General features: G+C 41.9%; 3 protein-coding genes across 4 annotated transcripts; 1 reads left to right on the top strand and 2 right to left on the bottom strand.

The window, feature by feature from the left end:
- The first annotated feature begins 24,173 nt into the window (after positions 1-24,173).
- LOC139389262 (acyl-CoA synthetase long chain family member 2) lies at positions 24,174-46,542 on the top strand. 2 transcript variants are annotated; one of them, XM_071135815.1, is made up of 21 exons: positions 24,174-24,308; positions 37,298-37,551; positions 38,242-38,356; positions 38,461-38,525; positions 38,646-38,747; positions 38,943-39,042; positions 39,153-39,331; positions 39,488-39,520; positions 39,618-39,669; positions 39,894-39,967; positions 40,235-40,312; positions 40,412-40,546; positions 40,644-40,778; positions 40,880-40,975; positions 41,084-41,156; positions 41,264-41,352; positions 44,561-44,677; positions 44,769-44,912; positions 45,008-45,109; positions 45,223-45,294; positions 45,735-46,542. In XM_071135815.1, exons 2-21 carry the CDS (start codon positions 37,300-37,302, stop codon positions 45,873-45,875), a joined length of 2,154 nt encoding a protein of 717 aa, XP_070991916.1. In that variant the 5' UTR covers positions 24,174-24,308; positions 37,298-37,299; the 3' UTR covers positions 45,876-46,542. The 2 variants fall into 2 exon arrangements, with proteins under 2 accessions (XP_070991916.1, XP_070991917.1); XM_071135816.1 differs by having other exon boundaries at positions 24,187-24,308; positions 37,457-37,551.
- Positions 46,535-82,461, bottom strand: LOC139389263 (bridging integrator 3). The gene is made up of 9 exons (XM_071135817.1): positions 82,323-82,461; positions 76,885-76,933; positions 74,321-74,361; positions 69,174-69,235; positions 66,483-66,619; positions 62,657-62,697; positions 54,628-54,769; positions 50,713-50,847; positions 46,535-47,719 (listed from the first exon to the last, which is right to left on the bottom strand). Exons 1-9 carry the CDS (start codon positions 82,328-82,330, stop codon positions 47,573-47,575), a joined length of 762 nt encoding a protein of 253 aa, XP_070991918.1. The 5' UTR covers positions 82,331-82,461; the 3' UTR covers positions 46,535-47,572.
- Positions 82,462-84,769: 2,308 nt separating this feature from the next.
- LOC139389654 (early growth response 3) lies at positions 84,770-92,787 on the bottom strand. The gene is made up of 2 exons (XM_071136522.1): positions 92,329-92,787; positions 84,770-89,049 (listed from the first exon to the last, which is right to left on the bottom strand). Exons 1-2 carry the CDS (start codon positions 92,480-92,482, stop codon positions 87,941-87,943), a joined length of 1,263 nt encoding a protein of 420 aa, XP_070992623.1. The 5' UTR covers positions 92,483-92,787; the 3' UTR covers positions 84,770-87,940.
- Between the last annotated feature and the right edge of the window lie 16,359 nt (positions 92,788-109,146).

Raw genomic sequence — 109,146 nt, 5'->3', positions numbered from 1 at the left:
AAATGAAAAAGAAGCCCCCCCCCCCCCATTGAAGACAATAATCGCAGTACTCTCACCCCCAAACTACTTCCTGCGGCTATGTGTAATGGGCTGGTGCCAACCCAGAGAGGGGTCCAACCCTCGCCCGCAGCCTAAGGGGGCGCAAATACATCCAGCCAGGTCCCTGCCCCAGGGAGATGGGGGGAGAGGGCTGGAACGACCCAGTGTGGGGGACCTATGCCGCTCGGTCAGCGCTCACCTATGTATTTATATGTACATATTCTTATTCAATCCCTTTAGATTTGTGTGTATTAGGTAGTTGTTATGGAATTGTTAGATTACTTGTTAGATATTACTGCACTGTCGGAACTAGAAGCACAAGCATTTCGCTACACTCACAAAAACATCTGCTAATCATGTGTATGTGACCAATAAAATCTTATTTTATTTATCACGGCCAGTTGTAATACAGTCTGGATTAGATATCAGATAAAGGGAACCAGAGTGAACAAATAAAACAAAAATGTGATACCTATTTAATTTACTTAATAAATAAAGTTATGCAACATCCAATGTCCCTGTGTGAAAAGTAATTGCCCCCTTACACTTGATAACTGCTTGTGCCACCTTTAGCTGCAATCAAATGCTTTCTGTAGTTGTTGATCAGTCTCTCACATCGCTGTGGAGGAATTTTGTCCTACTCTTCCATGCAGAACAGCTTTAACTCAGCAACATTTGTGGGTTTTAGAGCATAAACTGGTCATTCTGAGGTAGACTGGCTTGTGTGTTCTGGATCATGGCCTTGCTGCATGACCCAGCTGTGCTTCAGCTTAAGCTCATGGACGGATGGCCTGACATTCTCCTTTAGAATTCTCTGATACAGAGCAGAATTCATGGTTCCTTCGATGACGGCAAGTCGTCTAGGTCCTGAGGCAGCAATGCATCCATAAACCATGACACTACCACTTGACCGTTGGTATGAGGTTCTTACTGTGGAATGCAGTGTTTTGTTTTTGCAGACATTACGGGACCCATGTGTTTTTGGGAATACACTCACATTCATTTATAAGACTTCTTTAACACAGTGTATTACAGCTGGTGACACATGGGCACAACGACCAGGAGATGGCACCATGTGAGGAGTTGGTTCCCACCCCTCCCCCCAAAAGTACATTTGTCGAAAGGGGCCGTAAGATCGTCAACAGGGCTTCCCCCAAGCGGTGAGGGTTGGCAACAACATCTGATCATCACGGAGGCCCCTAAGGGCTGTGTGCTTAGTCCCCTCCTTTACTCACGACTGCACACGACTCCAACACCATTATCAAGTTTGCGGACATGACAGTGGTAGGACTGATCACCGATGACAATGAGGCAGCCTATAGGGATGAGGTCAGAGACCTGGCAGTGTGGTGCCAGGACAACAACCTCTCCTTCAACGTCAGCAAAACATAAGAGCTGATCATGAACTACAGGAAACGGAGGTTGCAAGCATGCTTCCATCCACATCGATGGGGCTGTATTGGAGCGGGTCGAGTCCTTCAATTTCCTCGGTGTCGACATCACAAAGGAATTACATGCTCCACACACCCACACAGTTGTGAAGAGGACACAACAGTGCCTCTACCCCCTCAGGAGGCTGGGCCCTCAGAGCCTCAAAAAGTTATACAGCTGCACCATTGAGATCCTTTTGATTGGCTGCATCACCGCTTGGTACGGCAACTGCAAGGAACCTGACAGGAAGGCACTACAGAGGGTGGTGAGTATGGCCCAGTACATCACTGGGGCCGAACACCCTGCCATCCAGGACCTCAATATCAGGCAGTGTCAGAAGAAGTCCCCAAAATTGTCAAAGACTCCAGCCACCCAAGCCATAAACTATTCTCTCTGCTACCACATGGCAAATGGTACCAGTGCAAGTCTGGAACCAACAGGATCCTGAACAGATTCTACCCCCAAGCCATAAGACTGCTAAACAAGACTTTTAAATAGCTAATCAAATGGCTACCCGGACTACCTGCATTGACACTTTTTTGCACTAACTCTATGCACACACACTGGACTCTACCCACACAATCACACATACTTACACTGACACACCAAAACAAAGCCTAACATAAGGACAACTCAGAGAATGGTATTATTTTCTTCAGAAATTTTACTTTGGACCTGTCGAAAATAAATAATAGATTTATTGTGAAGGTGTGGGCTACATTACATGGATTTATTCAACTTTTTAAAATGGCTTGTAGGCTATGTGTGGAAGCCAGGAGATGCTAAATGTGTTTATGTTAATTAACAGTGAATTACCGTGAGACCGACAGGTATTTGCTTGACAATCACCAGCTGATGAAATTTCGTGACCTCCACAGCCCTAGGTACTGTATATATATTTTTTTCTATCTTTAACTCTGCATTGTTGGAAAAGTAAGTAAGCATTTCACTGTTACTCTAAACCTGTTGTTTACAAAGCTCCCTACAGGTCGTTAAACATCACAATAAGGAGCAGAGCATTCGATTTGCTTTCTGGTGGGCAAGGAGACCCCCAGCTCTGTTAAAGCCATTGACAACTGCTTGGCGTTTTCAAGGGATTGTTAAATACGTTTGAACTATCTGGTTGAGATATACTGTAGTCCACCTCTTAAAGAGCATAGAACTAAACATTTCCGATTATTCCATGTGAAACAATTGCGTATCTTTAGCTCTATCATCAGAGTTATACCGCAAGTAATTAACTGCATGCTAATGATTAGAAAACATAATTTAAACATATAATTTCAGATACGGGAGGGTAGCCTCATGATAGCTCTCAATATTGGCCTCCATTAATTGGATATTTAAGTGATATAAAATAAAAGTGAACTATAACTGACAAGAATGAGTGGTTTAGGTTAATTTCCCATCCTTTGTGGGCCCTACCTATCCAGCCTGGTCTGATAGACTAGACTTAACATAGTAAAAGTAAATCCGGGATCCCCAAATTAGAATATGTTACGATTGGTATGGTTACATAAGACAGATGGTTACTGAGGCAAAAATGAAAGTAGAGTGTTTGGTCGGGCAGGCGAGTAACGTGAATGTCTAGGAACGTCTTGCGAGGCCAAATCTCATCACTAGGCCTACCTAGTGAAGTTAGCAAACATTATCCCCTTTTCAAAATTTCTAACAGTGTTTAATCACGGTTGCTTTATGATTTATAATTTTGTGCAATGTGCAATTAAAGTTGCATAGCTGAATGCATGCATAATCTATCAATTTTACATATTTTGTTGCATGCTATGCCAATTATTTAATCAACTGCATCCTCAGTGGGAATGGAGTTTCTTAGCTGTCTTTTCAATCAAAGATAATTTAATTTGAATGTTCTAAGACGTTTTCAACGCGTGTATAGTGAGATATCAGGTGACCACACCGTTTGTACACCAATACATTTGCTTAGGATGGCATTATAGTAAAACTAGTCGTCAGGGTGAGACGATTTGAACCTTTTGGCTTTCCAAAAATCTGAGAGCAAAGCTTATTGGTGACAGGCTTCATGAATCATCCACCTGAGTCTTTCCGTAGCGACAAACCATTCATTCTTCACTGACAGTATTGCGAGGCGTGCCTGTGCTGCACCTGTCCATGCGAAAACAGAGAAGTCGTCTCACACAAATTAAAATATCAGTCAGAGACAGATGTGACACAACTGTTTAAAAGTAAAAGCATTTCCGTTTTAAACAGTCAGGCATTTCAATTCTCTGAACTTTCTTGCTGATGTTCTTCTGCTTAGACAGGTAGGCTACTAAGTAAGTGATTTTACTTTGTGATTTATAATTTTGTGCAATGTGCAATTAAAGTTGCATAACTGAATGCATGCATAATCTAACAAATTGCCATATTTTGTTGCATGCTATGCCTATTATTTAATCAACTGCAGCCTCGGTGGGAATGGAGTTTCTAAGCTGTCTTTTCAATCAAAGATAATTTAATTAGAATGTTCAGAATGCAATACGTAACAATGTAATTAACACACACACACACACACACACACACACACACACACACACACACACACACACACACACACACACACACACACACACACACACACACACACACACACACATTTCCCTTGCCAGAGGGAAACACTCATTGATGAGCTAGAGCTGGAGTTGGATGCCAAGGATGACTTGATTCATGGACTGGATCCCTACATGGCCATCATCACATCCCCAGGGTCTTCTGGGGACAGCAGGAGCGGTAGAGATACTCTCAATGATCGACTATGAAAAGCCAACTGACATTTACTCCTGAGGTGCTGACCTGTTGCATCCTCGACAACTACTGTGATTATTATTTGACCATGCTGGTCATTTATGAACATTTGAACATCTTGGCCATGTTCTGTTATAATCTCCACCCGGCACAGCCAGAAGAGGACTGGCCACCCCTCATAGCCTGGTTCCTCTCTAGGTTTCTTTCTAGGTTTTGGCCTTTCTAGGGAGTTTTTCCTAGCCACCGTGCTTCTACACCTGCATTGCTTGCTGTTTGGGGTTTTAGGCTGGGTTTCTGTACAGCACTTTGAGATATCAGCTGATGTAAGAAGGGCTATATAAATCAATTTGATTTGATTTGATTTCTGGAGCAAGTGCAGGTAGGATTTTCTGCAGAAAGTACAACCAAATTTCAAGCAATGTTTTTCTTTTATGCTATTATACATATTATCTATAACATGTAGGCTACATTGTATCATGTGGTTCAAAGAAAGACCATATTGTCAGAGCCCGTGACCCTGAATCCAAGGCAACTTGCTCTGGTCAGCCTAAAAACCTACAACAAAAACCAACAGTGAGAGAACACACCAAGGACATGTTCCTTTTGACCTGTTTTGCTTGAGAAATGTCAGCCTGGTCTCATAGAATAGACGTAACTTACTAAACGTAAGTCCGGGACCCTCAAATTAGTATGATATGTTACCTTTGGTATGGTTACATACTGTAAGACAGAAGGTTATTGAGGGAAAAACTAGCATCTCGTGGTGGTTGGTTGTGGTGAATGGGTAGGCGTATAAAGCAAACGTTTAGCAACCCAAAAGTTGCGTGTTCGAAACACATTCTGGACAACATTAGACAAATTAGCAACTTTGCAACTACTTACTACTTTTGAGCTACTTTGCAACTACTTAGTATGTTAGTTAATTGCAAATCACCTAGCAACCACACCGGGCACCACGTTGGAAGACAAGAGTCAGTCTGGTGGTAGTCCTCCAATCGTCCAAATGGCTGGCTGTGTTTTGCTACCACCGGAAACTTTGGGGAGATTGCCCATTATTTCATTTTTCGAAGGAACCAAACAATGGAGGCAGTGAGAGAACATATTCAAGTAAGTACATATATTTAGAAAATGATAAAAACAATAGCTATTATTACCTAGCTAGCTAGCTAGTTTCTCCAGAAACTTTGTGTGCAGGCTAACTGAAATGAACAGCTAACTAATGTTAGCTAGCTAGCTAACTTTACATACTGTATAGCTAGCCAAGTGAATTAAATATCACCAGCTAGATATCTTCATATTAGCTAGTTAGCTAGCTATCTTGATGTATTCATTATTGCAACACTAAATACATTTGTATCTAGGTAGCTAGATAGCTAAATAGCTAATAGCCATGGAAGAAGGTGAAAGGATTAAGTAGCAGTTCCAGCTCTTAGAGAAGGGATAGGGTAGTTACCTTTGTGGGAGGATATTATATAAAGATTCTCCAGTTCCTGTCCCTAGCGAGAAAAACTATGACGACAGAGAGATATAGCAACATAATATTCAGTGCTGTCTAATTTGAGTATAATACAGCCTGTTTCTTTGTGATGTTTTCTGTTGTCAGATACAGAGAGCTGGGAAACCCTGTATGCAGATGAAGATAAACCATGTCTGCAGCTGAAGAGGTCCCAATGAATGTCCTAAGAGCATAAGGGTGCATCCTTGTATACCATGGATTATATGTGTACCTAAAGTATGTTAGCACATTTTGTAAACAAAAATACAGTTTAAAAGTCACACATAACCTTTAAATACCTATTACAACTGGAGCAGGCCAACCCTTTTAGATGTGCAGGAATCTGTATTCCCTTTAAAGTTTAACTAAGTCATTGGCCCGCCCCCGTGAGCACAGACATGATCTAGCATCATGGAACAGCCCTTTTCTACTGTTACGAATAAAAACCCCTCCTGAAGAAATCCTCTTCATACCACACGTATGTGTGCCCCTACCTGGGCTCGAACTGGCTAGCCATTTCACAATGGTTACACTCACCCCCCTTTTCTGCAGTAACCAGTGATCCGGATCAACAGCATCAATGTAACAGTTTAGCTTCTGTCCCTCTCCTCGCCCCTACCTGGGCTCAAACCAGGGACCCTCTGCACACATCAACAACTGCCTTCCACAAAGCATCGTCACCGCTCGTTCCACAAAAGCCACGGCCCTTGCAGAGCAAGGGGAACAACAACTTCAAGGTCTCCGAGCGAGTGACGTCACCGATTGAAACGCTATTAACACGCACCCCGCTAGCCATTTCACATCGGTTACACGTACCTCGATGGACACCGAGGGGGCACAGTTCAGACCACAAAAACCTCAGTATAAGCTAAGGTTGTAATGAATTCCTAACCATACCACGTGGAGCATTGGCTACACGGCAGGAAATGGTTAAACTATGAGACTATCAATCCTGACAGAATAAGAGCAAATCTTAGATACTATTTACTAGTCTGCAGCTAGAAATTATGTCAACCTGGGATGTGAAGACCGACAACTGCCGAAACATCTATTCCATAAGAACATGGTACTTAATGGTACTCTGAAGTATCCATTCTAACGAAAGACTTCAGGGAAGCAGAGAGAGAGAGAGACACTCGGATGAACTTTCCAACAGAAGGACTGATGATTTCAACAGAGATCACGACGACACACTGGGCGTAAATATTTATTGATTGCAATTACTCCTGAATGAGTGAGCATTCATGTGCAAAGGATTAGCATTTCAATTAATATAATTATCAACTGTGTAGTGACTCTTTTTGTTTTTCCCTCCCTTCTCAGTCCACACCCACTTCCCTTTGTCCGCCAAGCCGTCATATCGGCTTAGCTCACCAGGGAACCTCCCCTATCATTTCCTTGTAACCATATCTAATGTTTGTGTGTTTATGCATTTCTGTGATTATTTAGTTAGTTAGTAAATAAATTATTAAAACAATTGATGTATGGATGATTCATAGTAAAGGCTGGGTTCGTGCAGATAACCAACAATTTACGACATTTGGAATGAGACTAACGTGAGGTAAAGAATAATTCATTAATTAGAAGACTAATTGATCAGATATTGAAATATCTGAAGAGTTATATTAGGAAAATTATAACTTTGTAATCTGAAAATTTTCCTTGGTGCCCCAACTTCCTAGTTAATTGCATTTGCATGATTAGTTTAATCACGTAATAATAATTACAGAGAATTGATTTGATAAAATAACAGTCTTCACTTTAATGATGCCAAAGACATGACATTATAAAGGTTCATGTTTATGGTGAACAAAATTACTTACCCATAACTTGAAACTCACACGACACATGCTAATAGCTAGACTACAAACTATCTAGCTAGCTAATGTTGGCTAACACAGTCTTGTTGTTAACACTTGGTTAGCATAACAGCCAAATTTAACTTGAAACCGACCAGACTTACCAGGGATGAAATGATTGGAGTAGACGTACTGACGACTGTCTGGGTTCAGGTTTTGACGTTCAAAAAGTTTTTGGGGATTTTTCTGACAGTTCTTGTCTTATCTCCTGATTGCAGGTAATCTGTTTTTTTTAAGTTCCAGTTGTCTTTCCTGCCTTGTTAGAGAAGCCAAATACTGCACAGAAATTGACCATGGTAATGAATAAACTAGTTTTAGGCACTATTATCATACAGCCACTCAGCTGTTGTTGTCGAAAGAATTGATGCGGTGGTCTTCCAACATGGCCGCTAAAAGCCATCATACAGTGCCTAGCAAAAGTATTCACCCCCTTGGCATTTTTCATATTTTGTTAACTTACAACCTGGAATTAAAATAGATTAAAAAAAAAAAAATAAAATAAATTTTTGGTGGGTTTGTATCATTTGATTTACACAACATGCCTACCACTTTGAAGATGAAAAATATTTTTTATTGTGAAACAAACAGAAAATTACACAAAAAAAACAGAAAACTTGAGCATGCATAACTATTCACCCCACCCAAGTCAATACTTTGTAGAGCCACCTTTTGCAGAAATTACAGCTGCAAGTCTCTTGGGATATGTCTCTATAAGCTTAGCACATCTAGCCACTGGGATTTTTGCCCATTCTTCAAGGTAAAGCTGCTCCAGCTCCTTCAAGTTGGATGGGTTCCTGCTGTTGTACAGCAATCTTTAAGTCATACCATATATTCTCAATTGAATTGAGGTCTGGGCTTTGACTACGCCATTCCAAGACATTTAAATGTTTCCCCTTAAACCACTCAAGTGTTGCTTTAGCAGTATGCTTAGGGTCCTTGTCCTGCTGGAAGGTGAACTTCCGTCCCAGTCTCAAATCTCTGGAAGACTGAAACAGGTTTCCCTCAAGAATTTCCCTGTATTTAGCGCCATCCATCCTTCCTTCGATTCTGACCAGTTTCCCAGTCCCTGCCGATGAAAAAACATCCCCACAGCATAATGCCGTTCTCGGGGTGATGAGAGGTGTTGAGTTTGTGCCAGACATAGTGTTTTCCTTGATGGCCAAAAAGCTCAAGTTAAGGCTCACCTTACCAGAGTACCTTCTTCCATATGTTTGGGGAGTCTCCCATATACCTTTTGGCGAAAGCTTGTTTCTTTAAGTTTCTTATTTGTTTATTTTATTTGTTTCTTTAATGGCTTTTTTTCTAGCCACTCTTCAGTAAAGCCCAGCTCTGTGAAGTGTACGGCTTAAAGTGGTCCTATAGACAGATACAATCCGCTGTGGAGCTTTGCATCTTCAGGGTTTTCTTTGGTCTCTTTGTTGTCTCTCTGATTAATGCCCTCCTTGCCTGGTCTGTGAGTTTTGGTGGGCAGCCGTCTCTTGGCAGGTTTGTTGTGGTGCCATATTCTTTCCATTTTTTAATAATGGATTTAATGGTGCTCCGTGGGATGTTCAAAGTTTCTAATATTTTTTTATAACCCAACCCTGATCTGTACCTCTCCACAACTTTGTCCCTGACCTGTTTGGAGAACTCCTTGGTCTTCATGGTGCCGCTTGCTTGGTGGTGCCCCTTGCTTAGTGGTGTTGCAGATTCTGGGGCCTTTCAGAACTGGTGAATATATACTGAGATAATGTTACAGCTCATGTGACACTTCGATTGCACACCGGTGGACTTTATTTAATTCATTATGTGACTTCTGAAGGTAATTGGTTGCACCAGATCTTATTTAGGGGTTTCATACCAAAGGTGGTGAATACATATGCACGCACCACTTTTCTGTTTATTTATTTTCATTTGTATTTTCTTCCATTTTTCATTTCACTTCACCCATTTGGACTATTTTGTGTATGTCCATTACATGAAATCCAAATAAAAATTGATTTAAAAATATGAAAGACATCAATGGGGGTGAATACTTTTGCAAGGCACTGTACGTCTACTGGCAACCGTCTGTAATCAAGTGCTGCTAAGAAGGACCTTGTTATTACCTTGTTATTACATTAATGTGTTGAAAATTCCAAATTGTTTGCATCGTCAACTTACACACAGGACTGACACACACACTTACCAGACATGCCACCAGGGGTCTTTTCATAGTCCTTAGGTCCAGAAAAATTCAAGGAAACGTACAGTATTATACAGAACCATGATTGCATAGAACTCCCTTCCATCTCATATAGCGCAAGTAATATCAAACCTGGTTTCAAAAAACAAATAAAGCAACACCTCACAGTACAATGGCTCTCCCCCATGTAACCTAATTTTGTGTGTACAGTATTTACTGTCATGTATAGTATTTGTAACTGATAAATGCACACAAACTACATGTTAACGTTTTTAAATGTATGTCAATTGTAAAGTATTATGTCTGTAATGTATTTTTCGTTACGTGTTGGACCCCAGTAAGACTAGCTGTCGGACCCCAGCTGTGATTGGGAGTTCCATAGGGCGGCTCACAATTGGCCCAGCATTGTCTGGGGTAGGCTGAAATGGTAAATAAAAATGTGTTCTTAACTGGCTTGTCTAGTTAAATATAGGTTAAATAAGATTTTGTTTTTAAACCTAGCTAACATTAGTGTTTGCCACCTAGCTGATGATAGCACAACAAATTGGAGTTCGTAACATATCATACATATTGCAGATTCGTGACCTATCAAACGAATTGCAATTCGTAACATATTGTACGAATTGCAATTTGTAACATACCATGTGAATTGTAAAATCGTTACATATCATACGATTTACCTTTACTATGTTATGTCTACCCCTGAGTCCGGGTTGGAAATGTTCTCTTAAAGGCCTTTAAGGATGATAAAGTGCTTCCTGCACAGACATTAAGTCAATAATGATTGTTTTATACACACTGTATGACAATTGGCTCAAGGCTTTAGTGCCTTTGTTATCAAACCCTAGCCACAATGACATTACTTATTGATTGCCTCCCACACGGTTAACTACTTCAGGTCACATGAGCTGATTAAGACCTCCTTTTTAGAGAATTACTTTCTACAGAACCTGGAAAGTATGGCTATAATGGACTGTATGTACCCCACCACGGTCAACCAAGGCTGCTGCGTCATTCAAGAGGGAGATAGTGGAAGTCTTGCCTATATTCTAAAAGGTAAGAAGTTAAATCAACAGTTGTTTATAGGTGGTGAGTAAAGTGGGGATTGGGAATACAGCCACTTCAAGGTCCTTCAAGGTCCCAACCACTGTTTTCTTGAATTTTCATGCATAGCCCTTACTCTCAAAAACCATAGTCCCCAATGTATAGTAATTGCTTGAGACATTTTGGTGAATTATTCATCAGGCACTTGGTCTCCACAATCGAAGCACAGTCAGCTCATGGTCTTTAATGTATGCTGCTTATTAGTATTTTATGTTTGCTCAGAGATGGCCCAGTGAATGTTACTCAACAGCTGCCCCTCCTCATTTCCTCCTCCCTCTGGCTCATGTACCAATTGCAATTTGTACGAATTGCAATTCGGGGCATCAGGTGGCCTAGTGGTTGAGCATTGGACTAGTAACCAAAATGGTTGCAAGATCAAATCCCCAAGCTGACAAGGTACAAATCTGCCCCTGAACAAGGCACTTATCCTACTGTTCCTAGGCCATCATTGAAAAGAAGAATTTGTTTTTAACTGACCTGCCTAGTTAAATAAAGGTAAAAAAAAAATGTTGAGTTGGTATTCTCTGTTAGTGCCGGCACTGCTTTATTGCACAATGAGGGGAAATGTTAGAATGATCTGTTTCTGGAAGGAGAGAGTGAGAGAAGGTGGTGGTATGCATGACAATAAGCGGCATACATAATGTTTTGTGATGAAATGTCAGGCAGGGACAGGGCAAGAGGTCCAACTCAGCCCTGGCATGCAATGCTCATTGATAATGGCGCTCAGGCATTTCTCAGACTACCCTCATATCTGATGTGACAGGCAATGGGCCACGGCTGTCCAATTTGCTTTTCTTGTTACCTGAGGCCTAGACTTTGTCTGTTTCTGCTGTGGTGTTGTAGATTAGAGTGACTCTACCTGTCACATGGCATATCGCAGACAGCTGTGTTTATCTGATGGTGTGTCAGACACACTCCCTGTCAATCACCTGCAGCTGGGAGCTGAGTAAGGAGGACTGAGCTAATGTGTGGTCACACCTCTTCAGCTGCCACCCTGCTGTCGTGGGGGATGCTACAGACTGCCATCATCATCCTTTTATCATCCTCCTCTGAAGGAGTTTAAACAGAAGCTGCACTGTCATATACACACACACACACACACACGCACACGCACACGCACACGCACATGCCCATGCCAACATCATACAGTTTTTTTTCAATCACTTTCGCAAATGTTTCAGATGTATGTGGTATAAACTCTAAGCTGATAGCAATGCCCCCTATCTTGTGTTCAGAACCTTTGATTGTGCATTAATTGGGGTTTCACATTTTTCACCCCTGAGTCATTCATGCTAAATCAAGTTTTCCGTGAAATACCATGATAACATTTTGTTTAGTTACCAATACATCAGATACCATTTAATCCAATAGCAAAAAACACAAGATACACCTTTCAAAACAGTTATTTTTGAAATGCTAAATTAAAATAATAGTAGATGGTACATTTTCCATACAGTATTTGACTATAACTTGACATGCACCATTTAAAAAAAATAATTAGCATCCAATGGCAGGTTGTGAGCATGTTGAGAAATATGTCAGTCTTACAGTTTCATTATCGTTATACAGTACATGCTTAGGATAAATCATCAGAAATTGGGGTATTGTAAAGCAGTTGGACAATGTAAAAATGTAGCACAGTACGCCAATTCTGCCCAATGCAACCCTGTACAAGATCACCTTATTTTTTATGTGACTTGTCAACTGATACAGTATCGCCTATCTCTCTGCTTCAAATCCATTAGCTTACACTGTATCAATGAAATTCAGATAATGAGTGGAATATATTGTTAAATACAACTCAGGTATTTCAGCAGTGCATTGTACACTACTCTATAATTCCAAATGGTAGCACATAGAGTGACTCTTTCCACTTTTTCCTATTGAAGCACACTGGCTGATGGAGAATGATGATGTACAGTGCCTTTAGAAACTGTTCATTTTCCCACATTTTGTTGTGTTACAAATTGGGATTAAAATTCATTTAATTGTCATTTTGTGTCAACGATCCACACAAAATACTCTGTCATGTACTCTGTAATGTAATGTCTGTAATGTCAAAGTGGAAGAAAAATTAAAGCATTTATTGAAGATTAAACACTAATATATCTTTAATAGATAAGTATTCAACATCCTAATACATGTTAGAATCACCTTTGGCAGCGATTACCTCTGTGAGTCTTTCTGGAAGGAAAGTGAGGAATGTGAGGAAGGCTCCACATCCCTCTCTCATTTGAGTATCTTACCTAGTTATTTTCAGATGAAGAACGGCGAGTTCAGCTAAGCCCATACTGCCCTTCAGTCCCTTGACTTTTTGGTCCTAACGGAGACATAAATCACCTCAGAGAACAATGCTACTCCAGTTGCTCTCTCTTCATCTGATAAAGCATCTGGTCATCGCGGTGGTGGCACAGGGATACTCATTTCTCCTAAGTACAATTTTTTTTTTCTCTCTCTCTCTCTCTCTCTCTCTCTCTCTCTCTCTCTCTCTCTCTAATAATGTCTGTGAGTATAACATAACTGATATGGCAGGCAAAACCCAGAGGACAAACCATCCAGGAGGAAAAAAATATAGGTCATAGGATTTTTCAATGGTTTTCTATGGGATACCCTTATTAATAGGAACCTGGTTGCAGTTCCTATGGCTTCCACTAGATGTCAACAGTCTTTAGAAATTGTTCGATGTTTTTCTTTTGAGAAATGAAGAAGTAGCCCTATGCATTGTAAGTGTCACTCCAGGTGGACTCAACTGTTTTGGTGCGCGTGAACTGGAGCGCGCTTCCCGTTGTTTTTATACGGTATTAGAAACAGTTTATTCCGTCTTAAATTTTATCTATTATTTACGTTATAGGGTACCTGAGGTTGGATTAGGAACATTGTTTGAAATGTTTGGACCAAGTTTACAGGTAACTTATTAGAAACTTTGTAGGCATGTTGGGCGAGTTGAAACCGGTGTATTTTTTGACATTTTTGGGACATAAAGTAGGACATTATCGAACCATTTGTGATATTTCTGGGACATTTTGGAGTGCCAACAGAAGAATATCTTCAAAGGTAAGGCATTCATTATATCTCTATTTCTGACTTTTGTGGCGCACCTGCCTGGTTGAAATAGGATTTTCATGTGTTTGTACGCGGGGCGCTGTCCTCAGATAATCGCATGGTTTGCTTTTGCCTTAAAGCCTTTTTGAAATCTGACTCAGCGTCTGGATTAACAAGAAGTTAAGCTTTATTTTGATGTATAACACATATATTTTCAAGAATGTTAAATTTTTGAATTTGGTATTTCACCGGATGTTGGCTAGGTGGGACGCTACCATCCCACCTGCCCATAAGAAGTTTTAACTAGGCAAGACAGTTAAGAACAAATTTTTATTTACAATGACGGACTACCCTGGCCAAACCCGGACGACGTTGGGCCAATTGTGCGTCGCCCTATGGGACACCCAATCACGGCCGGATGTGATGTAGCCTGGTGTCCCCCTCCCAGAGTGCAAAGAACCTTACCGTGACCCTGGACAATACCCTGTCATTCTCTGAAAACATCAAAGCAGTAACTCGCTCTTGCAGGTTCATGCTCTACTACGTCCATAGAGTACGATCCTACCTCACACAGGAAGCGGCACAGGTGTTAATCCAGGCACTTGTCATCTCCTGTCTGGACAACTGCAAGTTTCTGTTGTCTGGGCTCCCCACTTGTGCCATCAAACCCAAGCAGTGAGACAGCTTGGTGTTCAACCTTCCCAAGGTCTCCCATGTCACCCCGCTCCTCTGCACACTCCACTGGCTTCACCATCGCGTCGTACTCAAACCCTCTGTTCTCTGTTCTGCACTCTGTTCTTCCACCTCCGGTCTCTTTGCCCTCCCTCTTCTCTGTTCTGGCACAAATAATCCCACAGCCCCCCCTCCCCCCCCACACACACACACAACTTTCTGTAGAATAATTATGAAGACATCGCAACTATGAAATAACACATATGGAATCATGTAGCAACCAAAAAAGTGTTAAACAAATCAAATTATATTTTATATTTGATATTCTTCAAAGTAGCCATGTTGGCAGGTTTGCACACTCTTGGCATTATCTCAACCATCTGCATTCGGTAGTCACCTGGAATGCATTTCAATTAACAGGTGTGCCTTGTTAAAAGTTAATTTGTGGAATTTCTTTCCTTCTTAATGTATTTGAGCCAATCAGTTGTATTGTGACAAGGTTTGGGTGGTATACAGAAGATATCCATATTCGGTAGACCAAGCAAGAACAGCTCAAATCGGCAAAGAGAAACAACAGTCAAGCGCTATGATGAAACTGGCTGTCATGAGGACCCCCACAGGAAAGGAAGACCCCCAGAGTTACCTCTGCTGCAGAGGATAAGTTCATTAAAGTTATCAGCCTCAGAAATTGCAGCCCAAATAAATGCTTCACAGAGTTCAAGTAACAGACACATCTCAACATCAACTGTTCAGAGGAGACTGCATTAGTCAGACCTTCGTGGTCGAATTGCTGCAAAGAAACCACTACTAAAGGACACCAATAAGAACAAGAGACTTGCTTGGGCCATGAAACACGAGCAATGGACATTAGACCGGTGGAAATCTGTCCAAATGAGTCCAAATTTGAGATTTTTGGTTCCAACTGCTGTGTCTTTGTGAGACGTAGAGTAGGTGAACAGATGATCTCTGCATGGGTGGTTCCCATAGTGAAGCATGGAGGAGGAGGGGATGGTGTGGGGTTGCTTTGCTGGTGACACTTTCTGTGATTTATTTATAATTGAAGGCCCACTTAACCAGCATGGCTACCACTGCATTCTGCAGTGATACGTCATCCCATCTGGTTTGCACTTAGTGGGACTATCATTTGTTTTCAACAGGAGAATGACCCAAAACATACCTACAGGCTGTGTAAGGCTACTTGACCAAGGAGAGTGATGGAGACTGCATCAGATGACCTGGCCTTCACAATGACCTGACCTCAACCCAATTGAGATGGTTTGGGATGAGTTGGACCGAAAAGTAACCAACAAGTGCTCAGCATATGTGGGAACTCCTTCAAGACTGTTTGAAAAGCATACCTCATGAAGCTGGTTGAGAGAATGCCAAGAGTGTTCAAAGCTGTCATCAAGGTAAAGGGTGGCTTCTTTGAAGAGTATAACATATTTTGATTTGTTTAACACTTTTTTGGTTTCTACATGATTCCATATATGCTATTTCAACGTGTTGATGTCTTCACTATTATTATACAATGTAGAAAATAGTAAAAATTAAGAAAAACCCTTGAATGAGTAGGTGTGTCCAAACTTTTGACTGGTACTGTACTTGTGAAAATTGCACCAGAGTGATAAAAAAACAAAATGTAAACATGCACAAAGGTAAAGACACACATGCGTACACACACGCTAAATAATGCTGCAACATCCCTGCCTTCTGCCATACTATGATTAGTATTCAGTTGATAATGATATATTTAGTATTTGCTGCATTGTGTCTTTATGTTTAAATGTGTGTTTAATAGAAGGGAATATGGAGGTGACGAAGGATGTTTGGGGAATTGGCACTCCTGTTCAACTGCACACACACCTACACTATAACAGGTATTGGAGCGTTGTGCATGGAGTGCTGTGCTGCGTGGTTGTTCTATTCTATTGTAATAACAGCTGAAGTGAATACAAAATGTCATCCAGAAATCCTTTCACAATTTTCCTGTGTTTGGATAGATTTTTCAGAATAATTATTGTTCAAGAGAGCAGAACAATCACAGACCAGCCTATTCACAGCTGAGTAGATCTGGTGCAGAGGGAAGTACTCTAGAATTTCTAATCAAAATATATTTTTCAAACAACATCACAGCTTCACACGCTCCTCTCTGAGATGTGGGGAATACAAAACGCGTCTAGCTTTGTCTTATAAATGGCTTAACTCATCTCCTGTCTCAGAGCTCCCACTATTTATACCCGGTCCTTGGAAATGGAAATTACTGTATGCTAATATGTAAAATGGTATATCAACACATTTTATTTGGTTATACATTGTTTGATCAATTTCACCACAAATGTTTTAACTGGAAAATTAAATGTGTGCTATAGTCTTGCTACACTGTCTGTGCTCAGCCTCTGCTGCTCACATCTGACTTGCTTTCACAAAGAAATAGGTTGACGAAATGGAAAGAATCAGTGCGAATTGAAAAATGTTTTTTTTTCCCTCACAGTGTTTCCTATACACTTTTCCTCTGTGCATTTTCTCTTTCAGCGCAATGATGCTTTCCTGATTAATTTGTATAGCACCTTTATCTTTCAGTCAATCCCTCTCCAATTCCCTCTCTCTGTATAACCGTTCTCACAGCAACAGTTCAGCAGTTCTTTCTTCCATATCCACTCCACCCATTCCTTTCCCTGGCTTGGCACTGGCCTTGTTCTCCTGGCTGACTTGAAATGACTTTTTCCCTTTGTTGCCACCAGAGAACATCAATAAAGCTTCCTCTCCTGTGGTCTGACTCACTGTGACTGCAAGAGGTTCTAGTGAAAAAGGGAGTTCATGGTTGCACAGGATGTTCTTCCCAGAAATGGCAGAGAGTATGACATAAAAGGGTTAGACAAATATCTTAGAATGCTCTATTAGGTGTCAGTTGACATTCAGGTTTTAAACTCAAATATACTGTAGCGATCCTTACTATATATAAGTCCCCTGGATAATTTCACAGCATTATAAGGCTGTGTTTAAAAAATATATATGTATTTTACCTTTATTTAACTAGGCAAGTCAGTTAAAAACACATTTTTATTTTCAATGATGACCTAGGAACAGTGGGTTAACTACCTTGATCTTGCAACCTTTCAGTTACTAGTCCAACGCTCTAACCACTAGGCTACCTGCCACAGTTGAGACAATGACTTATCATTGACCCAAGCCCAGCTCAGTTAATCCTTACCATTGTGTCGCTGAGTTGTCATGATGCTTCAGAAAATTTACATTATCCCAGGGGCATTGGAAGACACAATGTAAGTAACCTAATAAATGTTCCTCTAACTGCCCTGAATGTCTCCGCTGATCCTATAGCTATTGTATGCTGTAATCATGTGCCTATGAACCAGAGTTATACTGTTAGCAATGAGGCTGTGTGCCTTAGTAGGAAGTCTACTTTGTGCAGCTCACCCTGCTCTAACATAAATAACATGAGCATGTCTACTTCTGCTAAGCTTCCCAGCAAAGCAATGAAAACAATCAAGCATCCCAGAAAAGTGCTAAAAATAGCCCATGTTAACATATGTAGCTTAAATAAAGGTTAATTTAAAAAATATATTGGTTCACACACTTCACCATAGTGTTTTCCAGTCTATATAATATATGATTATAGATGTGTTGTTGTTTATTTGATGTATTGACAAAATAAAGGTTCAATAAAAACTGACTACAAAGAGACCACATTCAAGTCCTCCATCCCCCACTTTGTCTGATTGCTGCTCTCTCTGGCTCCACAACAAACCCCCGCCCGGGCCATCTAGAGGTGTGAATACCCAACCAGCCTACAAGTAGAGGATGGTAAGTGCTTTACAGCAGAAATAGACTTGGGACTTGGGACCAGCAGCACAATGATGTGTAGAGGGTATTCTAAAGTCTGTAAATGGAAAGTGTTTTTTTAAATGTTTTACTTTGTGTGGTTTGTGATGTGTTTTCTTATGACATTAGATCAGTGTTGGCTGCTAACTTGGCCCTTTTCTTAAATATTTCCTTTCTGTGTTTGGAGACATTGGATCAGCATTCTTGTTGCATCTCTTGTTAGTACATTTTATGGAGGGAAGCTAATGATCCATAATGTATGACATTCCTGGGAGTGTGTAAACTTGTTTTTTTATTAGCATAGCATTTTTTATGTTTTCTATAGTTATATTCTTGAAAATTGATCAATTTACCAATTCGCCCACTTGGGTACATTTGGGCAAATCGTGAAGGACACCTAGGTGACTTCATACTAAATGTCATGTAGCTTGCTCATTCTTGAATTTATCAGTCTGAAACTTTGCACATACACTGTTGCCCTCTTGTGGACTCCATCTCCATCTACATTACCTGTGCAAAAGTCCTAGACTTGGCGCTCTGGTACCGCTTGCCGTGCAGTAGCAGAGAGAACAGTCTGACTTGCATGATTGGAGTCTTTGACAATTTTTGGGACTTTCCTTTGACACCGCGCAGTATATACAATAGGTCCTGGATGGCAGGAAGCTTGGCCCCAGTGAGGTACTGGGCCGTACGCACTACCCTCTGTAGCGCCTTACGGTCAGATGCCGAGCAGTTGCCATACCAGTCGGTGATGTAACCGGTTAGGATGATCTCGATGGTGTATCTGTATAACTTTTTGAGAATCTGAGGGCCCAAGCCAAATATTTTCAGCCTCTTGAAGGGAAAAGGGAGTTGTTGTGCCCTCTTCACGACTGTCTTGGTGTATTTGGACCATGATAGTTCATTGGCAATGTAGACACCAAGGAACTTGAAACTCTCGACCCACTCCACAACAGGCCCGTCATGTTAATGGGGGGCTGTTCGGCCCGCCTTTTCCTGTAGTCCACAATCAGCACCTTTGTCTTGCTCACATTGAGGGAGAGATTGTTGTCCTGGCACCACACTACCAGATCTCTGACCTCCTCCATGCAGGCTGTCTCATCGTTGTCAGTGATCAGGCCTACCACTGTTGTGTCGTCAGCAAACTTAATGATAGTGTTGGAGTTGTGTTTGGCCACACACTCATGGGTGAACAGGGAGTAAAGGAGGGGACTGAGCATGCACCCCTGTGGGGCCCCAGTGTTGAGGATCAGCATGGCAGACGTGTTTTTGCCTTCCCTTACCACCTGGCGGCGGCCCGTCAGGAAGTCCAGGATCCAGTTGCAGAGGAAGGTGTCTAGTCCCAGGGTCCTTAGCTTAGTGATGAGCTTTGTGGGCACTATGGTGTTGAACGCTGAGCTGTAGTCAATGAGCAGCATTCTCACATAGGTGTTCCTTTTGTCCAGGAGGCAACAGGCAGTATGGAGTGCGATTGAGATTACGTCATCTGTGGATCTGTTGGGGCGGTATGCGAATTGGAGTGGGTCTAGTGTTTCTGGCATGATGGTGTTGATATGAGCCATGACCAGCCTTTTAAGCACTTCATGGCTACTGACGTGAGTGCTATGGGGAGTTTACTCAGACCCTTTACTCAGTACTTTGTTGAAACACCTTAAGTCTTAAGTCTTCTTGGGTATGACACTCCCATTCTTCTCTGCAGATCCTCTCAAGCTTTGTCAGGTTCTATGGGGAGGGTCGCTGCACAGCTTTTTTTAGGTCTCTCCAGGGATGTTAGATTGGGTTCAAGTCCGGGCTCCGGCCGGGCCACTCAAGGACATTCAGAGACTTGTCCTGAAGCCACTCCTGCGTTGTCTTGGCTGTGTGCTTAGGGTCATTGTAGTGTTGGAAGGTGAACCTTAGCCCCAGTCTGAGCAGGTTTTAATCAAGGATCTCTCTGTATCTTTCTTTCAATCCTGACTAGTCTCCCAGTACCTGACGCTGAAAAACATCCCCAAAGCATGATGCTGCCACCACCATGCTTCACTGTAGGGGTGGTGCCAGGTTTCCTCCAGGTGTGACGCTTGGCTTATAGGTAGGACAAAGAGTTCAATCTTGGTTTCATCAGACCAGAGAATCTTGTTTATCATGGTCTGAGAATCTTTAGGTGTCCTTTGGCAAACTCCAAGCGGGATGTGATGTGCCTTTTACTAAGGAGCGGCTTCCGTCTGTCTCCCACCTCCACAGAGGAACTATGAAGCTCTGTCAGAGTCACCATCGGGTTCTTGGTCACCTCCCTGACCAATGCCTTTCTCCCCCGATTGCTCAGTTTGGCCAGGCGGCCAGCTCTTGGAAGAGTCTTGGTGGTTCCAAACTTCTTCCATTTAAAATTGATGCAGACCGCTGTGTTCTTGAGGACCTTCATTGCTGCAGAAATGTTTTGGTACCCTTCCCCAGATCTGTCCCTAGACACAATCCTGTCTCGGTGCTCTGCGGACAATTCCTTTGATCTCATGGCTTGGTTTTTGCTCTGATATGCCCTGTCAACTGTGGGACCTTATATAGACAGATGTGTGTCTTTTCCAAATCACGTCCAATCAATTTACCACAGGTGGACTCTAAGTTGTAGAACATCTCAAGGATGATCAATGAAACAGGATGCACCTGAGCTCAATTTCGAGTCGAGTTTCATAGCAAAGGGTCTGTAAACTTATGTAAATAAGGTATTTAATTTCATTTTATTTTTTAGGTGCAAAAATGGCTAAAAAAACTGTTTTCGCTTTGTCATTATGGGGTATTGTGTGTAGATTGATGGGGAAAACAATTGGTTTAATCATTTTTAGAATAAGGCTATAACATAACATAATGTGGAAAAGGGGAAAGGGTCTGAATACTAGCCGAATGCACTGTATATTGTGTTAGTGCTTGTTATAAGCTTGTATGAACCTTTATTATGTCTTATCATAAGGCTTATAATATGTTTTGTTTCTCTATCTCTCTGTTTGTATTTTAATGAGCCATGATCCAAATGAATCATTCCGATGAATTTAACCTTTATTTAGAACCAGTAAAGCAACATGGGTAACTCTTCTTTTCCATGTCAGCTGGTCAGAGGAAGATGCAGCTCTCCTCTTCAACGTGTCTCTTCGGGATTTCCAGGTCATATGCATCTAGTAGAGGGGGAAATCGGTCATTCTGAGCTGGTGAGTTGGGAGGAAGTAGTGGGTCAGGCTTGAAAATGTGTCAGTAAATCCCATTGCATTGTTTTTGTCTAGTTTCCAACATTTATTTTAATGGATAGGCCCACATGTTGACGTTGTAGTTTATGTTTTTATACTTTTCTCAGATACAGCTTAGGACCAACATTAACTGCCTTTTCACCATGAGGGTGTTGAGGAAGCATCAGATCCTTAGCACTGGTCAACAGGAGCGCATCCTCAGGGAAAGACACATCCTCATGGTAGCACATAGTCCATTCATTGTCAGGTATGCACCCACCAGCCTCAGGTATGCACCGTGTTATGCGGTGGCGTGCACGGTGTCTCCAGTGCACATTCACAGCCCGGTACGTTACATCGCAGCTCCTCGAATCGCCCGGGCTAGAGTGGGCATCGAGCCAGGAGGGATGAAGCCGGCTCAGTGCATCTGGTCTCCAGTGCGTCTCCTCGGCCCGGGTTATATGGCACCAGCCCTACGTGCGGTGTCCCCGTTTCGCAAGCACAGCCCAGTGCGGCCTGTTCCAACTCTCCGCACATACCTGGCTACAGGGGCTATCCAGCCAGGAAGGGTTGTTCAGGCTCGTTGCTCGGCCCAGTGCATCCGGTTCCTCGGCCAAGGAAGAGGCCGCCTGTATGTCTCCCCAGCCTGGTAAGTCCTGTGCCTGCTCCTAGAACCAAGTCTCCCTCCTGTCCAGAGCTGCCAGAGCCGCCCTCCTGTCCGGAGCTGCCAGAGCCGCCCTCCTGTCCGGAGCTGCCAGAGCCGCCCTCCTGTCCGGAGCTGCCAGAGCTGCCCGTCTGTCCGGAGCAGCCAGAGCCGCCCGTCTGTCCGGTGTCGCCAGAGCCGCCCGTCTGTCCGGAGCCGCCAGAGCCGCCCGTCTGTCCGGAACCGCCAGAGCAGCCCGTCACTCCGGAGCCGCCAGAGCCGCCCGCCTGCCTGGCGCCGCCAGAGTCTCCCGCCTGTCCGAGGGTCGCCACTCCAGGGGCGCCACCTAAGTGGGCAAGACTAAGGTGGAGTGGGGTCTACGTCCCGCACCAGAGCCGCCACCGCAGTGAAATGCCCACCCAGACCCTCCCCTATTGGTTCAGGTTTTGCGGCCAGAGTCCGCACCTTTGGGGGGGTGGGGTCCTGACCTGAGTTCCTTTTTTATGTCTCTATTTTGGTTTGGGCAGGGCGTGAGTTGGGGTGGGCATTCTATGTTTTGTACTTCTATGTGTTTGGCCTGGTATGGTTCCCAATCAGAGGCAGCTGTCTATTGTTGTCTCTGATTGAGAACCATACTTAGGTAGCCTGTTCCCGCCTGTGTTTGTGGGTAGTTGTTTTCTGTCTTTATATTCTGTACCAGACAGAACTGTTTCGGTCTCGTTCATTCTCTTTTGTTGTTTTTGTCATTCAGTGTTCAGTCCATTTCATTAAATTTACGATGAACCACGCTGGGTGTTGGTCCGATGATTCCTATTCATCATCATCAGACAAAGAGGAGAGTTGTTACAGGTGGGGTATGGTTCTGCTAAGAAAGTGGGCTTGGGTAAGAAAACGTGGACGTTCTGTGGCACACCTGGCTATGTTGCCCCTGAGATAATCCTAAACAAGGGCCACAGTGTATCTGTAGATCTCTGGTCTCTGGTTGTCTTCGTATTTGAGCTGCTGAGTAGAAGGTAATATTATTAAATAGTCTATAGTCTATTTCCCATTTTTTGTTCTCTGTCATCTCTAAGTCATTCTACTTCATGTCCCCTCTCAATCTTTACCTTTCCAGTCTCCCATTCTGTGGCCCTGATCCTATGAATACGTTCACAGCTACCATCCGTGGGATTGATCTGGTTGAATTCCCTAAAACCATCAGTAAGAGTGCCTCAAATCTGATCAAGAAGCTCTGCAGGTGTAACACAGCTAAGCCATATAACAATGACTGCATACTGTTGTGTGCCATGATGTCTCTCTGTCCAGGCCTCTCAGGAACAACCCCGTAGAGACTTGGGAATCATAGAAATGGGTCCAAGGACAACAAGAAACACAAGTAAGATGGCTGAAATGGGTTCCTGAGTGGTGCAGCGGTCTAAGGCACTACATTTCAGTGCAAGAGACGTCACTGCAGTCCCTGGTTCAAATCCTAGCTGCATCACATCTGGCTGTGATTGGGAGTCCCATAGGGCGGAGCACAATTGGCCCAGCGTCGTCTGGGTTTGGCTGTGGTAGGTCTTCATTGTAAATATGAGTTTGTTCTCAACTGATTTGCCTAGTTTAAAAAAAAGATGGAAACATCAGACTGTGGCACTGTCATCTATGTAGCAGCAGGTTTGTTATCTTGTTCTTTCTTACAGGTGATTTGAAGGTTTCAACTGGGAAGGACTTCACAAAGGCACAATATCTGATTATTTGTAAATAGACAAATACATAATCTGAGCTTCATCATGTGAATGCATTCAACATCTGGTTGTTAAATCATAGGATGTTTTAGAGCACTTCAATTAAAAGAAAAATGCCTCCAGCATTTATTTAGTTACAGTGTAACGCGCTTTACTCGTTCAATAGCTTTTTCTCTCACGATACTTTTTTTCAAGCTGACGTCAGTCAAAGAAGAGGGGTGGTTAGGGTGTAGCATGGGGTAACACTTTGGCATGTGGTGGCGGGTGAGTATTTCGCTTCTCATGCTGAAGTAGGGGAACACAATTTGAAGAACATTGGTGATCTACATTTTACTCAGGTAAGAGGCGGTAACTCGAAACTTGTAAAACGATTTCTTTAAAGACGTGGGGAAAGTTCTGTACTCGCTAGAAATAAGCTACAGTATGTAATTGTAACGCACTAGTAGTGACACTATTATTGGATACAAAGTAGCCTACCCATCGTGGCTTAAGTGCAATACACTGTTTTAACCTGTTCATAATTTCCATTCGATACATGCATTGAAATGTTTTGACAATTTTGAATTGCCCTGCTGCATTTTATGTCAATGGAGATAGAGAGACAGAGGTGTCGGTTCTGAAGATGATGCATGTTGATTTATATATTTGGCATGGATAGGACAGAAATACGATTTTCGACCTCACCTCTCCGACCTCACCAAAATGGTTTTAGTTGTAACATTGTGTCCTTTTGTTTTGCTAGCTACAGCATTGGGCAAAACTCCAATATCCACACAGTAACTAAAAAACACAATATTCTAAACTTTACAATGCATGGTCAAAAAAAGTACGTTTCAAGGAAGGATATACATGTACTTCAGCACGTCTCTGTACTTTTAATTGTAGTTTATGGTGTGAAAAAAACTGCACAATTATGTGGTCGTTCTTTTCCCCCAAACAAAGGCTGGACCAAACCCATGTATAGCTTGAGTTCTTTGGAATTCCTCATTTTGCAGTTCATGCTGTACAGTCACTATAAATCATGTCTGGCTAAATGTCCCTATGTGTCTGCTTTGCCGTAATCTTGAAGTCTATGTCTGTCTATGGAAACCACGGGCAACGTGTTGAAAGTTGTCCCATGTTGTTGGAATGTACAGCCTGGGCAGGGCTGAGTTGGCACACTGGTAGTGATGGTTCGTTCGCGAACGAACTGCTGTTTTCGAACGGATCTTTTTGGTGAACGTCGGGAACGAAATTGTATCTGTGACAGAGCCGTTCATTTAACTCCCTGATTTGCAAACTGCTACTGATGCTTTTTGTGCTCCAGACAGCTATTATTTTTTAGATAAGTTACAAAAAACATTATCTGAAGATGGCAATTCCTCACTGCAAGAACAGGTGGTGAGGAGAGTAGTGCTGAGCGATTAATGCTTTTAGAGGTCGTTTCGGGTTCAATTATAATAAAAAAAAAATAAAGATTTTCGGTTTCGATTTTTTTTTAAACATTAAATGCACTATGCATTATGTGGGATGAATGCAGTAGCAACACAGAATAAAACAATTAATACAATTCCCCTGATGGTAGTGACTGTCCATGACTGCTTCCCTTATTAATCATCAGTTATTCACATTACTATGCAACAGGGTTGGTTATGGATCCATTTGCCAATGCATAAATGTGCATTCGATGTTTATGTATTCCTATTGCTTGGTTGAATTTACATATAGATGAGATGTTATGCCATTGGTCATGTTTGTAGTCTGATATTGACATACACGACTCTATTCTATTTTCATATTTACAATGTGTTCACTATACATGGCCTGATATATACAGTGCAATCTGAATGTATTTGAAGCCCTTCCCATTTTCCACATTTCTTTACATTACAGCCTTATTCTAAAATGCACAAAAATAAAAAATCCTCATCAATCTACACACAATACCCCATAATGACAAAGCGAAACAGGTTTTTAGAAATGTTTGCAAAAAATAAACACAAATACAAATAACTTATTTACATAATTATTCAGACCCTTTGCTATGAGACTCGAAATTGAGCTCAGGTACATCCTGTTTCCATTGATCATCCTTAAAATGTTTCTACAACTTGATTGGAGTCCACCTGTGGTAAATTCAATTGATTGGACAAGATTTGGAAAGGCACCCACCTGTCTTTATAAGGTCCCACAGTTGACAGTGCATGTCAGAGCAAAAACCAAGCCATGAGGTCGAAGGAATTGTCCGTAGAGCTCCGAGACAGGATTGTGTCGAGGCACAGATCTGGGGAAGGGCACCAAAAAACTTTTGCAGCACTGAAAGTCCCCAAGAACACAGTGGCCACCATCATTCTTAAATGGAAGAAGTTTGGAACCACCAAGACTCTTCCTAGAGCTAGCTGCCCAGCCAAACTGAGAAATCGGAGGAGAAGGGCCTTGGTCAGGGAGGTGACCAAGAACTCGATGGTCACTCTGACAGAGTTCCAGAGTTCCTCGGTGGAGATGGGAGAACCTTCCAGAAGGACAACCATCTCTGCAGCACTCCACCAATCGGGCCTTTCTGGTAGAGTGGCCAGACAGAAGCCCCTCCTCAGTAAAAGGCACATGACAGCCCGCTTGGAGTTTGCCAAAAGGCACCTAAAGGAATTTGAGATAACGAGAAACAAGATTCTCTGGTCTGATGAAATCAAGATTGAACTCTTTGGCCTGAATGCCAAGTGTCACGTCTGGAAGAAACCTGCCACCATTCCTACGGTGAAGCATGGTGATGGTAACATCATGCTGTGGGGATGTTTTTCCGCGGCAGGGACTGGGAGACTAGTTAGTGTCGAGGGAAAGATGAACGGAGCAATGTACAGAGAGTTCCTTGATTAAAACATGTTCCAGAGCGCTCAGGACCTCAGACTGGGGCCAAGGTTCACCTTCCAACAGGAAAATGACCCTAAGCACACAGCCAAGACAACGCAGGAGTGGCTTCACTATAAGTCTCTGAATGTCCTTGACTGCATCAGATGACCTGGCCTCCACAATCATCCGACCTCAACCCAGTTGAGATGGTTTGGGATGAGTTGGACTGCAGAGTGAAGGAAAAGTAGCCAACAAGTGCTCAGCATATGTGGGAACTCCTTGAAGACCGTTGGAAAAGCATTCCAGGTGAAGCTAACCACCCTTTAACCTAACTCCTAACCTTAACCCTAACCCCTAGTTTAGCTAACATTAGTGAGCTAGCTAACGTTAGCCACCTAGCTGGAATTCATAAGATATCATACGTATTGCAAATTCGTACCATATGGTACATTTAGAAAATTCATACCATATTTTACTTTTTGAAAATTTGTAACATATTGTACGTTTTGCAAATTTGTCCCATACAGTATGAATTGTTATTCGTTACACATCATTCAAAATGGGTGATGGACATCCACAAATTAATACAAACCATACGAAAAATAACATATCATACTAAATATAGTGTTTTAGTTTTACGTATAGAATAATCCAAAATGCTCTGAGACCAGGTTGCTAGAGGAGATATCCTCATTCTGGTCCACGCAAATTTTTTCAATGTGTTAAAAATACTTCACTTTTTTTGGAAGTGGTTTAATTTAATTTAAAAAATGTATTTGAACTCATATTTCACGGTCTGGCATAATAGTAGCCAACTTTTTAGCCTTTACATTAGATATGTTCTATTTTTCATGGTTTTTCATACAATTTTTAATCAAGCACTAAACAAAGAGCCGTTTGCGAGGCAAATGAACGGCTCTTTTAGGTGAATGGAGCCAAAATATCTGGCTCACCGATAAGACTCGGAATGCCCATCACACACTGTCCTCTCTCTGGTACAGACAGGGGAGGCACAGCTGTAGGACCTTAATTTGAGTCAGTTTGCTACAGCAGGAAAATAATCCCGCACTAATGCAGGACACTTGAATTATTATGTTGATTATAATTCATTATTATAACATTTTTGTTGAGGTTGCTACATTTTTCACAAGGGATAATATAGTCAGAAATGTCTAATTACAAACTTCAGAAGCCTTTTTAAACCTCAGATATACAAACATTTTTACATTTCCTGCATTGCAGGAAAGTTCTCCTGTAACAGGGTGATCAAATTAAGATCCTACATCTGTAAGGTAACACTGTGGACAGTCTATTTTCCATTCATGCAGAGTGGGCTGTGCTGCTTTAGTACACAAACACACAGGGGCTGTCAGAGTGCTTGTTTGTTTCAGAGAACAGGTTACTTTGGAGTAAGACTCTTGGACACTTGTCAGATGAAAACACAGGTGATTTGAAATGGTCACTGACTTGTCATGTTATGTTTGTTTTATTTACTGACCAGAGGAAAAACATGAAGTCAACAGGAGTCAAATCTAATTAAAGATTAGAGCTCGGACGATAAACCGAAAATTTGCCTGTCAATCATGTCAGACAGCCACAGCCCTCACAGCTGAACCTGTGTGTCTTGTGTGCTTCTGAGTGTCTGTTTGCAAGTGTTTCTTGTTAATATCATTCCAAATACTGCAGTAATGTTTTGATATAGTCAGCAAGTTACTTGGCTATATAAAATATCCTTATTGGAGAAAGCAAAAAGATATTAATCACTGAAAAGCTCCATTGCTGAAAGCTCCTCCACCACGCACTTGTCTGGTTGAAAGCCTTCTCTCCCACCCTGCCTCCCGACACAAGCCTCTCCCAACTGTCTGGACCCCACCTTTCAGTCTGCTCCCGACTACCCAGGCCTGCTCCCCCTGTCTGGTACAGGTACCCCTGCCACTTGCCCCCTTCTCCCCCGAGCTTCGCTCACCACTCCAGCACCCACTTACATGCACACACTGCGGTCTCTGATTTGAATTGTATTCTTAGCCTGTGAACTTGTGTGGACTTTTACTCTGGAACTTGCGTTTAGATTTTTATTACTTGGCCTTTATTGTTATTTTATTGTAGCTTATTTCTTGTAGCTTAGGCCTATTTGTGATTTGTGTGCAACCTCCTAGTCCTATAGACCGGAGTCTTAGAAAACTTTAGGTTATTTCTTACGTTGATCGATAGGCTTCAAACAAACATGTTGCTGTTTCTGTTGTCTACCTTGACTCTAACACTGAGGATGACGCATTTAGGGCCCGATACTAGGCCTGTGGCGGTCACAAAATGTTGTCAGCCGGTTATTTTATATTATTTTGTAGAATGAAGAATACAATTGAACAAAGCTGAATAAAATAAAATTGATATTTTCTCTAAACGATGAGGGAGTGCACACATCCGGGTATTCTGTGTTGAGCGATGAACAAGGAAATAGGTGTCTCCTATATGCTTAATTTAGAGTTATTACTGTAACTTTAGTTGTTCTAGAAACGTTGGGCTGTATGTTTAGATTTTTAATACATTGCAAGGCTGCATGATGCGACTCTAAATGATGATTTGAAAAAAGTTGCTTGAAAGGCATGAGCTCTGCTTGTTTTTTTTGTGCAGACTGTACACACTCCAATAGTCTCTCATTCACAATTTCATAAGCACTTGATAATGCCTATAATTTCACAGCGGCATCCCATTTGTGTGGCCATAATGCACCCTAAAAAATGCACCACATGATCTGGTCTTTCTCACAGGCTACAAATGAAGACAGACACATGCAGGATGAAACTGCGCATGTCCTTATCCAATTCCAAGGTGCATATTGAAGATATTGAAATAACATTTACTTAGTAGGCCTAACGAATAGCAAAAGCACTAGCCTATGTCAATCTACTATCCCCCATAGTACAACAGTTGACCTATTCTATTCTGTGTGAGAAACAAATATTGCAAACATAGTCTGGGACAGTTGTGGGATGCGATTGTTCCCAAATTAATACGACCACTAGCATCCAAAAAATGTTTTTACGTAATGAGTCTGAAGCAACAGATGAGAATGTTTAGCTTAAAATGTTGATAAAATATTAGGCTACAGTGCCTTGCGAAAGTATTCGGCCCCCTTGAACTTTGCGACCTTTTGCCACATTTCAGGCTTCAAACATAAAGATATAAAACTGTATTTTTTTGTGAAGAATCAACAACAAGTGGGACACAATCATGAAGTGGAACGACATTTATTGGATATTTCAAACTTTTTTAACAAATCAAAAACTGAAAAATTGGGCGTGTAAAATTATTCAGCCCCTTTACTTTCAGTGCAGCAAACTCTCTCCAGAAGTTCAGTGAGGATCTCTGAATGATCCAATGTTATACAAACCTTTTGAAAACATATAGGCCTATGGGCTGGGCTACATGAGCTGTGCCGCTATTATAAAAAAAATATTTTAAAAAATAAGGCATTGTTTCTTGCCTTAAGAGGGCATCATTCGGAAGTTTACATACACCTTAGCCAAATACATTTAAACTCAGTTTTTCGCAAATCCTTGTAAAAATCCACTGTTTTAGGTCAGTTAGGATCACCACTTTATTTTAAGAATGTGAAATGTCAGAATAAAAGTAGAGAGAATTATTTATTTCAGCTTTTATTTATTTTGCCACAACTTTGGAAGTATGCTTTGGGGTCATTGTCCATTTGGAAGACCCATTTGCGACCAAGCTTTAACTTCCTGACTGATGTCTTGAGATGTTGCTTTGATATATCCACATAATTTCCCCTCCTCATGATGACATCTATTTTGTGAAGTGCACCAGTCCCTCCTCCAGCAAAGCACCCCCACAACATGATGCTGCCACTCTCGTGCTTCACGGTTGGGATGGTGTTCTTCGGCTCGCAAGCCTCCCCCTTTTTCCTCCAAACATAACAATGGTCATTATGGGCAAGCAGTTCTATTTTTGTTTCATCAGACCAGAGGACATTTCTCCAAAAAGTACGATCTTTGTCCTCATGTGCAGTTGCAAACCGTAGTCTGGCTTTTTTATGGCGGTTTTGGAGCAGTGGCTTCTTCCTTGCTGAGCGGCCTTTCAGGTTATGTCGATATAGGACTCGTGTTACTGTGGATATAGATACTTTTGTACATGTTTCCTCCAGCATCTTCACAAGGTCCCTTTCTCTAAGAGACAGAATGCGTCTCCTTTCTGAACGCTATGACGGCTGCTGGTGTTTATACTTGCGTACTATTGTTTGTACAGATGAAAGTGGTACCTTCAGACATTTGGAAATTGCTCCCAAGGATGAGCCAGACTTGTGGAGGTCTACAAAAAAATGTCTGAGGTCTTGGCTGATTTCTTTTCACTTTCCCATGATGTCAAGCAAAGAGGCACTGAGTTTGAAGGTAGGCCTTGAAATACATCCACAGGTACACCTCCAATTGACTCAAATGATGTCAATTAGCCTATCAGAAGCTTTAAAAGCCATGACATCATTTTCTGGAATTTTCAAGCTGTTTGAAGGCACAGTCAACTTAGTGTATGTAAACTTCTGACCCACTAGAATTGTGATACAGTGAATTATAAGTCAAATAATCTGTCTGTAAACAATTGTTTGAAAAATTACTTGTGCCATGCACAAAGTAGATGTCCTAACCGACTTGCCAAAACTATAGTTTGTTAACAAGAAATTTGTGGAGTGGTTGAAAAATGAGTTTTAATGACTCCAACCTAAGTGTATGTAAATTTCCGACTTCAACTGTATATAATTCCCAAGTGATAAGCTTGTTGTCACCCATTAGACTATTCTTGATTTAATCTTGTCTTTACATATACTAAATAATATATGTGTGACATTTGTTTTGATTTAGAATGGACCATTATCATGCACCTGTCTCGAAAACAGAGGCATGGAAAAATACATGTCATCTCTGCACTTAAATAGCGAATGGGGGACACTTTTCCTGTGGTTCATTTTCATGTCAGCCAGGTAGGCTATACTCTTGCTGTAAAGATAAGCAATGTGCTTAATATTAGGAAAGTTGATAAGTAAATATAGTAGGCCTAGCCTATAGAAAGCTGATGGCCTCTATCTTTTTAATAGAGGCCGTCACTCTGTTTTCTCGCGCAATTTCATAGCCTATAGAAATGTAGCGCAACATGAGCTCATGGGCTCTCACGAAGTGTTTGATTACATTTTCTATTACATTTGCATTGATGTCAGAGTGATTAGAGGGACAATAGAGTGCTGAGTACCAGGCAGTTAGCAAGTTTGGTAGGCTACTAATGACCATCAACAGCATCAGAGCTTGGAGAAGTCTAATTACCGTAACTAAATGGTCACGTGGAATTTGACTGCCTTCATGACTCAGCCGGTGTGGCGGTAATACGGTCACCGCAACAGCTCTACCGATACCCCTTAAATGCAGAGAACTTTGAGTGTTTATTCCATTTTTGCGTTCTGGGAGAAATCATGCACTTGCCCCACTATCACTGACAAAGACTTTGGCATTGATGGCTACAATATTTTTGGGTCAGATTGCAAATGTAAAGGTGGTGGTGTTGCTTGAATACATAAAATACATGTTTTCGGCGACCATTCTGACTTACCAAACCCAAGCAATTTGATCATCTGTCTTTAAAAATAAATCTCTGCACATCCTTGATTATTTTTGGTTCCTGTTGTTATAAACTCCCATCTGCTATTGCTGGCTCTCTGGATTGTATTTTTGAATTACAAGTCAGAATTTTGAACAAATTTAATTTCAAATGACTTTACCTGTTGTCTGCCGATTTCGTCCCGATGTCGGAGGTAATCTGATACAAAATATCCACAGGGAAGTGTTATCAACCCGACCTTCAGTACACTGGTCTGCATATCATTTGCATTTCCAGTTTTTATTTTCAATACTGATGCAATTCGCACGACAAACACTTGCACAATGTGGCCGAGCCTAAGCGAACAGCAAACACTTCCAGCTGATTGCAAGGAAACTGCTTCAGACGACTACATTCGGTTACAGTTTACATATTGCGCATCACGTGCAATGCGTCAACAGATAAAAAAAATACAACAGACAGAACTTACTGGTGCTGCAAAATGTCGGGTAAACAACGCTTTCTTGTGGACACATTATCACCACCTCCTACCTGCCAACAGTACCAACATGTACAACTGGTAAAATAAGTGTAAATATCATTTTATTCAACATTCTGCCTTGTAGAGACTATTGCGTATTTTTTTACAGCGACTTCTTTCTGACTGATATCCATGGTATTTGGTATTTTATTAAGATCTCCATTAGCTGTTGCAAAAGCAGTGGGTCCACACAAAACATGAAACAATACAGAATGACATAATACAGAATGACATAATACAGAACATCATTAGACAAGAACAGCTCAAGGACAGAACATACATTTTTAAAAAGGCACACGTAGCCTACATATCAATGCATACACACAAACTATCTAGGTCAAATAGGGGAGTGCCGTTGTGCCACGAGGTGTTGCTTTATCTGTTTTTTTAAACCAGGTTTGCTGTTTATTTGAGCAATATGAGATGGAAGGAAGTTCCATGCAATAAGGGCTCTATATAATACTGTACGTTTTCTTACATTTGTTCTGGATTTGGGGAAAAGACCCCTGGTGACATGTCGGGTGGGATAAGTGTGTGTGTCAGAGCTGTGGTGTAACCATGATAATAGTCTGATGTTTAGGCAAGGGTGTCCTGAACCTACACTGGTTGACATCCAACTCTGATCAACTCAAGTATCTGTGTAACAATGTAACAAGGTTGAATGTAACGTGTCCTCTAAAATCCTCTTTGATTGATCATATTTTAACCAACACTCCACATCATTTTAATGCTTCTGGTGTTTTTACAAATTTTATAAGTGATCACCGGGCTGTTGCCTTTGTAAGGGATGGTAAAATTCCTAAACTACCTCCACGTATCATCATGAAAATGAACTGGAAGAAGTTTAATACTCAGGGTTTTTAACATAGCCTGGAATAGAGTTGAATTCAGCCCTGATGAATTAGCCTTTTCTTACTTCCATAAAGCATTCCAGGATATATACAACAAGCATGCCCCTTTCCAACAATACAGAATTAAGGGCAGAGATAACCCTTGGTTCTCAGATGAACTATCTGAAATCATAAGGAAACTGAATGCTATTTGGGCTAAAGCAAGATGGTCTGATTCAGCTGATGATTGGATGGGGTTTAAACGCTTTCGGAATTAGGGTGTGGCTATGACAAAAACTGAAAGCAGACCTCTACCTCAAATCTACTGCTGATAATATGAATAATAGTAGTAGTGAAAGGTTTAGAATGCAACAAAAAAATGTACAGCTCCCTTAACAACTGCTGGTTGACCTCTATTCTGAACTCTTTTAAATCAAAATGTTCTTGATGTAGGTAGATTATTTGATAGGGTTAAAGGTCAGCATGAGTCCCCTGTGTAATTACCTAACACTCCCGAGCACTCCTTCTCGCCCTTCTCTTGTCTGAGGTGCGTAGAGCCCTGAAAGCAAGTGATGTAAAAAGAAAAAAAACCTGGCCCTGATGATCTACAACAATAAACTGCAGACATCATTGCGCCCCCTTTTGGATTTTATGTCCATATCGCCCAGCTCTATTATATATGTTTAACCTTATTTCAGATAGGTCCTTCTTTTAATCAATACACCATGGAAGTCTAATGATGGTGGTAGGAGTGCTGCAAAGGCCTCCTGTGTTCTTTGAGTGTGCGTTGACTAGAAGGGGGTCTCTGCTCTGTCTGCTCCTGGACAGTTGATCATCCCAGCAGCCCTAAATCGTGACGCATAGCTTGCCTCCTTTCTTCCTCTCCATCGCCTTCCCCTTCCCAAAACCTTCATTGTGACTGTGTTTTTCACACTTCATTTGGGAATCACAGCCAGAAAACACCAGTGCATTTCACTCTCTCTCTCTCCCCTTACTCTCTCATTCACTAATCTCACGTTAGTATTGTTTTGTGGTGGCTTTTGATCACTGGAAATCTGGAAAACACTGCTTAATCTCTCTGCTTGATGAGGAAGTCCCTTACCAACCACATTCCCCCGTGCACCTCTCTCCTGTGGAACGGAGCCCCAGGTGTGTCGTTAAACAGGCCCCTATGTTATTTTAGTGCAAAGACAATGAGGATAGCGATAGTGGATGCAATACTTTCCACAGACAAGTGTTGCATCATCAAATATTCTTATTTACAAATTATATGGTTTCTGTTTTTGTCTTACTGTTGCTCAATTTGGTCTATCTCTGCCAGCCAGCAAGAGTGAATATGCACAGACATGCAAACTGCCCTTGGGTGTCTTAAGTATTTGTTACTTCCTTTTGAAACTAAGCTGGTGCCTTACGGCAGCTTTTAATGCGTACCTTACTGAGCAGTATAGGTGATTCATTCCAGATTGTAGTGTTATATGTTACAATACAGCAGATATACATGTTAGAGGCCTACAATGGGTGTATTTAATCCCTCTTAGATATATAATTTGCTTAGTAACTGTTTGACATGTCTCCATTATTCCCTTTCTCTAATTTCTGTTCTCATTTCTGTTTGGGAGTAAGTGCCAGGGAAGCACAATAGTCTCTGTCTGGCTCTGACAATAGCCATTATAAATGGGACTGCAGGAGGAAAGGAGAGAATACTAAAGTCTAGATAAAGAGAGAAAGACAGGAACATAGGGGAGTATACTCCTCTCAACAAACCATTTTTCTTCATGTGTCATATGAAAGCTCATTTATTTTCTCTTTGTATACGTCAAAAGAGACATGGGGACCTTCCAAACTCCATCTGCAACTTTTCAGCAGGTGTTGGCTTCTATTGAAGTGCAACACTTGGGCCAATTGTTGTCCTATTTTGTATTTTATCAGCTAACAGCATTCAAATGATTTATTATTGTGGATGCTGGGCACAGTATGAATTATGCGACAATAGCGACAGAGCAATCTAAGCATTTTATCTGAGCATTTGATATGTTCTGGCTAGACATTGTGCATTTGGAGAGGCCCTAGAACTTTCTAATAACTTTATGAAAAAGTAATGAGAAAAAGAATGATGGTGATTTTATTCTCCAGGGGCGTGTACTGGGACATGGTCGGCTTGGTTTAAGGACTGAAGGAGAGGGGGTGACATCACTCTTTATCCCCTTTACTTTTGGAAGAAGGGGGAGGAAGTAGGTGAGAGGTTGAGGGGTATGGAGGAGGGGTTTTTATTTGGTGAAGTGAATTCCATGTGCAGATGGAGAGGAAGTGGAACGGTGGGCAAACTCATATATTGGAGTGACATAAGAGATTTTAGAAGACAGGAGGGTGTGAAAAAAACATTTGTTTGGGTTAATGTATTGTGCCCAGGTTTTTTTTCTCTCACACTGGTTTGGTTGTGAGCAATTACAGACTGGCAGGGAAACATGAGGGTGGACCTACGGGCCACCACACTGTCCCACCCCCTCACCCCATCTTGCCACCAAACTCTGTTACTGTATGCAACTATTCTCTCGCTCACTCACTCGCTCTCTCTCTTTTCTCCTCTCTCTAGCTCCATTTCTGTCAGTGGACACAGCATGACTGAGAGTAACCTCAATAGTGCCTCTTTCTGTTTAGCCAATCATGATTACTTCTGAGTCCCTCTCCCCTATACACCCCAGCCGTTCATTCTCTCCTCAGTACCCCTGTCTGTCTGCTGAGCCAGAGGGCCAGTGTGCTTTAGCTGGGCTTTTTTAAATGATCAAAACAGGATGTTGCAGTATTTAGTTTTAGTGGTCAAGTTTGTTTGTTGTATTCATTTTGTACTGTATAGGATTTCAGTCACTTGAATTCTTATTTGTACCATAAAGCTTGACCCCTCTCAGCCCCTCTTGTCCCGGAAACTGACATGTTGAATGCTATTGTATAGGGGAGTTTAGCTACTCTTTCCTGCTTACAGCAGATGCTTTATGTTCTATTTCTTTAGTACAATAGCACCTATGTGGACGTCTTTTCACAAGTTTGTTGAGAATTCTTGGATGTAATTACTTCAACTACACGGATCCCCCGGTACTACTGCTCATTCCGTTCACTTGCTCCGGAGGTCTACGTCACCGGCCTTCTAGGCGTCACTGAACTGGATTCATTACCACCAACCCCGGACTATCTTGTCTCATTACGCACATCTGGTTCCCATTTTCCCTGATTAGTATGTTATTTATGTGCCCTCTGTTACAATGGCCGTTGATCCTGAGTACCTGTGCTGTTGTATCGGCTTCCATGCGAAGTGGTCCCTCGCTGTGCACTTGTTTTACGGGTCTCGTCCCGTGTATTATTTGGAGGTTTACACATCGCTCCTTTGTTTGGGTGGAGAAAATTAAACACCCTATTACGTATTCCTGCTCCAGTCATTAGACAACGTGACACCCTTTCAGTGTTACACTCTCATTACATTTGTCTCATTCATTTAGGCAAACACACTTGTGTGTTTCTTTCTCTTTATCTCTCACAGCTATGCATTTTCAGGAGTGGTTACAGTCCCTTCACTCGTGTGGGGGGGTTCGGGGACCTGTGAGGGAGGACTTCTGGAGCCTTCTCCCCTCTCTCCCTTCGTCATCCTCTTTCTCCCTTTCCTCCCTCTCTCGGTCCCCCTCCTCTCTGCTGGGTATAGGGGCTCTGGCCTCCCTCACTGCATACTGGCTGGTGACCCGCCGTCGGCCCATGCAGCCCCCCTGTGATCTCAATGCCCAGTCTATCGCTGTACAGGTGAGAGCATTATGTTCTGGAAGCTTTTAAGTAGAAGCTGAATTAAATATTAGTAGGAGTTATATTTATCCAGAACAGTCAAGTGCTCGTTTGTGTGATGGATAATAGTTGTATTCATCATAGTGTTTTGGATTTCAGTTATAATAACTAATTAACATTGATTACATCCCAAGCCCTGTTTATACCTGGTTATAACATGTGTCCTTTGTCCACATTCTAATTGCCAACATTTTTAAACAGGTGTAGATTATTAAAAGACGCATTGATCGGATTGTGATCAAATCTTCCTGACCACCCTTGGAGGTAGTCCTACATCATTGTCTGGATACCTTGCAAGTGTAGATGGATCTGGACAGTGAAATCATTTAAATCTTTATCCCGCCCTCTAGTCATTGACAAGTGATGCCATTGACTTATGGCATCAATATGTGTTAAAATAATTAAATAAATAGTATTTAGACAGTATTTTGTCAATTAATTTGCATACAGGGAGTGAGCAGGATATGCGGTCACAATGCGGACAGTGGTTGGATAAGAGACACATTTTACTGCCATGTGTAGGTGCAACGGCTACAATGTGGGCACAATCAGAATATAAATAAGATCAGGACAAAGGACACATGTTAGCCCTCGGTATAAACAAGGCTAAAGAGCTGAATAGGGAGAGTTTTTATACAGTCTGTGTTGCAGGGAGAGCCCAATTGGAGGCGTTCAGCTTTGCTCAAGGACGATGCCCTGTTGGAGTTCTACTATGATGACACCAGGACAGCCTATGACATGTTCCAGAGAGGACTGAGGGTGGCAGGTGAGCTGGCCGGACACAGTGGACTAACAGGCTAGTTAAGAGCAGACATGGGCTATTTACCAGACATGCCAGAGTGTACCTGATGAGCTTGTGTTGATGCACAGGGAATGGCCCATGCCTTGGCTTCAGGAAACCTGGGGAACCTTACCAGTGGATCTCCTACACTGAGGTCTGTGGATCTTTGGTCTTTAATTACTATTTACAGAGAGAATACAAGTATACAAGCATACAAATATGCTCAAGCTCTATTCAAGGATTGTATTGTTTGTCTGATTGTTCTCTGTTTTAGGTGGCTGAACAGGCACAGGTGCTGGGCTCTGGGCTTTTGGGCAAAGGCTGCCAACCAAACCCTGAGCAGTTCATTGGAATATTTGCCCAGAACAGACCAGAGGTACAGAAGGCTACACATTCCTTCCCTATTATTTTTATGTATTGAAATGCCATGATGTTTAACCCTAAGGCTTCCCTCTGTTAAAGCACTGTCCTTGTAGAGACTCCAGCAATGTAGTGACCAAGCATCAGTTAGGAAGGAGTCTGGGATCTGTCATTCTAATAGTGTTGCTCTGTCTCCCTCTGTTGGTGGCAGTGGATTATTTCAGAGCTGGCCTGCTACACTTTCTCTATGGCCGTGGTGCCCCTGTATGACACACTTGGAGAGGAGGCCATGGTGCATATCCTCAACCTGGGTAAGGCTGGAATACTCTGCTACAAAATGAAGTGTATATATAAATCAGTACACTCCCATACCACTGGCCTACAACTATTCATGTTGATTTGTCGCTGTTTCACCTCCTAGCGGAGATCTCACTGGTGATCTGTGACAAGGAGGAGAAGGCAGAGTCCCTTCTGGGGAATAAGGAGAAAGGTGCAACACCCACTCTCTCCTGTCTGGTGCTCTTTAATGACTGCAGTGATGCCATAGTGGAGAGGGGCAAGAACTGTGGAGTGGAGATCCTAGAACTAACACAGCTCATGGTGAGAAGAGGGTAGCTGCAGACAATGTAAAGATGATGAATTGCTAGAATAGATGCCGGCTTCTTTAGTTGAGAGAGAAGTCCCTTTCCATGGGGTTAGATTAGAAGACATCTTGATTACCACAGACTATCAGTGACATGACCCTGCATATTGCAGGTACTTGGACGACAGAACCTCAAAGATCCTATGGTGAGTTTTCCTCTGAATGTTGATAAGGTCTCATTGACTGTTTTTGTTGCTTCACTGCTGTTGATCCTGTTGTCATTCATCTGTCTTTTTGTTGCAGCCACCAAAACCCCAGGACCTGGCAGTCGTGTGCTTCACCAGTGGAACCACAGGTACCATTAGTTTTTATAGATCTCTGTGTGAGTCCTCATGTAGCCTACCCCCACTACCCTGCATGTTAATCATATACTAAAGCATTTACCCACGCTACTAGAAATGTGCCCATGGGGGCCCACTGACAACCTCTCATTATGTTATGAGATGAATTCTTGTGCTGCACAGAGCCGTGCAGTAATGCCCTCCTCCAAACTAAACTGTGTTCTGTTTATTTGGCCAGGAAAGCCGAAGGGAGCCATGATCACCCACGGCAACATCGCCTCCAACTCCTCCTCTGTTATTAAGATCCTGGAGGTCTGTTCTGGCTCCCTCTGTCTGAAGTTCAGAAGGAGTTTCATGGCTCGCCCCATTTATCTCACTACATCTCTCGTTCCATCTCTCAATCTGTTCCTGTGATAAATGGGATGTTTAATAGAGATAGTTGACCCATTATTGTCCTACTAAAACATACACTGCACATCTAATTGCCTTTGTAAAATCTAGATTGCATATTCAATTGGTATGCCACCTCTATTATCCACTGTGTAACCGTTTTACGTATCAATTCTTTCCATTTCACAGGGGTCATTTTTTATTCGGCAAGAAGACGTGTCAATCTCTTACTTGCCTCTTGCTCACATGTTTGAGAGGATGATTCAGGTAGCTCACCCTCTTTTGATTACAAAAGTAAATGTCTGTGTCTGTCTTGGACTCAGGGCATGTCAGACAATTCTTTAAATGCTCCTACGTCTGTCTCAGGTGTCCATGTTCTGTCATGGGGCCAGGGTAGGATTCTACCAAGGGGATATCTCCCTACTCATGGACGATATTAAGACTCTGAAACCCACTTTCTTCCCAGTGGTGCCTCGCCTACTCAACCGGATCTACGACAAGGTCAGTCCAAATCCTATGATACCAAACATACTTTAAAAAATTATATATAGCCTTTTATTTTCTATGCTCTTGTGTGTGAATGCGTGTCTGTGTGTAGATCTTAGGCTCTGTGACGTCCCCATTGCGCCGGGCAGTGCTGCACTATGCAGTGAGGAGGAAGCAGGCTGAGCTCAGCAGTGGGGTTGTACGTAACAACAGTCTGTGGGACAGGCTGGTATTTAACAGGATTCAGGTCAGTCACTGAACACAATGAACGTGGCCCAACGTCTCCCCTTTTCTAAAACTCTATTTGTTAGACGTAATGGGATTCTATTTGTTTTCCATGGGTTTCAGGCTAATTTAGGAGGTAATCTGAGGTTCATCCTGACTGCCTCGGCCCCCATCTCCCCCACCGTGCTCTCCTTCCTCAGGGCCACCCTCGGGTGTCTGGTGAGAATGCCTGCCTGGAGCTCAGACTAAGTGTGTGTATGTGTTTATTTCTGATGGGAGTGTGGGTATGTGAGGTTTGATGTGGAATGTTCCTGCTGCTCTGTGCAGATCTTTGAGGGTTACGGGCAGACTGAATGCACAGCAGGCTGCACCTTCTCCATGCCAGGAGACTGGAGTGCAGGTAAGGGGACTCTCTGACAATGGGGAAACTATCCACGTATATTTGGAAACGACTAGTCCGTGATACCCATGTCTGCGTGTTGGTTATACTCTGAAACTCTGTCTCAGGCCATGTTGGCGCGCCCCTGCCCTGTGCAATGGTGAAGTTGGTTGACATCCCTGATATGAACTACTATGCCAAGAACGGAGAAGGAGAGGTGAGGTGGTTAAAAAGCATAATGGTATTACGGTGCTATTCTACAACATAGTGAGTCAGGGATAATTACCCAGAAAAAATGTATCCCCCTGGCTGTTGTGTATCGTATGTTATATTAAAACCCATTTGGTCACAATAGTGAGATTTGTTAGGGGTAATTTACAGGCTCTAGAGAGGTTAGTTGTATTTATCAACAACGTCATTATGCATTATAGAGGTGTCTAGTATGATTCAGAAGTTTCGGCTGATTTCTCAAAATGGTCACGACCACATCTACAAGGCGTACTTTTACAGATGAATTTGACACCAGAATTCTGTATTCAACAGTTTGAAAAAATATGGTCTTTGTAAATGTAATGTTTAAAGGGCTGAGTTTACATTTATGCCTTCATTTTCAATAGTGAATCCATGATGCTCATGGCATATGAAAATATCTTAGCGGTCACATTTGTGACCAATGGGAAAATAGTGGCTCTAACTTTATATACAGTGCATTCGGAAGTTAGTCTTGTAAATTTTTATTTTATTTAACTCCCCCTTATCAATCTACACACAATACCCCATAATGACAAAGCAAAAAAGGGTTTTCTACATTGTAGAATAATAGTGAAGACATCAAAACTATGAAATAGCACATATGGAATCATGTAGTAACCAACCAAATGTTAGTATATTTTAGATTCTTAAAGTAGCCACCCTTTGCCTTGATGACCGCTTTGCACACTCTTGGCATTCTGTCAACCAGCTTCACCTGGAATGCTTTTCCAACAGTTAAGGAGTTTCCACATATGCTGAGCACTTGTTGGCTGCTTTCCTTCACTCTGCGGTCCAACTCATCCCAAACCATTTCAATTGGGTTGAGGTTTGGTAATTGTGGAGGACCGGTCATCTGATGCAGCACTCATCACACTCCTTGGTCAAATAGCCCTTACACAGCCTGTCCTGTTGAAAAACAAAATGATAGTCCCACTAAGCGCAAACCAGATGGGATGCTGTGGCAGCCATGCTGGTTAAGTGTGCCGTGTATTATAAATAAATCAGTGTCACCAGCAAAGCACCATCGCACCACCTCACCATGATGGGAACCACACATGCGTAGATCATCCGTTCACCTATTCTGCGTCTTACAAAGACACGTCGGTTGGAACCAAAAATCTCAAATTTGGACTCATCAGACCAAAGGACAGATTTCAACCGGTCTAATGTCCATTGCTCGTGTTTCTTGGCCCAATAAAGTCTTCTTCTTATTGGTGTCCTTTAGTAGTGGTTTCTTTTCAGCAATTCGACCCTCTGAACAGTTGATGTTGTGGTGAACTTTGAAGCATTTATTTGGGCTGCAATCTCAGGTGCAGGTAACTCTAATAAATGTATCCCCTGCAGCAGAGGTAACTTTGGTTCTTACTTTCCTGTGGTAGTCCTCATGAAGCCAAGAGTGTGCAAAGCTGTCATCAAGGCAAAGGGTGGCTACTTAGAATCTAGTGTACATTTTTTTTTTTTTAAGTAACACTTGAATGAGTAGGTGTCAACTTTTGACGGATACTGTATGTACGTACAGTTGAAGTGGGAAGTTTACATGCACTTAGGCTGTAGTCATTAACTCGTCTTTCAACCACTCCACAAATTTCTTGTTAACAAACTATAGTTTTGGCAAGTTGGTTAGGACGTCTACTTTGTGCACGACAAGTAATTTTTCCAACAATTGTTTAGACAGATTATTTCACTCATAACTCAGTCACAATTCCAGTGGGTCAGAAGTTTACATACAATAAGTTGACTGCCTTTAAACAGCTTGAAAATGTAATGGCTTTAGAAGCTTCTAACAGGCTAATTGACATCATTTCAGTCAATTGGAGGTGTACCTGTGAATTTATTTCAAGGCCTACCTTCAAACTCAGTGCCTTTCCCATGACATGGGAAAATCAAAAGAAATCAGCGAAGACCTCCATTTTTTTGTAGACCTCCAAGTCTGGTTCATCCTTGGAAGCAATTTCCAAATGCCTGAAGGTATCACCTTCATCTGTACAAACAATAGTACACAAGTATAAACACCATGGGATCACGCAGCCGTCACACCGCTCAGGAAGCGTTCTGTCTCCTAGAGATGAACGTACTTTGGTTCGAAAAGTGCAAATCAATCCCAGAACAGCAGCAAAAGGACCTTGTGAAGATGCTGGAGGAAACAGGTACAAAAGCATCTATATCCACAGTAAAACGAGTCCTATATTGACATAACCTGAAAGGCCGCTCAGCAAGGAAGAAGCCACTTCTCCAAAACCGCCATTAAAAAAGCCAGACTACACTTTGCAACTGCACATGGGGACAAAGATTGTACTGTTTGGAGAAATGTCCTCTGGTCTGATGAAACAAAAATAGAACTGTTTGGCCATAATGACCATCGTTCTGTTTGGAGGAGAAAGGGGGAGGCTTGCAAGCCGAAGAACACCATCCCAACCGTGAAGCACGGGGGTGGCAGCATGTTGTGGGGGTGCTTTGCTGCAGGAGGGACTGGTGCACTTCACAAAATAGATGGCATCATGTTATAGGGAAATGATGTTGATATATTGAAGCAACATCTCAAGACATCAGTCAGGAAGTTAAAGCTTGGTTGCAAATGGGTCTTCCGAATGGACAATGACTCCAAGCATACTTCCCAAGTTGTGGCAAAATTGCTTAAGTACAACAAAGTGAAGGTATTGGATTTGCCATCACAAAGCTCTGATCTCAATCCTATGGAAAATGTGGGCAGAACTGAAAAAGCATGTGCGAGCAAGGAGGCCTACAAACCTGACTCGGTTACACCAGCTCTGTTAGGAGGAACGGGCCCAAATTCACCTAAATTATTGTGGAAGGCTATCTGAAACGTTTGACCCAAGTTAAACAAATGAAAGGCAATGTTACCAACACTGAGTGTATGTGAACTTCTGACCCACTGGGATTGTGATGAAGGAAATAAAAGCTGAAATAAATATTTCTCTATTCTGACATATCAAATTCTTAAAATAAAGTGGTGATCCAAACTGACCTAAGACAGGGAATTGTTACGAGGATTAACTGTCAGGAATTGTGAAACTGAGTTTAAATGTATTTGGATAAGGTGTATGTAAACTTAAATATGGATTAATGTTAAGTGTTACCAATGGCATAAGATTTGCATTGTGACATTTGGGAACAAATTGGTTAACACTGTTCCAAACTTTATGCTTTGTTAGATCTGTATCCGTGGCCACAGTGTGTTCCGGGGTTACCTGAAGGATGAGGAGAAAACAGCAGAGGCCCTGGATAGTGATGGCTGGCTGCACAGTGGTGATGTGGGCCAGTGGTTACTGGTGAGCTGGGTTACAATATAGGACAAAATGATCACTAGATACTACAGTCAGTCAAGTCATATACATTTGTGTTCGTATGTTTTCCTGTTAGAACGGGACACTTCGCATCATAGACAGGAAGAAGCATATCTTCAAGCTGTCCCAGGGAGAGTACATCGCCCCTGAAAGGATTGAGAACGTCTACATGCGTTGTGTCCCTGTGCTACAGGTCTTTGTGCATGGTGACAGCTTAAAGGTATGATATACCGGTACTCTTATATTCACTATCAAAGGATAGTCCTTTTTTTTGGGACATACCATCATTCTCACACACTCACTTTTTTTTTCCAGTCTCACCTGATTGGTATTGTTGTGCCAGACCCAGAAGTGTTTATTGATTGGGTTAAGGAGAGGGGAATCATTGGATCCTACAAGGAGCTCTGCCAGCATCCAGTATGTGACGTCCCCGTAGCTCACACAATAGGCCATCTGCAACTTTACAATGTGTGCCGTTGTTGGCTTGTATCAACTCAACAGGTACTGATTGAAATCTTGTCTCACTACAGGATGTGAAGAAAGCAGTGTTAGAAGACATGACAGCCGTGGGGAAGGAAGCTGGGCTGAAGTCTTTTGAGCAGGTGAGGAATCAAATCAAACTATTTGTTACGTGCCGAATACAACATGTATATGGTTAATTACAAGCCCTTAACCAAAAGTAGAGTTCAATAAAGAGTTAATAAAACATTTACCAAATAAGCTAAAGTAACACTATATAAAATGACGAGGCTATATACAGGGGGTACCAGTACCGAGTCAATGTACTGGTTAGTCAAGTAATTTGTACATGTAGGTAGGGGTGAAGTGACTATGCATAGGCAATAAACAGCGAGTAGCCGCAGTGTAAAAAAACAAAATGGGGGGGGGGTTGTCAATTAAAATAATCCAGTGGCTGTTTGGTTAATTGTTCAGCAGTCTAATAGCTTGGGGGTAGAAGCTGAATACATTCATACATCGACTTTGTACTTAACAGAACTGAATACAACACTGATAGTTTTGCCATCTCTTTCCTCACTGTCAGCTGAAGGACCTGCACCTGCATCCAGAGATGTTCACTGTGAGCAACGGCCTTCTCACCCCCACCCTGAAGAGCAGACGAGTGGACATCCGCAGGGTCTTCCAGGAACAGATCACAAACATGTACAGCACAACAGTCATCTAGTAGACCTCAATCCAATGTAATACACTCATTCCACTGACATTTACATGAACTGTATGTTTCCTGTCACTAGACAAAGATATGCAGTTTACGGGATCTCACTGTCTATAGTACTAAAAACTGAGCATGTAGCCAAGACAACAGACATTCCTACAGTACTTAGCTCAAATACTATCAAACACGTTTGGTACGGTTTCAGGGAATTTCAGTTTGACTCACCTTTCAGTTCGACACCATGCTGCTTCTTGTACATCAGTACGTTAAATGTATTTTCATTGTTTACATATCATAGACAGAGGAACAACATTGAATGGGACCAAACAAATGCGCCAATGTTGTCCACGCAGAAAACCTAGCCATAGAAATAGCTACAGCTCCACTTTAGAGAGCAGCGGGCAAGTAGATGACCTGGGCCTGGTAATGGCCTGATTCTGATTAATAAATATAGACTCTAAACCTCAAGGCTGCTTTTGAAGTGTACATTACTGACTCTGATTCTAGATATGACTGTTTAGTGTTCTCAGTTACAGTAGCTCATTCCAAATCAGACCATTGATCCAAGGTTGAGGGATTAAAGTTACCCTTGATAGTCAGAATGCTGATGAAAGTGGCCAGTGAGCCTAATGTAGAAATATTCTTGTACGTTTTCCTGAATAAAGAAATTGTTGTATTTTTGTTTTATTTAGTTGAACAATGAAGGAAACCCTTCTTCCAATCCATGTATTGCATGATTGTTCATAAAAAAAGTGAAACAATGTCTAAACAGATGGTAGTAACATAGCTCAACAAAAATAAAACCCACGCTTAATAGATTACATGTCAAGTATCTCACTCAATGTTGGTCCAGGCCTGTCAGAAGTTGTGAAAAAAATCTACGCAAATGCATATCTGTCCACAAAGAAAAGGCAGAGGTTTCCCTCAACATGACAAAGAACGTAGATATGGGCAAATGAACTAAGTGCCACTAGAGGGAGCAACGGCATTTGTTTTGGAAAGCAAGTCCTCAACCTATGCGAAGAAGGGTAAAAGGACCATCTCAAAGACAATGTTAGATTATTCCTTAGCCTTTCAGAAGCAGGGGACGATTAGGCAACAGCCAAAGAAATGTTGACACTCCTTATACAGGCACCATCACAGATCTGGAGTTAAATACTACAGGTAACTTTCAATATTTTTACCTCAAATAAGTTCCCGGTCCACAATACACATGCTAGATCAGTGTGAATAACACAAATGGAGCGATTCGACCCACCACCAGTTCGCTAACAGTACTATCCAATTTTTTTCAATAAATTAATTTCCTGGTAATGACTAGAAAACAGATTCAAACTTGAGTATGGAGCTTTGAGAAAGGTGTGACCCGCAGGGATCTTATAAATCTATAGTACTATTTGTAATTCTATGGTGTAAACCACAAGTTAGTTCTTAGAACGGTTTCATTACATGATTTAAAAAATATATACATATTGGCTGATGGCTTGGTAAATGTGGCAGTTAAAATGCTTTGAGTTGCTCTGTTTCTTTCGATGTCAGGAGAGAGCGAGAGGAGATTAGTGCAAGAAAGCTATTAATGATTAGGCTATGACCAAAGCGGTCCATTTTCACAGAAGGATCCTGAAAAAGATAAATCCATTCACTGAGGTGTGAAAGGAGGCAAGGCCAGAGGTTTAGAGGGAGCCCTTCCCCTTCTTGGTGTTCTCTCAGTCATCAGCGACAATGGACAGAGCACGCAGCTCATTCAGCTTGGCCTCGTTCTCCCTCTCCCTCTGCTCATCAGTCAGCCCTGCCTGGTCGATCTGATCCGTCAACTCACTGAAGATATTGTGCATCTCTGTGAAGTACACCACCTGAAAGAGATAAGGAAAGAATGGAATGGTTAGGGAAAGGGTCTTACGTTTACAGTTTACTTACAACATGCAGAGAGGCTGGTCCTGGTCCTACAGCCCTTCACCTCCACTAATGAAAAGCCATTCAAAGTAAAGGAGTGAGCGCGGAGAACTAAAACAAACCCCAGAACTTCAGTGGGTAGTGACCCTGCCTTTTCTCTTCCAATCGCAACATGAGATAGAGAGTGTTCACTGAAAGCTTTCCTGACACATCCCACCCCTGCTTCTTCCCCCAGTTCATGAGTCAGAATCCCAGGAGAGATACTTTGATGATTAATAGACTTTAATCACATTACAAGACTCCAGAAGAGTGGGCCGAGAATGAAAGTACTGGGAAATACAACCCCTTGAAACCCACACACATTTCAATATTTATTCATGCAGCGATGCATATGCTACAGTACACTTAAGGGGGCATTTCTGATTTTTTTGCAAATGTGCACGTTTGTTCTGTTCTATATAGAGGTTGGAATAAAATAATAGCTGCTGCTGGCCGATTATGGGCGTTGATGGGCTGTAGGCCATAACAGAAAATAAATAGAGGCCATTTCAGATAGGAAAATGAAGATCTTTCCTGGGTAGACGAGGGAGAAGACTGTTAACCACATGCTACTATAAGAGCTTTGTCACAGGATGCATGCTGCTAGAGAAATGACAATATGTAGCCATTTTCAACTAATTACATCTGATCAAAGGACATTTAATTCAGTCCAAATGTCTTATCCACATGATGTGTGTGCCAGTGGCAGCAAAAGTTATATTAACTCTGTGTGTTTATAGCGAACTCTGCCACCTAGACCACATCAGTGGGCCATGAGTATTAAGTTACCGGTGTATGTGGGGGTAAAGTGGATATTTTTCATTTGAAAAGTGGCTTGGTGAAAAAGCTATGGAATACATGTCAGTGATAATGCACACATGATCACTGTGTCTGGTCCGGCGTGAACATCCTTCTTGTCATCCAGTCTCTACAATTATCCCAGTAAGTCTACATGGACCACATATGAAAAGAAGCCAAATTCAGACTATTATTTGTATGACCTCGGTGACTTATTTTTGAACAAACGCCCAAATACACACCCTTGGCCTCACCCTAGCCCCGATTGACTAAATATTGATATAGACAGAGAGCTACACCGGCTCATCAGACCTCAACTCTGATTATTTCGCTATCAATATTTCAATTGGGAGAAAAAGTCATAGAAATTTGGCATCCAATATGAGCCCATCTCTATCAATCTAGTCTATCAATGGGCTCAGGTGCAAAATAACTCAATCATTATGACAGTAGCGTGTGTCAAAAGAACATCATTTCTTTCAGTTTGTACAGAACACCGTAACCAAGAACAACCACCGGGAATCCACACTCAGACAATGGCTCAATTATCCAGCATCTGTACAGGTGGACAGGCACATCCGATCACAGCAGAGCAGAGCATTGCTTCCCATTCACAGCCGTTTTATGGAACTAGTGGTGTTCGAGCCTAAGAACAAAGAGAGGCATTGTGAGGGTGCTCTGGGAGCCATGCAGCATGTCCGGGGGAGAGAGAGGGGGAGTGGGAGTCCAGACTGTGCTTGCAGGGCCAGCTGAGGGGGGCTGGCCCGGACCCGAGGTCCACTGGGCTGCTGTGCTGTGCTGACTGACTGACCACCCAGTAGCGGCTGTACTGGAGGAGTGGCTGTGTACGCCAGCCCAGCTCTGGAGTCTGTCCCTCTGACCCAACCCCACTAATTCACACTGCTAGGGTTAGAGATGAGCTATCTGAGCATGTTCGAGTCATCAGCGCTCTGCCTCCATCAGAGGGCCCTCATTACTGTTTGAAGCTGCTTCAGCAGTGAGTTAGTCTGTTTGCAAATGACTGAGTAGTACAGGCTTGCTCCAGTGTCCATAGAGGACAGAGCACTGAAACAGGGACAATGTAACAGTGGGAAGGCCCAAAGTCTGTACCCATTAATTTTCATCCACAACCAGTCTCTATTAAATCCAAATCTTATAGGGAATGATTATGCTTGTATAATCACCATTCTAGGAAGAGATAATGACACAGTGATGTCCATTGTTAAATTACAGCGCTACTATGAAGGAGATAATCCTGATCAGCTAACAAGATTACCAGAGACCTAATGGCAGCTACCAAGTCCAGTGAAGATTAGGCTCCGCTGCTGTTATACCCAGGAGGGCTCCATTCACTTAGTCTACTAGTAACAGTCATCACACACAAACCTACCCACCTGCTCTGCTATCATAGGAACGTACAGAACTCTGTGTCACAGAAGACATCACTTTGGATTGATCAAAGGGCAGACATATCCTTTGAACCCCCTCTGGGCTTGCCTGGCAGTATCATTGACATGTCTGCTGAGTCTGATGTTTTTGGGGGCGGGGTGCCAGCCTGGCCTAGTGACGTGGCCACTTCTCAATCTGATTAGGCGTGTGTCAGTCTTTAACCATAAGAGGAAATGACATGGCGGGGGGTGGGGAGGGTGGGCGACTGTGGCGGGCACTCGACTCAGCTGCTGGGCTGGTTATAGCGAGGCGGGCTGACCGGGCTCCTAGGTTAGAAAGAGGCTGGAGCAAGACGGACAGACAGACAGACCTGGGCTAATTAGGAAGGCGTGGGGCCGTCACTGGGGTTAATCACATTAAGACTGGGTGGGGGAGACAGGGAGGATTACACACACTCTCTTCTACACTACCACTCTCTCTTGCTCTGATGCTGGTCAACAGACAGCTAGGGGCTACACTACACCCAAATAAACAATCTATTAAAACGACTCAAATAAAACCCATTGGAAACTATTTGAACTGGGATTGGAAAGTTGTGAACAGGTTTGTGTCAACTGAATGCCTTATAATTCATAATTGTGCATGTATGCATTATAAAGATGGCTCACCAGAGTTAAACTGGGTCGGTCACAAGTGTGCACCCAATCATACACTATCTATAGCTCACCTGTGCCCGGATGAGTGCCTCAAAGCTGGGCTGAAAGTAGTCGATGCGGCTGTGGTAGAACTTGGGCATCTCATCCAACAGCTGCTTGTTCTTGGATTCAAAGTCCTCCCTGACTGGTCTCAGCTCCTCCCTGGCCTGGACAGATTAGGGCAAACAGAAGACCAGTTGAAACTTTAGCATACATACCTAGGACTGTGGCGGTCATGTCAGCCGGTGATTGTCAAGCAAATAACTGCCGGTCTCACAGTAATTGGCAAACATATTTAGCACACATGGCCTACAAGCCACTGATGTAGACATTTGGAACATCTAAACTCAGCAAAAAAAGAAACGTCCCTTTTTCAGAACCCTGTCTTTCAAAGATAATTTGTAAAAATCCAAATATCTTCATTGTAAAGGGTTTAAACACGGTTTCCCATGCTTGTTCAATGAACCATAAACAATTAATGAACATGCACCAGTGGAACGGTCCTTAAGACACTAACAGCTTAAAGACGGTAGGCAATTAAGGTCACAGTTATGAAAACATAGGACACTAAAGAGGCCTTTCTACTGACTCTGAAAAACAACAAAAGAAAGATGCCCAGGGTCCCTGCTCATCTGCGTGAACGTGCCTTAGGCATGCTGCAAGGAGGCATGAGGACTGCAGATGTGGCCAGGGAAATAAATTGCAATGTCCGTACTGTGAGACGCCTAAGACAACGCTACAGGGAGACAGGACGGACAGCTTATCGTCGCAGTGACAGACCACATGTAACAACACCTGCACAGAATCGGTACATCCGAACATCACACCTGCGGGACAGGTACAGGATGGCAATAACAACTGCCTGAGTTACACCAGGAATGCACAATTCCTCCATCAGTGCTCAGTCTCTCAGCCTATTGCGGACAGAGGCTGGACTGAGGGCTTGTAGGCCTGTTGTAAGGCAGGTCCTCACCAGACATCACCGGCAACAACGTTGCCTATGGGCACAAACCCACCGTCGCTGGACCAGACAGGACTGGCAAAAAGTGCTCTTCACTGACAAGTCACAGTTTTGTCTCACCAGGGGTGATGGTCGTATTCACGTTTAACGTCGAAAGAATGAGGGTTACACAGAGGCCTGTACTCTGGAGCGGGACCGATTTGGAGGTGGAGGGTCCGTCATGGTCTGGGGCGGTGTGTCACAGCATCATTGGACTGAGCTTGTTGTCATTGCAGGCAATCAACACTGTGCGTTACAGGGAAGACATCCTCCTCCCTCATGTGGTACTCTTCCTGCAGGCTTATCCTGACATGACCCTCCAGCATGAGAATGCCACCAGACATACTTCGTTCGTTCTGTGCGTGATTTCCTGCAAGACAGAAATGTCAGTGTTCTGCCATGGCCAGCGGAGAGCCCGGATCTCAAACCCATTGAGCACGTCTGGGACGTGTTGGATCCGAGGGTGAGGGCTAGGGCCATTCCCCCCAGAAATGTCTGGGAACTTGCAGGTGCCTTGGTGGAAGAGTGGGGTAACATCTCACAGCAAGAACTGGCAAATCTGGTGCAGTCCACGAGGAGGAGATGCACTGCAGTACTTAATGCAGCTGGTGGCCACACCAGATACTGACTGTTACTTTTTATTTTGACCCTCCCCCTTTGTTCAGGGACACATTATTCAATTTCTGTGAAAATGTTTCATGTCTCAGTTGTTGAGTCTTATGTTCATACAAATATTTATATATGTTAAGTTTGTTGAAAATAAACGCAGTTGACAGTGAGGACGTTTCTTTTTTTATTTTAAAAAGTCTAATAAATCCATCCATGTTATATAGCCCACACCATCACAATAAATCCATTATTTGTTTTAGAGACTGGTCTAAATAAATATGGTATGAAGATAATTTAGTTTATTTCAGAAGAACAGAATAGCATACTCTTGAGTTGTCCTTATGTTAGGCCCTGATCTGGTTATGCAATATGGATGTTGGCTACACTAGTTCATTTAGCAGACAAGATTTGCTTAGAATTCCGTGTCATTATTTTATATTATTTTGTTGTATGAAGAATACAAATTAACATGGCTGAAAAAAATAGAAAGGATATTTTCTCCAAATGATTTGAGGGAGTGTACACATGAGTGTTCCCATTCTGTGTTGGGCGGTTAACAAAGAAACAGGTCCTCCTATATGCTTCATTCAGAGTTATTTATGCATCTTTAGTTGCGATACAAACATTGGGCTATGTTGCAAATCTTTTTGTACATTCTAAGGCTATATGATGAGACTAATGATGATTTGAAAAAGTTGCATGAGCTCTGCTTTGTTTCTTGCACAAGCTGTACACACTTCATCAGTCTTTCATTCACAATTTGACAAGCACTTGATAATTTCTTGAATTTCCCAGCCTCATCCCCTTTGCGTGGCCATAATGCACCCTAAAAAAATACATGTCTTTTGCGACCAGTGACCGTTGTGCCCTTGGGCTGAAAATAATAATTATAATTCCCTTCTCCTGGCTGTGTGCTCCAAAGCACCTCTCACCTCCACGGTTCTATCAGATAGCTACATTCTTATTAGCCAATGCCCGTCACATGATTGAGTCTTTCTCACAGGCTACAAGTGAAGACAGACACATCAGGGACGCAACTGCACACGTCCTTATCGAAGGTGCATGTTTAAGGTATTGGAAGAACTGTCCACATTTTCTTTTTCAGCAGCCAACAAGATGAGTAGGCCTAACGAACAGCAAAAGCACATAGCATATAGAAATGTTGCGCAACATGAGCTCATGGACTGTCATGAAGTGTTTGATTAGATTTTCAATTACATTTGCATTGATGTCAGAGTGATTAGAGGGACAATAGAGGGCAGAGTACCAGGCAGTTAGCAAGTTTGGTAGGCTACTAATGACCGTCAGCAGCATCAGAGCTTGGAGAAGTCTAATTTCCGTGACTAAACGGTCACGTGGAATTTAACTGCCGTCATAACTCGTGACCGCCAGTGTGGCGGTAATACGGTCACCGTAACAGCCCTATGCATACCTCATAATCACTACTGGGGCTCAACCATAACATATCAGCTACGTTCTCAGAAATGTAATCCGTCAACAACAGTGAAAAACAACAGGAGAATGAAAATGTCTTCCCACTGAGAAGAACAGAGAAAAAAAGAAAAAGCCTAATCACGATCACAAGTGAGGAGGAGTGGGTTATGTGGGAAGAGTTGGCTGTGTGCAGACCACGCCACTGCTGATCAGGAACGTGTGTAATGTATTAGTGGGTAGTCTGGTGGGCATTAAGAAAGAGATGATATCTCAATGAATAGGCAATGATATAGAGTGCGCAATGTGTGTGTGCTCGAGAGGGGATATAACATATGTAGAACAGAATCACCTGTGTGAAGTAATATTTATCTTAAGTAACTCCCCTGTGTGTCTGTCCTTTGTGAGTCTTTAAATGGCATGTTAGTGTTTGGTCAGGATCATTTCTCTAAGAGCTGTGAGATTCAAAGGCCAGGGACATAGGGGGCCTCTTGACTCTTTGTGCCACTGACAATGCTTTTCTCAATGTGTGTGGGTGGCCACCCATGTGAGGGTGTGTGAGCCCAGGCAGCGCTGCATTGATATCTGTGAATGCTGCCCTAGAGGTCTCAGCGAATGTGTCTACAATACTAAATGACGTGCCCGTTTATGTGCAGCAGTGCCTTTTCAAAAGGCAATACTTGACAGCCTGGTCGCTTGTGTGGGTGAAAAGAGTGCACATGTCCAGTTTGTTCATATCCAGTCAGCATTTGTACCTTGTTCACTTATTGATTGTATTCAAAACACTGACACCATGCAAGGCAAGAGCTTAAAGGCTGACTTCGGTTGCTCAACAGACAGATTTCAAGTGGACAACACACGTGCCAGCAGCCGCTTTTAGCACAGTTCTGTTACATATATAGTGTACCTGGTGTAGTTTGACCATGATGGGACCTGTCTTCTCCTTCTCTTCATACTTCTCTACCTTGGACTGTAACCTCTTGTAGTCCTGTAGAGCTTGCTCCCTTCGTTTCACGGCCATGTTGAGGCTGGGGAACACACTGCTGTACCTGAGACACACAGAGACACAGAGAATGAGATCTAGGCGCAGAGACCGACAGAGATACTGCTGGACCACATCATGGAGACAAAGTGACACTGCTTTGTACCGGAGATATACGTGGACATAGGCCTAACGAGAAACGATACTGTTTTGTGAACATAGACATGCAAGAGCCCTGTCAGAGGAACAACTGCCTATTAACAAACAATCCGACTGATTCTTCCTACTTAATGCAATGTGCCTTCAATTCAGATTAATAGATCTAAACCAATCATGCCAACTGAACCCTAAATGTTGTCTTGAAATAATAAAAATGTGCATAGAAAACTGCACTTTAAGATTGAAAGACTGTAAAAGAAAAAATCGATGCTTTTTCTGAACCATTGAGAACTTTTTGAATTGGGGTTTACAGGTGTGCTTGTGTGAGGTCACCTGGATCGATATGCATGTAACACAGAAAAGCGCCCTCAAGTAGGAGACCTCTTAGTGTAGACTGGAGACACTGTCCTTGGTTGTTAATATTGAATTACTCTAGTGCAAATGGCATGAAACAATTCATTCGGTTTCAATTAGGTTATTCAAAATGAAAATACATTCTTTCAGAGAGAATCCTTGTCTTAGGTACTAAAAATAGGAAACACTCATCTGTAACTTAGCAACAGGAGTCCGTGCCTCATCCTGGGACTTACTTTGCTCCAACACACTGGTTCTGTGCGTTCTGCTTTTATTGGGAAATACAGTGCAGAAGTGCAGCTACGCCACTTCATTTGCAAGAGATTAACATTTTCCAAACTACAAAACAAAAATGGTTGCCAACCTGTTTAGTCAGAAAATCTAACCAAGTGTCGCACATTTGAGAGCACTTTAATATATTGTGTGATTATATACAGGCACAGTAAGACAGGTGTCATATTCACCATGCATGTTTAATTACACAGGTCTAATGCAAGTTTCATAACCTGATGACATTGCTTTGATTTTCTATTAATCATCTGAGATGATTTCATACATGCTGCAGATAGCTATAGCGTAGTTCCTTGGTATGCTACTCTCACTAGCGTAAAGTGTGCCAGTGATTCACTTTTTCCTCAAACAATGAGCCAATCTTCCTTTCCCACTACTTACTATGCAACAGGTGAAGGGAATTGACAATGGACCTGACAAAAGGTTGTGAAATCCAGTCTTCCTCAACACCGAGTAGAGTAAGCCCTGTGAAGGGGTGGGCCGTTGGGAGGAGGGCAGTGTGACGTGACCTGGGCCTCAGACAAGCTGTGGATTGTTTCCCACAGGAAGTTGAGAAGGGAGCGGCCTTGTATCGTTTTGGCGACGTCACAGAGCCCAGCCCCACAGCCCACGCTCTCCCTCCATTTATAAAACATCACTTTGGCTCAGTTAACAGCAGGCAGCGCAGAGTGGATGCCTTCCTCTAGTAGTTTACTATCTGCCTCTTGCTCCAGTGTAGTGTTCACATACTTCGAGTGCCAGGGGATTATGCAACCACCCTCTAGGCACGAGTGCACTCTGAAACAATTCCATTAGTCCATGACATTACACACCACACTGGCTCACTAAAAAGGCACAAAGGCTGACCGCATTCTCCTCCACCAGAGCACATCACCTCACACCACCTCTGCATGGTGTCATGAGGTGCCATGATGTCTGATGACTACAGCAACGCAAAAGAGTAGTAATGACAGCATTTAGGTCACTTAGTCACCCTCACACATGATCACATTGTAGGTAGGCGGTATCTGGTAGTGGCGACAGTCAGTCCTTCCTCTTAATGATGTGACTGAGAGAACACCTGTGTGAGCCGATATAAGAAGTTGATCCCGTCCTTCCACACTAATGATCTCCTCACTGTCCCAATGCTTTTATACCTAGAGGTAGAGCTCCGAGAGGATGCCAATGTGTCCGTGTTGTGCTCAGACTGTCTAAAGAAGAGCCCTGTGGGAGCCTGTCTGACTCAACTGTAACTCAGACATGTAATGGAGTGACAGAGGCTGGGTTTGAAGGTCACTGTACACGCTGCGTAATGATAGTTTGGGCTAGATCGCTGGCTGGGTTGGACATTTCCCTAGATGTCTCTGGACTGACGTCCACATACTGACCGGTCAGCTCCAGACCAGCCTATATTTACTCCAGCCGTGTCTAGCCCAGGCTCTGCTGGACCAAGGGCGCACTACCACCGTCTGTGTGACTGGTCATTTAGGGTGTGGTGGCTGGCTGAAAATAGCAGGTGGACGAAAATAGCAACTGGTCGACAGAGCTTGTTTATGACAAGCTGATCCATAGCTGGACCGAAACAACCCGACAGTCAGCCAAGCCCCAGTCTGGACCAACCAGCCCAGCTGGAGCTGACCAGAGACCTCAGAGGAACCTTAGTCTGGCAGGCTCACTGACCGCTCCACTTAACACCGTCAATTTCACATTACTAAAATAACAAAAAGGTATCTCTAAGAATATGTTGACCTCCCATATCTCACTATGAAATGAGGGACTAACATTGAAAGCCAAGATTACTCATAAATTATGCATATTTTGTGATTGAGTAATGAAAATACAAAGTATTCTGAACAAAAATATAAATGCAACATGTAAAGTGTTGGCCCCATGTTTCATGAACTGAAATAAAATATTTTCCATACGTACAAAAAGCTTATTTCTCTAAAATGTTGTGTACAAATTTGTTTATATCCCTGTTAGTGAGAATTTCTCCTTTGCCAAGATAATACATCCACCTGACTGGTGTGGCATATCAAGAAACTGATTAAACAGCATGATCATTACACAGGCGCACCTTGTGCTGGGGACAATAAAAGACAATGCAACAGATGTCTCAAGTTTTGAGGGAGCGTGCAATTGGCATGCTGACTCCAGGAATATGAACCAGAGTCGTTGCCAGAGAATTGAATGTTAATTTCTCTACCATAAGCCGTTGTTTTAGGGAATTTGGCAGTACGTCCAACCGGCCTCACAACCGCAGACCACGTATAACCATGCATGCCCAGGACCTCCACATCCAGCTTATTCACCTGCAGGATCGTCTGAGACCAGTCACCCGGACTGCTGATGAAACTGTAGGTTGGCACAACTGAAGAATTTCTGCACAAACTGCCAGAAACTCTCTCAGGGAAACTCATCTGCATGCTCGTCGTCCTCAGCAGAGTCTTGACTTGACTGAAGTTTGGCGATGTAACCGACTTCAGTGGGCAGATGCTCACATCTGTACACAATTCCTGGAAGCTAAAAATGTCCAAGCTCTTCCATGGCCTGCACTCACCAGACATGTCACCCATTGAGCACGTTTGGGATGCTCTGTATTAACGTGTATGACAGCGTATTCCAGTTCTTGCCAATATCCAGCAACTTTACACAGCCATTGAAGATGAGTGGGACAACATTCCACAGGCCACAATCAACAGCCGCATCAACTCTAGGCAAAGGAGATGTGTCGCTGTTACGGTTTTCTTCCGTCGAAGGAAAGGAGGACCAAAATGCAGCGTGGTTATCTTGATACATCTTTAATGAAGATAATACCGAACAATACAAAAACACTAAACGTAACGTGAAAAACCGGAACAGCCCCACTCAAAGAATATGGCTGCCTAAATATGGTTCCCAATCAGAGACAACGATAAACACCTGCCTCTGATTGAGAACCACTCCAGGCAACCATAGACTTTCCTAGACTACTCTACTATACCACAATCCCATAACCTACAAAAACCCCAAGACAAAACACACCACATAATTAACCCATGTCACACCCTGGCCTGACCAAAATAATACAGAAAACACAAAAAACTAAGACCAGGGCGTGACATTTTTGGGGCTGACTCTCGGGCTTCCATCCGCGTCGCCGTGTTCGTCTCTCCAACTCCATTCTCCTATAACCTTCCTCGCACTGCTCCAGCGAATCCCAGGCGGGCTCCGGCACTCTCCCTGGGTCGACCGCCCACCTGTCTATTTCCTCCCAAGTCGTATGTTCCATACTTCGCTGCTCCTGCTGCCTGTCACCACGCCGCTTGGTCCTGTTGTGGTGGGTGATTCTGTTACGGTTTTCTTCTGGTACCCCAGGTAATCGTAGGTTTTATTACATACAGTCGGGAGGAACTACTGGACATAAAGCAACGTCAACTCACCATCATTACGACCATAAATACGACTTTCCCGAAGCGGATCCTGTGTTTTGCCCACCACCCGGGACAATGGATCGGATCCCAGCCGGCGATCCAATACAACGACTCCGTAAAAGGGGCAGACGAAGCGGTCTTCTGGCCAGGCTCCGGAGACGGGCACATCGCGCACCGCTCCCGAGCATACTACTCGCCAATGTCCAGTTGCTTGACAACAAGGTTGATGAAATCCGAGCAAGGGTAGCCTTCCAGAGAGACATCATGGCTCACTTGAGACAGGCTATCGGAGTCGGTACAGCCAGCTGGTTTCTTCACGCATCGCGCCGACAGAAACAAACATCTTTCTGGTAAGAAGAGGGCGGGGGGGTCCTTCTGTTCACCTGACTTGGAATTCCTCACAATCAAATGTCGACCGCATTATCTACCAAGAGAATTCTCTTTGATTATAATCACAGCCACATATATTCCCCCCCAAGCAGACACATCGTGGATTGGGGGATATGTTCCACATTGCGTCAAACAACAACATTGACGAATACGCTGATTCGGTGAGTTCATTAGCAAGTGCATTGGCGATGTCATACCAACAGCAACTATTAAAAACATTCCCAAACCAGAAACCGTGGATTGATGGCAGAATTCGCGCAAACCACTGCTTTTAACCAGGGCAAGTTGACCGGAAACATGACCGAATACAAACAGTGTAGCTATTCCCTCCGCAAGGCAATTAAACAAGCTAAGTGTCAGTATAGAGACAAAGTAGAGTCGCAATTCAACGGCTCAGACACAAGAGGTATGTGGCAGGGTCTACAGTCTATCACGGATTACAAAATGAAAACTAGCCCCGTCACGGACCAGGATGTCTTGTTCCCAGACAGACTAAACAACTTCCTTGCTCGCTTTGAGTACAGTATAGTATAGTGTTGATTGCCTGCAATGACAACAAGCTCAGTCCAATGTACTCGATACCATTTACTGCATCTTGCCTATGCCGTTCTGTACCATCACTCATTCACATATCTTTATGTACATATTCTTCATCCCTTTACACTTATTTTATTTATGTTATTTTACCAGGTAAGTTGACTAAGAACACGTTCTCATTTGCAGCAACGACCTGGGGAATAGTTACAGGGGAGAGGAGGGGGTTGAATGAGCCAATTGTAAACTGGGGTTTATTAGGTGACCGTGATGGTTTGAGGGCCAGATTGGAAATTTAGCCAGGACACCGGGGTTAACACTCCTCTGCTTCAGAAGCAAGCCAGCAGTGGTATGCAGGGTGGTATGCTGCTGGCATAACTTGTAGCTGTTGTGAAATTGTTAAGTTAGATTACTCGTTGGTTATTACTGCCTTGTCGGAACTAGAAGCACAAGCATTTCGCTACACTCGCATTAACATCTGCTAACCATGTGTATGTGACAAATAACATTTGATTTGAATTAAAATCTTTGAAATTGTTGCATGCGTTTATGTTTTTGCCGTTTGTTGTGTAGGCTAGGCTAAGTGTAAAAAGGGTAAAGACAGAGTATGTTGAATATGTGCCAGCAGAACCTCCGTTTTTATAGAGGGTAGGTTTGCTCTGCCGCAACATGCCTTATGCTTTGACTCGGGTAATGGAAAGTGAGAGGACTAACGCAAGCTAGATACCTGATCCACCAGATATAAAAAGGCAAGAGCAGAAAACCCCCCAGATAAGGCAGCAGGGGGCGGGGGGGGGGGGGGGGGGGGGGGGTTGGCTTGAGTCTAGACTGAACATAAAAACATACAAATAAAAAACATTTCTGTGATTAAAACGTAGGCTAGTTTATAGGCTACGTCATTTTGAGTCACCCCCTTAAACACATCTAATTGCTACTATTTCACAACAACAGAAATCCAACTTAACTCCCAAAGCAGGCTAAATTAACCAGAGTGTTGGGGAAGTCCATTTCCCAGCCTTGCTAGCTTAAATGAGCAGTGCTGGTTTGCCCTGCCACTGCTTGGACCAGAGCACGTCTTTACGACAGAGCTGCCTTCAGTCTTACCCAAAAGAGCAATGGAGCAGAACGGGTTCGGCTAGGAGGCCCAGATAACAGCAACGACTCATGCCCACACACTCCCCCTCCCTCCACATAAACAGACTGATGTCATTCACTGATCCCGCTGAATGGATGGAGAGAGACAGAGAGAAAGAAAAACGGGGAGAGAGAAAGAGTTAGAGGTATGGAGACAGGGAGAGAGACAGATAAAGGGAGAGACTGAGGGAGAGGGAGACAGATAAAGAGAGGGAGAGAGAGAAAGGGGGAGAGAGAGAGAGAGAGAGAGAGAGAGAAAGGGAGAGGAAGGGAGAGGGGTGAGGAGAAAGACTGACCTTTCTGAGCTCATTATTTCCTGGATGTGTTAATACAGTGAGTGTTAATGACCCAACTAAGTGTGGCCTAAATGTGAATACACACCGGCCGGCACGTACACACACAGCCCATTGAAGGGACAAATAAAACCCTCCATTAAGAGACTTTCCAGGCTCGGACCATTCTCTGCTCCATTTAAGATTCCACACATGTTCTTACAGATCGACACAAAAACATCAAAAGAGTACTGAGACTTCAGAAACAATGGTCAACATTCAGTTACTGGTGGACTAATGGAAGCTTAATGTATGGTGGCTTAATAGATCAGTCCTCTATACCTCGATGATTAATTACATTACGCTGTGCTTCAACGCCATATACAGCAAAAGGGCTGGCGGCTTGTATTCCCCATCTTAAAACATTGTTTATGCATGCAGGACTAAATCTACTACTTCCTGACCTATTTCAATCTCATATAAGTGAGAGGCTAACTTCATCTGGCCTCAGAGCCCATCCTGTTAGTATAGTGACTCCCCACAATGTGTTTGTCCAATGCGGTATGTGTGTACTGTCCTGAGACAAATCCTGCTCTCCAGCCAATCTCCTGCCCTTGGCCCAGGAAGCTGGGCCCTCTGCCATATTCAGGGCCTGCCCACACGTCCGCCTGCCGCCCACCAGGAAGAGGAAATTAGAACCATTCCATCCTGTCACAGCTCCGGCACCAGAACACAAGAGGAAGAGGCCAATAGCACATGCACACATACACTAACTCATAGCATTCTTATGTTCGATCAAAGTTCAATTTGTGAAGGGTTTGATATGAAAAGATCAGGGATTTCAGACCGATTTGTGGTTATAAACAAAAGTTAAACACACAAATTCACTGGCAAGCGCACCAAGTCTCTCTTTTTCAAACACACACACACACCCCGCTCCAAAAAACAGCCTCCGGGGAGGGGTCAGCAGGAGGAAGTAGGACCTTAACAAGCACTACGGAAGATGGGTGGGATCCTTGCTCCCGGCCTGGCCACTCCCTCTACCGCCTCTGCACTGTGTGTGTGTGTGTGTGTGTGTGTGTGTGTGTGTGTGTGTGTGTGTGTGTGTGTGTGTGTGTGTGTGTGTGTATAGTGTGCGTATAGTGTGGTGCTTGGACGGACGGGGGCGAGAGTAGGGAAGGGGAACCAAGTAAACTTTCTTCCAGACACACCACCACAGCAGCCCCATTCACTCCCCAGTCCAGTCCAGTTTTACTATCAACTATGCTTTATTACAGAGCCTTCTGGAGCTAGTGCTAAGCTCCCCTTAAGTGTGTGCTCCTTCCCACTCTACAGACAGAGCAGCTTTTAAGACACAGCAGCTGCTGCTTGTGATGTATTAAAAATATGCAGACAATAGGAGAGGTGCAGGTCCAGATAGACACTTACTTTTTCAGAGGATCGATCACCGTCTTTGAGATCTGGTTCACCTATGGACGAACAAACACGGGTCAAACATTCATTTAAAAAGTCCAGTACTTCTCTTAAATTGAAAGGGAATGTCTTTATTACTTGAAATTTGTTGTCAAAGTTAATTACTTTAAGTTGAACAAAATACAAAATAGTCCCCCTCATTAACAGCATGATAAAAAAAATATCAACAATTGTGTATTTTCAAACAGAGCACTCAAGACAATAGAGGGGAGGGAGGTGAGGCGGGTTGCAAGAAACTTTTGTGACGTTGACTCTTTTATTGTACACAAGCCCCGAGGAGAAACACCTGAATATTCATAGAGCTGAACAATACAAAAGGATGCAACTGTCAGGGGACGGACATGAAAGCTAAGCCCCACTGATTTCAAATCCTGCGGAGGGTGGGCTGCCTTACAAGATGAAAGTTCTTTGCAAACAAACATTTTAACAATAACAGTTTATATTTTCCTGCATTCTCCTTCTCGGAGCCGACAGGGGAGGGGGGGGGGGGGGCTTTGTTAAGTGGAAGTAAATGAACATCTCATCTCGAGGCCTCCAGCCCGGGTGCCAAAGTCTCATCGACAGAAGTTGGCAAACATTTAATAAAGTTTACAAAGTCATTTACATTGCAGATTCAAAATGACTCGTAGATCTACGTCTCTGACAGAATGCTAAGTTAACCCGGCAAACATCTCCAGTGAAGAGTATCGTTCAAATAATTTCAATGAGGAATAAAAGTGGCAAGACAACTCCATGAAGTGACAGCTCCATGAGAACAATGAGCCTAGTACAACTAATCAATCATTCACTAGTTATTGGAAGGATAGTCAATCACAGAACTTAAGAAGCAAATACTGTACAACAGCAAAGCTTTGTGAATGCCCTGACAGTCTCTGAGAATATACACCCACACACAAACAATCGCAAGGCATCTTTCCAAATACATAATGCGAATGAATGTAGTTTGAGAGAACCAATAACAAATAAGTACATGGGAATTCACATTTTCCTCTGTTTTACATATTCACACCATCTCCCCCTCCCTGGGAGAGTGAAAAGGCTGGAGCTGCGCTGCTGCCGAGGTGAGTGCATGCAGTAAGCGGGGAGAACAACACCAGCACATTTGCTTAAGCATGCTGGTGCCCTCTACCCTCTGCCCTTTCCCACAGAGAGGGGGGCAGGACTATTCAGCTGAGGCCCAGCAGTGCCTGAGGCCGGAGCTCTAGCAGCAGTCTCTGTGAGTGAGTCACGGGGCAGAGGCCATCCCGGCACACAGGCCTCCCAAAAATACATGCAGATCGCGGAGGAAATCAATACCCCTCCAAACGGAGCATCCGCTACTGCTCAGCCGCCATTTTCACTAGGGCTTGACTTCAGCAGCAGTATGCCGGGGGGGCTCCGCGCCCTCCTCAGCCCCAGAAATAAACACACAGGCCTGGGCCACTGCTGCCTTCATTATCCCTGCACGTTTTATCCGCTCGCTCAATCGCAGCCCCCGCGGCGAATCATCTCGTCTCAACACCAAGGCGAGCAAAGAATGTTTGCTTCGGTGTCTGTTTTGCTTGAGCAGTTGAGTCGTTGGCGGTGCCGTCAGAAGGAAGAACAGCCAGCTTGGAGGGAGAGCTGGTGGAGTATGATTCTGGTGAGCTGCGCTGGGCTTTAACAACTCTGGACTCCTGAGGTGATATTCCAAATATTGAACCAACTGACCAACCAAGGGCCTAAAAAAGCTTTGCCGTCAGGTTTCAACCAGTTTAACGAATGCCAAGCTAAGCGGCACAGAGAAACATACCGTAGCAGAACACGGTCATGTTAAACATCTTGCTGACTGAGACTGGCTGAAAAAGGAGGCCCCTAAACTCAAGTACCATTTTGTGATAACAGAAGGGTTGCATGTCAAAAACTCTCTCTGAAGGCCACTTAAAAATCACGAAGAAAAAAAACAAGCAGGCTGGATATGATGGAGAATCATGTATTTTGTATTATTTTCTAACTGCTTCGCCTCCAGAAGTCAGAAGGTGTATTTGGCTCCATGCTGCCTGGCTGGAGCCCTGTCCAGCAGACCATGGCCATGAAGTCAAGGAAGGAAATTACACCCTATGGAGCCAGCCAACGCCTCCACTCCTACACACTGTAGAGCAAACCTGCACCTTTTGTTATTGACCTGGGATGTAAAAAATAAAATATTTTTTTTTTTTTTTTTAAATACAATACCGCATTGACATCTAGCTGTTCCTGACCGTATGACTCAAAGTAGCTCAAAACCAATTCGAGATGATTTGGAAAGCTCAAATAGTCCAACAAGATGAATGCTGTGTAGTGCAAAGCTGGCCTCCCAGGTTGTGTGAAGGTGATGAAGGTTATTAGCGTAGTCAAAGGGAAGAGGGCTCAGAGGAAACCAGTAAGAGATGTTAACTACCCTTTAGGGTCTTGACACTGTTTAACTAAGAGGGAAGTGGAGAAGGAAAGAGAAAAGCAGACTGAAAATGGATACTCTTAATTGCCTACATTTCATAACAGTTGGGTAGAAAATATTGGCAATGCTTCTGCTTTTGTAAAGATTCCAGAATTTGAGCTGAAAGGATTTTGATGTTAAAATGTATGAAAATGTTACTCATTTCCAATCTTCAGAAGACATTCCATATTAAATACAGTCAAAATTGAAGGACTGTTCTTCTTGGCAGACCACTAAGAAGCAACCCACCATAGGTCACAAGCTGTGAACCTCAAGCAGTCACCACACTTAACTTTGTCCAGTCATTTCAAATGGCTACTGTATATCTTGATTACATCTGAGCACAGTTTATGTGGTGTATGTCTCTAGTCTTTTCTTGAAGAATGCCTTGTTGTTGAGCGCTTGAAAGGAATTCACAGAGATCTTCAGAATATGTACAGAGCTGAACATTGGTCACTCAAGGTAAAGCCACCAGCAAATAAAAGGATGCTGGGAATACTAGTCAAAGGCAAAAGCACTCTTCTGAAGATATAGTATAATCAGGTCTCGTACTATTTATTTTCTTCTGCATTCTTGATGATCAGTGTGATTCCCTGTGTGACTGACTTCTCTACCTTAACAGAGATGCCTCTCACAGTGCAATGCCCTGTAGAAACACATGCAATGCCAACCCTATGATTTCCTTAGCAATTACCTGCAGCGATGATTTTAATCCAATATGTGAAGCACACATGGCAAATAACATAAAGGAGCTAAGAGCAGAAGTAGAATTGCTCACAGAGAGGGACTGGGGAAGATCATGCAGAGAACAGATCCCATTAAAACAGCCTGTGACATTCCCAAGTGAAGCTATTCCATAGTACAAGTTATTTTAAACACTAGTGAGTCACAAATGCATCCGATCTACAGCTCTCTGATATTTGACAAAGATGAGCAGCTAATAGACCAGTGTGCTGCTGGAGGCGCTTTCAAAAGACGAGAAGAGATCTTGAGTGAGATGATTTTTTTCTCGTTCACACAGTTACGCAATATTGACAATGATGAAAATACACTTAGGCCAATCAAACCCTTTTGGTTTCTGCCCTTTGAGTGTTTGAAGAGAGGGGAGCGTATGAGGCATATCTGTCAGAATACTGAATAAAATGCCCATAGGTAGAGCTGTGAAAGCTAGGCTGGGGGAGGGTTTCTTCTACCACTGTACAGGCCTCCCTGCCTAAAAGAGTATATAGTTTATTTTGGTTTCAATAGACAATTTCGATGCACCCCACTTAGAATACAATCTAGGAGAATGACTCGGCTGTGGTGTGAGGCAGTGTGAGAGAAGCACGGACAGGTCCTGACACTGACCTTCTCCTGGTTAAAGGAGTCCATCCTCTTCATGGCTGTGTCCAGAGCCGTCATGGACTCCAGGAAGGCCTGGTCCTGTTCACACAGCGGGTTACTGAGCAGGTCACCTGAGATCTTCACTGCTGCCTTGGACATCGCTGAAAGACATAAAACAGGCAGAGAATATTAGTATTCAAATGGTAAAACTGGTCCTGAAAAAGAGGGAAATGGGAAGGGAGGGAAGGAGAGAGATATAGAGAGAAAGAAAAAAAGCCATAACCGAATAGAGAATGGAGGAATGGAGAAACATACAGGTAACTGCTAAAATAAAGGAAACAACTAAATAAAGTGTCATTGGGTCACCACAAGCCGGAACAGCTTCACTGCATCTTGACATAGATTCTACAAGTGTCTGAAACTATTGAAGGGATGCAACACCATTCTTCTATGAGAAATTCCATAATTTGGTGTTTTGTTGATGGTGGTAGTAAAAGCTGTCTCATGCGTCGCTCCAGAATCTCACATAAGTGTTCAGTTTGGTTGAGATCTAGTGACTGATATGGCCATGTTATTTAGTTTACATCATTTTCATGCTCATCAAACCATTCAGAGACCACTCATGCCCTGTGGATGGGGGCATTGTATAATCCTATAGCCATGGTAGCCAAAATAATTGCCTGCGCAGAAATGTTATACATGAGCCTTCCCTGAGCATGATGGGATGGAACCACACCTGTGTGAAAGCACCTGCTTTCAATATACTTTGCAAATATATAACTTACTCAAGTGTTTCCATTATTTTGGCAGTTACATGTACAAACGGTATTATTCATGTTTGGCCTGGTTTGGCTATTTGGCACAGACATGCTTGATGGGCATGGCTAGCAGCAGAGGTGAGTACCCGTGCCAGGACTGACACTGTGGGCATTTGACAGACACAAAAGTTAAATAAGCGAAAAGGAAAAGTAGGATAGAGAATTAGCAGCATCAGTTGGAGAGAGTCGAGGGGGTGGTGGGCTTGGCTGCTGTGATGAATATTCACAAAAGCACTGGGAATGTGTGCAAATGTTTCTATAGTGCCAACGCCAATTACAGTTAATCTGCACTCCTGACACTTTATCTTAGACACAGAGCACATATCGGATCACCGCATCACTGTCAAAATAAATTAGCTGCACTGGGGACATACAGAGAAGTTGATAAGACGTAAAGTAAAATAGAAAACCCCACATCAAACTCAACTGAGGCCTCTGAGCTCTGAGGATCGGGTAAAGACACATTACAATTTTTTTTAATTAAGTATGTTAAAAAAAAAGCAGCTTTTCTGTGTACCTCAACAACAAAATGGTGTGGCCGCACACCGATCATTAGAAATATTAATGTGAGTAGACTGCTGATTGGCAAACTCAGCCAATGAGCCAACATGACATCATGTTCTATAAGGAATTATAAACTGGGTGGTTTGGCTGACATCTGTGGTGTATCAGACCATATACCACTGGTATGACAAAACATTTATTTTTACTGCTCTAATTACTTTGGTAACCAGTTCATAATAGCAATAAGGCATCTCGGGGGTTTGTGGTATATGGCCAATATACCACGGCTAAGTGCTGTATCCAGGCACTCTGCGTTGCGCATATGAACAGCCCTTAGCCGTGGTATATTGGCCATTTACAACACCCTCCGTGCCTTATTGCTTAAATAGCAAGCTTTTTTTTAAATTGTCTGTTTGAGATGCAAGTTTGAGGTGGGTTTTTTAAGTGTTTGTTTCTCCAATGTATACTTTGGCCACAAATAAGAGTATAGAATGAATCAGCAACATTATTTAGGTATGAGAATATGAACTTTTAAAAGTGTGATTTTCACTGGACAGTTCAATTTTAATTCCATAGTGTGTTCTATTTTTAGTTAGGTAATAAAGATTTGTGTTGCCAATGGTATAAATGGCTTGTGGCCAGTGATAGCCTGACTCTATAAAGATTCATCTCTAATGACTTGTGGACTTGCCCCAGAAGAGCCCACAATTTCATCGTCTTACTTTAAATAGACTAGACAAATGATTGCCATTATGAAACGCTGTGTGGAGCACACTGTGCTGTGCAGGCAGGTCCACTCTTTGTTGTTTGGTGGCAGTTGGTGGAGAAAGGACCTGTGCAACAGATGGAATCCATTAATTATAACAAGATGTTGACAGCTCTGATACTTTGATGAGGTATCATCCCATATTCCAGAGCACAAAGCAGAGGAAATGAAGAAGCCCCTCACTCCCCCATCCTTCCCCTCTCCACCCTCAGAGTAGAACGCTACCAGGGGCAATTTCTGCTACTGCTCCTCCCAAAGATACCCATTTCCATTTCCAAAAGCTCCAACAAAAAATAAATATCTTTCTTAGTAGTAGAAATGTAAAACAGAATGTAAGCTGAAAGCTATGAGTAGGAAGAGTGTGAGAAACATTGCTTATTTTTAAGGGCTACTGAAATTAGGGTAACCTCATTTTCCAAAATTGCACAAGAGACATTGTCCCTGAAAAACCTGACAGGCAACAACAATTAAGGTGTCAGTAAATGTATGCCGAGAGTGTGAAGGAGATTAATTGAATGAGAGAAAGCTAATGATTTAAAGAAGATTTGTACATGAAAGAAAACATGATCAGTGGGAATGTTTTTTCCAGAGACTGATCAAAATATGAACACTGTGTCAACAACACACCTATATCAGCCTCTGTGCTTTTCTTCATGTCTTTGTGGAGCTTCTTTGTCTGATCTTCCAACCTGTAAAATAAGGGAAACGTAGTTTTTTCAGTTCAGATTCTTGGATATCACAATAATACAGCATATAACATTTGGTTAGTAACAGTCCAAGTATAATTAAGCATCTACAGAGCAAACTGACAGTAGGATCATGTGTTTGCATTAAGCAGTTAGGGTAGGCAGAGGGCAGTACAGAAAAAGGGTCCACTGTGTGCAGCCTGATCAAATCACTAATGCCTATACAGAGCTCACTGACAGTCTTACTGGGATCTCAGTCCAACAAGAATGCCACAAATAAACACCTACAAAATAACCTACAATACATTCGGAAATGATTCAGACCCCTTGACTTTTTCCAAATTATGTTACGTTATAGCCTTATTCTAAAACTGATTGAATTGTTTTTTTTCTCATCAATCTATACAGAATACCCCATAATGAGAAAGCAAAAACAGGTTTTTAGAATCTTTTGCAACTGTATTAAAAATAAAAAAATTAACTGAAATATCCCATTTACACAAGGATTCAGACTCTTTATTCAATACTTTGTTGAAGCGCCTTTGGGAGCGATTATAGCCTTGAGTCTACTTGGGTATGACGCTACAAGCTCAGCACACCTGTTTTTGGGGAGTTTCTCCAATTTGTCTCTGCAGATCCTCTCAAGCTCTGTCGGGTTGGATGGGGAGCGTCGCTGCACAGCTATTTTCAGGTCTCTCCAGAGATGTCGATTGGGTTCAAGTCCGGGCTCTGGTTGGGCCACTGAAGGACAATCAGAGTCTTGTCCCGAAGCCACTGCTGAGTTGTCTTGGCTGTTGCTTAGGGGTCATTGTTCTGTTGGAAGGTGAACCTTCGCATCAGTCTGAGGTCTTGAGCAGGTTTTCATCAAGGATCTCTCTGCACTTTGCTCCGGGATCTTTCCCTCGAGCCTGACTAATCTCCCAGTCCCTGCCACTGAAAAACATCCCCACAGCCTGATGCTGCCACCACCTTACTTCACCGTAGGGATGGTATCAGGTTTCCTCCAGACGTGACGCTTGACATTCAGGCCAAAGAGTTGAATCTTGGTTTCATCAGACCAGAGAATCTTGTTTCTCATGGTCTGAGAGTTCCTTAGGTGGCTTTTGGCAAACTCCAAGCGGGCTGTCATGCCCCTTTTACTGAGGAGTGGCTTCCATCTGGCCACTCTACCATAAAGGCCTGATTGGTGGAGTGCTGGAGAGGTGGTTATCCCATCTCCACGGAGGAACTCTGAAGCTCTGTCAGAGTGACCCATCGAGTTCTTGGTCACCTCCCTGACCAAGGCCCTTCTCCCTGATTGCTCAGTTTGGACGGCCGGACAGCTCTAGGAAGAGTCTTGGTGGTTTCAAACTTCTTCCATTTAAGAATTATGGAGGCCACTGAGTTCTTGGGGACCTTCAATGCTGCAGAAATGTTTTGGTATCCTTCCCCAAATCTGTGCCTCAACACAATCCTGTCTCTGAGCTCAATTCCTTCGACTTCATGGCTTGGTTTTTGCACTGACATGAACTGTCAACTATGGGACCTTATATAGACAGGTGTGTGCCTTTCCAAATCATGTCCGACAATTGAATTTATCTTCAATCAAGTTGAAGAAACATCTCAAGGATGATCAATGAAAACAGGATGCACGTGAGCTCAAATAAGGCATTTCTAAAAACCTGTTTTCACTTTGTCATTATGGGATAGTGTGTGTAGATTGATGAGGGGAAAAAATATTTCATACATTTTAGAATAAGGCTGTAACTAGGGATGCATGATTTATCGGTGAACTAGATGTCTATTTTAACGCCGATGTTGAAGCTGACGTGCAACACAGCATTCATTACCTAGCTCACAATATCTGCTGTGTGGGTCGAGCAGTCAAGAAGTCGAGCAGTCATTTGAAAGAGTAAGAAAATTTCAGCGAGAGAACTCAAAAGGCGTCCATTAAATCCATTAAAGCCAAGATAATGGAATTCATTGCCCTTGACAATCAACCGTTCTCTGTCGTGAGGGATGTTGGCTTTCGCCAACTGGTCGAGCACTGGTACACACTACCAAGTGCGCTATTTGTCAGATGTTGCCCTAGCGGAGTTACACAGTAATAGCGTCACTGCTGTTAGCTTCAAGACATACATACTATGGAACGCTGTTTGGGTCTTTGCGTGTCAAAAAAGATACAGTAGCACTGTCAAAGCTTTACAGAAAAAGTCTGCAAACAAGCAAACAGAGGCCACGAACGATGCGTTTACAATACCGCGTTGGTAATAAAGCATCATTTGTTTGACCACAACTTCTGGGCTAGCTAGCTTTAGCTTGGTACCTAGCTAGCACCAATACAACCAGCCTGAAAACAATGACCAGTAGAAACTGCAGTCATTTTCATTATTCTTAGCAATGATTTAGGAATCCTTGTGAGCAAGTATTAGCTAGGTTGCCACTTGTTGTTCGCCTATTGAAATTGAACTTCAGTTCATTCAAATAAATAGCTAGCCAGCTACTTAACTGTGTTGCCAAAAGCTAACATTATAAGCAGTCAGCTAGCTTCATCTGCCTAGTGAGTCTCGATAGTGGACTTTGAGGTTTGCCTTCAAAATCATTGACAGAGATGCAAATGAATACAAATAGTAGAGTTATGCCATACTTTTATTTTGAAGGCTAACCGCAAAGTCCACTATTGCGGCTAATCCCTATTGTGGCTAGCTTCACATAGATGGGTCCGACCACCATTAATCACATAAAAACTGGTCTTATAAATTAGGGTTATTTTAGATGATGACACCTAGCTATATAGTTAGCTAGCTAACTATAGCTACTGAAACAGATTGTTGCTTTGCTATGTTTTTGGGGAAGAACATTGTTTGCATACATGAGCTAGCTATCTTTTTTTTTAATGACCAGCACTCTAGGTGCGAGAGACAACTTTACCAGCATCGTAGCATACGTACTGATGAATCGTTGTGGCATGAAATACAAGTAATAGTTATTACACATTGATTACACTATGTAAAAAATGTATGAACACGTTAAATTATGTGACGTGCAGTCATATTCAGGTCCTGATTGGTCAACAAGCTTATTTGACATGTCAAAGGGTGTTATCTACTGGTCATTGTTTTCTTTTTTGACACGCAAAGACCCAAACGGCGTTCCATAGAAATCCAGGTTGAGAATTAAACGACTGAATAATGAAACCACACAGCAAGTGAAAGAAATAGGTTTTGATTATGTTTTACTGGTAATGGGGACATACGTAACTGCAGACAAAATAACTTTTTAGTCCGTGTGATGTGTTTGTGTAACCTTTATTTAACTAGACAAGTCAGTTAAGAACAAATTCTTATTTACAATGACAAGACTATCCTGGCCAAACCCGGACGACGCTGGGCCAATTGTGCCCTGCTCTATGGGACTCACAATCACGGCCGGATGTGATATAGCCTGGATTTGAACCAGGGACTGTAGTGATGCATCTTGCACAGAGCCTTAGACCGCTGAGTCCATGTGAGTGTGTTAATTATTTAACTGTACTAGAATGCTTAAAAGGCCGCTAAAATGTTTAATATCGATTATCGGTACCGTTTAGTTTTTTTGGGCAAGGAAAATATTGGATATCGGTATTGGCCAAAAATGTAATATTGGTGCAGCACTAGCTGTAACGTAACAAAATTCAGAAAAAGTCAAGTGGTCTGAATACTTTCAGAAGGCACTGTATGAACTGGGACATTCAATACGATTACAAATTGCATTGATTTGATATAAAACACACTATTATGACATCCCTTTAGCTAATTAAAAATACTAGGATTGCTCCATGTTTCGGTCAACTAAATTCTGGCATATAAGCATTTATGTCTTCAATCATCCCTCCTCATTCGTTCAAATGATGGGTGTTAAAATAGCAATTATGAGAGTACGGAGGCTGTATCGTGTGTCGTTCATTATATCAATTAAGGGAAACGAGGGACTGTTTAGCAACTCCCAGGAGACTGCTGTCACATTAGTTTTCAGGGATTCATTAAGGGAGGGGGACTGAAAAAACAACAACGCTTTTCCCATTTCCTTGTCCAATCGGTGTTATCTGACAGGAGGCAGGAGAGTGTGAAGGCTGAGGAGGGCTCTTCTGGATCTCGGCCAGGTGTGCCAGAGGTCTGTTCCTACAAGGTGTTAATGGATGCCTGCTGAAGCAGCTGCTGCTACTCACTGCTTGGTGCCCCAACAGTTTGCCCTCTACTGCCGCCAACAGCCAGCCTCTCTACACTCCCTGCTGCTATGGTATAATGCCATAAGAGTATGGAATAAGCAGCTGATCTCAGGTAAAAAATACAAATACTGCTCTGGGATTAGAGATGCAAGACTTAACGTGGAAGGCATTGGATGATAAAATAATTTGCCAAATTGGACCCCGAGAGGTCTTTAAAATGACACGGGTTATATTTCCAGTCAGATTAATAGAAATATTGAATTCAACAACAGTTCAAAGAGCTAGATGGCAGAATTACGTTCAGTAAGAGTTCCTGATATGGATCTGAAGGGAGTGCCAAGACGTCTGTATATGCCTGCTCCTCTTACTCATCATGTGTAAGGTATATTGTGGTGCCACGTCTCCTACTCAACGAAACCTTGAAGCGCTCCCACTCAGTCTGCAGGCCCATCGGGGAGTCTCTTTAACCTAAGACACACAGCAGGGGAGGGCCTCCTATGTGCTAGCTCACGGAAGGTCATGGACAACAGAATGCTTTGAACACTTCTCTACTTGGTTTCACACAAACAATCTATATTGTGTATAAACACTATATTGTGTAACCCAACTCAGTTCTGCATGGGTCTGAAAAGAGAGATGTGAAAGATTGGGTCTAACATTGTCTTTCCTGTTGAAAACAATTATTTAAATGTTGATGTGGAAGCCTAAAAACCCTGTGATAACACGCATGTGTGTTCACCTCCACAAATCAATGGAATATTTGCACTTAAAATAGCAGTCATAATGCTTTGTGGTCTGTGTCAGTTCAGTGTTCGTCTGCAATGTTTTTTTTTGCTGCAATATTGACGCACAGTCAATACATATGGGAAACAGAGCACAAATTAAATCTTTAACAAACTTACTTTTGGAGCTTGTCATATTCTCGTTCAAAGTCTCTTTCAACCTGTAAAAACACATTGAAACTCATTGTTAGATACAACATTATCATCTTTGTGTTCATGTCTGTTCAGTCAATGTTGTTCCATTATAGTCCTAACACGTGCTTACCAAATACTAAATATCCCTGCTATTGGAGAGACAGGCCAATTACACAGTAACAGAATTACGCTTTGACTCAGAATCTCAAATATAAAATGTATTTAGATTTTGGTTACTACATGATTCCATGTATGTTATTTCATAGTTTGATGTCTTCACTATTATTCTACAATGTAGAAAATAGTCTAAATAAAGAGAAACCCTTGAATGAGAAGCTGTGTCAAACTTTTGACTGGTACTGTATATGAAAGTCAATCTCCTCATGTTCCGCAAGTTTGGAAATCACAGAGCATACTATTCCTTAATTTCCCAAAAATATAGGCTCTTAGCTATGGTTGAAAAGCTAGTGGTAATTTACTAAAGTTACCGGAATCTTCAGTAATTCTGGTAATTAACAGAAAGGCAATCTACTGTAACTTTGGTAATTTATACTTGAATAGCTTTTTTAAATGATTAATATATACAGAAGCATTCATTTTTTTATATCTGTGTTTATATTGTCTATGAGTTTCTAGTAGATAGACCATATTATTCAAGAGAAAATAGCCATATTAATGAAAAAAAAAGCACCAAATCAACAATGGCATTATTTTCTATTAACTCTGCAACTCTTCCAACTTTGGACATTTTTCGCAACTGCCACGAGATTGACGCCAAAACATTGACAACAAATACATAGTAAAATAAATAAGTTTGTAAAACAAATATTAAGGATATTTGATGAAACCCTAATTTAAACACCAATGGTATTCATTTAAGTTGATGGTTTATATTTAGGATAATATTTTACAGCTCTCATTCAATTTTATTTTATTTATTTCAGACATTTTATATGTGATAAGGCCACACAGAGGGCCAGAGATAATTACAGACACCTGTGATAATCTGAAGTACCCAAAAGGGCCACTAGATGTCTTGTGATAGATTCCTTAAAATCCTTGAAAGACACCAATATTGTGGTGGTTTACTGGTAAACTTCAAAGGTTTCCAGTAATATACCCTCCCTTTGCAACCCTACTCTTGGCTTTCATTTGACACCCAATTTGATATGGAACTTGTGCTCATGGGTCCTTTTCGATGGAAATGCCCAACAATAAACCCGTAATCTGAGCAGACTGGCTCCCCCTTGTCCTTGGACAATTATAAGTCACTCCAGTTCCTCTAATTTGTTTCATGTTTTTAGTTCTCGAGGTCTGGTTGAAAGCCCACACCCTCCTCTGCCTCAGATCAGACTAGACTGATTGAACAGGCCAGCGCTGATTATGGAGGTAGCAGGGGTCCCTTTTTTGTGGTTCTGTGGGCTTCTGGATAAACAGGCAGCTGCCCGTCTGTCACCGGAGGGAGGGCTGTCCACAGGGCTCCCTGTACTCTAGCCCACTCCCTGGGTCTGGCCTGGGATGTCACAGGAAGCTGCCCAGGAGCCTGTTCTTACTGTCTGCCGCTGCTGGGCCACAGTCAGACAAATTACTGTGGAAGTGGTTTTCCCCTAAGGAGGGTGCCCACTCACTGGCAGCAACCTCAGCCCCATCATATGGCTTGGACAAATTGACACCCCACAGACTCACTTGCCCAGGTTCATTGAACTTGTCTGACAATTTGCTGATGGTTACCTCTAGTACACTATGCTCATTTTGTGAACCTAGACTCATACGCCTTATACAATATCAAGATATTTCTGAAAATCCAAGGGTAACAAGTGAAAAATGTAGTTGGTCAGGATGAGGGACTTTATTTGGGTTTCCTCCACATTTTAATTTCTGAATGTGCTGATTATAGGCTCCTTTGGAGAATCAATAATTGGAAGAAGAAGCTGGGTAACTGATCTCCATTAAATTCTGTGGGACCTGAAACATTGTGTGAGGTTTATGGAGTCACTCGACAGGCCACATAGACACGAATTAAGCCTAACTCCTTCACTGCCCAGTACAGTGTGTGGATAGGGGTGCTCTCCCTCAAAGCTAAATCCATAGTTTAAAACCTGAATTTGTCTTCCAGAAGAAAATGTTGATCCTCTTCCAGAGCCACCACAGCATTTCAGTCTTTGTCAGAAGGACACTCATATTTAAAACACACAGCATACATTTCTAACAGCAAAATGCAAATTACTATTTTTAATTGGTTCGGCCAGAGTGCCTAGCCTTAGCCCATTAAAGAGGTACAAATATCAAGCTTGGATTGTTGCAGTCTGAAAGTCTCTCACGCATCAGTAAAACAGAGAGTTGTTGTAAGATCCCAGTATGCCTCTATACAACAACAAGCTAAATAAAGCCTGGTAGCGAGTGTCTAGCGAAATTATACATGATTTCATTATCTATTGTCTGGTTTCATTGGTGTTGAAGGTGCAACACTAATGGAAGCTCTTATGTTGGCATGTTAGATCATTTTTGTAAATTAGGGACAGGGAGAAGAGAGAATACTGAACACTTACTGTTTTGGAAACAATCTGCTTTTTTGGTTGTCCAATCTTGAAGGGCATCCTAGAAGCAGACAAAATGATCAATTGGTGGGACAGACACATACATGTACAACCACATTCTGCACATCACAAAGACAATCTAACACATCCAAACACAGACATTTAACTGAAATGAGAGGCATTTTTAAAGGGCTGGCAGACCACAGCAGGTACTCTGACTGGTAGGTAATAATGTGTTGTGAAGTGGGACCAAGTGAACAAGTGTATCCTATGGCTAAGTCACAGCCAGCCAAATGCAATTCTGTTAACCCCTGGCCTTGTGGAGTGCGTTTCAGGAGCCCTGTGCCTTGACTTCCTGTCACCACATCTGGCTTCCATTGCTAGCGGATATCACTAATTAGAAGTTGCAGTTCCCTCTGCTCCTAGTGACTTTCCTGCACCCCCCCCCCCCCCCCCCCCCCCCCAACCAATCAATCAAACACAGGCCCACATCAAACACAGGCCCACAATTGATTTGATTTGATTTGAGATAATGGGCATAGCCTTACAGATTGCTGTGATTTGAGACTGCAGAGGCAGCTCACAATGAATCACTCTGCACTCCTTACAGCCCCCAGTCAGTCTACAGCCTAAGCCTATGGTTTATTAAAAACTTAAACGCCAGTATGATGACAAGATCCAAGGTTAGCCTCCTCATCGTTTGATAGAAGATTTCAAGATTCCCAAATTGTATTAATGGTGTAGTGGTTAGATTAAGCATTAGGCTACATCCATATGCAATTTTCCTCTATATTAATTAAATTCATGCCACTGCTGCCAAAAAATTATGTAATTTAAAAAATATTGATATATATTTAAGTCCGAGACAAGCTTTTATATGGAGTCGTTGGCTCAAATGACTGGAAGTCTATGGGAACAGCGAGCATGTCATTGCGCTAACACTAATAGCAATGCACACTAGAGGTTGACACGGGAACGGGATTCCCGCAGATCCCACGGGATTCCGGCAGGAATGGGAGTCAAGTTCTAGAGTCAAGTTCGGGACAGTACGGGACAAGATCGACAGTCCACAGGAACGAACAGCACATAAATAGTTATTATTCTTACAAGCATTTCACTACACCCGCAATAACATCTGCTTAATATGTGTATGTGACCAATACAATTTGATGAAAATTTAAAAAATAATGTAGCCCTAATATAGTTTACTTAATAAAAATTTATAAAATATATAATGGTGATTTATCCCATTCCCTATCATCAGCTCACACTCTAACACATCACTGCACAGTCACTACTTTATCTCAGATGCCAACATAGGTCAGTGATTGACGAAGCTTGCAAGAGAGGAATTGCGTTCATCTGACTCTGGGTAAGTATAAGGTCTGCCTTCATTGCCAAAATCTCGTAATGTGGTTGTTCTCAGCTGTGTGTGTAGGGCAGGCACTGTCTCGTGAGCGTTGAGCAGTTGCCAAATGGAGCAGTTGCTATGGCTACTCACACACAGAGCGCGGGACAGAGACGAGCGGCTAACGGAGGAAGTTATTTCTGATTTCTGTGCGTAAAAATGAACACGGGCGGGAATGATTTTTATCAGGATGGGACCCGAAAGTTCTGGGGTTATATAACTTTTGAAAAAGTAAGGGAAACATTTTGACAGGATAAGAAGAGACAGGAACGGCTTTTCACACACCCGTGTTAACCTCTAATGCATCCCCCTACCCTTGCCACCACTGCTGAAAAAAATCATAGGGGAAATGCTGATACGTAAAATAGGCATCTGATCTGATGCTAGTTTTGATAGGTAACGGCATCTTTTCTTAAGGACATTAGTTTTTTATCCACCTGAAACCAACTTTCTAAACCATGTCGCGCTACATAAGTTGTTACTTAAATCACCAGAATGATGGAGAATCCACGAGGAAGAAAACTTTGTCTTTATATAGCCACTGCACATGGCTGTAGGATGTCATTGACGTGACACTAACAACATCCAAGGCACAAGATGGACGGTTGCCGTTGACAGGCTCAGTGAGGCAGCAGCTGCATCAAAAGAAAGGTGTGTAGACTAATGAGATGGAAAGGAGAGGGTGTGAGGTAGGGCAGCGTTGTGCAACCAGGAAACGCCACTGATGTGTGTGTGGCAGTTCCCTTAGATGACGGCTCAATCAGAAATCGCAATACAGCCAAGAGGCAGGAGGGAGTATTAAGTCCCTGTCAAACTAACCCTGGTAAAGCTCTAGGAGAAAGATGATTTTGATTCCCTTTCTGACTGCCAGAGTAAAGCAATGTTAAGAAAAAAAAGAATGTATCCCATTCATAAACCACTGTGTCATATCAGATCAAGTCCAAATTCTAAGGTTGAAATGGCTGATTTCAGGAGGAAAACATACGTTCACCTATGTCATACTTCTGATGAGCCAACACCATCATGGTGTTGTCACCCACTGAAATTCCTGTGGTCCACAGGGTGACTCATCTTACTACATGCAACGCATCACCAGTCCACTATGGCAGTAACTAGGCCTAACTATCTGAGCAACAATCTGGAGACTTTGCAAGGACTATTATGCTATGTCAACTGTTTGTTTAAACATGCAGTAACTTTCCAATAAAGAAGGGAAGATCATTAAGGCAACAAGGCCTGCTAGAGCTCTTGCAAAACACCCTGACTGTAGCTTAGGCTATATCTTTAACCCTTCAATACAAAAGATCTTGGCCAAGTAGAACATGCAATCTAGCCCACTGTAACACAATAGGCCATAGGCTAAGTATACTTATTAACAACAGCAGTCTATGTGGACACTGCCTTATTTGCTCAAATTCCCAAAGCGATCCAGAGAACGGGAGGCTATATAGAGGGGTAGAGGAAGGAGGATGGTGTATGCTGTGGGAATCGTTTGTTATGTTTCTTCACACACTGTGCCATTTTAGTAGAGGCCTGTACATTTAGAAACTTTGGTTAGCAATAAGCCCTGATCCCATGACCTACTCAAAGGGCAGGAATGACACAGCTTGCACAGAGCTACATTAGGTAGGCTAACTAGAGAGCACAACCTTCTCTCTTATGGACAGACTTGCAGCTTATTAGTCTAAGTGAACACTGCACAGTGATTACAGCAAGCCAAGCACAACAACAGCACAACATTGTGCTCAAACTACAATAGGTTAGGCCTAGATTTCAGGTTCAACAACTGAGAAATAAGATGGCATGTTTTGGGGGATTATTCTATAGAATAAATATCAGGTCAAAAATGATCATCTTTGGACATGTTCCAATACTTGAATTCAAAACAGCAATACAGTGCTTAGCCTATAGGTCAATAAACGTATACGGCATACTTTGACTTCATTAATCAAGGAGTAGGCAAGGGCCAATTTAAAGACAAAGTCTTAGCCCTTCATTTTTTATATTTAGCCTAAATGTCCTTACACAATTATAGCCCTAACTTTTTCTTTTAAAATGAAGCACAATAGTCCCAATTTTCCCAGAGTTCTGCGGTGGTCCACACGACAATATGGCTGATGGTGTAGTAGGGATGTCAAATGTTCAGCCTGCTGCACAGACCCTATGGACCGTCTAGTCTAGGGTGCCTGGTTATATTTTGCTTAGGAGCATTTTTTAACTCTCTCCATGTTAAAGTAGGAAGAAATACACTTAGTGTAGCATTATTATGTATTTGGACATATAAAACCGGTGTTTTACATCAAAAGGCCATGACAACAGGAAGCAGCAACAGTATAAATCTCAATGTATGTTTTGGGAATATAAATGGTACTTAACATTTTCCAACAGGATTCTACTTTATCAGGTAAAAACTACTGATTTTTTAAAATGTTGTGATTAGTAAAATCGTGATAATATGTTTGTCCTGGCTAGGTGTAGGCCTTTTGCTTAAAAGGGCAAACTGCAGGTGAAACAATAAAGCAGGCACCCCACCACTATTTTGGTAAAAAGCTGAGGGATAGGGCTGGAGAAACGTAACAACTCAAATTTAGGCCGAGCTACAGATGCAAGGACTGCCCAACCATGATATCAGAATTATAGTTATAACTGTGTGTTTCTATACAGTGTTTACATTGTTTACAAACATTGGATTAAAGCAAGCTTATATGTTGGATTCTGGGGTGGTAGGACAGTTGAACTAAGCTAATTAGGCATTTATAAATTATATTCTTCAAGAATCAAGGACTAAGCTGTTTCCTTACAGACGTCACTCTAGTCTAGTCTAGACGTATGCATGCCCAGGGAAACAACAGTCTTATTTACCATCACAGCTATTGGCTCTGCATGATTCAAATACAGAAATTATGCTGCTACAGCTAGAACAAATGAATAAGTTGGAACTACAAATGTGTACGCCATCGGCAAGGGGATACAATTAACTGGGGCTATTGCAAGGAGTACAGAAGACTGGTTGAGGACATTAGGAGTGTGATTGTTCTGATGAACCCTGAGTCAAATCACTCACGTCATAGAAGCTGGAGTGAGGGCCTGACAGGAATGCATCAGTCAGCAAAGTCCATAAAGGACTCTTTCACTGGACAGGACCTTATGCTTGGCTGTGCCGTCTGATGGAAGCGTGGCCTGCCAGCTATTGATCCTCAGCCTCAGCTGTGTGACGCTATCTTGATTATTTCATCACTGGCACATTTTAGCCATGCAAATGGGGGGCAGTCACAGAAGCACAAGAAACGACCGAAGATCTCCACCCAATAAGTCCCCTACATATATCAAAGACAGGTCTGAAGGGGTGGGGGCTAGCTAATGTGTATGGAAAATGTACTGTTCTGTATAGCCTGTAAGGGTATCCACACATTTAGGCTACGGTGAAATGTTGGCTGTCAAGCAAGTTCCTCCTGCCTAGCTGGTAACGTTTGCTAAGAATGTAACTCCAAAGTTGACAATGTAAACATTGGATTTAAATTCCTTAGCTAGCTAACGTTTCTTAGTACTTGCACGAAACGATATCTGCTAACTAGATGGTAGGTTAGCTAAATTATTTAATAGTTAGTTGGCTGCTTACTTAATCTAACAAGCTGAAGTAAGCAAGCCAACAGCTAGCTTGCTAAGGTAGCTAGATTGCTAATGTAAATAGATAGCTAACATTAGGTCCCTAGCTAGGTGCGCTTATGCTAGCGTTTGAAAATGAGTTGACGATTTTGTAAGGCAACTGGACCAATACTATTCGCTATATCTATTACGACATTAGCCACATAGCTAATTTGTATAATATATTTGTAAAAAGCTTGATCAGTTCTATATTACTTTACTGAAAGCTAAGCCACAGCCTAAATTCGCTGGCTAACAATTTAGCTTTTTTATTTTTATTTTTGTTGCTAACAATTGAGCTGTCGCTAAACCCCACAATGTCACTTGTCGAGGCAAACTGTTAGCTTGAAGGTGAATTCGTCTTTCATTAAAATAGCTGTTTTATCGAAATACATACCAGCTCATTTTGTCTGAATTTCTAATCCAGTTTCAATGGGCAGCTATTCTCTCAGCAAACCTCATCCCCTTTCACACAAAATAATAGATTAAGTAATCAGGAAGTGGCTACGGTAGTTTGTGTTCACGTGGGGGTCAAGGGGATTTTAACTACGGAAAGCAGAAAGGCCTGCACGGCACACTGGGTACCATTGGATATAAAATAGAGATCGACCGAGATAAAACTATTTCTGTGGGATTGTCTCTTCAGAATGTCATTTTTTAGAGTTTTAAATGTTATATTATAGTTTAGAAAATAAATTATGCTTCTGATAGATTAGCTCATATCAAGGAAAGATCAGAAATAAAAGAGATCCTGGACCTTGAGGATTTCGTCCTGGTCTCTGTTGATTTCAGCCCAGATGTGGAAGCATGGAGATAATATGGATGGAAGTATGATGCCATGCCAGTGGATGTAGGCAGATCCCATTTTCAACGTTCTTTAAAACCTGTGTGCCTAACAAAATGGTAATTCCATAGTAGTCTACATCTGTTGATAGGCATATAACATAATGTTTCAGGCCTATTCCTCCACCAAATCAAAGATAATTTGAGTCTGTGTACATTCTGAAATGTTTTAAATAAGAATGTTATCTTTAAAAAATATATATATATACATATATATATATATAATACTGAAAATGGTACGCACACAGTTTCATTTTCTTTATTCAAGTACTTTACATAGAAATAACAAAAACAATTGCGTTACAACAAACTGAAGTGCCAAGTTAACAATGAGGGGAGTACATCTCCCCACCACAAAAGGATAATACATGTCATTACAATATTCAGAATTTATATTAAAACCTTATTATAAGGTAATAGAAAAACATGAAGTAAAAACATCCACAAATTTTTCAACAAGACCTCTTGTTTTCTTTGAAAAGAAGCCAACAAAAAACAGTTCTCAAATCCTAGTGTGATTTTCCAAAATGTCCATATTTGTATTTCCGCAGTTTGCCCCATTTTACTAACGTTTAATGTTTTTATTGTAATAATTATTTCCATGCATAATAAAAATAAAATAATTGAGCACCACCTTTAGAACCTTAGGGTCGCTCTAAACATGTTTGGAACCTTTTCGTGCACATGCAAACATGAAGATATAATGAAAAGGAAACAGGAGATAACAAATACAATTTTCCCCAAAACATTTGAGTGCCATCTGCCAAAGGTTAACCTACTCTACTTAATATGGACCACATTGACAATTTTTGGAACCATCCTCAAAATAAGCGTTTAGGATAGCAATCTATCATCAACTTCAACAGTTGCAGCATTTTTGGGTCATTAAGATGAGAAGCGCTGCCAGTCATTTATCCTAGTACAAGAGTGGCCATGGAGGTTTTGTTTGGAACGTTTACTTTCAGTCTTTAATATTCTTGCACAAAGGCAGCTTTGTAGTAAATTAAAAGTAAGTAAACACAGACATCAGCACAGGGCCATCTTGAGTCGTAAGCTGACTGAGGTCACATTTACGTTTGTTGCTTCTGTGGAGTTCTCATTGCATATTGTTCCTAATCACCCAACCATGCAACCTAATTTGGCACAAACATGACTGTTAAGGTTGGCTTGGGTCCAAGAGTGAGCCCAGAACCATCAGGATGATGAGGAGAAGATATGAAGGGAGCTCTCTTATTTTAATCTCTTACACACTTAACGTATCCTCTCAAATCATACCAGAGCAAGACAAAAACAAAAAGGAAATCAGTCTAGAAATAGTTCAGCCCTAATTGACATGGTAATGTCGACTACTGAAAGTACTTTGTTCAGATCATGGGGGACAAACAAAGCAGTATTGAATCATGATTCATGAGGACAGTTTTTACTTTCAGATCTTTTGACAGTGGTTTGATATTTAACAGTAATGTGAAATAAAAATGTTCAATTGTTATATGTAATATAGACCATGCTTTTACACTGTGCAATTTGCATTAATTAGAAATGTGACAGATGACATCCAGTTTACAATGTTGTAATTACATGTCTTTGGGTGACAGATAGAAATATGTTGGCGTATTCTCCTCTCTTCCGAGCACAACTTCCACTCTTCTCACCGAGATCTAGATAAACACAGTATTCTTTAAAACCAAATCTCATCCAATACCAGAAACTCAACATTTGAACCTTCAGAGACAACCATCAAATCCACAGGGCTGCTATATGATCTGTGAAAACTGTCTTTGTTATTCTACCCTTACTGAAAGGCTTGCTGAATTAAAAAGTACAGAATAATTCAGAAGGTATTTTGCTCATTCTCTATGGTTTTTACATACCATGTACCCTTAAAAGAATGAAGACATCATTCTTAAGCACAAGATGCTTAAACAACATTTAAAACCACCAAATTATGTCTACACCAAATCCTTGGAGACGTTCGGTGTTCACTGATATAGCTTATGTTTCAGCTGTTGAGAATTATATCCCCTCAATCACCCAGAAAAGTTAAGATCGGTTCACTTGCTTGTGTACACACTTTCAACATTAAAGGCAAGAACTGAATGAAGAAATTCAAGGGTTCCAATCCATACAGTTTTTTAGACTTCACTTAGCTTATGGAAAATCACACTTCAATTGATACAGTTTTGATTCAATAGAGATCAGTGTTATTTGAGTGTCATTATAGATAGACTGTAATCATCTACATTCCACTTCTATATCCTTTATTTTTCCACTTTATTCATGAACAGTTATCAATCCTTTTTAAATTCCTTCCATACATCGAACTAGCTCAAGCAAAGTCCAGGAAATAATAATAATTGTCACCAAGAATACAAGTGTCCTAAAATGCACTTCAATAAAGCCATTGATTTACATAATAAGTGAGATGATACTGTATGTGTGAACTCGCCAACACTTTCAGACAATGCAAGGAGTCTGCTAATTTACCCATTTACAGTAGATGAACTGGAGAAAGACTCTCTGGGGCCAAATTAATTGGAAAATAAGTGGACACTCGCCAGGAAGCCTAGCAATGAAAACAGTTTTGTACAGGAAAGAGGGAATATGGCCTTGGAAGCACATCGGAGAATTTTGTGTTCTCTGAGAACAATGCATTTGTAAATTCTCATTGTTGACATTTTCAATCAAGATTTCTGAAGGTGTTTACTATCAGGCACATCTATGACAATAAGTAATCCATATCAAACACACAGAGAACACATTCGACTGTGGTGCAGAAATGATTTCACACGGGGCCTGATGGGACAGGAGGGGAAATAACTGTCCTTTCAGGGGAAAGACATCCTAGAAAAACATCAAGACCACAGCTGACAAGAGCATTGAGCACAGTGAAGACAACAATCTAATGTAGTGGATCAATTACCAAACAGTTTGGATTCACATCCCTGCAATGACTTGTATTATCCATTATTAGCTATACCTATACAGTGTTATAATTAGTGAAACTAGTTGTTTAATGGCTTTATAGATTTGACGCATTTGAGCACATTTTTTAATCAGTATGACCTAAGAAATTCATTTTCTGAATCTAGAGCCAATCAAGTAGTGTATAGCCTTCAGTCAATGCCAGACTTGGCATTTGTAAAATTGTATATTGCTTTACTGATCAAATAAAAATGATGATTTGTTTTGCATACTTATCTTTTTTCATATATTTGACTGAACTTTGGAATCCGATACATTACAGGTTTGTTTGCAATTGAAATACACACGATTTTTGTTCAAAAATGTTTTTTTGTTTATTTCTCTTATTAAGAACACATTAGTGTTTCCTCAAACCACTCCCCACTTACAACCCTACAGTAGGTACAAATAATATTAGATTGTTTTGAAATGGAAGATAAGGCACCCAATTTGGCACTGTCTCAATGCTCCAAAGTCTTTAGCAATGACTTGTTTTCACAGAACATCCTGCAGTATCATTACTTTAGAGGGAGCATTTTAAGACACCTTCTGCACAAGCATTCAATCAGTTAGAAATGTGTGCATTTTTATATAGTGTACATCTAAATACAATTGCACACAAATGCACAATTTAATACTGAAGTTTCCACAATCTGAGTACACAAGTTTAAGTAATATACCTGTATACATCTCTCACTGTAGAAAAAAAAAAATCCCTAATTTCTAAATTCAGAATCTCTCAAAACAGTAGGAGGTGTAAACATGGAAATATCATGTATATTCTATGGTAGTTCTTACAGGTGTTGCTCATCGTAACAATATGCAAAACATTTGCGTCCCTTTCATTTGACAATATCTCTAATTACATGCATGTAGCTGGCAGGTCTCTGTCAGTGAAAGCGCAGATAAAAGACCCTCTAATTCATCTCTGCTTTTATCCAGATGTGTCGTCGGCTTGCAATAGCTTACAGAGGCAGGCATTTCAATGTTTCAGTATTTTTCTCTACGCTCTCAACATTTTATTTCAAGATTGGTCGAATGTGTCTTAAATGCACTTCTAAATATGACCAAGAGGAGTCTTCGGAAGATAGACGAAAGCTACATAAAAAACTCTTACTTAAAATATATATATTAACTTAAAAAGAAATATATATATATATATGTTTATCTTGGACATCTTAATAGGCTATCTTTCATGGATGTGTGTAATTTGTAGTGAACATGTTGAAAATGTGTAATTGGTTCAATGACACATTGGTTCATGATTATTTACCATTAATGTTGCAATCCAGTTCACTGAGTGTACATCAGACCACAATAGTTTACCACCAAATACTGGTCCATTGACCACAGGATCATGTTTGGATGGACAAAGCCAACGATCCCTGGGCTTTTTAACGCTCATGTTGTGAGCTTATAGCAAAATACTTTTGAACCATTGAACTGTAACTGTGATGCAAATAATTGCAAAAAATGCTACTAAAATCAAAACTATTTTTGAGTATTTTGCGGCTACCAATCTGCCTAAAATCAATGTCGGAAACATAGTTTATGTCTTTGTAATGTTTGGTTAATCACAGGCACAATTAAGAAAACAAACATAGTCATTATTATCCCCATATGTTTGGCACATTCTGTTGAGAAACAATTTAAAAAAACAATATAATTAAATACTTTTTCAACAAAAAGACAGGCAATCGAAAGTGCAGTAAATAAGGTATCAACAACAGTACACAAATACAACCAATTGCACTTTTAACAACCAGATGAAATAAATGCATACATCCCAAACATAGCTCACCTTATTCTACGCCTAGTTGTAATTCAGTCTCAACCCAATTGTACAAAAATGTTTGAATCCCTCCTCAGTCAAGATTCTTGGTGAATTTCTCAGAAAACACAAGACATAATATGACTTCAGAAACTTGAATTGAATTCTCAATGATATGCCATGTCCTCTTGGACAGCCGGTGCCATGATGCCCATCTGCTTGCTGGCATTCACACAGTTGTTGGCCGCCCCGTCTATGTCCTCTCCTTACCCTACTCTTACAACAAAACAAGCCCATCTCCAAATAGAGGAGGGAAATATTACCTGGAATCAAAAATTAGGAGAATGTAAGAGAAAAAGTGAGAGAAAGAGTCATCTATTTTTCTCATTGTGGATAGGACCTTTCCTCAGTCTTATGTTAGAGCAGGGTGATGATCCATCCTAAGCACAGGTAGTGACAGTCATGATGTTGCCACCGCTGGGCCCTCCACTGCCACCACAGGAACTGGGGGGTGAGCTGTGGCTGCCAGCTGCCCCACTCCCCTTGTCAGCCGGCTTCTTGTCTTTCTGCTTGAGGTGAACTTTGGCATGTCTCTTGCGCTCATCACTCCGGGCAAACTTGCGTCCACAGAACTCACAGGAGAAGGGCTTCTCGCCCGTGTGCGTGCGGATGTGGGTGGTCAGGTGGTCACTTCGGCTGAAGGAGCGCATGCATATGCGGCACTGGAAGGGTTTGTGACCCGTGTGGATGCGGAGGTGGCGTGTCAGTTCATCTGAACGGGAGAAGCGTCTGTCACAGTTTTCTGCTGGGCAGGCATGTGGCCGCTCATGCACAGGGGTTTTGCTGGGTCTGTTTGGGTACTTCCGTGGTCGGATTGGTTTGAGTGTTAGCGTCTGTGGTGGCTGGTGGTGTTGAGGAGCAAGCTGCTGCCCGCCAATGAAACCTGGATGAATCTGCTGCTTGTCTTTGAATGCTCGAATGGTCTCAAGTGGTGTGATAGGTGGGGGGTTGACTCTAATTGGGTCCATGGACTGGAAGGGCTTGTGCTCCATCACACCAACCTCACCCTGATGATGGAAGAGGTTGTAATCTGGGATCATAGAGAAAAGGCTCCCGTCCATGGAGGGCTTGGAGGTGGTGTGATAGTCATTGCCGGGGTAGCCGAGGGCAGTGCTGGTGGCAGGGCTGTGGTGGAAGGAGACCTGGTCCTGGTACAGCTCGCTGCAGGTGGAATAGGCGGGCAGTGGTGGACCGTACACTTGCTCCATGTCTGAGGACTGGCCGCCCATGCTGGCCCCAGAGGACGACGTCTGTGTGGTGATATTGCCAGGCGACGGGGAGACACCCAGGATGCCAGCACTTACTAAACTAATGATATTGTTGTCTGAACACCAGCCGGAGCCCCCGATTCCACCCGACGGAGGAGTGTCGAAGGCAAACTTCCCCAGATAGGTGACGGTCTGCCCACTGCGGTTTGACTGGAAGCTGGAGCCATACTGGATCTCTGCAGTTCCCTTATCACTTCCCATCCCCAGATCCATGATATTATCTGGATGACAGGGAAACAAATGAAATACATTTTAATGAATAGTTCACCCAGCTGTTATAACATGAAAATGAAATACAACTAAAAGCAGAACCTGTTAGAAAAAACATACATGAAACTGTGCAGTACAACTAGTGCAGAAAACTTTTTATAAAGTCTAGAAGCTACTACGCTAGTCTACTCTAAATATGAACTTGCTTGATTTCAGTCAGAGCCCTCGATTAGTCCGAAATTCAGCTTCTCTGCATATCTCTGCATATAGTCTGCCAAGAAAATATCATAAAACAAAGCAGCCCAATACAGTTCATAGGAAAAAGTGAGCGGTGCTGTCAGACCTGCAAGTTTATCCACTGACTTGTGCATCTGAGACAGTGTTCTCTCTCTCAGATCCCACAAGCTCTCATAAATCAAGACCTAAACACCCCCTTTGATCCAGTCATTATATGTCTCACAGGAGGACAGCCACACTGAATGGCAAGATCTGATTTCCACACAATAGGGTGCAAGCCAGACACCACTGCTAGCATTTTCACAGATGCATGCATGTTCAATGTAGCTGCGTGGGTTTTAGCAGAACGAGATATCTACTCAAAATGAGAATTCAACTGTAAAGTATACATCCTACTCAGATCATTGGGTCAGCTATGCACATCTGGTCATAGCAATGCACATTTGGCCATCTAGCTAAATGTTATGTCCACACTAACTTTCTTGCTCTTTTGTCAGTGTGTTTTTCACTAGTACTGTAGTAGTCTGTCTTAGGTATTATATAATATCAAATCAGACACTTGCAATGAAAACATCCAAATGAATGCAGTTTTTGCACAGTTTTGTGCAGAAAATGTAACAGAATTCATACATCAACAGAGATAAATCAGCCAATCATTCACGTCACAATAAATTATACACAGGGGTGCTTATATATTCAGTCCCAGTAATTACTGTCTGTTTACCAGAATTTGGCTAAGGGCAAAGCATGATGAAGCAAACAAAACCAAAATTACATACATTTCGCACAACTATTCAACACATGAGGTTATATTTGAATTGTTGTGGAGATGAAGTAGAAGAAAACAAGCCTAAAAAAATAGCCAATGCTTAGGAGTGTGTTTCATCATGTAGGCTATTGGAATACAAGGCAGACACTATCTTGCTGTAATCTTCCTCAATATTTTGATTTGTTTGAGTTAAAATAAAATGTAAGCAGTGTCACAGATGTTGCTCTAAATTGAGCTGGTGTTATAACTTTGGGGTAAATATTGTGAGAGAACACCACTTGCACAAGGGACCTAACACCTGGATCTAGGTATTTCAAAAGGTTGCTCATCATAGGGAATAGCTATCACAATGTGTGTGATTTGAATGAAAATATCCAGTCGGATATGATCTGACATGAACATGTTAGATTATCATACATCGATGGCTACCTGGCAAACTCTTGGCTAACCTAAGGTGTGAGGCATGTCAAAGGGTTTTCATCTCCATTACGTTTTTCAAAAATCGTATTTATTTCCGATTAGTTCTAAGAACAATGCTGTATCTCTTAGTAGCGAGAGGTGATAGGCCTACTTATATCAGAGCAAATGTCATTTTGCTACTGTACTAGGGCACCGGGACGGGTAATGATAGAACATATATCAATATTAGAATTAGACGTGGTTGGTTCTGTGTCTTCAGTCATATATTTGTAAAGGTTATCTACAATTTTGCCTACAATTACTTTGCAAAGTAATAGGTCTAACATATTGACAAATAACAAATATCCATAGATATTTGATAATCAATATCGATTATATTTGGACAATTGTAAGTATTCATTGATGAACTTATAAACAATACTGACACTACAGATGGCTATATAATTCTGTAGTGAAATAGTTACACTACGCATTATATTTAATTAAGTTATTAAAGACTGTATAGGCCTTTATCTTTAGCTTGCGGCTAACCACAACTCTAACAACAATTAGGCCTATTTATTGTCAAATACATTCATTTTTGAGGGACACACTTTCAACAGGGTACCATAAAATTCCTCGTGTGTTGATATACAGTTCCGAGGTCCAATTGAAATGTGCTATATGGTACTTCTGGCTCTAAATTTGAATAAAATATGTTGGTGTGTCTGAAGCATATTTGATCTGAAAACATGTATGTGCTGCTATTAAGATTCGTTTCAATTATCATATTAAAGTAGGCCAACATGTTCTTCTATACTTCACTTTAGAATGGACAAACACTTGCATTCAATTTTAACAGAAGACATTATCATGTTATGTCACACATCTCTGAAAATGAAAGCTGCTGTCCTCTGGAGACTTGCATTCCAGTGAGAACCTAGAAATACATTTGTATATGTAGCCTAATCATTATGTTCGTATAGAATGCTATAAGGCTTATAGCCTAGCATACTCGGGAGGCTAGGCATGGGAAAGCTTGAAATGCAGCGCCGGTCGAACGCCCACTGTATAGGGGATGGCCATGCCACCTTAGCCCAATCCAAAAACAATATCTAAATTGTCGACAAATATACAAACAATTATTAATGAATTGAGTAATTTAATGTTGACTAGACATAATGAATGTATGCAACTGTCGTTTTGGTTACAGTGGCACATTTATTTATGGTCGATCAATCAACAAAACGATGGCTTCAGTTTAATTTAACAAAAACTATCTAGGCCTTTCATACCAGGTCAATTTATGCTTTTGTTTTGGTGAATAGGCTTAGATGTATGATCTTTTTTTATCTATGAATCTTTATCTATCTATGAATCTTACGCTAATTCGGACGTTTGTATACTTACTTTCACTTTAAAGGCATGCCAATCATTTTGTGTAAGTTTTCACCAGAGCAGATAAGTTCATGATACTATTAATTACTGTTTGACCTTACATGTAAATTGCAGGTTGTGAAATCGTGACGGTTAACTCATAGGCTTGGACATCGTTAAACTACGCATCATATTTCTGGCATAAATGCTTGCCTCTCATATGGTTAACACTAACAGCACTTGTTTTACATGTCATCAAAATAGTAGTATCTAACCTTTGTGAAATATGCTAACAAAAACTAGATCAGACTCGATTCAAATGAGATCGAGTCAGTGCGTAACAGCCCGAAGCGCAAACAGGTGCCTAGAAGATGTTCGCCGCGCGCGAGCTCCAAGACAACTGTTGCGGTGCCTGGGTGCTCTCCACAGCTGAGACGCGCTGTAGTTAAAACAGAGCCTTGATAGAACAGAACCCAATCACATCACAAACAAAGTAAACTATTCTTACCTGTATTCATTTGCGAGTAGTGGTTTATAGAATCCGTATTGGTGAAAATGTTCATAGACGTCGGAATGTCCTCTTCTGGGTAAAGACTGTCAGGAATCGTGTTTATTAAACTGCTCATGGTAAGAGGGAGCTTGTCCGCTAGTTTCCCTGTCATAGCAGTTATTTAGTCTGACATAAATGGCAAGGTGCAGGTGTCCGAATAGATCACGAACAGTGTTTTCAAATAGAAAACACAGTAGATGATGATCTATAAGGATTAGAGAGAGGAGGGAAAAAATCCTAGATGTTGTAGGCTATCCAAGTTCCTTTCAGAGACAGCGTTGATATCTCTCCGTTGAGATACAGTCGAACTGAATAGTCACAGGCAATTGTTATTAATCTAATCTACAATGATTCCTGTTTTTTTGCTTGTTGGGAGTTTAAAGTCTGTGAATCAATGAAACCGTGGTGGTTGCACAAGTGTAGCGCTGATCTGTATTGCTCGTATAGGGAACTCCAGCGCTTGCTGGTATTAAATAGGGGGACGGAACATTTATGTGACGTAGATGACCATTTATGGATACACAAAGCCAGACCGTACATAACACGTCACCAATGGAAGCACCTCATAGTGGAAACATTAAAGTCTGTTGCAGTAAGACAGTTTCAAGCGACGGATGAGTTCCGTGGAGCGAAGCCTGTTTTGGTCTACTGTGCTACCTGTAGACGAACTCACATTTTATAAAGTTTTCAACCAATTGGCATAGCTTGGTAATGAAGCATGTTGTTTGATAGGAGCTATTCGTGTTGTCCTTGAGAACACATTACACTTTTATCCTTTGTCATATTGGAACACTGACAACTGAACCACAAATCATAATCATTCTGGTCAAAATGCCATTAGAATCATCATATCCATTAATGTGTAAAGCTGTTTTTGCCAAATCATCGCAATTATTCGTTGTGATATAAAAATGAAAATATAAAAATTTGGCTAGACAACGGGTTATTGCACATTTGCATGGGTGACAGTTTTCAGCTTTCAACATATAGGCTAGTGAACATTGTAAAGCTAAGCTATGCTATAGCCTACCTACTGAACCAGTTGAATCCATACACAATATACCCGCCGGAGACAACTGTGCGTAACATTTTGAAGAAGGCATGTCAACTCTCCTCTTGAAAATGTTTTAGCGTGATTTAAGTCATGAATACTATATTCACATCTTAAATGTATGTACATGTATAGTATTATACGCATGTATTGCATCATTACACATTGTAGTTAAATAATGGCTTTATAGCCTACAAAATCCATACGAGGCAAATACAGTTTTATGGATGCGCACTCCAATTCAGACTTTTGATTACAGTGGGCTCAATGACCCCAACTTGTGTGTCTCTTGTCATAATGTTGCACCACACTGGCTTCTTGACGTTGAGCTGTAGCCTATACAGTAGAGTAGTCCTGCTTGAACTCGTTCTCACTTTATGTGCAAAAAATAAATAATCATCCCCACACAGTGCATCATGAAACAACTAACTTGCACAACATAACGCATGGGGTTTAATTGTCCTTCTACACTCTAAAACCCTTTTCATGCACCAACATTGGTTTACAAAGACAGTAATTGTCAGAGTTAATCGCTTGTAAATATTGCAAGCGCTCTGTGAATCCACAGGCTTGCTTTGACTGAAGTGGAAACTCCAAATAAGGCATTGATCCGGCACCGCCCCTCGAAGTCTGTATTTGGTTAGTAATGTTCCGGTGAAGCCACTGGTAAGTGGAAAAGAGATCTGAACCACAGATGACACAACGTCATGGGTCATAATTCAACAATTTGAGGAACCTGAGAAACGTTTTAAAAAGTGTTTCTTACCCAATTAATAGACCCTCCCTTGTTTGTGATGTGCTTCCTTTGATGACAGTGTTGTGTATGGCCTACTGTAAAGAACTGTCAGGATTCTTAGGAAGTGTCCATATGGCAGTGTGGGCTTAGCAGGCTTGTGAACTCACCACTATAAGACACTGACTGTTAGGTTATTACTAAGCTACTACAAGCTATTACCGCTATACTACCACTCACTATTCACTAATGATGATAACAATATGGTCACACAAACATAACTGGCCATATGTGGCAATATGGGGCTCATATGAAAATAATTCTAAACTTTCAAACAATTCTGAGTGGTAGAAATAATCACATTCGTTTGAATTTTTTAAATGTAGTATGCCATTTCTGGCCTTGAATATTTAAGAATGAGATATTAAACAGTCTAGTATTAGCTCACAGACTCCCTTAATAAATGGAAAATAGGATGTGTGGGAGAAAGTCTGAATCATACTCAGTGTTTGGGGGGCTTTTACTAACAGAACGCACAAGGAAGTCCTGTGTCTGATCCCTCTAAGGGCTATGTGGAACAGTCAGTGTGTAGGTGAGCCATGAGGGTGATAAGTTCAAATTGCCATTTGTGGATTCAGGGCTGACTCTAGCCTTTTGGGGGTCCTAAGTAAAATTTTGTTGGGGGACCCCCCACCCTAAGGGCAAAACATTTTGGTGCCCACCTTCTAGTTGGCAGAGAGATACATTTGACGTTTTAGAGTTCATTTCATGCAATTCTACACATTTTGCCATGTGTTGTAGAGAAAATGTTGTGGTTTTATGACTCATTTCATGCAATTCTACTAATTTTGCCACGACTTATGCCATTGTAATATGACATCTGAGTGAGAGTGACTAACAAAGTCAATGTGGGTCCCCTGAATGTCAGGTCGCCTGGGCACGTGCCCTGTGTGCCCAGTCACTAATTCGACAATGATTACTACTAAGTTTAGGTAGCTGTGATAACTCACCAATATACATAATTATTTTTGCTGACATGGGTTAATTGAGGGACTGACAATGACTGACATAAGCGGAAAAACTGCTGATGCACAACCAAATTTCGAAATGGCACCTTCTATATTCTACTATTCTAAATCGCAACAGTAAGTTGAGACCCTGACTGATTTCCTATTTCCTTTCGCTTATGTCGCTTATGCCTGGAACCAGCTCTGTGTGCATTATTTAGAGTGTCCTCACTGTACTGGAAATACAGTAAGATCAGGGATATTATGGTTATTATCTGTTTGGATTTCCTTTTCCTTCAACTTGGAGAAAAAAGTCTGAGTCTGAAAATTCATGTGAAAGGAGATGAATCGGGCAAAAGGTGTTTTATAATCCAGATGTGAATGGGAATATATGATTGAATACTGTATTTACCAAAGGCAATCTCCCAGCTGATAGTTCATAGGCCTTTAGCAGAGGCCCACAAAGATGTACGCGTCTAGTAGTCAAGGTGGGAGTGTCCAGTAATAACGCAGGTGGAAAGCAGTGTCATTGCACCTCCCTCTAGTTAATGACTAACCCTTGACGGTTATTTTATGGATAAAAACCAGTGAGTGTATTCCCTTTGAACTAGAACACCAAGAGGTCCTGATTCCTTGCGCCTCCAACGCCTTTCCTCTGGGGAACCCTTTGTATGGGGTGGAGAGAGGAAACTGGGCCGGAAATAGCTGCCTGTTGTATTTCCTAGACGTCCAGGTACATGAGGTGTCACAGTAAGGGAAGCAGTATGCATGGTGGAAGTGATTCGTTACATCACCTGGATCAAAGCTCCCTGTCTGGTTTGCATATGGGGATTCCGTGGAAGCACCGGCTTGTCCAAGATGGTTATCTAGCTCATTTGAATACAGTGCCACAATGGATATATAATCTAATTAGTTCACTTTTTTCCATCTTCATGGGGGCCAATTCAAATGTCTGTTCCTCGTTGTATCCAATGAACAGTATAGCTTACTTATCCCTTACAAGAAGAAGATGATTTATACAAGTTATGAAACAACAATGAAAGTTGCCAAATACCATATCTTTGTCTTATCATATGGGTTCTAATACTGACATGTATACATTGTGTTGCTGGGTATGATAGCTCATATTGCTAAAATAATATGATTTGCATACATTGGTATCATAAGACAAGCTTCAATGCCATTACAACTCTCCTTCCGTAGTCTCCAACTGCTCTTAAATCCAAGTAAAACTAAATGCATGCTATTCAACCGATCGCTGCCTGCACCTGCCCGCCCATCCAGCATCACTACTCTAAAATTGACTAACCTACCAATCCTCGACTTTGGCGATGTCATTTACAAAATAGCCTCCAATACCTTACTCAATAAATTGGATGCAGTCTATCACAGTGCCACATAAACTATCACAAAGCCCCATATACTACCCACCACTGTGACCTGTACGCTCTCGTTGGCTGGCCCTCGCTTCATACTCGTCGCCAAACCCACTGGCTCCAGGTCATCTACAAGACCCTGCTAGGTAAAGTCCCCCCTTATCTCAGCTCGCTGATCACTATAGCAGCACCCACTTGTAGCACGCGCTCCAGCAGGTATATCTCTCTGGTCACTCACAAAACCAATTCTTCCTTTGGCCGCCTCTCCTTCCAGTTCTCTGCTGCCAATGACTGGAACGAACTACAAACATCTCGGAAACTGGAAACACATCTCCCTTACTAGCTTTAAGCACCAGCTGTCAGAGCAGCTCACAGATTACTGCACCTGTACATAGCCCATCTATAATTTAGCCCAAACAACTACCTCTTCCCCTACTGTATTTATTTATTTATTTTGCTCCTTTGCACCCCATTATTTTTATTTCTACTTTGCACATTCTTCCCCTGCAAATCTACCATTCCAGTGTTTTACTTGCTATATTGTATTTACTTCACCACCATGGCCTTCTTTTTGCCTTTACCTCCCTTATCTCACCTCATTTGCTCACATCGTATATAGACTTTTTTTTCTACTGTATTATTGACTGTATGTTTGTTTTACTCTATGCATAACTCTGTGTTGTTGTATGTGTCGAACTGCTTTGCTTTATCTTGGCCAGGTAGCAATTGTAAATGAGAACTTGTTCTCAACTTGCCTAGCTGGTTAAATAAAGGTGAAATAAAAATAAATAAAAAATAAATCATAGGGAAAAGGCTACAGCCTTGTAAAAACAAAACAGCAAGGTTCCTCAAAAGTTGTATAACAATGTCCACTTTGGGCCTAATCTAATTTCACAGTCCATGGTGAGGATGGATGGCTAGATTTGATACAAGAAACCCTATATGATATCAGAGGATAGAGGTTTGACATCTATTGTAAACTTTCGTCACTTATAGTTATGACCAATAACCACAGCAAGCAGTCTGAAATGCCATGCCTTGAAATACACACACCTACAGCCCCAAGGTTTCTGTGATGAGTCAAAAATAATATTCTTCCCACATAGAAATAAAGTATGTGTGATTGTCACATATTAAATGTGTTTTTTGACTACAGAAGAATAATACTATTGACTTATCCCAGAGATGGCCAGTGACAGCATGTAGGCTACAGTACGTGTCACTGTAAATCCCTCTTCTAAATTAACATGAGTTGGAAGATGTCCAGGTTAATAGCACAAACCATCTGTCTGAGGACAGACAGACAGACAGAAGCCTCCTCTCATAGTCCAATGGGGCTGGAGGACTGGGCCAGCCTGCTAAGGTGACATGTCAATGTGTAGAGTTGAGAAGACTTGACTCTTGACATACGTGAAACAGATGGTACAGCATCTCACATTCTTACCACTCCTCCTTAGCAATAAAGTAATGAGCTGGAGTAGAATCCCAAGTGAGAAATCTTTTGCAGGTCTCACAGTTTACCAAAAGAAGAGAGAAATGGAGACTCATTCAAATCATTATGCATATTAGATCACTTGCTACGGTTAGGCAATTGAATTGATTATGCAAATTCCTTTTAATTAATGTAAGTTTGAATATATTAAGCAGTTATTAAATTATTTTTCCATATTATCAAGGGATGTGAGAGCTTTTTTTTCTGAAAATGCAATATATTGCACATCCTGATACTGAACTACAGCTGTCACTTTTTCTTAATCATAATATGTTAACCCTCCTGATAATTGAAGCTGAATAAACATATTTGTTGGCATACAGTGAAGCTGAGTGTCAGAATCCAGCTTTTAGTTGTAAGCTGAATGTGGAAGAAATGGCTGTTCCATGTAATCAGACTGCACCTTACACTGGACTAGACTAGACGTATAATGATTAGAAGTTAGAACTCTGTATGGGGAATATTTAACCTATGAGCTGTGCGAATTATATTGTATTGCTTAATCACATACACTGAGTACATTTAAGAACACCAGATGAAAGCTATGATCCATTATTGATGTCACTTGTTAAATCCACTTCAATCAGTGTAGATGAAAGGGAGCGACAGGTTAAAGAAGGATTTTTAAGCCTTGAGACAATTGAGACTTGGATTCTGTATGTGTGCCATTCAGAGGGTGAATGGGCAAGACAAAAGATTTAAGTGCCTTTGAACCGGGTATGGTAATAGGTGCCAGGCGCACCAGGTTTGTGTCAAGAACTGCGATGCTGCTGGGTTTTTCACGCTCAACAGTTTCCCGTGTGTATCAAGAATGGTCCACCACCCAAAGGACATCCAGCCAACTTGACACAACTGTGGGAAGCATTTGAGACAACATGGGCAAGCATCCCGGTGGAACGCTTTCAACCAGTCGAGGCTCCCCAGAGGAGGAAGGGGAGGACCATCCTACTCAATGAATTTCATAAAAATGTAAATAGTAAAACATTTAAAAAGTTAGATTTTTTAGATAAAACTATACTAAATATAATCACGTCACCAACAATGCCAAGCATGTTTTAATCAGTTACCAATGTAACTGATTAAAACCCACTATTTTGCAAATAAGGTCTATAGTGGCCTCAACAGCACTCTGTAGGGTAGCACAATGGCGTAGCCAGAGGACAGCTAGCTTCCATCCTCTTCTGGGTACATTGACTTCAATGTAAAGCCTACTAGGCTCATTATTCTCACCCCCTTCCATAGCCTTACACAGTAATTATGACAACTTCCAAAGGACATCCTCCAACCTATCAGAGCTCTTGCAGCATGTCTTGACATGCAGCAGAATTGACATGTTTTCCACCCAATCAAAGGATCAGAGAATGTATCTTGTACTGAAAGCATAAGCTACAGCTAGCTAGCACTGCAGTATATAACATGTGGTAAGTAGTTGACTCAAAGAGAGAGAAAGACAATAGTTGAACAAAGTATTTTCTTCTAAAATGAAGGAGATGCAAGAGAGAAATAGATAAGGAGATGGTCATTTTTTTAAACTTTCAGTTTCACTTACTTAGCTAGAAAATGCAGCTAGCTAGTTTAGCCTACTAAAACACCCTGCTCAAACAGAAGGACGTTATGTTAGCTAGCTGGCTATGACTTTCCAACACAGCACTGGAACTCTTCCAAGTCAAGGGAAGCTTTTGGTATTACTAATGTATTGCCACCGGGGCCCGCCGGTGTAACTGCTTACTGCCTGTGCACTAACGTTACTGCATGATTGTAGCGGGTTTCCTAACGCGTTAGTTCAATTAGCTATGCTGACTATGATGTTACTTGATCTAATATGGTGACAACGATGCAGGCTGTGTGTAGCGGTTATGATATGGTTTGGCTTGGAATGGTTTTCCGCCTGGTAACGTACAACTGATGTGTTGTGCATTGAAGTCCACAAGCGAAAGGAAGACAAGGAATACAACGTTGCCGCTATGAAAGAGAACTCTGTTTACGCGTGATCAGGAGTGTATTCATTCCGCCAATTGTGTTGAAAAACGTTTCTTAAACAGAAGCAAACGGGGATAAACGTACAGTACATGAATTTGTCCAATAGAAACTCTTGTTTGCAACTGTTGGACTAATGATTACACCCTATATAAGCTAGATGCAGGCAAGAGTGTGCAAGCCAGTCGCCTTGATTACAAATTTGTCTCTCGACCTGTGTGCACCTATATTGTAAACTTTCATTAATAGGCTAGGTTGTAGCAACCTTATGATGTGTATAGGGGAAATGTAAGTATCATGTAGTAGTCTAAACCTTTTGCTGTTACATTGAACTGGGTGAATGGAATATGAATGAGAGTCATCCAATATGCTGTAATAGAAATAAAGCCATGCTCATAAAAAAAATGTGTCCTCCCCCATCTTAAACGGCACTGACCGCCACTGCTTTCGACACCTTGTAGAGTCCATGCCCCGACAAATTGAGACTGTTCTGAGGGCAAAAGGGGGAGGGCAGTGGGGTGCAACTCAATATTAAGAAGGTGTCCCTAATGTTTGGTACACTCAGTGAATATATTTATGAACATGAATAACACACAAAAAAGGTTGCAATTGATCAAGGTATACTGAGATCATATAGAATGAATTGTGCTGTGCTTTGTGCATTTTGCATTGTTTTGGCTGTGTTGTTTGTGGACTGGACTGCTCTGAATACTAAGTCTGAGAGATAAACAAAGCAAATACAGGACAATTGATCAATGATCTCCCAGAGTTCATTGAGAGGGCACATAGAGGTTTACCAAGGCTGGCTTAACCACCAAAGGAACAAAAACCTCTATTACCTACTTCAGCCTAGCCCACTGATGAGACACCAAAATAGGGTCAATGAAACCACCAACAAAACATTGATCATCAGAACATCAAAGTCCCTCATGTAAATCCACCCTTTTTCAGACATCTGGGGTATTAATACAACCCTATCCCTGGAGGAGGGGTGCTGGTCAGATGCCAATATTCCTTACGGGGGGTACTCTGGCCCACCCTCTACAAAGACCTGTGGAAGTCTGAAAAGTGTAGCTCAGTAGTCAAAGGGTTGAAAAGTTTATCCACACTGTCCTCTAAAGACATGCCAGGTGGGCCTGTCCAAAGTTTAAAATGGGTTCACAATTTTAAAGTTAAATTCAAGAACACATAAAAATGCACCATGGCCTTTATATAGTCTTCCAGCTGATGGTAATTGCTGCATATTATCTCAGCATCTTTCACACGAGTGATAAGTGGTCAATGGAAATATGATAAACACATTCACAAACAGAATGTTCCATTCACCACAAAACAACAGAAAAAAACAGCAGCTCCTCCCCTGTCCTGTCACTCTGTCAATGTCTGCTACATGGCTAAATAGTGCTGAAGAGTATTTTGGTTCAAGTTCCACTGTGGCTTCCGGCTGTGTTGCGGTCTCGGTTTCACCTCCCACTTCCTTTTTTGGCCCTGACGTATTTCCTCCCTGAATTAGAATCTTTCTTTCCACTGTTTTCACACTCAGTCCTGATATCAGGTTGTCTTCCCTCTCTTTTCAACAGGGTTTGGAAACTAATATGAAACCCCCCATCAGATAGTCAATTTCCTTCAATTTCCAACTTCCTTCAACCCCAAATCGGGTGACAGAAAACTCTGACTGCATCAACATCTGCTTATATAGTGCATCACACACAAAGGGGAATTTGATATTAGATTTACTGTACCTAGAAATCAATGATGCAACCTATTACATTCCAATAATTTTAACATTACATTTCTATTTAAAGCAATATTAACTGTTCAATTATACCTATGGTTATTCAGTATGCCATTTTGACATTATAAAATTGCATTTTGTCAGTGGATAAAGTACGTTCAAATTGCAATTTGAAGGTACTTAATGCATAAGCAGACAATTCATGATCAATCATTCTAGTAAAACAGTCCACTCTTCATGTGACATGCACCTTATGGATCAAGAAGATGCAAGGTGAGGAAAGTCAGGTTGTGTCTAACTCTAGTTCATGTGGTTTTGGGTGAGGAACTGTAGCCATAGGCCTTGGGGCGGCAGGTAGCCTAGTGGTGGTTAGAGCGTGTAGCCTAGAGCGTTGGATCAAATCCCAGAGCTGACAAGGTAAAAATCTGTCTTTCTTACCCTGAGCAAGGCAGTTAACCCACTGTTTCTCGGGCACGGTGGATGTGGACTAAGGCAGCCCTCCGCACCTCTCTGATTCAGACGGGTTGGGTTAAATGCGGAAGACACATTTCGGGTGAAGCCATTCAGTTGTACAACTGACTAGGTATCCCCTTTCTCAGACCAGATCGTTTGATGAAAGCCGGATGGTTCCATTTGCCTGGGTCAAGAGATGATAGGAGAAAAAACACTTTCATATCAGATATGTTCCACAACAAAAGATCAAATCATAGAACACAATCTTCATGGCATTAACTGTAAACGTTGTCAAAGTATAGTAATTACATGTTAATTACTGATTAGATGGCCTACCTATCACATACTGTACTTTCAACCAAATACGGCTTTATTTAGTACACTGAGTGAAAGAGCGAAAGCTTGACTTGAGTAGTTTCCAAGAATGTGCATCCTTAATGGCCACTTTCTAACAGTGCAGCACTTGTCTCTGGGATGTGAGTCACTGAGAACAACACAGCTGAAAATAAAACATGTTGCTGTAATGCTGGAGGTGGGAACGCAAGGACTTTTTGGCAAGAAGATATGATTGATATGTTTTTCCCCTCCCCTTTAAAACAAACACCAGACGGCAGTCCGGCTGGTATGACAATATCACTTCATGGATTTTGACAACCACCTCATTCCCACCAGCTCTGCCTCCCTACACAAAGCAGGATTCCAAGACAACGAACTGCTCTTAGTTTCTACTTTAAGGGCAACCCACTGGGTACACACTGGTTAAATCAACATTGTTTCAACGTAATTTGTCGTCGTATTGGGACGTAAAACACGCTGGATTTGAAAAAAGTCATCAACCAGTACCTATTCTCATCTCATTTCAATCAGCGTTGTAAACATTGAAATTAGGGGAAAACTTAAATTTAAATACATTGACTTAACCTGACTAACAAGTTACATCAATCTAATTTTAACATAATCATCAGAACTATGAAAACGTTACATTTGAAAATTCAACATAGAAATGTAAAAAATATTTGTCATCCTATATTCAGTTGGGTGGTTGAAATTATGCTGAATTGTAGATTTGATTAGACATGATTTACACTACATGTCCAAAAGTATGTGGACAACCCTTCAAATTAATGGATTCTATTATTTCAGTCACACCCGTTGCTGACAGGTGTATAAAATCGAGCGCACAGTCACGCAATCTCCATAAACAAACATTGGCTTTAGAATGTCCTGTACTGAAGAGCTCATTGACTTTCAATGTGGCACCGTCATAGGATGCAACTTTTCCAACATGTCAGTTTGTCAAATTTCTGCCCTGCAAGAGCTGCCCTGGGCAACTGTAAGCGCTGTTATTGTGAAGTGGAAACTCCTAGGAGCAACAATGGCTCAGCCGTGAAGTGGTAGGCCACACAAGCTCACAGAGTGAGTGCTGAAATGCGTAACGAGTTAAAATCGTCTGTCCTCTGTTGCAACACTCACTACTGTGTTCCAAACTGCTTCTGGAAGCAAAGTCAGCACAATAACTGTTCGTTGGGAGCTTCATGAAATGGGTTTCCATGGCCGAGCAGCCGCACACAAGCCTTAGATCATCATGTGCAATGCCAAGCATCAGCTGAGTTGGTGTAAAGCTTGCCGCCATTGGAGTCTGGAGCAGTGGAAACGCGTTCTCTGGAGTGATGAATCACGCTTCACTATCTGGCAGTCCGACTGACGAATCTGGGTTTGGCAGATGCCAGGAGAACGCTACCTGCCCGAATGCAAAGTGCCAACTGTAAGGTTCGGGGGAGACGGAATAATGGTCTGTGGCTGTTTTTCATGGTTCGGGCTATGCCCCTTAGCTCCAGTGATTGAAAATCTTAACGCTACAGCATACAATGACATTCTAGACGATTCTGTGATTCCAACGTTGTGGCAACAGTTTGGGGAAGGCCCTTTCCTGTTTCAGCATGACATTACCCCCATGTGGAAAGTGAGGTCTATACAGGAATCGTTTCTCGAGATCGTTGTGAAGAACTTGACTGGCCTGCACAGAGACTTGACCTCAACCCCATCGAACACCTTTCAAATTAATTGGAACGCCAACTGCTCTTGTTGCTGAATTCAAGCAAGTCCCCCCAGCAATGTTCCAACATCTAGTGGAAAGCCTTCCCAGAAAAGGGATGGCTGTTATAGCAGCAAAAGGGGGACCAACTCTATATTAATGCCCATGATTTTGGAATGAGATGTTCGACGAGCAGGTTTCGACATACTTTTGGCCCTGTAGTGTATATGACCTTGTTTCAGTGTTGATAGTAAAATGGTTTGTTTGAACAGCATCCGTGTTTCAACGTCATGCTATCAACGTCATGCTATCAACCTAAATAAATAAATAAATAAAGAGTATATTTAAATCAAATGTGAAAACACAGTCCAATGATTTCTGTCTGAACAGTGACTCCTACTGGTATATGAGGGGTAATGCACTTCAGTGAGCTCAAGTCTACAATCCAGATACCTATCTCTATGTGTCCTGTGTTCATTTCAGCAGAGCTATCATGCCAACACATTTGGACATTGATTAGCTTCCATACTCGTTCGTGTAGACTACCTAAATAACATTGAATAGTTGAAAGTAACTTCTCTAACTTTTCTTACACAAGCTGTATGTGAATGTAAATTCAGAGTGAGGTTGGGTTTATGTAGGCTACATTGACATCTGATTTGCCCAACAAAAGACACCATAATTTCAAAGTGTAGCAAGGTATTCTATCATTCCTCCATGTTTGATTGGATGTTTGGAAGTTTAGAAGTACTGTATTTACCATTAGCCCTATAAATAGGATGCCAAAATCATGATATTAATAATACACATTAACTTGGGCGGAACTGCGATAAAGCTGTCAAATCAACAAGCGGTACCCAGTATTATACCTAAAGCGAACATTTCCGTTGGGTTAAGAGAACTCCCATGCAGCCTTGTTTACAAGTTCGAACACTGGAATGTGAGATGTAGGCTAGCCTAATCTACACCTCGATTAGGCTGATAGAAATCCTTTCAGAACTCAGGGATGGCTGTAGTTTCGTGACAAGGACCACGAGCAGCTGCTCACCGATTTGACATCTCTAATGCAGTTGTATCTCAGACACGGGTGTCGGCTATGGGAGGGTAACGCTTGATCTGACTGAATCTAAACCTTAGTTTTGGTTGAACTTTTTCTAAGCAAACAAAGCTTTGGGGTCTGATGAAGGGATTGGATTGTATTGACAGCTACAGTTGAAGTCAGAAGTTTACATACACCTTAGCAAAATACATTTAAACTCCGTTTTTCACAATTCCTGACATTTAATACTAGTAAAAATTCCCCGTCTTAGGTCAGTTAGGATCACCACTTTATTTTAAGAATGTGAAATGTCAGAGTAATAGTAGAGAGAATGCTTTATTTCAGCTTTTATTTCTTTCATCACATTCCCAGTGGGAAGTTTACATACACTCAATTAGTAATTGGTAGTTTTGTCTTTAAATGGTTTAACTTGGGTCAAATGTTTTGGGTAGCCTTCCACAAGCTTCCCACAATAAGTTGGGTGAATTTTGGCCCATTCCTCCTGACACAGCTGTTGTAACTGAGTCAGGTTTGTAGGCCTCCTTGCTCGCACACGCTTTTTCAGTTCTGCCCACACATTTTCCATAGGATTGAGGTCAGGGCTGTGTGATGACCACTCCAATACCTTGACTTTGTTGTCCTTAAGCCATTTTGCCACAAGTTTGGAAGTATGCTTGGGTTCATTGTCCATATGGAAGACCCATTTGCGACCAAGCTTTAACTTCCTGACTGATGTCTTGAGATGTTGCTTCAATATATCCACATCATTTTTCTTCCAAATGATGCCATCTATTTTGTGAAGTGCACCAGTCCCTCCTGAAGCAAAGCACCCCTACAACATGATGCTGCCACCCTCTGTGCTTCACGGTTGGGATGGTGTTCTTCAGCTTGCAAGCCTCCCCCTTTCTCCTCCAAACATAACGATGGTCATTATGGCCAAACAGTTCTATTTTTGTTTCATCAGACCAGAGGACATTTCTCCAAACAGTATGATCTTTGTCCCCATGTGCAGTTGCAAACCGTAGTCTGGCATTTTTTATGACAGTTTTGGAGCAGTGGCTTCTTCCTGGCTGCCTTTCAGGTTATGTCGATATAGGACTCTTTTTACTGTGGTATAGATCCTCCAGCATCTTCACAATGTCCTTTGCTGTTGTTCTGTGATTGATTTGCACTTTTTGCACCAAAGTACGTTCATCTCCAGGGGACAGAACGTGTCTCCTTCCTGAGCATTATGACGGCTGCATGGTCCCCTGGGGTTTATACTTGCGTACTATTGTTTGTACAGATTAACGTGGTACCTTCATACGTTTGGAAATTGCTCCTATGGATGACCCAGGCTTGTGGAGGTCTACAAATATGTTTCTGAGGTCTTGGCTGATTTCTTTAGATTTTCCAATGTCAAGTAAAGAGGCACTGAGTTTGAAGGTCGGCCTTGAAATACATCCACAGGTACACCTCCAATTGACTGAAATTATGTCAATTAGTCTATCAGAAGCTTCTAAAACCATGACATCATTTTCTGGAATTTTCCAAGCTGTTAAAAGGCACAGTCAACTTAGTGTATGTAAACTTCTCACCCACTGGAATTGTGATAAAGTGAATTATAAGTGAAATAATCTGTCTGTAAACAATTGTTGGAAAAATGACTTGTGTCATGCACAAAGTAGATGTCCTCACCGACTTTCCAAAACTATAGTTTGTTAACAAGAAATTTGTGGAGTGGTTGAAAAAACGAGTTTTAATGACTCCAACCTAAGTGTATGTAAACTTCCGACTTCAACTGTATTTTAATAAGAGCGCTGGGTACTACATTTATAATAATAACTGAATAAGATAGCTTTAATGGACAGTGTATTGTAATTGAAGCCTTTACTTTCACTGGTAAAGTACACACTCTATAATTGTATCATTTCTATTTCTATCATCTGTGTAGGCCTGACATATTTGATACGAAGGAAAATAATATTGAAGAAATAAGGCCTAAGTAAATAGATAGAGATAGCTAGCTCTGCGTTTTCAATTGGAGGGAAACCCTGTCAGCTTCAAAGTTGCAAAGCTCACCACATCCTGGAAAAAGCCGCTGTGTGTGTATGTGTGTGAGAGTGTGTGTGCGTGCATGTGCAGTGATGTGCATGTGTGTGTATGCATGCTTGCATCGTTGTGTGTATTGTATGTGTGTATTTGTATGTGTACTCACGTTTCTTTGTGTGTTTGAAAGACAGAGCTTGAGAACAACCACAACCTCTTCATTCTATGAAAGGTAGTTCAGCTCATCGTTAAGCTGAATCATTTCCTCCCATGCTCTGGTATTTCACTGTACAGTATAGCAACTTAAGCAGCTGCTATAACAGAAATAGGGAAATAACATTTTTTTTAAATTAGAGCCAAATATTCAAATTCTCCCAATCAGTTGAGAGAAAGCTTTTAGAGTTTTATCCATTGAGGGGTCTTACTGTACCTGGATGGATCAACACAACCGGGCTCGGTTACAAACATCAGTCCTGCTGACCTCTCACACTGGAGCTGTACTTTCTCTCTGTCGACTGGTTCCTGCGTCAGGCCACCACACACCTCCAGTATAGAGTGTAACTGTTATTATCAATTATCAAGTCTATAAGTAAAAGTACAGAATGGTGTGAATAAATCTGATCCACCTACTGTATTGTGATGTGGTTCCTTCTGTCTCCGGGCATTGAGGGAGGGAAGCCTGACACTGTGTCTGAGGCCCTGTCGGATGATGACAGTTTCTGAGCTCAGCTGGTGGAGACGGTGAATAATAACTGGAGGCAGGATTAGTCGCTGAGTCTTTCCAGGTCCACTCTGTGCATGGGAACAGGGCCTCTGTAATTGAGTGAGGGTAATAGGAGTTAAGTGACCTGCAGTTATGATGTGACATGGGCCCAGCGGCCCCTATGGCCTAAGCACCACTGGAGATAATGTGCCGCCTCTGCAGATCCCGACCCTGGCCTAGCTGACCTGTACCCAGTCCCACAGACCCACACCCCACGGAACCACACACTTAAAGTGAATATGCAATAGAAATAAACTGTTGGTTTTATATACTACGATGGAAGTGATGGGTGAATAAAGTAACTTTAACAGCAAAGTCTAGTAGTATGGTATAGCCTTTCTTTGTGCACAAAACACACTCGCTTCTGCTAAGTCAAACAGAGGATGCTCCCATGTGGTGAGGCAGTGTTTTCTTGTTTTAAGAGTATATTGAAGTGAGACTTGAGAAACACTGCATGTCAGTATGAACATCACATTTTGAGAATCAATACGAAGTAGGGCTTGTGAAGTCTACCTTTTTACAAGGCCAGAACTGTCTACAGCTGTGCCTCATTCTTTCATTGGGCACAGATATGAAACACAAATGACAATAGCTTGTGTTGTCATGCAGGCAGGGTTGGCTTCCTGCTAACCACCCAAATTTACACATGACCTTTAAATAGTTTGGTGTCTGTTTCTGCTCATTTCAGGGCAGCGACATCTTTCCACCTCCCCAATCTGCCTGCTCATGGAAAGGACAGATAGGACCTGTGGGCGACGCTACTCTGTTTTCCCCCTCCCCCTCCAATCTCTTTCTGGCCATCTTGTTTGTGTGATGCAGGAAGTGCAGGGCTGTGTCGGGTGGCAGAAGGTTTCAGAGAGCTAGCCACATTCTAGTTGTTTCAACTAATTATTAATAAGTACAGCCTTTTTTAGTTCACTCAAACTTTCAGTCAGTGTTACCTGAACATAAAACTTTTAGTTGGCCCAAACTTGGCTCCAACTTGAGAAAACTTTTTTATGTCTTTGTGTTAGTTTGGCCAGGGGCGTGAGTTGGGGTGGGTAGTCTATGTTCTTTTATCTATGTTGTATTTCTGTGTTTGGCCTGG

The sequence above is a fragment of the Oncorhynchus clarkii genome, chromosome 30 (genome assembly GCF_045791955.1).
Source record: "Oncorhynchus clarkii lewisi isolate Uvic-CL-2024 chromosome 30, UVic_Ocla_1.0, whole genome shotgun sequence".
NCBI classification, from domain to species: domain Eukaryota; kingdom Metazoa; phylum Chordata; class Actinopteri; order Salmoniformes; family Salmonidae; genus Oncorhynchus; species Oncorhynchus clarkii.
Note: the sequence above shows the minus strand (reverse complement) of the source record. Positions and strands in the feature narration are given on the sequence as shown.

Excerpts from the sequence above, each read along its gene's own strand:
- LOC139389262 (XM_071135815.1), top strand. The coding sequence starts at position 37,300 with ATGCATTTTCAGGAGTGGTTACAGTCCCTTCACTCGTGTGGGGGGGTT. Across the intron at positions 37,552-38,241 it reads CCCAGTCTATCGCTGTACAG|GGAGAGCCCAATTGGAGGCG; the intron begins GTGAGAGCATTA and ends TCTGTGTTGCAG. Across the intron at positions 41,353-44,560 it reads CCAAGAACGGAGAAGGAGAG|ATCTGTATCCGTGGCCACAG; the intron begins GTGAGGTGGTTA and ends ATGCTTTGTTAG.
- LOC139389263 (XM_071135817.1), bottom strand. Across the intron at positions 62,698-66,482 it reads ACTCCTTTAACCAGGAGAAG|GTGAACCAGATCTCAAAGAC; the intron begins GTCAGTGTCAGG and ends GTTCGTCCATAG. Across the intron at positions 54,770-62,656 it reads GTGATCGATCCTCTGAAAAA|GTACAGCAGTGTGTTCCCCA; the intron begins GTAAGTGTCTAT and ends TGTGTGTCTCAG.
- LOC139389654 (XM_071136522.1), bottom strand. The coding sequence starts at position 92,482 with ATGACAGGGAAACTAGCGGACAAGCTCCCTCTTACCATGAGCAGTTTA. Across the intron at positions 89,050-92,328 it reads CTACTCGCAAATGAATACAG|ATAATATCATGGATCTGGGG; the intron begins GTAAGAATAGTT and ends CCTGTCATCCAG.